The sequence below is a fragment of the Pseudorasbora parva genome, chromosome 16 (assembly GCF_024679245.1).
Source record: "Pseudorasbora parva isolate DD20220531a chromosome 16, ASM2467924v1, whole genome shotgun sequence".
Lineage (NCBI taxonomy): Eukaryota > Metazoa > Chordata > Actinopteri > Cypriniformes > Gobionidae > Pseudorasbora > Pseudorasbora parva.
This window is the reverse complement of record NC_090187.1, coordinates 31,905,744-32,049,922: the sequence shown is the minus strand read 5'-3', so window position 1 is coordinate 32,049,922 and position 144,179 is coordinate 31,905,744. Positions and strand designations below refer to the sequence as shown.

The following is a 144,179-nucleotide window of genomic DNA, read 5'->3' as shown; positions in this document are numbered from 1 at the left end:
ATAGCTGTGGAAAAATGAAGAGAAGTGACCTCATACTCTATGTCTGTGGATTTAAGTGCTTTTCCTCTTCATATAACTTCATATAACTTCATATAACAGATGCAGCTCTTTTCTTGGCTCTCATTTTTATAACCACCGCAATACCAACCAAAAAAACTAGTGCCAATAGGCCTCCAAGCCCTGCACACACATATGTTGTCAGGCTAGTCTCAGGTTCCGGTTCAGGCTCAGGCTGAGCTCTACTGGTTGATATTAGATTGGTGACTTGCCTAAAGAGACATATTTCCATGTAATCTTCATCCACCCATGAATGGAGTTCAACCTGATCCTCTTCATTACCATCATCATAAGTGGAGTTAGTATCCTCATCATCAAAGCCCTCTTCATAATTTTGCAGCACCATGCACCAGTATGTCCCATTGTCCTCTTTTTTTGGATCAGTAACGTTGAGAGAGGAATATGTACGTGAGAATTTTAACCGACCCTGTAGATCATTGGTTAAAGAAGGATCCCCCGAGTCCATTATTAAGATGTCCTGCTCCCCAGTGTTTCGATACCACAGAACGCTAAGGGACTTAACTTTAACGCTAAATTCTGGTAAAGACATGAAATCACATTGGAGGACCACCTGCTTATCTCCTGCAGAAAATGAAATATCGGTTGGCTCAAGCAAAGGGCACACATTCACAACATACTCTTCGACGAGGAAGGTAGAGAAACATGTATAGCTCCCAACATGTTCTAAAGTGAGAGAGTGAATGACTAGGGGATAGTCCTCTGAATTCATGCTTGTCAACAAGGAAATCTGTTTTTCGGTTTTGAGATGTAACGGTGCAGATGAGTTAACTTGTCCAAAGGGTGTATTCCAGTGCCTCTGTCTGAGGTGGCTTACGGAACAAGGAAGGACTACATTCTCCCCTACAGAACGATAAACATTCTTGATTTCAGGTTCCTCTGGTAGTCCTATGGTCTGGAAACTCCTGCATTGTCCTCCCTCCATGACCAGGCAGACAAAGTGAGGTCGGTCTTGAATAAACTCATCTGAAACATGTAAAGATGAGCCTTTGTCATGCACCTGGATAAGGCTTTTAAACTTGGCTTGTAATGGCTCCAAAGAAATCTGAGTATCCATGAACAAAGATATGTTGTCTTTGTCTTTACTTTGTCTGTACCATTTTACTGTAATGTTTTTTCTGGAACCTATATTACATACCAGATCTGCACCTGTTCCAGGTGTCAGTGAAATTTGTTGTGGGCTGATTTCCTCGTTACACACGTGCAGAGAGTGTTTAAGATAATTTTTCGTAGTGTTACCACTCCTGCACTCACTGATGTAGGTTCCAGAGTCAGAGAACTGAAGATTTGTCATCTTTAAAATAAACAGCTCATCATTGGAGATGTGAATCCGACCCTTAAAGGCATCAGGTGGTGGAATTGAGGGACTCGAGGATGAACCCAGTAGCTCCCTTTTTTCAGCAGTCAGTCTGTACACGGCAATGTCATCACCAAAGCAAAAACCCATCTCCAGTTCCTTACCAAGCGCTTCGAAAATGGGCTCTGGGTCTTCTTCGGCGAGAGCACTCACCAGCAGCAGAGCGAGAAGTGTCACAATGTTCCTTGTTTGGATCATCCTGTTCTACTGTGTCCATCCGTGAGACTGCTTTCTGCCTGTTGCCTTCAACATACTCAGAAATTTGAGTAACCTGTTTCTGAAGTTTGGCCTTAAGATCCACCCACATGTTAAGGATGTTGTCCTTTTTAGGTGGAGTTTTTTTTCCCCTTTCGTTTGTCAGGTGCAGTTTTTCTTGCTTTCTTCATCCTCCCTTATTACCCAGAGCACATGCTTATCATTTTTCTTTCCTTTTAATCTTGTGTGCTGTTGCTGAAAGTTTTATCTCAGGAATCAAGACATTTTGAAGTATTGCATAAACAAAATAGTTTAATTTCTCTCTCTTTAGGTTTTATCTTGTATGTCTTTGAGTATCTCTTCCAAGAAACACCGTATACAAGTCATTCAGCCACATTGTTAATTAAGCATAACTAAACAAATGCTCTGTGTAAAACAAAAAAGCAATTTAGTCAGTAATTCGGAACTGGGATATGGAACTTTTTTTTTTTCAGAGTTACTTAAAACAATGTTCTGCAAGAACCTGATTGTTTGCATAGCCTACACAAGGAAATACATTCATAAGAGTGTTTACTCTTGTACTACAACAACATACTGAAACATATAACACATATCTGACAGAGTGATTCAATAAATAATTAAAGTATACAAAAATCTCTAACCGATTAGTTTGTAATTAATCACTCTTCAAGTGATTGACTGACTTTAAAATCAAATGGACTTTTTTAATGTATTAATGCAGTATTTATCAATTTGCCTTCATAATCTTAATCAAAATAACTTTCCCTCCTTCTTACAGCAAAATATCTTCTCTTCTGTGTTTTCCAGTGGTAGGGCAGGACAACCTGTCACTCACATGAGATCACAGGAATAGCAAACAACAATAACCCAGCAATCCAGTCAATTCCTGATGGATAAAATCAAGTCAAGGTCCCAATTCAAAGGCTGCATCCTTCAAAAGACTCAGACTTCAAAGGCCACAAAGCTCGGACTGAGTCGATCTTGAATCTACCTTTGCTGTCAAAGATACTAGATAAGGCAGTGTCCTCACAACCAGGGGCGTTGCTAGTCATAAAGCTTTACCGGGGCACAGGGTCCTTATTATTATCTTTTTTTTAAAAGCAAGAAGTGTGCCACACAATGCACTATACACATTTTCTTTTGCTTAATCCAATATTCGTACACTGCAACAAGTACTGGGGGATGTAAACGTGTAGAGATATTAATAGGCCTATTTATAAAAAATATTGATCTAAGTATCTTCTACATACGTATTTCCCATAGCATTTAGTGAAACTGTGGGTGGACCTCTGTCCCTCTAGAGGGGTTCGGGGGCATGCCCCCCTGGAGGAAAATGTTGTGCATTTTAATGTTAAATTCATTCATTTGGTGCACTTTAAGAGTTCAAAATTCAGAGCTCAAACCCATATTCAGTGTGCAAATTGAGCAAAGAAAAAGTCTCGACTTTTTTGACTTGAACCTCAACTTTAAAGGCACTCTTACACTCCATAATAGTAATTAATAATAGTTATAAAAAAAATTATAACTATTTATAATTGAGTTATAATATAAGTTATAATATCAATCCTATGAGAGTAATAGCAATATATTGTAAAACGAATGCACGAGTGAGCTTTTATTTTGATGTAAACTGCAGTCGAGCATTTATTTTGGTCTCATTACAAATCCAGTAAAATGTGGCAATGGACAACTGTGCAGATATGAAATTGCATTTTTACAATTTCAAAAAACATCATTTAGTAAGTTTATAAATCCATTTACATTGTGTGGACACATACACACAATGGTGCGTTTAGGCGTATAGAGATTCACGCGGAATCACACGGCGTTTGACATAGCCTACACGCGGATAGCTCAAAATGCGCATAGAAAACACACCACTTGGCTTTAGAAAGTGGCGTGTATGTTTACATAAAGCAGTTGTTGACAGCTAGCAGTTTCTGCAAAAACGGTAACCCCCACCAGTACGATAATGCCCATTTGTGGCCGCAGTTGGATGATATTGGTTAACTGAGATGCAGAGCTGATCGCGCACTTCCCTTAGCACAGCACAAACAGACATTCTGTTTGACAAGGACACAAAACCTTATCGAGCTCTGATATCAATTTGTGGCAGTCAGGGTTGATATTGTGGCAGGCGCTACAGATAAATAAATGTATGGGAAACTCTGATACTTTACATTCTCAGCATGTTTTATGACATACCAGGCATACTACTGTATATGGAAGTAATACAACTGGGGAGAACTTTCTTGCAGATTTGCATTCTTCTACATTACACAATGATAATAATGACTAATTAAATATTTTTCAAGAATTTACAATTACAGCATATCGAGAAACCAGTCATTTTATGACAACAACTAAAATTAAGAGCATAAATATTCTAAGAGAAAACCACAATATTTACACATGATTTGAAAGTTTATTTTAATAAATATCAAAAATGTAAAAGGTGTGCATCATAGATGACACCTAGATGAACACTTTACATTTGGTTTTTAATAACTAACTAAGGCTAGTGTGTGCACTGCAGTGTAGCCTACATTGTAAAACAAAACGTAACACTATCGTCCAGTTTACTACAGGCTTTATTTGTAGATAGTTTATCGTCTCACCTCCCTCAAACTCATCGCTTCCCTGTCCCTGCTTCGTACAACAACAAATGTTCTGAGAGAATCTGAGATTCTTATTCTGAGAATAAGATTATTACTGGACTTCTGTGTAGACTACTGCCCACGTGCCCCAGTAAAAGGGATCTAGCAACGTCCCTGCTCACAACTATGTTCCTTTTTTTTTTCTTTTTTCTTTTTTTTTTTCTTAGAAATAAATGGTATCTGCAAGGATTTCCAGTAAGGATTTAAACTGTAGTATCATAGTACTGGGACTGCTCTCATTAGAGTTATACAAATTAATTGTTCTTATTATGGTATTATTGTGGTTGTATCTCTCTATTAGTGTTACTGGATCTTAGTTCTGCATTTGATACTATCACAACATAGCAATCTTTTGAATAGACTCGAACAATATGAACCGTAAGCTAGGACCATTGCTTTTCACCCTGCACATGCTAACCTTGGGAGATATGGAAGCATGGCATTAGCTTTCACTGTTACGCTGGTGATACTCAGCTCTATATTTCTTTGTGCTGTGACAAAACTTACCAATTCACAAAATTAATGGAATGTATAGCTGATAAAAAATTTGGAAGACTAGTAATTTCATACTACTTAATTCTGAAAAAAACAAACAAAAAAAAATATTTATAATTATTGGACAAACATCTGCATGTAATAACCTAGAATACTGTCTAACACTTGATGGCTGTTCTGTCAGGTCTTTGTTTTCTACCTGGGTGTGCTCTTTGATACAAATCTTTCTTCTGAAAGCCACATTCCTAGCATCAGTAAAACCGCATTCTCCCATCTTAAAAATATATCTAAATTATGACATGGGGAGAGCAGGGCACGACGCTTTTTGACTGTCTCAGTTTCCGTAAAACCACTTCAGAGTATTTATTTCCCGCCACATTAATTGCACATGTCTAGCAAAATTATGTGGTTTTGTTTTATTAATACAGTGTATACTTTTTTTTTGATTTACCCCGAAAGAATGGAAGTGAAATGTGACAACCCATAGGTGGGGTAAGTTGTAGCATGTAAGGGGCAGAATGTAACATGACCAAATGACAGTTTAAAATGTTACCTGATATAATCAAAACAAATCCCAGACAAACAAAAATATTTTATACAATAAAATACAATTATTAACTTTTTTAAATAAAATAATGGAATTTTGTTTATTTTTGAGTTTGACAACAAACATTGCTAAATACAGCTATACAGCATAGTTAAAACATGATAATGACTCATTTCTGAACATTGACTCTCAGTCATTTTTCACCCTTTTCTCTTGGTTTCTCAAAAGAATTCATATGGAATATAATAGCAACTGGGATTTAAACCGCGGCTTGCATCTTCTGCTGTTTAGTTCAGTATTAAAGAACTATCTCAACTGTAAATAACAGATACAAAATTTAAATTATCTCAGATTTGTCTTATTTTAAATAAACACAAAAAACTGAGATTTAAGTAAGGAATTTACTTCTGCTATGGTTAAATAAATGTTTAGTGATATCTTCAACAGATTTGTACAATTTTGCCACAATTTTTTAATTAAATAATATTGATATGGCAACTAGTAAATATAGGTTCTGTCATCCTGCATGTGTGGAAAGTTTTAAGCATGTTACAACTAACCTTGCATTAGGTTGTGCGGAACAGCTTTTACGACCTTGAGGATAGATTAATGTAATTCTCTACTGGGTGGTTGCCCGGTATGCTTAATAAACAAACTCCAGCTAGTCCAATACACAGCAGCTAGAGTTCTTACTAGAACCAGGAAGTATGACCATATTAGACAAGTTCTGTCAACACTGCATTGGCTCCCTATCAAACATCAGAAACATTTTAAAATCTCGCTACTTATAAAGCATTAAATGGTTTAGCTTAATGGTTAGGCTGTATCCAGAGCAGATGAAAGACCTGTTCCTGACACGACCACAACACAGCTCTGAAGTGTCAGCAGACCGTGTCAACTAGACTATCACCTGCAAAGGTCTCAATGACACGAGAAAAGGTTTTTTTTTCGTAAACGTTTTTGATGGCATAAATGACTAAAAACACTGTATACACTAAAATATATTGTTTGTGTCCCCATTTGCTCAAATAGCAAAATAAAAACTCCACAATAGTGATTTCACAACTTTCAAAAAGAGGGAAAAAATTGAGAGATTGATATAAGTGAAAAAAGAGAAATATTTAAATTTTTACAATCACTCCTATAGACGCTGCATTAGAAACACCCTCACAACAGTGGTACATTTTTTTTTTTTTTTTTGTAATTGGATGCATATAAATGTAGCCTAGAAATCTAGATGCACCCTAGCAGCATCAAATCTAATCTGCCGCGAGTGTCGTCTGGCAACTCTCAATACACTTCTGAGCTGTAAAAGCCAAACTCTGCTCAGGCCAATCACATCATGTATAGAGTCGGTGGGCGGGGCTTAACATAATGACGACAGAGTTGCGCATGCGTGCTTCTAGTAAACACAGAAGCTGATAATGAACAGCGGTCTTTCGAATCAGCTTTGACCGCGACTCTGGAAGACTTGGAGTTAAGCTTTTCTCTGAGAAAAGAACAAAGAACGGCACTGAAGTCATTCTTAAAAAGGGAAGTTGTGTTCGGAGTTTTGCCGACCGGATACAGCGAAAGTTTAATCTTCACAGTTTTACTAGCTTCAACTAGCTCCGCTTCACCTTCGTTGCTCTGGTTGGTTGTAGCGCTATCCTATGGCGTGCAGAGGGAGTTTGAAAGACAACCGTTTATCCCGCCCCTCAGATTGAGCTGTCAATGGTGAGTTTCCAGACCAAATATCTTGATGTGGGTCTGGCTTGTCAGGCTAATAAACACTTGCAGGATTTACGATATTGATGAACGTTAAAACGCGTCTTCACGGTCTGTAAAGGGGTCACAGTCTTTATATACGCAGGCTGTCTACTTGTGTTTAAAAGTGTAATTCTGCAATTTCTCTCAAATAATCCCGTCGTCACTGGGGCCCAATAAATTCTGGGGTAGACAAGGCTTCAAAGGACCTGTTGTATCATTTTTTACACAGGGAACAAAATGATGCCTTTGGAGGCAGCATTCAAATTCACCCTTCAAAGGACGCAGCCTCTGAATTGGGATGTGTGTATGCCCCCAAAATTATGTTTATTATTTTAATTTTTATACTTTATTATGAAAACATGAGAAAGAAATAGTCATAGTCTTCAAAAAATGCCTTGTACAGGTACCTAATAGTCTGTGGGGACCATATGAATGCAAAGCTCTTTGTAAGTCGCCAGATTGTAGAGACTTCAAGGGTGGGCTGAGTGAACAGTTTGAGTAGGCAGGCATGATCCAGCATTGTGATTAAGCTCCAACTGTGACTCACTCTCCACTGCCTTTCAAACAAATTGCTTTCTGTACTGATTCTGTTCTAACTCACTGAAGTCTCTTATGCCATTTTAAGCAACATTTCAGTTTGAACACAGTCCAGAAATGTTGCTGTTAAAAATATCAGATTTCGGGTAGGCCTATATCTTTAATCTTGAAATAAAAGCATTCATAAATGTGCATATTATATTAGCGCCAGTTTGGACTATTTTGTTGTCAATTCATAGTTTTTTCTGCTGTGCTCGTATTATAAAAATCTATAAATTATAAGGGTTCACATTTTTTCTCCCGCACTGAGGGTGGCGCTGTTGTGCTCAGACCGCATGTCCATCACATCAAGAACTAGAGGTGCTCGTCTGAAGATGTGACCGGCTGCTTTTTCACTGCAGAGGTAACGTTAATGATCAGTTTATTCTACTGTATGAGCACGTTTCATATGAAATATTATTGCCGACTAATACATGCAAGCCACTATGGACCGTGGAGTTGGTTTGTTTCTTCTCGCTGTCACGACCTCTGTTTTGTAACAGAACACAACCGGATACTGTTCATGTTCTATATTGAGATGGACTTGTTTGTTTGTGTTTAATGAGTGTCATAATAATCACATACTTAAATTATTTTAATCACGCAATAATTATTACTGATCCTTGTTTTTATTACGATTTTCATACCGTTCCTATAGTTATTATCTCCCTCTACATGTAGTTATATTGTGTTTATTTTATTAATGTTTATAGGCTAAGTCACTTATCCTCACCAATTTATTTGATAAAAAACCGTATATAAACAGTAATACATTGAAATATTATACAATTTAAGGTAACACTTTATTTTACAGTGCCATTGTTACTTTAGTAACTATTAACTATAAATTATGCATAATTAATAATTATAATTTGTTACATTAATATAGCGCTTTTCTAGGCACTAAAAGCGCTTTTACATAGAAGGGGGAATCTCCTCCACCAGGGATTACATGGAACTAAACCAAATCCCAATCCTTACCCTATAGTATGTTACTTAATATTACTCAGTACTTAAATGTGTAATTACAGTGTAACAAAGACACCTTAAATAAAGTGTAAAGGGTTTAAAAATAACTTTAACAATTTAAAATATTTAACTTTATGTGAGGGCAAAAGTGTATTTTTAGCATCATTACTCACACGATCCTTACGAAATCATTCTAATATGCTGATTTTGATTCTCAATCAAAATGTTGTTGTTGTTATTATTAATAATAATATTGTTATTATTTTATAATAATAATAATTTTGCTGCTTCATATTTTGGTTGAAACCTTGGTGGGAATAAGAGACTTCTTTCAAAAACATCTTAATTAAAAGAAAGAACTTAATTTTTCCAAACTTTTGATAGAGTGACATTTAACATATACAAATACTCAACAAATATTTTTCATGTTGGACATTTCAAGTAGTATATTATTCTAATTTTAGAATGCATTTCACAAAAACAAAACAAAAAATGAGTAAAAGGTGAGTCATTGATATTATCTGCTGTTTCCCTAAAAGCCAATGACATCAACATTTTTAAATATAAAATTTAATTTTATATTTAATATAAAAGTTTATTTTGTCAAGTTTCTTTTCAAACTAGAAGTACACCAGCACAAACTGCATAAACCCTGACCCCACAAAAGTTTAAAGGCCTGAAAGAAACATGCCCAACCAGAATTTGAGGGTTAGTTGTAGTCTTATCTCAAATGTCATTCAAAGACTATTGGGATCATGTCATGGTATCTAGTGTTTTTCTTTCAATCTCAAGAAAAATGTATTGATCCCATGATAAAGGGACTGTCTAACTTTTTTCTGTTTGCATACCTGACAGTGGTTGTTGTGTAACCTTCCAGTTTTCTCCAAAGCTAATATCTACATAAGTAAATTATCTCACAGTGTATCTCAGAGGTGTTGTTATAAAAACCCTTGGCACTTTTGTGATAGTCATTTTGTGGGTATTGGCAGATTCTCATAGGATATAGGTGCATAGGATATCAGCTTTGCATGAGTAAATAGGAATGAGGAAATGTTTTATTAAAATAGTTTGAGATGTTCTGAAATGTTTTTTTGTTTTTTTTCTGAAATTGTTTCAGGCACGACACTTGCATGCAATGCACACAATTACCCAACGGCCCCACCCACAGACCTGTAGATTGTGCAAACATGTTGCGATTAGTCACGACATCCCTGTGTCTGTATTGTCAGCGGGCTCAAGTAACACCTTTGCTCCTCACAAGGCCCAACTCCTCGGTTGTTCACAAAGAGAACCTGGTTGCCATAGATGCCTTGTACGACTTGTCCGTAGACATCAGTAAAGTCCGGAAGCTGAAGGGTTGGGTGTTGCGGCAGAGCCCTGCATATGTGAGCGAGACTGCCGGCCTACTGAGGGACATGGGGGCTAGTGGGCCTGTCATTGCCCGTGTTTTGGAGCTCCACCCTGAGGCCATCCTCTGCAAACCTGAGCACATGGAGGCGCAGAAAAAGCTGTGGATGTCTGTGTGCGCCAGCCATAAAGATCTGGTAGGAATCATTGAAAAATTCCCTGCCTCGTTTTTCACCTCATCCTCTGATCACGACAACCAAAAGGCCAACATTGTGTATTTCCAAACACTGCATCTTAACAAACGCATCATTAGCAAGCTCATGGCCAGCGCTCCTCAGAGCTTCAGCCGACCCGTGAAGCAAAACGAGGAGATGATCCGGACCTTGCAGAAGACCTATTTGGACTTGGGTGGGAGGGAGGACAATATGAAGATCTGGTTGCAGAAGCTGCTTACTCAGAATCCCTACGTGCTTCTGAAGCCCCCCGAGGTTCTGCGCGATAACTTGACGTTCCTGCGTGACAGGGGCTTCACCAGCAATGAGCTCTTGCGGCTGCTTTCCAAACTGAGGGGGTTCGTTACTGAACTGAACCCTGAAAGCATGAGACTCACCCTCAGCTACTCCCAGGAAACCCTGGAATGCACAGAAGAGGCATTTAGGGAGGTTGTACTTCAGTGTCCAGCCTTGTTATACTATCCTGTGCCTATATTAGCTGATCGCTTCAAAGGCCTCCTGACTGCTGGAGTAAGTATGGAGCAGATCAGGGAGACTCCCACAGTGTTAGAACTGACAACGCAGATAGTTCAATATCGCATTCAGAAACTGAACTCTTTTGGTTATGATGTACGTACTGGCAGCCTGGAAGCCCTCAACGGCACCAAAAAGGACTTCGAGATGAGCAACGGGAAGCTGCGTCTTAGGCGAGAGAGGCCACTTTTTAATCCAGTAGCTCCAATTCGAACGGAAGATTAAATATGGAAGCCGTTTCCACCACAGAATAAACTAAATTTAATTGTAATTGAGACTTTTTGTCTCGACTGACTGAATTTCACTCAATTCCAAGTTGCAATTCAGACCTTTTTATTCTTTTTTTTAACTTCGGTTCAAGTTTTAAAATACAATCCTGACTCGAGTTTATATATAAAAAAATTCATGGTAATATCCCTCAATTTTGACTTTTTGCTTGGAACTCAGATAAATATAGACAGTTATGATGATTCAGTCTTTTCCAATTTATGAATTTTTAAACACACAATTTTGACTTTTTCTTGCAATTCTGGGTTTTCTTATATATACAGGTCCTTCTCAAATAATTAGCATATTGTGATAAAGTTCATTATTTTCCATAATGTAATGATAAAAATTAAACTTTCATATATTTTAGATTCATTGCACACCAACTGAAATATTTCAGGTCTTTTATTGTTTTAATACTGATGATTTTGGCATACAGCTCATGAAAACCCAAAATTCCTATCTCAAAAAATTAGCATATCATGAAAAGGTTCTCTAAACAAGCTATTAACCTTATCATCTGAATCAACTAATTAACTCTAAACACCTGCAAAAGATTCCTGAGGCTTTTAAAAACTCCCAGCCTGGTTCATTACTCAAAACCGCAATCATGGGTAAGACTGCCGTCCTGACTGCTGTCCAGAAGGCCATCATTGACACCCTCAAGCGAGAGGGTAAGACACAGAAAGAAATTTCTGCACGAATAGGCTGTTCCCAGAGTGCTGTATCAAGGCACCTCAGGGGGAAGTCTGTGGGAAGGAAAAAGTGTGGCAAAAAACGCTGCACAACGAGAAGAGGTGACCGGACCCTGAGGAAGATTGTGGAGGAGGACCGATTCCAGACCTTGGGGGACCTGCGGAAGCAGTGGACTGAGTCTGGAGTAGAAACATCCAGAGCCACCGTGCACAGGCGTGTGCAGGAAATGGGCTACAGGTGCCGCATTCCCTAGGTCAAGCCACTTTTGAACCAGAAACAGCGGCAGAAACGCCTGACCTGGGCTATAGAGGAGCAGCACTGGACTGTTGCTCAAATTTAGCATGTCATTCGGAAATCAAGGTGCCAGAGTCTGGAGAAAGACTGGGGAGAAGGAAATGCCAAAATGCCTGAAGTCCAGTGTCAAGTACCCACAGTCAGTGATGGTCTGGGGTGCCATGTCAGCTGCTGGTGTTGGTCCACTGTGTTTTATCAAGTGCAGGGTCAATGCAGCTAGCTATCAGGAGATTTTGGAGCACTTCATGCTTCCATCTGCTGAAAAGCTTTATGGAGATGAAGATTTAGTTTTTCAGCACGACCTGGCACCTGCTCAGTGCCAAAACCACTGGTAAATGTTTACTGACCATGGTATTACTGTGCTCAATTGGCCTGCCAACTCTCGTGACCTGAACCCCATAGAGAATCTGTGGGATATTGTGAAGAGAAAGTTGAGAGACGCAAGACCCAACACTCTGGATGAGCTTAAGGGCGCTATCGAAGCATCCTGGGCCTCCATAACACCTCAGCAGTGCCACGGGCTGATTGCCTCCATGCCACGCCGCATTGAAGCAGTCATTTCTGCAAAAGGATTCCCGACCAAGTATTGAGTGCATAACTGAACATAATTATTTGAAGGTTGAATTTTTTTGTATTAAAAACACTTTTATTTTATTGGTCGGATGAAATATGCAATTTTTTTGAGAATTATGTTTTTTTTTTTTGTATGCCAAAATCATCAGTATTAAAACAATAAAAGACCTGAAATATTTCAGTTGGTGTGCAATGAATCTAAAATATATGAAAGTTTAATTTTTATCATTACATTATGGAAAATAATGAACTTTATCACAATATGCAATTTTTTTTAGAAGGACCTGAATATATATATATATATATATATATATATATATATATATATATATATATATATATATATATATATATATATATATATATATATATATATATATACACATTTCCAAGTTTATAGAGAAAAAAGCCTGAACTGAAGATATACCAAGTTTCAATTACCTTTTTAAGTTTTTATTTTGTGGCAGAAACAGGCTTCCATTATTAAGATTGTAAGTGCTAAGCAGAATATTAGCGGTTTTCTGTTATTTTCCTCATGAATACGTTTATTTATTTAGATCATTTGTTCGCTGAAAAGGATAAATGAAGGTTCTGTTTATGTTGTGAAAGGTAATTCTTACTAAATAAATGTCAACCCACATTGTGCCCAAAGAAAATGTAATTTCTCAATTTTTTTGTCATTATTGTCATATACAGACGTCCATGTTGTGCCAAGTAATTTATGTAGCTTTTAAAAATTCCTCATCAGAGTCTCTAATAATGAACAATATAAAATACCTCTTGGGTGTATGCATTATGCAGATAAATATTCAGATCAATGAATGTTTGCCCATATGCTGCTGAATCTCATTTGCAAGCATTTCCCAATATGTTGGCCTCTAGGCAGAATTTTGAGATAATTTTGTGCTTTTTAATGATTAGACTAAAGACTTTACTGGTATCTATAATAAAGTTGCATTACACATTGCCTTGTGGCATCTGCTGTTTACGCGGTGGACTTCATGATTTCTTTAATGGTAAGCTATTAAATGTCTCACAAGCTTTTCATAGCCTCTGTGAAATCAAAATAAAGATGTTTTTGAACTTGATTAGCGCTGATGATTAATTTATGCATGACATTTTTGGGCAAAATTCATTAATATTTATTGCTGTTCTGATTTTTCCACATCTCCAGATTTTCTGCTTCTCTCTTTTGTTCTCCATTCTTTGTCCACTCCTAGTGTACGCCACCGACCGGATGGCTGCTTTATCCTGCAAATGACACTTTGAGTTATACCCGAACACATAGGAGGTTAATAAGCGAGGGTATAAATAGCTCTTTTTCATTTGAAATGTGACAGTGGGTATTATTAGCAAATGTTACACATTGATTTTATGGGGCATAACTCAGGGAAATTATGAAAATAGATGACACATGCAATTAAAGTCTATAATTTCCTGCCCTGGACTTTGCATGCTGGAATATTAAGGTGGTAAATATTCCATGCTGAGGTCAGGCTAAAGCGCGCCGCTGTCCTCTGAGCAATCTGACCTAATCAGAGTGGTGTTCAGAAAAATGTGTTTTATGTGATCATGAGATCGTTTTTATAGATGTCAATGAGAACATTGTGGATTTAAAAACTCAAATGAATTCAGTACAATTTATTTTATGTTCATCCTAAATTGGTATGACATTGTAGCCATTTTGGACATTATTCGAGCTCTGTTCACCCTATATTTAGGGTGAGACAATTTTTACTCAATATGAAGTGTCAATTTAAGCTTAATATAAAAAATTATGTATAGTGGAGTCTAAAAATGATTACATTTACCTATACACAGATGTGTATACACTCTATAGCAGTGGTTCTCAAACCTGTCCTGGGGACCCCTCACTACTGCACATTTTGCATGTCTCCCTCATCAGACACACCCAATTCAAATCTTAAGAGTCTCTACTAATGAGCTGATGATTTGAATCAGGTGTGTTTAATGAGGGAGACATGCAAAATGTGTACTGGTTGGGGGTCCCCAGGACAGGTTTGAGAACCACTGCTCTATAGTATACAGTGTATACTCACCTAAAGGGTTATTAGGAACACCTGTTCAATTTCTCATTAACGCAATTATCTAATCAACCAATCACATGGCAGTTGCTTCAATGCATTTAGGGGTGTGGTCCTGGTCAAGACAATCTCCTGAACTCCAAACTGAATGTCAGAATGGGAAAGAAAGGTTATTTAAGCAATTTTGAGCGTGGCATGGTTGATGGTGCCAGATGGGCCGGTCTGAGTATTTCACAATCTGCTCAGTTACTGGGATTTTCACACACAACCATTTCTAGGGTTTACAAAGAATGGTGTGAAAAGGGAAAAAAACATCCAGTATGCGGCAGTCCTGTGGGCGAAAATGCCTTGTTGATGCTAGAGGTCAGAGGAGAATGGGCCGACTGATTTAAGTTGATAGAAGAGCAACTTTTTACTGAAAAAAACACTTGTTACAACCAAGGTATGCAGCAAAGCATTTGTGAAGCCACAACACATCCTTGAGGCGGATGGGCTATAACAACAGAAGTCCCCACCGGGTACCACTCATCTCCACTACAAATAGGACAAAAGAGGCTACAATTTGCACGAGCTCACCAAAATTGGACAGTAATACCATCTGAACAGTTTCTTGTTGAGACTGTTCAGATGGTAGAGTCAGAATTTAACGTAAACAGAATGAGAACAATGATCCATCATGCCTTGTTACCACTATGCAGGCTGCTGGTGGTGGTGTAATGGTGTGGGGGATGTTTTCTTGGCACATTTTAGGCCCCCTAGTGCCAACTGGGCATTGTTTAAATGCCACGGCCTACCTGAGCATTGTTTCTGACCATGTCCATCCCTTTATGACCACCATGTACCCATCTTCTGATGGCTACTTCCAGCAGGATAATGCACCATGTCACTAAGCTCAAATTATTTAATTTGGTTTCTTGAACATGACAATGAGTTCACTATACTAAAATGGCCCCACAGTCACCAGATCTCAACCCAATAGAGCATCTTTGGGATGTGGTGGAACGGGAGATTCGTGCCCTGGATGTGCATCCCACAAATTTCCATCAACTGCAAGATGCTATCCTATCAATATGGGCCAACATTTCTAAAGAATACTTTCAGCACCTTGTTGAATCAATGCCACATAGAATTAAGGCAGTTCTGAAGGTGAAAGGGGGTCAAACACAGTATTAGTATGGTGTTCCTAATAATCCTTTAGGTGAGTGTATGTTTTAATAAAATGGGTACTGACAACTTTTCTTCCTAGATATTGTCATTTAGTGTTTATTTGCAGGAAAAAAAAGCCATGTATATACTTTGAATAATGCAGAGAAAACAGGTTTATATTCATTGTAAACAAAATTATACTCATTTTTTAACTTAGGAAGATTTCAATTTCAATATTTGGTGGAATATCCCTGATTTTCAGTCTTCAATGAATCTCGGCTTGCTTCCTATCAGTCAGTCACATTGCTATTGGGGGACTTTATGCCACTCCCAATGCAACAATTCAAGCAGCTTTGCTTTGCTTGATGGCTTGTGAACATTCCAGAGGTTTTTCATTGGGGTTCACAATTACAATGTTGCCCTACTTGAAGGATCCTAACCACAAACCACCCCCCGCCAACCGCCCCCCGCCCCCATGCCCGGTAGGACAATGCTCCATGCCACACTGCCATGCCAATAAAGGTGTGGATGAAGGATGTCATGGCTATCCCAATCTCCAGACCTAAACCCCACTGAAAAAACTTTTTTTTTCCTAGCTGCTGACTCCATCTAGTGGGGAAAGTTATTCGCTGTCCATGTACACTGAACATTAAGCATTTATCCAAATATTTAAAAATAACATCCCATTTGGGGTCATTAAGTTGTTGCACACTTAACATTTTAATTTGGATTAGAAATGAACTTTAATATAGCACAAAATAAAAAACTAGTGTAAAGAATATCACAAACATAAGAACTTATATACACACACAAAACTGCCTACAACGCACACACACAAAAGAATACTACTGCAGTAAGGCACTGAGTTCACACAGCAGATGTTATGTATAATCAAACCATATATGACTCCTACTGTGTCCCATCCTTTGATTCACTTGTGTCACCATGGTGACAGTGAGATGAGTAACAGTGGATCTGGTGAGTGGTCATAAACAGTTGCATGTGTGATCAAGAGGGAAGTGCTGCTCATGACAGGCAGCATTGTCTGAGTCCATCTGCTGTTTCAGATCATGTGTGGTGTGACTTATGTAATTGAGCAACAACAACAAAAAAAGATTAATATTAGGAAAACATTACTGTTTATGTGAATAAATAGTTGCTTTGAAATGGTTATGACTCGGATGGTGATGTACCACCATAAAGAGCCTTTATGATACACCTGATATTAAAGTGTTATTTCACCCAAAAATTGTGTCAGTAATTACTCACCCTCATGTCATTCATCTTCGGAAGACAAGTTAAAGGGATAGTTCACCCAAAAATGAAAATTAGCCCATTATTTACTCACCCATAAGACATCCTAGGTTTATATGACATTCTTCTTTCAGACGAATAAAAGTTAAGTTATATTTAAAAAGTACTGGGTAATCCAAGTATTATAATGGCAGGGATTGCTGCTCTGATTTTGAAGTCCATAAATGCATCTGTCCGTCAAATAACGTGCTCGTGGTGTGGAAGTTAATTGATGTGTTTGTGTAAAAAAATCAATATTTAAAACTTTATAAAGTAAGGTTTCGGCCGATCGCCTTCCGTATTCAGTTTATGGAAAAAGTGTTGAAAGTGCCTCTGCAGTTCAAAGGCTTATGTGACCTTCGGTCTGACGTCGCACATGCATCTTTAACTTCAAGAAGGCAATTTTAAAACTTTTTCACGGAAGGCGATCGGCCAGAACTTTAATTCAAAAAGTTTAAGGATATTTTTCTTACATAAAAGCAACGATTTGTTTCAGAAGGTCTTTATTAACCCCATGAGCCGTGTGGAATGCGTTATTTGATGACAGATGCATTTTTATGGACTTAAAAAACCATGGGCGTCGGAAGTAAATAAAAAGTGGGTGGGTCAGTAGCAGCTGGTGCAAAATATTATAGACCCTTTTACTGTTTGTATACAATGATGACGTAGCAACGTATGCGCGCGCATTTTGGCAACAAACTGTGGCGAAAATCAGCAGCATGTCAAGCTACGTGAGCGGATTAAGCAACACAAACCGAGAAAGTTATTTTAAAAAGTTGACTTTATCAAATGGTATTCGGCTACCAGATCCGTGTACTATACTGGAGTGGATAGAAGACGTTAGCAGGTATACAGTGGTCGGATATATACGTATTTAGTTGAGAAACCGAGCGTGTACACCCGAGACAAGCATATAAATCACTGGATGCTTATGAATGCGTTGTCTGTGGGCATGTACAGAATGTCCAATACAATTTTCTACATTTATTCTTATTCTTCACACCGACATACATTTATCCTTTTCCTTACATTTTATGTTTTTATTGATTTGTGTCGACACACTTCTGTTTAAAGTTTAATTTTGTAATGCTATAGTACTTTAATAGCAACTATGTTGCTTGCATACATTTCTCAGATGGTTATTTTGCAATTAAACTTAATAAAATCATTACAAATGAAATTGATAAGTACTGTGATTATTGATATGATAATCTGGGGGTGGGGGTACAATACACACCAGCGGCCGCCAATTTAGGGAGGTTTATTATAAATATTTAAGTTTCAAGTGCAGTAAATGTTTTACAAATGATTTTTTTTTTATGCGAGCATTTTTATGTCCTCGTTCCAATCAATGCATTTAATCGCCTGCAGCCACAGGTACCGCTGGTTCTTCTGAAGCGGCCGTAACCCTGTCAGAATCCTATAAAACTTAAGCCCATCGGTGGAATAGCAATTAGTGCAACCAAAAACGCAACAGCCAGACATTTTTATGCTGGGAAACCGTTTTGATAAACTTTCGGAGTTGCTCACACGTTAGAAACCACTAGGGAACAACAACACTTCCGTTGCCAAAATGCGCGCGCAACTCTTTGATCACGTGGGCTGTAAAAGGGTCTATAGGTGGGGCAATTGTTTTGCGGGGGGTCGGGGGGTTCTCCCCCTGAAAAAAAATTAATTTGTAGATGTGATTTCCTGCATTATGGTGCGTTTGAGGCCATATCCCTTGCCTATACCAAAAAAGACCTCAAACCAGTCAATACCAGTCTAATAAAAAGACTATATTAATTTAACTGCCATAGAAATCAACAGTTTCACAGATAATGATAATGAACAAGTTGCATGTTTTTTATGCTCTGTGTCCAGATAAAAAAGTGCCGTTTACTAAATGATTGATTGGGCCAGACAAAATTACAGAAATCAGTGAGTTATTTACCACGTCTAGGGGTAAGACCATAGACTGTAAAAAAATAGACGCATTGCCTCAAGTTTTGACGCAAATCGATCTGAGGTTTGAATCTGCCTTTTGCCACACTCGCTACTCCCTTTCCCCATCACATATCAGATCGGTATTTATTTTCAATAAAAAAGAGAAAATATTAGAAAAGGGGAAATAAAGCGTTTAACATGTTTTTAATAATACGTTTCTTAATAAGTTTCTCGGTTAAGGGGTAGCCAAGGTAAACAGACATGTGCTGAATTAGAGACGATAAAAGTGAGTGGGTCCAATATCATTGGTCTTAAAAAGTGCGTGGGTCTTGTCCCACCCACACACAATGGTTCCGACGCCCATGTAAAAAAGAGCAACAGTCCCTGCCATTATAACGCTTAGATTAGCCAGGAATTATAGAAATATAGCCAGGAATTAGTCTGAAAGAAGGATGTCATATACAACAAATCATGGGCTAATTTTTATTTTTGGGTGAACTAATCCGAGATCTTTCTGATGTTATTGATGTTAACACTTTCAAGACATCCTTAAAATCAGAGGCAGAGAGTAGGCCTACTCAAGTATTTTTACTTTCCAAGTAATTTTGTTTTTCAAGTATATGTCCTTTATCAGTGTTCTTCTTTGGAAAACTTTTACTTCACAACATTCCACATGTTGTGCTGCATTTGGGGGGTAAAATGTGTGTTATTTTGGCAAGGTTGCCTGCTAAAATTCGCATTCCTGGGTCTACATATCACATAATGGAGGTCGCTTCAACTCACGAACATGGAAAACAACCTGCGGGAAAACTGCAGACTTGGCAACACAGTGCAGTTGAGTTCTGTGGACATTTGACAACTAATGTTATGCGTCGCTCCGTTGCTCTGATTGGTTGTAGGTCTATCCAGTTGATGTCTTTCCTGGTTGGGTTGAAACACGCCCCATATTTACAGCCCAATGGAGCCATATCAGACTCATATTGTGACTAGAATTAAGTATGACGATGTCAGGCTAAACTTTTTGTGCTTAAAACAAAACAGAAAAGACTGTTCAACAATTTCTATTCTGTGTCAGTCTCCTACTTAGAACCCAGACTGTTCTACACTTTTGCACTGTTTACTATGTGAACAGAGACTGGCAAGGATTAGAAGAAATTGTTGAATAAATCATTATTTGTGTTTTTTTTGCACACAAAAAGCATTCTCGTTGCTTGATAGCATTGGTTGAACCACTGGAGTCACACTATTTTAACTATGTCTTTACTACCTTTCCGGGCCTTCAAAGTAGAAATAATGTTGCAGTCTATGGAGGGGTCAGTCAGAGAGCTCTCGGATTTCATCAGAAATATCTTAATTTGTGTTCTGAAGATGATTGAAGGTCTTACAGGTTTTGAACGACATGAGGGTGAGTCATTAATGACAGAATTTTCATTTTTCTGTAAACAAACCCTTTAAGACGCATTTTGGTTGATCGGATCAGAAGTGGACGATGCTTAATACAGGTGTAAACGGGATCTAAAACATTTTGAGCTTGTCTACTTTCGACCATTTCTAAACGTAGTCAAAAACGCATTGTGGTCAAATGTGTTTAAATAGCCACAAAAGACTCTAATGCAGCATTCACGTGCTATCGTAAATTTGATAATTCCCACTTCTGAAGCTCATCTCATTCAAATGTTGAAATGTGAGGGCGTTCATGTGCAATTTTTACCTAAGAAACTCGTATTTACGATAATTCTGATAGTGTGTGAAGGCAGCATTGCCTAACGTTTAAACATCGGAAACGCACTAGCCAGACTGGATTTAAACTTTGTTGGCAGGAAAGCCAAGTTTGGTTTAAAGACGAAAAACGTACTAAGCCCAATGTTCTCTCGTCATTCCTGATTTCCAACATATACTCACAATGTTCACTGTGGTCTTGTGGCTTTCAGAGTAGAAACGAAAGCTGCTGCTCTCTGTATGTTTCCCGACATCTCCGGGGCATGTTCATATTGTGCTAGCTTATTGTGTCCATTAGATGGAAAGATAAAAAAAAGCCTATACATTTCCCCACCCGTAGACCCTCCCCTTGAAGAAATCAGGACAGAAGGGGTTGAAAATGGACAAAAGAGACTAATTAAAACACCAGCGGCCATTTATCTCCCTCATCTACTTGTGATACGATCGATCGAAATGCATCTTAATACCAGGTGTAAACAGGGCCGAAGTGTTCTGTGCAACAGAGTGGTGCAGGGTTGGCGTCAAAACCCAGAAGTCTAACAAGAAATCCTTCAAGATATTCCTATGGGGTTTTCAGTTTATGAGTAAAATAAAACCAATGATAAACATAACTTGACGATACGTTGACTTTTCTTCTGCAACGTACACTGTACAAACTCACACCCTCCTTATTAAAAACTTACATTTTCAAAATGGAACATAACTGAACATTCAAAATTAGCGGTTTCGCTATGAGAGTGTCATTTATGTTGTGGAAAAAAACATAAAAGTATTGTCCAGTTATGTTTACCATAGGGGTTTATTTTAAACATAAATGAAACACCCCATTATAAAACTTTATATTAGTTTTTCGGATTTTAACGTAATTTCTGCACTACTCCATATTGTTAAGATTCTATAAATCTGACATAACTGTAAAATACTGTTTCATAAATGTAAACATATAGCACCAACAAACAAACCCAGCATCATGCTTGACAGTCTTGACTCCAGTCCTCACGGCTTCGGTCTTAAGCTTCTTTCTTGAAGACTTGAAATTGAAATTTAATACCATTTTCTTCATAAATTTCATCTGGGACTCCGGGAAAGCTTATATAAAGAAAATATACAAAGACAAATCAGGGTTATTATAGTTAACTAAAACTAAAACTGACACGAAAAGCACAAATAAATATATATCTCAACTCAAATACCAAAAACGTATTGTAGTATCTCAGTTACAATGGAAAAATGAGGTAAGTATCATCTTTGAAGCACAAATGATAAATCAGAGGATAATCCTACCCTTTTTGTTTTCTGAAAATGTTGCGGTCAAACTTTGGGAAAAACACATCGCAGTCAAAGTCTCCCATGATGTTGGTGAGATAGATGAGATCACACCATGGATGCTCAAGACCTTTCTAAATAGCACAGTTAAAATATTAACTACTGTATTATTTTAAAATTTACGAATGTAAACATTGCATAAAACAAGCTTCTCACCTTATACACTTCTGGGCCCCCTAATACCCAGATGGTCTCCACAATGTGACATAAAGGAGGCTCAGAAACCAGGCGAATTACTGACTCAAAATCCTTACACAGATAGTGGGCACGTGGAGGCTCTGCACTGAAGTGATGCGAAATAAACAAACTTGACGTACAGTAAATAAATACAGAAATCCTATTATACAGTAGTTTGGCCAAGTAGTTTGAAAAAACTCAGCAAGGTTGCATTTAATTTATCAAAAATACAGCAAAAACAGTAATATTATTAAACGTGTTATATTTGTTAGAAATATTTTTACATTCATTTTTTTATTTTTTTATTTCTTTAATTATTTAAAAATGTAATGAATTCCTTTGGAACCCCAGAATTTTCAGCATCATTAGTCTTTATATGTCACATGATCCTTCAGAAATCATTCTAATATGCTGATTTGCTGCTCAAGAAACATTTATTGTCAATGTACAAAAGTTCCCTTTCAGTCGGTCACGTTCGACGTACGTCAGAACTGAACCGACGAATGGGATCTTACTTTAGAGACCAATCCTACTTCGAGCATCTAACAACGAGCCAATGAAATTTGGCATGCGATCACGCATTCCACGCTCCGCCCCGCAGCGCGGGTATAAATAGGAAGTGGAATGGTAGATCAGCGCTTTCTACTTCGGAGCCGAACAGTCTTCATTGCTGTTTCTACGAAGAGCTTTCTGACTACGAGTCTTGAATATCCTGTGAAAGAGTTTGCCAGTGCGGGTGATACGGCGCGTCAGCGAGAGACCGTCACTTCAGTGATAGAGTGTACAAAGAGCTTTGGTTCGCTGAGCGTTTCCTTACACACACACATTACAGTTGGTTCGCTGGGCGCTCACACATACATATCACTGAGAGCTCACGCAGGCTTGCACTATCGAACTGCGTGGAGCCGCGGTCATCTCCCTGAGTGCTTCAGCACTAAAAGAGCAAAACTTCCATTCACAAAAGAGCAACACGGTTTGACCCTGCGTCTTTTTCAAGATGTCATTCAAGCCGTGTGTTTCTGGGTGCGGTCGATTTCTGTCCCCGCTTGACGGACACGTTCGTTGTCTCTCGTGTCTGGGCGCACAGCACGCTGAGGCTGCGTTCGTGGATGAGACATGTTCCCATTGCGGGAATATGTCCATTGCAGTGTTGCGGTCCCGTCTCCAGTACCTCAGAAGAGGTGGAACACCATCGTCCATCCCCCGATCTAGTGGTCCTCCAGCTGCAAAGCAGAGGGCTACTACTTTGGCTGATGACCTTGGTGGGGACCTGAGGGTGTCGGTCAGGGTAAACCCGACGGGTCTCACGGCTCCTCGGGCCCCTCCCCCCTCCACTGTACCGGTGGAGCTTCCGGAAGGGCGCGCTGACCTCCCACGTGGAGCGCCAGTCGTCTCTTTTGGGGCTCCGGCGGAGGACCAGATGTCGGTTGCTGCATCGGGGGATGAGCTAATGGGTTCCGAGGATGAAGACTCGGCTGCGTTGCCCCCTTCGGGTGTGACAGCGTTGCCCGAGTCTGACCCGGAACTTACGGCTATGCTTGCCCGGGCCGCCGCAAGTGTCGGGCTTGAGTGGAACCCTCCACCACGTCCCGAACCTTCGCGGCTGGATGATTGGTTTCTCGGGACGGGTCGCGCTGGTTCTCAGCGTCCCGCCCCGGTGCCTTTCTTCCCGGAAGTGCATCAGGAGCTCACGAAGTCCTGGGTAGCGCCGTATAGCGTACGCCAGCGATCGACTGACTCCTCCATCCTCACCACTCTCGATGGTGGTGCAGCTAAGGGCTACGAGGGGATCCCTCCAGTCGAGCGGTCGGTTGCGATGCACCTGTGTCCTAAGACCGCTGCGGACTGGAGGCACGCCCCGCGTCTCCCCTCCCGGGCGTGTAAGTTCTCGTCCGGCTTGACGGGCAAGGCTTACACAGCCTGCGGAGAAGCTGCATCAGCTTTGCATGCCATGGCGCTCCTGCAGGTCCACCAGGCCAAAGCGCTCATGGAACTGCACGAGGGTGGTTCCGACCAGGCAGTTATGCAGGAACTGCGAGCCGCGACGGACCTCGCCCTCCGGGCGACGAAAGTCACGGCCCGCTCCCTGGGTCGGGCGATGTCCACCTTGGTGGTCCAGGAACGCCACCTGTGGCTGAACCTGACAGACATGCGGGACTCGGACAAGGTTCGGTTTCTAAACGCCCCTGTCTGTCAGGCCGGCCTCTTCGGCGACGCCATCGAGGACTTTGCCCAGCAGTTCTCGGTGGCCAAAAAGCAGACGGAGGCCATCAAAAACATCCTGCCCCGGCGGCCCGCTGCTGCCTCCACCCAGCCGCCCGGGGCAGCCCCCCAGTCTGCTCGTCGCCGAGGGCGTCCTCCAGCGTCCGCCTCCGCCCCTGCCAAGCCCAAGCAGCAGCCTCCACCCGCGAAGCAGGGCGCCGGACGCAAGGGGGCCGCCCAACCCGTCCAAGGGCCCGCCAAACCTGCCGGCAAGCGTAAGGGGAAGCGGCCCTGAGACGGGCAGCCCAGGGAGAAGAGGAGCTGCTCTGAGGGAGATGATGTCCGCATCCCTCCCACCCCCCCGGAGGAGGACCGGGGGGGCAACACTGGTCACAACATCTCTGCCGCTGGCTCTCCGGAGTCCAGCGGTACCCACATTTTCACCAAAAGAGCAATTTCCTCTCTCTCTGGGCCCCAAGAGGGTCAGGTTGGCAGTGTGCGACGCCCACGGGCCTTGTCACTCCTTTCCTACCCTCCCGTCGCCAGGGGGCAGCTGTGTGGGCCTCGAGGACGCCCCCGGGCCTTCTCACCCACACACTGCCTCTCTTGTGAGCACTCAGTCAACACTCCGGGCCGCCCACGGGCCTTCCGGGTCGGGGCTGAGTGCTTCACTTCCCTGCCTCCGGGCAGTGGACAGCAGAGTGGGCTCCGAGGACGCCCCCGGGCCTTCTCACCCACTCTCTGTCCAAACCAGGAGTGCTCAGGCAACACTACGGGCCGCCTCCGGGCCTCCCGAGTCGGGCCAGAGTACTCCGCTTCGCTGCCCCACCCCGGGCACGTCTGTGGTGCCGTTGGTCCCGCTTGTACGGTCTCTGGGGGCCTGGCTAGGTCTCCCCAGGCCGTCTCGCTGGCTCATCCGTACCATCAGACTCGGCTACGCGATTCAGTTCGCACGCCGGCCACCCAAGTACAAGGGCATCCTCTTCACCTCCGTGCGAAGCAGCGATGCTCAAGTCTTGCGGTCAGAGATCGAGGTCCTACTGGCGAAGGACGCGATCGAGCCGGTTCCTCCAGCCGATATGAAGACGGGGTTTTACAGCCCCTACTTCATTGTGCCCAAGAAAGGGGGTGGGTTACGGCCAATCCTGGACCTGCGAGTTCTGAATCGGGCCCTGCACAAGCTCCCGTTCAGGATGTTGACGCAGAAACGCATTTTCCAATGCATCCGTCCCCAGGATTGGTTTGCAGCGATCGACCTGAAGGACGCGTACTTCCATGTGTCTATTCTCCCTCGACACAGACCGTTCCTACGCTTTGCGTTCGAGGGGAAAGCATATCAGTACAAGGTCCTGCCCTTCGGGCTGTCCCTGTCGCCCCGCGTCTTTACGAAGGTCGCGGAGGCAGCCATTGTTCCACTCAGAGAACGCGGCGTTCGGATTCTCAACTACCTCGACGATTGGCTGATCCTAGCCCAGTCGAAGGACCAGTTGTGCGAACACAGGGACCTGGTGCTCAGTCACCTCAGCCAGTTGGGCCTTCGGGTCAACCGAGAGAAGAGCAAACTCTGTCCCACACAGAGGATCTCTTATCTCGGTATGGAGCTGGACTCGGTCAACCGGACGGCGCGCCTCACCGAGGAGCGAGTCCAGTCGGTGTTGAACTGCTTGAATATGTTCAAGAGCAGGACAGCGGTCCCACTGAAATTCTTTCAGAGGCTCCTGGGGCATATGGCATCTGCAGCCGCGGTCACGCCGCTCGGATTGCTTCATATGAGACCGCTTCAACGCTGGCTCAATGGCCGAGTCCCGAGGTGGGCGTGGCAGAGCGGTCAGTACCGGGTCCCAGTGACTCCTTACTGCCGCCAAACCTTCAGCCCGTGGTCCAGCACTTCGTTTCTCCGGGCCGGGGTGCCCCTAGAACAAGTGTCCAGGCATGCTGTGCTATTCACGGATGCCTCCACCACGGGCTGGGGGGCCACGTACAACGGGCATGCAGTTGCTGGTCTGTGGACGGGGCCGCAATTGCATTGGCATATCAATTGCCTCGAGTTACTGGCAGTACATCTGGCACTCCGCCGCCTCAAGGGGCCGCTGCGTGGCAAGCATGTACTGGTCCGTACGGACAGCACCACGGCCGTTGCGTACATCAACCGTCAGGGTGGTCTACGCTCCCGTCGTCTGCTCCAACTCGCCCGCCACCTCCTCCTGTGGAGTCAGAAGCAGCTGAGGTCGCTTCGGGCCATTCATGTCCCTGGTGTGCTGAACCAGACAGCCGACGAGCTCTCTCGTCAGCCGACACCTCCGGGAGAGTGGCGACTCCACCCCCAGGCGGTCCAGCTGATATGGGACCAGTTCGGAGCCGCACAGGTCGACCTGTTTGCCTCTCCGGACTCGACCCATTGCCAGTGGTACTATTCCCTGACCGGGGGTACCCTCGGCACAGATGCACTGGCGCACAGCTGGCCCCGGGACCTACGCAAGTATGCGTTTCCCCCAGTGAGCCTTCTTGCACAGACTCTGTGCAAGGTCAGGGAGGACGAGGAGCAGGTCTTGTTAGTTGCGCCGTATTGGCCCAACCGGACCTGGTTCCCAGAACTCACACTCCTCGCGACAGCCCCTCCTTGGCCGATTCCCCTGAGGAAGGACCTTCTTTCTCAGGGACGGGGCACGCTATGGCACCCGCGTCCAGACCTCTGGAATCTTCATGTCTGGTCCCTGGACGGGACGCGGAGGTTCTAGATGGACTACCACAAGCTGTCGTAGATACCATCGCTTCAGCTAGAGCCCCCTCTACGAGGCGCCTCTATGCTCTGAAGTGGAACCTGTTCGTTGAGTGGTGCGCTTCCCGCCGGGAAGACCCCCGAAGGTATTCGATCAGTGTCGTGCTTTCCTTCCTGCAAGATGGGTTGGAGAGAAGGCTGTCTCCCTCCACCCTCAAGGTATATGCTGCAGCAATAGCAGCGTACCATGATGTAGTAGAAGGTAAGTCCGTGGGGAAGCACGACCTAATCGTCAGGTTCCTCAGAGGTGCGAGGAGACTAAATCCTCCTCGTCCATCCTCGATACCCTCTTGGGACTTAGCTCTAGTGCTCCGAGCACTTCAGAGCCCTCCCTTCGAGCCTTTGGCGTCTTGTGAGCTGGAAATCTTGTCAATGAAGACAGTGCTCCTGACGGCATTGGCCTCGATCAAGACGGTAGGGGACCTGCATGCACTTTCGGTCAACGAATCGTGCCTAGAGTTCGGGCCAGGTAACTCTCACGTTGTCCTGAGACCCCGGCCCGGATATGTGCCCAAGGTTCCTACCACTCCCTTCCGGGATCAGGTGGTGAACCTGCAAGCGCTGCCTTCGGAGGAGGCAGACCCAGCCCTGGCTTTGCTGTGTCCGGTCCGCGCTCTTCGCGCTTACGTTGACCGGACCCAAAGCCTTCGGACCTCAGAGCAACTCTTCGTCTGTTACGGAGGCCAGCAGAAGGGAAAGGCTGTCTCCAAGCAGAGGTAGCCCACTGGATAGTGGATGCTATAGTCTTGGCCTACCAGTCCCAAGACGTGCCTTGCCCGTTCGGTGTAAGAGCTCACTCCACTCGGAGTGTTGCTTCTTCCTGGGCGCTGGCGCAAGGCGCCTCGCTGACAGACATATGTAGAGCTGCGGGCTGGGCGACACCTAACACGTTTGCTAGATTCTATAGCTTACGTGTAGAGCCGGTATCTTCCCGCATCCTCGCCCCCAGTGGCCAGGAGCGCTAAGTGCCCGTTCTAAGTGTCGGCTTGCGAAACGCCACTCCCGCCCTCTGGGCCGGATACGTGCGTCTATTGTCTCCAGTTGTGTTCCCCGGGAAACCGGCTAACCCTGTCGAGCTCCTCCGTCACCCCTCCGGTGTCAGACGTTGCGGACCGTCTGACGCCAGGCCTGCACCCGTATGCTTGTGAAACGTGGCTGTAGGCTGGGTTCCATATGTAGCGGTTCCCTCACGGCAACCCCATATGTGTATTCTTCCACGGTATCAGCTACCCTTCGGGCTAGCCCCGTGTCTTCCCTCGACAGAGCCCGCTCTGTCGTCTCTGGGCGTGTTCTTTCCCCCCCTTCAATCAGGCTGGAACCACCCCAGAGACTGCCATATGTTGCACTACCCTGCCAGGTTAGTCCTTATGTGTATTCTGCCACCTCTCCTTCCCTGAAGGACGTGGCCCCGCAGCGTACCCTCTCTCTCAAGTACGAGGTAGGCACGCTTTCCCAGCGTTATCCAATAGTCATTCTGAGTGGGTCTTGCAGAAACAGCAGTGACTGTACTCCCTGCTTGGAGCCCTGACTTCCGTACCTTACTAGACGGTGCAGTGCGCTCAAGCAGGACGCTGGAAGGGCCAGCATCCTGGCGTTTTCCATAGGGATCCCATTCGTCGGTTCAGTTCTGACGTACGTCGAACGTGACCGACTGAAAGGGAACGTCTCGGTTACGTATGTAACCCTCGTTCCCTGAAGGAGGGAACGGAGACGTACGTCCCGTCGCCAGATGCTGTGCTTCCGCTGGGAGTCCGGTCACCTTTCGGCTCCTCAGTAGGAAAAGCGCTGATCTACCATTCCACTTCCTATTTATACCCGCGCTGCGGGGCGGAGCGTGGAATGCGTGATCGCATGCCAAATTTCATTGGCTCGTTGTTAGATGCTCGAAGTAGGATTGGTCTCTAAAGTAAGATCCCATTCGTCGGTTCAGTTCTGACGTACGTCTCCGTTCCCTCCTTCAGGGAACGAGGGTTACATACGTAACCGAGACGTTATGTTCCTTTATATTTTTGTGGAGACTGTGATACATTTCAAGCCCCTTTGAATATTTTTTTTTTTTGATCGATTTACTGCATCCTTGCTGAATAAATCTATTGATTTATTATTTTTATTTTTAAAGTCTTACTGACCCCAACCATTTTAACAGAGGTATAGATGCAAACAATTGTTTATTAATGTATATGCTTACTTCAGCTTCTTGCTCAATACCAAATTGATGCAATTTGCCAAAGGGAAGATCATCTCAGGAGAGGAGAACCAGGAGACTCTGCCCCAGACAACCAGGTTCTTCTTCCCTGAGGTGCACCAGAACACAATTTTCATTACATTTTTTCTTCATACTATAAAAATTAAGATTGCTGCATCAATTTAGAATATAAAAAACATCAACATTAAATTAAACCTAAATTTAATGTGCCTTACCAGATGTTGACACCGCTGTAATTGTATCCAAAAAGAACTGAAATTCTTTTCTGTGAAGAACATGATCACATTGTGTGCCATTTAGTACATTAATACAACTTTGATAACTGCATAGTGTGCAAAATGCAATTTGAACAGCATGACAGATATCTTTGATGTGTTTATAGATTTCAAAGAAGAAGGGTGTGCCTAAATCAGTTGAACCAATCACTGACTCCCGCAAGCATATGATTCTATTTAATATGTATGGCTGAACAGGCTTATACCAACATAATATTCTATACCAGAAACATTCGCAATAGTCTATAACCTATAGTCTGCATGCTGTTATCTCTGGAATGGGCGGGCGTTGGGGACCCAAAGTTTCCACACCTCTTTAAAAACCTGCTGACAATGACATTCAGTTAGAGACAGTTCTAAAGTTCAATAGCATATTCCATCAATAGGATACCAGATAGGGCCTAAAATCAATTGTTGTATAGTCCAGAAGGTCAAGACCTCTCTGACGGACAGATTATGACATGATACAGAGAGGCTTTTTTTTAATGAGCTGCTTTCCATGCTAGGCTCATTTATGTTATAAAACATTTTATGTAGGCTATGCTAATATATTTCTTTTTTGTTACACAAACATAGGCTACATGAGATTGTGCCTTGCTAAAACAGTAGAAACAGCGATCGTACGTTGAATGTTTCCGAACAAATTCGTTATACGTCACGTCGTTCATGAATTAATCTGATTATTCATTCATATCTAACATAATTTACAAAACACAGCAGTTCCAACTCGATTAAAGTACTGATGATTTGGGTATCTCTTACGGAAGACTCCAGGGAAGCTCTCCGTTCTTTCCTATGCCCATGTCACTGCAGGCAGCCGCGATGAGCCGGATTGGTTTGCGCATCTCCTCCCCCTCGGTATTCATCATTTACTACTTTCACTAAGAGCAAGTTATCTGGTTTATGTTATAAAATAGGTGTTTGCATCCTTCTCGACCTCAGACCCAGTTAGATTATGGGGCTTTTAAATATCTGTTTGGTTCACCATGGCATGTGATCCAATGGGAGTGGCTGATTATAGGATAGCCGTATAATACGCTGTTCACAGGTTAAAGTTTCTTTTCATGCCACAGAGGGACAAAATAGGAACTTATATCAACGTCACCTTTATTTACAATACAAAGAGTCCTAAATTGTCTTATAGCATGTTTTAATGAGATCCAATGTAAATTGTGATTTGTAGCTTAACTATTTATCCTTTCATTAAACAAAAGTAAACTAGTAAACTATTTTGTGGTGGGACGTTAATTTTTTTGAGGTAATAGGCTATATATAATTCTGCAATAAATAAATAAATTGATCAAAAAGTGACAATAAAGACCTTTACATTGTCACAAAAATATTTCAAATAAATGCTGTTCTTTTGAACTTTTTTTTGTTCATCAAATAATCCCAAAAAATTATATAAATATTAAGCAGCATACTTGTTTTCAACAATGTTTATTAAGCACCACATCAGCATATTAGAGTAATTTCTGAAGGCTCATGTGACACTGAAGACTGGATTAATGATCCTAAAAAATTCAGGTTTACCATCACATGAATAAATTACATTAAACTAAAGATAAGTTATTATAATTTACAGTAATATTTTTTATATTTTCAATTATATTTTTTAAATCAAATATGCAGCCTGGGTGTGCGCTAGAAATTATTATTATAATTTTTTTTTTTAAACTTGCAGATCCCAAAGAGAATAGTTGTGTATAAAACATTAATTTAGGGAAAGCAAGGGCTGCATTCATAAATATTATCAATAATATTTTCCATGTGTCTTCATTGCATATGTATATTTTAAAATAGTTTAATAAGGCATAATCTGATCATATAAAATAGATTACATGTGGTCTGTCACAAGCTAACACTGATATTGAGAATGTTAAGAAAATTCACATTTTTCAATAATATTTTACACGTGAATACTGTTGAAAATGCTTCAAATGATCTAATAATGCCCAAACATTTTATAATAACTGCAACTTACTAACAGGTCTATAATATTTTAATGGCAATTTATAAAGACATTACAACAATAATAAAAAAATGTATTTTTCTCATATAAAAAAATATAACGGCAAGTTTGTATATAAGCAAGAAAAAAGTTATGTACAATGTTTTGCAGACTGAATTACTTACAGTTTACTTTTTTATACATAGTAGGCCTTGTTTACCTGTAATTGTCTCTGTAATAAATCCATTTGTGCTTAAGAGTCACAGGTCTCATTGATAGAGTTACTCCATTACAAAATGCAAAAAATACAGATTTTTGCTCTGAATATTAATGTGTCTATTTATAAATTAAAATTGAGCATTTAGATCAATCAAATACTTTCAATTGCCAAAAAGCAACTAGTTGAAACAATTAGGGCCCAGTACACTCCTGATCGTATACATTTCCAAATAAATCCCTCTTAATATTTTACAGAATTGTTTAAAACAGTTACTGCCAAAACAATCAGACAACGTCACACATGGACATCAAATCATATGCAAAATACACTTGGAAAGAGAAACTGATGTATAACAGTTGGATATGACAGCCCGCCACAGTACATTAACATACAGCTTCCAAAAAAGTTATGTCATGTCGATCAGCTTGCAGCTTAGTTTACAGCTTCCTGGGACACTGTGCTTGACCTCAAAGCTAACTCAAGCTCTACAACCAGAATGACACTATGCGAAAGCATAAAGGGCACAGCTAAGTATGGAGGAGTTGATAACGGGCATACGGAGATGCTGTCCTTCGTGGCTCAGGTCTCATCACTAGACTGAAGAGAGGAGTGTGTATCCCTGCTTCCGCAGTGGCTAGTTATTATCATGCCTCTGAATCTTCAATGCACGTTCTGATGCTTGTTCTTCACTATGTCGCTTCAAAGTAGTCATCCCACTTCCTGAACACAAAAGATAGCATCTTGAGGTTATATATTTTTTATGCCATTAGTGTTGGAGTGGCATGGAAAACACACAATTGCATTACAAGTTTAGGGTCAGTAAGATTTAAGACTCATAAGATATAATTTTTAGATAAAAACATTTTAAAAGATCTTACTGCCCTCAGTGAAAAACAGCAGTGAACAGCAGTGTAACTGTCCACAGATGAATAACACTAATTTCAAAACGTCTGTGCTTTCATCAACATACAATCCTTCACAAACAGGGCGAGTCTTTCTTTTCAATGGAAGATGTGTGTTAAAACAAGTCTGTCATTGAGAACAGCAAATAAGAGTATGGAGTCGTCCAATTAAAATTGTATGCCATGGTGAGACAAAACTGCATTGTGGTTTAAAACCGCTTGATATGAAAATCTGTTACAAGTCCTTTGATATTGCTTGGACAGAACTCACCTCTTTGTAACTGTTTGTGAACTTGTCCAACCAAACTGCCAACCGAGTAACCTGGTTCGGAAAGGAAGACATGCTATTCAAGCAGCCTAAGAACTGGTTCACACTTCACATGCAAGCAGCGTTGTGCAAAGTTACTTTAAAAAGTAATGCATTACAAAATTGCGTTACTCCCTTAAAAAGTAACTAATTACGTTACTTAGTCACTTTTTAAAGCTACACTGTGTAACTTTTTTAGTTTATTCTTAGCTAAAACACTTAGTAACACTTAGTTCTTTCAAAAATATATCTGCTCATTAATGTATATTTACTTCTTTCAAGTAATTAAGTATTCTTGTAAGTTTATAATATGCCATTGAAAATACATACGGGTGAGGGGTTTGAATGCCGGTCGCCATGTTGCCCCTCCATCTTGAAAATACATTAGCCAAAGAGGGACATTCAAGCTTTGCCTTTCGCGTTTTAACACTCGATGACACCGTGTCGAATGTGAAGAGGGGGATTGCCATCTTGGACTAAATCGGCCACCGTAGGAGTTAAAGGTCCCGTTCTTTCACGATTCCATCTTTCAAACTTTAGTTAGTGTGTAATGTTGCTGTTAGAGCATAAATAATACCTGTATAATTATAAAGCTCAAAGTTCAATGCCAAGCGAGATATTTTATTTAACTGAAGTTCCCTTTCAAAGCCTACAGCGAACGGCCGGTTTGAACTACAGCAGGAAGTGCAGGGATGTAATGACATCACTAGAACCGTTTGTTGACTAACCCTCCGCCCACAAGAACACGCAAAAAAGGGGGCGTGGTCTTGTTGCTCTCCCACATGGAGAAGAGCGCGCATTCAGCGCTTGCATCTCCCCTTCATGGTAAGAGGCGGGACCTTTCTGGGCAAAGTGCGCTAAGCTGCTGTCCAATCACAACACGGGAAGCGCTGGCCCAATCAGAACTCGTTATGTGTTTCTGAAATAGGGACTTCATAGAACAAGGAAATCATCAGGCCGTTTTTAGGACAGAGAAAACAGCGCTGTACAGATAAGTAAATTGTGTGAAAAATACTTTGTTTTTTTACACGCAAAACATGAACTCATGTTATATTGCACACTGTAAACATAATCAAAGCTTCGAAAACACCCGAAGAATGGGACCTTTAAAATGAAATCAGAATTGAGAGGAACATAAACTATTATTCACTGGATGGTCATGTACCTTTTCACCACTAAATGGGGGAAAATATCACACAGTGTAGCTTTAAGAAAAGTAATGTGTTATATTACGTTTGTGTTACTTTATTTATATTTATCACCTGCACTGGGCTTGTTTTTTTATATATAACAAAAAAGTTCTATTTTTGAGCAAATTTAAAGACCCTTTCACACCGAGAGTAGATAAGCCTCAGGAAACACTTACCCAATAAAAACAAAAGTATTTTTAGCATATGGTTTAACTGAATCATTAAAGATCAGCAGCAATAAATCGGCCAATAAAGTGAGATTGAATGCATAAAAATATTCAATTTATTTAACAATAGATTTTATTAATTTTGAGGAATACTGAATTGTTTTTTTTTTGTGTGCAAATGAGATTATTAAATGCATGCTCACATTTAGCCTAGATCTACAATAACCCTCATGTTTACACACGACTCCACACTTACGATTTATCTCAACATGGGGACAAGAGAGCTGTGAGTCAATAAATGGGGAAACAATGTAACTTGCGTTACTTATTTGAAAAAGTAACTCAGATATTTTGTTGTAAATTTGAAAAGTAATGCATTACTTTACTAGTTACTTGAAACAGTAATCTGATTACATAACTCAAGTACTTCTAATGAGTTACCTGCAACACTGCATGCAAGAACCATTTATTTCAAAATCCAAGCATCTGTCAATACACACCTGGCTGTGGCTGCACATGGTTGACAAGCTGATGATCACATGGCACTGTAAAAAGTTGGAACTCAGGTTGAGAACTTGCTGGTGATGGGTGCACTGGTAAATAAAGGGGTAAATATTTGAACAACACAAATGCGACTGAAATTATTCAAACTGCTAATGCGCATAATAAATAAAAGTACACAATATTTGAGCAGGGTTTCACAAAAAAAGGGGTTTGTGAACTTCTGAGATTCTTCGCACACAGTTTATTTACACATACATTTTTGTGGACAGAAGTGTACAGGACTTCAGCAGAATTCCGCCAAACTATTACAGCAAAATATAAGATATTAGTATTGTAACTTGTAGTGTAAATAAAATGATAATAATGATCATATGTTAATTTGTCTTCATAATATGAACAACAGTTATTATTTAATATTATTATTATTTAATATGATTGGGTTCCTAAAACACCATCATTACTAAAAAATCCATTTGACTTTATTTATAAAAAAAGGATTATTTACTTTATCTAGTTACTTGCAAGTCATGTGACCATGACCGACATCAAAGAACCATATAATGTGTACTTAATTAATTGGTTTAACGGATCACAAAACTCACGGTTTGGATCAGTAAGTTTGGTTTGAATAAGCACATTTTTGAGTTTCGGATCAGCAAGAAAAACAAATAATTTGGTCAATTACAAGCATAGATGAATCTAGTATAGTAACGTTGCAAATAAAGTAAGATATAACTATATTATAGTACTGCGGAGCCTGGTTCATACGGATCATAAATCATCAACTACGATCCATTTATGACCATAAACTCGATGTCCTTTTCTCCGTGGTGGTGTATAATTAAAGTAATTTAAAATATTGAAATATTAACTTTCAAGTACTTCAAGTAAATTGGGAACCTGAATTAAAGCAAAAGCTCCCAAAACACAAAAATAAAAAGTTCTAAAATGTTTTTTTTTCCCCACAACAATGCCATATAACCACCATTTAAAGGTCCCTTTCAGTGAAGTTATATAAAATAACAATTTTTTCTGTGAAGAACATTTTAATCTGAAGAACCCGTTTCCAATTCAAAAACAACCATTTGTGCTAGAGATGGAGTGATGTATCGGCATATCGTCTATATAATTAAAAAGCAATATAACTAACCGATGGTTAGTTCTGCATGAAGGCACTGAGCTGTATAATGTCTGTTGCATAATCCAAGATCATAATATAATATTCATGCTGCACTGCTCTCTGCGTTTTAGTGTTAATAAATCAAACGAAAAAAACACCTCTTGCGGTTTCATTTACCTCTCACACACATACACACACACACAACACACACACTTTTTCAGCCTCTGCCGCCTCAATATGAGAACATGAATGCATGAACCATGAATCTCCAGTCACTTCAGGAGCATTTAAAACCTACCTAAAAAGCACAGTTCATTTCATATGAATCGTTATTCTGTGGTATTTATGTTGGCCTACTGAATGTTAAATGGATCCAGTCTATGTTCATTTGAAATTATTTGATAATGCATCTAGCTAGTAGGCTATAAGTTAATGTTTTTTTATTACTTTGCTGATTTAAACCATGATCAAAACACTATCTATTTTAAATGCCAAAATTTCAAATAAGATGGCAAGTGAATTATATTGGTATTGGACAATTTTTTGTTAAAATGGGTATTGGCCCCAAAAATCCAATCAGTGCAGCCCTAATTTGTGCAATGGAAAAATTTCATGGATGTTAAAGGTTCTTCATGGAACCTTTATTTTAAAAGCAGCCATGAACAGAGATGAAGTATAAAAAAAATGAATGAGAAAGTGCTTGTTGTCATACCTGTTATGCGAGAGCTCTCCTGTGAGTTGTCTCCTGAGGAAGGACCTGCTCCATTACCATCTCCATTGTTGGCTGTGTTAGATGGAACTGTTGCAAGGAGCCCTACCAAGCATTATAAAAAGATTAAACATAATACAAATGGACTTTTATGTCATAATATTAACTATTATGTTTAATAGTTCAACTAGATTAAGATTTTTCTTACCGAGGCCCCGGTAGCAGGACAGCTGCTGGTAAATCTGCTTCATTCGCTCGATGTTTATCCTGCTGGCCTCAGCATGATTAACCATGGGTTTGGGGTAGTGCACTCCAATTATGCACTTAGCGATCTTTTGAACATTTTCTGGGGCATTCCAAGGGTCATAAATGAATTTGGCAGGAAAACCCCTCAATATGGGCAAATAACGCCTGTAATAGTAATAAAAAAAACTGCTTTCAGATTTCGAAAATATTTAACCAAACTGGTAAACTTACAGTTAACTTGATATCAGTAAAATGTAGGCAAAGGTTAAGAGTGGCACCTTATATAGTCTCCATTAGGGTCAGTACGTCGACCGAAGCTCACCGGACAGTAACAGTGAAAGAACTGCTGGAAGAATGAGCTGCATGAAAGCCACATCCAGCTTCCTGCATTGACGCTCCAGTCAGCATCCAACAACAACTCTTCAAAAACCTGTGAAAGCAACAGCAGATTCTCAAATAAAACATTTTTTTATACAATATTCCAGTTTTGCACATAAATTTGTAACTTTGGATGAAAATATAGCTACTCATGGCAGTACCTTCATTCCCTCTTCCCAGCTGATCCACAGGTCTCCACGTGTGAGGAAGCATGCAACAGCGTGCCTGGCCAGATGGTGGATCCAACCCTCCTGCCTCAACTGGGTCATTATGGCATCAATCCATGGAAAACCAGTCCGGCCCTCTGCCCACTTCGCCAAAGCTTCGGGATTCCTGTCCCACGGGATCTGCACGCAGATGGGATTGAACTCCATTTTATCGAAGTGTGGGTTGTTAGTGGCAGCCGTGTAGAAGAACTCACGCCAGAGCAGCTGACCATAAAGGGACAGTGGTGGGACGCTGTTCTTCTTGACCTGCGATCGAAAAGCCAGAAAAAAAAGGAAAAGAATAACTTGTCAGCCACTTATGATCTTACAATCAATTATGACAATAATGAACAGTGCCTCGTGTTGTACTCTTTACCTTTCTGTAGAGGTCTGTGAGTTTGAAATAGAAAAGTATGCAGGAGAGGCAGCCAAAACGGAGGTAAGGGCTCAGGCCTGTGGGGCTGGCCAGCAGGGAATTAGAATTCATTCTGGGACGCTCAAAATTAGCCACCCAAGCCTGCAAACAAAACACAGAGACAGAGAGAGAGAGAGATTAGGAAGTAGTCCATTCAAACACCCATACAAATATACCAGTCAAAAAAAGAAGAAGGAAATATTACCGTTTTTACGGTATAACAAAATAAGTCTCTAATACTCATCAAGCCTACATTTATTTGATCAAAAAAACAGATGAAAAAAAACCCCAGAAAAAACAAACAAACAAACAGTAATATTGTGAAATATTTCATTCTTAAATACATTTTTTTTAATTTAAAATATCATTTATTTCTGTGATGCAAAGATGAATTTTCAGCATCATTGCTCCAGGAGAGTTGAAAAATGAGCCTTTTTTCCCCCCAAAATGGAGTGTTCCTTTAAAAATCAGGCTTAATATTAGTCTATTTTGAGTCCTGATTAGGAGACAATAAGCATGTAAAGCTTTGTGCCATGCTGGGCATCTGTAGATGAGAGTCCAAAGCAAGGACTGCAGGGACAATATTTTCTTGTTTTAATTTTAGAATGACACGACATGTCTCAAAACATTTTAACATCACTTTGCTGTTTTGGTTTTCAATACAATAAAGTGTTTACATGTCTTATTGAAAGGATTAGACATAGACGTTTAAACCATGCAACTATTATTATAATAAATATGGTGTAATACAAAGCAAAAATGCATAATTGTAAGACAATGCAACAAAGTAGATGTTTACCTTCCTCTCCAGGTGTCTCTCTAATCGAGTCAGAGCTTCAGTCTCTCCACCAGGCCACACAGCTGATGACAGCCCCTCTGTTTCAAAACCTGAAGCCACATTTACGAATTTACAAATCACATCTTTAACAGACACATGCACATATATGCAAAGTGAAGGGACACAGGTGTCTCACCGAGCTCCTCCAGTGATGGTACGCCAAACTTGTCATCGTGGTCTTCGCTGATGGGTGTTGCGCATTTGCCCATGACTTCAGCCGTGATGGTCTCCGCTGGTATTTCCACAGGATCCATTCTGCTGATGAGGGTCTGAAATCGTTTGTAGGTGAGAGGAGACTGTCCTCCGTTTAACTCTATAATCCTAGAGAACACAAATCAGTGATTACGATATATAAACAATATTATCGGATTTTAGTGGTCAAGATATCAAAATACAAAGCCAATAAAAAGAACTTGCATGACTCTATACAGCAAAAGCTACAACGCTTTTGAACACACAGGTAACATTATATAAACTGATCATGCATAACATTGACCAAATATGGTGTTGGTCCCCCTTTTGCTGCCAAAACAGCCCTGACCCATCAAGGCATGGACTCTACTAAACCCCTGAAGGTGTGGTGTCGTATCTGGCACCAAGATGTTAGCATAAGATCCTTTAAGTCCTGTAAGCTGCAAGGTGGGGCCGCCATGGATCGGAACTTGTTTGTTCAGCACATCCTACAGATGCTCGATTGGATTGAGATCTAAGGGAATTGAGGCCAAGTCAACATCACAAACTCATTGTTGTGCTCCTCAAACATTCCTGAACCATTTTTTGCTTTGTGGCGGGGTGCATTATCCTGCTGAAAGTGCCACAGCCAGCAGGAAATACCTTTACCCTGAAAGGGTGAACATTGTCTGCAACAATGCTTAGGTAGGTGTTATGTGTCTAAGTAACATCCACATGTATGGCAGGACCCAGGGTTTCCCGAACATTCCCTAAAGCATCAAACTGCCTCCACCAGCTTGCTTTCTTCCCATAGTGCATCCTGGTGCCATGTGTTCCCCAGGTAAGCAACACACACATCCGGCCATCCATGTGATGTAAAAGAAAACATAATTCATCAGACCAGGCCACCATCTTCCATTGCTCTGTGGTCCAGTTCTGATGCTCCCATGCACACTGTTGGTGCTTTCGGTGGTGGACAGGGGTCAGCATTGGCACCCTGACCGGTCTGTGGCTATGCAGCCACATACACAACAAACTGCGATGCACTGTGCATTCTGACACTATACTATCAGAACCAGCATTAACTTCTTGAGCAATTTGAGTTACAGTAGCTCGCCTGTTTCATCAGACCACACAGGCCAGCCTACACTTCCCACGGGCATCAATGAGCCTTGGCCACCCATGACCCTGTCGCCGGTTCGTCACTGTTCATTTCTTGGACCACTGCAGACCGGAAACACCCCACAAGAGCTAGTTTTGGAGATATTCTGACCCAGTTGTCAAGCCATCAGAATTTGGCCCTTGTCAAACTCGCTCAAATCCTTACGCTTGCCCATTTATCCTGCTTCTAGCACATCAACTTATATATCCCACAAAATATATCCCATATATCCCATAAAATATATCCCACTCACCAATATGTGCCGTGATTGAGATAAGTGTTATTCACGTCACCTGTCAGTGGTCATAATGGTATGCCTGATCAGTGTATAATTAATATTAACATAAATACAAAGTTACATAAAAAATGTAGTGAACACTGCAATATAAAAGGCAATATAACAAACAAATGAAACTGAAAGATACAAATTAAAAGTGAAGTGTGTAATTTATTTACCACAATTTGTTCAGGCATCAAACCACATTATGTAAACAAATTCAGAAATTCAGAAGTAAAAAACAAACAAACAAAAAAACACACACAAAAAAGTTAGATGTAAAAATAGACTATTTAATATGATCAATATTATAAGAATTTCCTTAAAATAATTGTTTAAATTAGTCTTAATATTTTTGTATTAGACTATATTACAAAAAGTACAAAACTGAAAATATGAAGTTAATAAAATTACTCAAATTATATTATTAATAAGATTCTAATCATTTAAAAATATTACAAACCCTGTTATTACATTTTAATTTTATTTAGGTTTCATATTTATTTTCAATGTTGTACTTTTTGTAAAACATTTATACACCATAACACCAATATTTTTATTGTCGCTGGCTTAATGTATATTCAGACTGTGGTTTGCCTGTGTTCTGTATTTTTTATTGGAATATTTAGTATTTTAAGCATTTAACATTCAAAATAACAAATTAATATAACTCTGCATCTGTGTGATCTCTCAATATCTGTCTACATGACAGTCTCAATAAAGAGATGCATATCAGGCACGATGGGTAACAGCTTCCCCCAGGATTGCTGGCAGCTATGTGGGAGTCGTATGGACATATGGCAATTATTACAGATACACTCACTTGTCCAAATCATATAGTGTGTGGGAGATCCTGACGAAGACTTCCACCCCTGCCTCAGTGGCCAGCTTTTTAATGGCTGCATCACGATCCTTCCCGAAGGGCTCGGAGTCGTACTCATATGACAGCCGGGTGATTTTCCACTCCTAAGCAGAAAAAAAGAGAGGGGGGAAGCGAGTTAAATAAGTGTCACAGACAGTATAAACACACAGAGCACGGCATGTGCCGGGCTTAACAGAAAACGGTTGACTAGTCTCCATGCGGTCTGTTCATTGACCTTGAATAGTCTTGGAAAGACATCCGTGGGTTGTCCCCTGATGACAAAGAGGCGAGAGTTAAGTTTGCGAAGGCTGGCGTCCAAGTCCTCAAGACACTGCAGCAAAAACCTGTAACACAAAGATTAATTAATCAACATTTCATCTCAACAGTCAGTAATGAGCAAAAAGAAAAAAAAGAAAGCCATTTAGATAGACACAGTTATTCATTTTAATTTCTTGCAGCAACAGCAGAGGGATTTTTCTGACAGGCTTCTGACGAGAGTCCAGCAGAGGGCACTAACGAACTATCAGTATGAAAAGCACACACCATTCTGTATTTCACTGGCTGTTCAGAATGGAATACTTGTGTAATGCCTAATATTTCTTAAAACAGAAAGTGAAAAACACAGCAGAAATAAACCTGGAATTACCTCCTAGGGTGGGTTTTTTTTCTCTCGAAAATGTATCCATGGGTGCTACTAGATTCGGTTAAGAAAGCTTTATAAAAATAATTACATAACTAAAAATTACATTGCAGGAATCAAGGATTCCACTCTTTTTAAACAATGCATTTGCATGACTCTTCCAGTCGTTTGTCAATTACCGAATGAGAATTAAGAATAAACTGTTGGGGTTTTAGTTGTTTCAGCTCATTTTAAAGGGGCGGTGAAATGCTGTTTCATGCATATGGAGCTTTTACACTGTTAAAGACTTGGATTCCCATCCTAAACATAGACAAAGTTTCAAAAACTAATGTTGGACGTTTGATGGAGTATTTCTGTGTCAAAAATACTCCTTCAGGTTTCTCACAAGTTTCGGACAGTTTTTTTTCGAGTATAGGTCGGTTTGACGTTAATAGAGCGGAAGGTCCTTGTATGGGCCGTTCGGGCTCTTCTCCCGGTAGGGTGCGCGCAGTGTGACTAGAGCGAGAGAGGAAATGCACGCCCATAAACACTGCTCTCAAGCTGCAGATCCAGTCGTCCGTGAACATTTATGGCGCGCCACGCTCCCGCTCCACTTTATTCCTATGGTTGACGTTGAGCGACTTCAACGCTTCAGCACAGCATTCTGGGAAGGCAGCGCTGCATTTGAACCGATTTGAACGCAGAAATTACGAGAAGCTTCACAACATCGCTTCAGTCGCGTCGCAAAGTGGATCTCTACAGTCACTGCTGTCACAGGACTTCACCAAATCATACCAAAGAAGTGTGTTTTTGACGGAGTGGTCCCAGCGATAAAGGTTTCTTTCCTGCTTTGGAAGCAGGCGGTGAGTAAAACTGCTTCAAATGTCTATGCTGTTGGCTCGTCCCGTGAGTAAACATCAGTAAACGACACGATCGCGTGCTTCGTCTTTCAAATGCGCTAACGTTACACCATTGTTGTTCTATGTATAACGTTATTAGTCTGATGTGCAAAACCATATTGCTTGCTACTGCTAAGGTTTAGTGGCATACAATAGTCCATAAACCGAATCATGTCCTCATAAATTGCGAGTACACACACAAATGTTGACAGGCCACTAAATACAGTACATACAGCAGAGACGGACGTCCTGCTGTTGCTGTTTCTCCTGTTCAATTTATTTCAGCCTGATTCTGGATCACGTATTAGCTGAATCCGATCGATAGCATACATGAGTCGATAGCATACATGGGTTTCTCCACGCTTGAGGACGTCACCGCTTTGGGTGTGCTCGTCATTCTTTAGCTCCGCCCACACGATATGCCTCCAGGCGCTCGTTTTTTTCCGGAAAGACTCGGTACAGCCTATATTTCTTTTATAAATATAATAAAACTAAAGAGAGATTCTCTCATTCGGAGATATGAAGGATGCAATACTACTCTATAGGTACTCAAGATTGACATGAGATTGACTGAAACTGAGTGTTTCACCCCCCCTTTAACAGTCACCATTTTGTTGTATGACCCAGATAAAACCTCTTCCTCATACCTGGAATGCTGCACAAATTAATCAATCATGCAGTTAACACTAGAGTGGACACATTTTAAAATAGTATGCATTATTTTCTTTTTGGCTGCACTGAATACATAATATAATAATAAGAGTATAATCCTGTCTGAGCTAGAGTTGTGTGTTCAGCAGACTAGAGTTCCCTCTTGTGGGACTGTGTATTTGTAGCATCCAGTTGAGCCTGTCTGCAACCCTTCCTCGAGGCGTCTGATCCCCTACTTGTCCCAGCCTCCAGGTCAAGGCCATTTCAATTTATCTGCATATGCAAACACATTTTGGCTTGTGCTACAAAAGCCAGCATTAAAGAAAACAAGTAGTACGCACACAAGCAAATGTTTTGTTTTCCAGCACAAATTTTACAAAGTAGAAACTACTGTATAAAAGTCTGGGGTCAGTAAGATTTAAAAAAATTAAAAATCAGCAACAGCAAGGATGCATTCAATTGTAACACTAAAAATACTTTATGTTAGAAACTATTTCAATATATATATTTGAACTTTCAATTCATCAAAGGATCATGAAAAGAAAATGAATCACGGTTTCCACAAAATCTTGTTTTCAACAAAAAAATGTTAAAGCACCAAAGCAGCAAATTGATTTCTAAAGGATCATGTGACACTGAAGACTGAAGTAATGATTCTGAAAAATCAGCTTTGCATCACAGGAATAAATTACTTTATTAAAATACAAAAATCAAGTTATTTAATTTTTTTTAATTTCACAATATTACTGAATATTGAATCAAATGAATGCAGCATAAGTGGGGGGAAAAATCTTACCAACCATAAATGTTTGATTGGTACCATATAATTCTGTAGAATTAAATAAAATAATTCAAATTTATATACAGTCTTTTCCCTGAAGTGCATTTTGAATATGTTAAAAATAGGGATGTCAACGATTAATCGATGATCGATTAATTGTCGATAAGACATTTGATCGATAAGACTTCTCGATCATCGATTAAGCAGGGTCATGCACGTGCGTACGGCTCAACCGCGAAACGGGAGGGGAAATGAAGCGAGCGTGCTCCAGTTCTATTTGGGACCATTTTACAGCTGGAGTCACACCTTCATCATGACTGCAAGCTTGCATGTGCATTCGCAGCCTTTTGTTTTGTGCAAATGTAATATTGTGTTTATATTGTGCAGGCCTATCTATAGCTGATTTATCTCATAAAGATGCATTTGGTTAATAATTTACGTTAGAGGCAAGCGGTAGTTAAAGCCTGGTGGTGATCAGCTCCAGCTCCAACAGCAATGCACAGCTAATAATGACTATGATTGGGACTGTCATATTACACAACATCAATGAGAACACTATTGTAATAAAACATTGTGATTGTTAAGTATTTGGGTTTATTTGCCGTGTGTTTCATTGCGTTGATCCAGGAATATCAGCAACTCAATTAAAGTTCACTTGTGCATTCGCATCATTTTGTGCAGGTATAATTTGTAATATTTTGTTAACTTTATATAAATCTGATTAATCTCATATAGGAAGCTTTTTGTTGAGTTAAATAATGCGCTAGCAAAGAGCTTCAGTGTACCAGTGTTGATTCAGCGCATCCGCTTCAGCTTGCGCAGTTCAAAGAGCAACGCACGACTAATAATAACTATGATTGGGACTGTCACATTACATAACATTAATGAAAATAATATTTTAATAAATTTTTGTGAATTAATTGGGTTTAGGTGATGTTTCAGCACGTTGTTCTTGGAAGTGCGTCCAAACATTCTGAATAACAGATCTGAGGCGGCGTGTTCGTATTACAGGTTATATTTGGTTATTAAATAAGTAATTTAATTAAATTATAAATTTCATTGACTAATTTTACAATCCCATAGCCCTTTGTTTAGATAAAAAAATCCTTCTCATTCATTTGGTGAAGAACATGGCGTTTTGAGCAGCATTGCACATCCTGTCGTGCTGTCGGCTATATGCCACTGCTGTAGATGCATATTTCAGTATTACGGTTAACGATTAATCGATTGTTAATTTAAACGACGATCGATCATGGGAATTTGAGAAAATTGATATCCCTAGTTAAAAATGATCAATACTACACATTTATAAGTATACAACTCACTATATTTAAATCCATTCTAAAAAAAAATTGACAGTTTAATTACTCCTTCATAGTTTCAGGTTCAATATTTACATATTTAAAATGAAATGATCCTTCTGCATCAATCCTCACTTCAGGTGCAGGTTCTGAGCTGGCTTTGCATTGTAATGATGGCACAATACAAATGAGTGTGACTGACAACCTACACACGGGACCAGACTTTGCATGGGTTATATAGAATTTTGATTATAGTTTAGCAACCATACAGAGGAGTGGTGACATACCAAAGGAGAGATGTAATGTGAAGGACAAGTAGGTCAGTGCTGAAAGGGGTATGAGGTAATAGATTCAAAAGACACACTAACCTACTTCCGCATGTCCTGCAAGTTATATCATAACTCTGCTATGAGGGTGACCACTAGATACATCCAACCAGCAGTAACAAAAGGCCAATGGCAGTTTCATACTGCAATAGTCTGAATTTACTCTATTAATCCTGTAAAACAATCCCAAAACTTACCTAAACTTGATTTAATGTTTAATGTGATTAAATGCTTACTGAAACTCTGCTAGATCCTGACTAATCCTTTTCTATTAAACATGTGAAAAGAAGGTAATTTCACCGTTCAGATGCAGACCTGTACTTAATTCAGGTCTTAAAATCATCTCATCTGGAGACTTTTTTCCACATTTAAAAATCCTGCAAATATCACCATCACTAATATTTTAACTTAACATTAAATCTACACTATGTAACTTTTCCATCCGCTAGAGGGCACCTATTCAAAACAAAGAAGGAGTTTGATGACGGCAAGTATGAGCGCAGAATCGTGGGACGTGGTCTTGTGGCCATTTCCGCTTTTCCGGTCATGAGTATGAGGTAACGCAGCTCTGTTTATCATATTAGATACATTTAAGTGTGTTTAAAATTATGTCGTGACCTTACTCTGTGTGATCGCTCAGCAGCTGCTGTGACACTTGTTGCACGCTTCAAAGAATAAAGCATTCGTGCCAAATAAAACCGAGGGTAACACAGATATGGCACAATTGACAGGCGACTCCCTCAGACATCCCGGTTCCTTGGATAAAATATCAATTTTCTAACAATTTACAAATATTTGGAAACATTTGGGATATTGTAAGAACTCGAACAAAATATATAATGCTGTCCTGGTTGTTTTGGATATTTTACTGTAAAAATCCTACATAGTACACCTTTAACTAGTATCTAGATTTTGTAAATAATAGGGGTGTAATTATACACTCATGTTGATACATTTCACGATACTAAACTCACGATACAATATTATTGTAATACTCCAAGACATATGGTAAAAGGTCAACAAACCCTTGATTAAAATGCTAAATTTGGTATTACACTGAGATTGGAAATGAATAAGCCCGTATTTGGTGCTGGTAACCCAATGCACACGATAGAGGTGTCACCAGAATAAAAATATTTATGATTCTGAAGATAATTTAAATATGCTTGCACTCTGTCACTGACTAGACGTATTTAAAATAATGTGTGACACTTTTTACCATTAACAGACATCTGGCATTATCAGGATTATTCTTGAAACAATAGCAAAACAATTATTGATGAATAGAATGTCTTGATTATTAAGAATAGGTACTTTTTTGTACCCAGTTTTGTCAAGAGGATAGTGAATAACAAAACTTTTGCTCAAAAACATATACTGTATGTAACATTATCAGTGTTGTTATTATGTTGTTCTCTTCAACTCCCAAAATAAGACTATGTATGCAAGACATTTAACATTGCAGTCAAATTATTATTTAAAAAGGACTTGTCTAACAGAGTGGAACACCAATGTTAACAGGTTCTAACAGTGGATGAGCTGTTAGACATTGGCCTGCATTGTTTGCCATCAGTAATGAATGGAACTCCACCTAAATAATTTTTTTCAGTTTATAGACCTTAACAGGGTGGACTCTAACAGGGAACTGGAAAATTTAGGTACGTTAGCCATAGCTCTTTAATTGATCAACATTTAGCTAGCTAACCTTATAGCAGATAAACATAACTTTTTTAACTATGTCAGATATGTTTTTATGGACAACAAACATTCACCATAACAGCCTAACAAGGGTTAACTTTAAAAGTGTGACGAACAGAATAACATTTCAAAAATTAAAAAAAGAAGAAGTTAGGAGTGAGAGTTTGTACTTCATTTTGTACAGTTAAAAATTCAGCGGGAAAAATAAATGATGTAATTTCCTGAAAATGGTCTCAGTGGTCTTTTTTGGAAGTTAAGAGGGTACACTTAAAGGGTGCAAGATGACATCAGGAAAAAAGTAAATGAAGAAAATTGTTTTAATAATAATAATAATAATAAAATAAAAATCAAACAACAACAAAAAACTATAGTTTCGAGTGAGTTATATGTATTAGAGGCAGATTAGCATACTGGGTAGTCTATAACATAATGAAAAAATATTTTGAGGCTATATCATTTCATGGTTTATAGTTCTTGTGGAAGTTGATTACTTCACTGAGAAGGATGTGATAGGCCTACAATGTAATGCATATGTAAAATACAAAATAGTATTTGTAATGTCTATTATATCTCTAAGTGATAAAGAAGACCTAAACATATTTTATATAATTTAAACAATATCTTATAAATGTGACATTTTATAGAAAATATAAGTAAGTAAATCAGACAAAAGTCACTGAATAACAGGAAAGACTCGGTTACTAAGGAAAGTAAAATAATAGTTATTATTGGATTACTTACTAGTTATAACACACTAAACATAATACATAGACTTTGGCTTATCATACGTGCTGATGATGTCTGATCCCCTCTGTCCTCTGTCTGATCCAAAGGAAACTCACCTCCATCTGCTGATTCCCACGTTGGACGATCCTGCAAACCAGGGATCCAGTATGTAAACGCATCTCAGAGTATCAGCTCCTATTATAGAGTCCCGCAGTGATGGGTTATCATGGAGCCTTAAGCCCTTTCTAAACCAGTGAATCGTATTGACCACCATTGCTCCAAATGTACTGTAGTCCCTTGTGAGATCACGAATGCTCCAGCAACTCCCAAACTTCTCAATTCAGGCCAAAAGGTAGATCCAGTGAGGTTTTCTTCAGCCTTGCTCAAGAAAAACTTTTCCCATGTTGAAGCTGGGATCTCTGTGTCCGTTGAATCACGCAGCGAAAATACATTTAACGTTACTTAGTTGCTTTAACGTTCCTTACACAACATGTGATTGACACGATACACGTGCATCAGCAAATTAAGAGTGTGTTCAGAATATACGCCTTGACAAAACACACAACACTACTGTAAAGTTGACGGATTAATATGAAAACAAAAACACGCAAAGGAAAACCTAAACAAAGAAAGCACGCGAGCGAACGTCAACACGGGCACGCGAAGCCCGAAAAAAACAAACGTTCAGCTTATTCCTAAAACATTAAATGCATGCGTTTTTAGATTGTATCCATACATAAGCGTACGTTCTCCGTCCATATGACGATAAAAGCGTCGACTAGACAGGAATATTTACACGATTGTTGTCCTTTAGTTCACCCCGTGAACCATCAACCATTAGTCGACTCCACCCATTCATTGACGCAAACTGCCCCCTACGCAGCTGATTGGTCAGATCCGCCCGCTCACGTAATAGACCATCACGTTTTCGCGGTGTGCTCAACCGCTCACGCAAACCCGCGCACTTTTCTTTCACGGTTTTGTAAAGTCATTGACATGTTCTGGATTAACTTTAACCACGATACACAACGACCACTTAAAATAATACTGCATTTAGATTTAAATACTCAGGAAAAGCTTGTTGTGCCCATGTTACTGCTCGATTCTGATTGGATAATGTGTGAGTACCCGGATAGGCACATGAACAGAGAGGCACAGGGGAACAGATGAGTTTTGTTATGAGAAATATTTCTGCACTAGTAGGACGTAGCTAATTCACTTCAGGTGTAGACCATATTATGGTAATAATTTCACTTCAACTTTAAAGTAAACTAGTAGCAATCTAATAAAATGTTATGTAATTGTTATATAAAGCAATTTTGAGGTGACCGGGGCTAGTCACTGGGGTTTTTATCAGGCTTTTAGCCAAAAGTCCAGTAAGACTTTTTGTTATCGCAGTTCATTTAGTTCGTTGCTTTCAAATACCTATAGCAAAACCCTAAAATTACAATATTTCCGTATTCTTGTTGCAGAGATGGGTAAACAAAAAGTAACAATAAAACTACACTGGCGTACATTAAAGCAATAGGCTAGTAACGACAGGACTGTTCTCAGGACTAGAGTGTCAGTCATAAATTCCTGATCAGAGTAAGTTATATGTTTTTAAAGTTTTTTAAAGCCAATATGAATCATTAATTTGCTTGTTTTGTATTTTGCGATTTTTACAATGGCAGGTTCCTTTGTCGACAATCCTGTAACTTTAGATTGGAGCATGTTGTCATTAAAAAGGTCTACATACAGTGTATCTATTATTTGTCATGCACATCCTGATAAAAGATATACTTAAACATGAGATTCAGGTTAAATGTTGCAATTAATAATCCACAATAAAAAAATCAGCTTCCAGCAGCTTCTGTGAACATAAAGCCCTGCACCTACTTTGATTTGATCGTCTCAAACATTTTGATATTAATGAGCGGTGATAGACCAGCTTAGATGAGAAGGCCGGTTAACTTGGCTTTGTGCAGTATATCCGTGCAGCACCAGAGTACAGTTAATACTAGGCAATTATTTCACATCCTTTATTATACACATCGGAAATAATACAGAGGTCTGGACCATCGTGAAAATGAGGATCCACTCAGTCAGTGACACACAACAACGTTGATGCCTGTACATTTCTTTCAGAAAACAACGTGTGACGCATGTTTTTCAGACGCAAATCTAATTTGGAGTAGCTTCTTATGAAATTGCCTGTGGTAGTGGAACAATTTGTAAAAATAGTTTCATTGTTTAAAAAGAAAAAAAATTCTTCAATAGAAAATTTTCTAGCGACTGATCGCATCTAAATTTTTTGAATTCACAGAAATTAAATTCGGCCCACTGAAAATTTAGATGTGATCAGTCACTTGAAAATGTTCAATTGAAGACCTGAGTTTTTTTTACAGTGTATATATTACATTATATATTATATTTCTACTATTCTAGTTTTAATGTATAACCAGGGGACCCCCCCAAGGTCATTTTTTAGGCCTTATGCTTAGGTCAGGGACCCCCCAGACCCCTTCAATTCGAGCTCTGGCTATTACTTTTCTTCACATCAGCGTAGTGCATTTGGTACAAATCTTGTATTTGGAGGCAATGAATGGCCTAGTTAAAAAGATCTGTATATTGATCAGGATGTGGAGAATAAAACATTGCAATTCAGAGTGGGAACTTCTACATTGATCCAAGACATAATTAGTTTATTGATTAGGTTTGCACTTGCCTTTAGATGCTGAGAACATTAACATACAATAAAGTAAATGAGGTAGTTTATCTTTTAAAGTTCAGGCCTTTCTGCTGATTTAAAATGATAGATGTTTTAGGTGTTAATCATTGAAATTAGTCTGGACAGACCTATATGTTAACCAGCTATTCATATATGTTATACTTATGAAATTATTGACAGATTTTAATTGAAAGAGTTTAATTGTAACACCACTTACCCATGTCTGAGCTCAGTTTGTTAAGTGAATAACGTGATGGTTGTTTAGGTTGATGTTTTGTTGAACACTAGATGGCAGTCTACGACAATATGCTAAATTCAAGTGCCTATATCCAGTGAAAGATCATTGAGCTGATGCTCGTTATGACATACAAATTAATTATCAGATTAAAATAGAATTGTAATTAAACTATGAGGTTCAGTGGGATTCATTAAGGAAAAATTGTTACTCTTGGCAAAAACTTCTTGAAAACCGGTATATCTAGTCTCCAAAGAGGTCAGTGTTGAGTAAAATATGGTCCCCTTCAAAGCAAGTGTATTTCAAGTCAAAAAGTGGAATGCATGCTTACTCATGATACAGTGACTGTTATCTGCTGTAATCTTAAGTCTTTAACATACGAGTCTTGATGTCCTTTTGAACTCTGTTATTGTTGTTTTTCTTGGTACCATATACTTACTGCATTCGTCTAAGCTACTTGGAAAATAAGTTTTATCTTTAGGTTTACACTGAAAAACATATGACCTTTACAGACTGTGGGAGTGAAGCTCACAAGAACCCTCCATTCAAGATGACTAATATATTATGCATACTCTTCATTATTAATGAACAGGAATCTCGTTACTCTGAGCCCCATCTGAGAGGGAGAATGGGGAAGAGGACAGGTGTTCATTTGATCCCTTGCTTTTTTTTCTTCAAACATGCTGCCCTGCTTGATCTACTGGATCAGAGCAGTTTCATGCATGCTGACTACTAGTTGTATAAAGTCTATTTGTTTTGGCCACTTAAGACCATTAGATCTAAAGCTCTGTCTTTACTCCAGAGACCAACTGCAGTTGATTTAGCTACTGATGGAATTCTCGGTACATGGAATGCTTTATCTTATCAGAGTAAAAATAGTATGTCTTCTCTGACTGATGTATCTATCTCCATCTGGCTATCTGTAGGTTTATGTCTACATAATCTGAAATGTTCTTTACATCATAACAAATTCTTCAGAAATGATGGTTAAAACTTTATGCAAGTGAGTGTAAAAAGGGCAGTTTCATTTTTATCCTGTCTGACATCTCTATCTATTTTTTAGAGGGGATCTCCAGATGACCAGAAGTGCATCACGCAGTACCAGGCACATTCAAAACCAACTGTATGCAGCCCTGGTCCCTTCAGCGTATTGGATGCAGTACAGTATGTGGCTCCTCCTCCAACTGACGCTTCGCAGCCTTCAAACACACTGGTGTGTGTGCCATAATAACACCACTGCTCCTTCAAAGTTGGGGGCGCATTTTCAACAGTGAACGCAACAATTTGGAAACTCGCCTGTGGCTTTCCAATAACATAGTGGACAGAATAAAGCCGTCAAGCAGTGGCGTTTGTTTGCAACGGAACGTTTTCCCTTGTTTCCAGCCTGGTGGACAATATGAAGTGCAGTTATGGCAAAAAGCGGTAAATCCGTAGTGAGGACCCTGGAGGATTTGACGCTGGATTCGGGTTACGGTGGAGCCGCGGACTCCTTCAGGTCATCCAGCTTGTCTCTGTGCTGCTCCGAGGCGCACATCTCCTATGCGCATGGAGGGCACTGCTGGCATCTGACCGACTCCATGCGCAGTCGACACAACAGCCTAGACACCGTCAACACCGTCCTGGCCGAAGACGGCGAGACCCTGGAGTGTTCCGGACACTGTGCGAAACTTCCCGAGCTTGAGGATGTGCCCTGGAGCCTCGGGGAGGTGGAGAACGCGCTCAACAAGGAGGAAGAGTTGAGGTTCGGGACCGTGTCCGCGGATCTACTGGCGCGTCTCTCCGCGCTCGTGAGCCGCGCGCTGGTGAGGATCGCCAGGGAAGCGCAGCGGCTGAGTTTGCGTTACGGCAAGTGCACCAAATACGAAGTCCAAAGTGCCATCAAGATGATACTATCGTGGACCATCTCGGTCAACTGCATCGCCGCGGCGCTCAGCGCGCTGTCCATGTACAACATGAGCACCGAGGATAAATTCAGCCGGGGGAAATCGGAGAGATGCGGCTTGGTCTTCTCCGTGGGGAAGTTCTTCAGGTGGATGGTGGACAGCAGGATCGCGGTGCGCGTCCACGAGCATGCGGCTATATACCTGACCGCCTGTATGGAAAGCCTCTTCCGAGAGGTCTTCACCCGGGTGTTGAATAGCTCGGTGGTGGAGAAGGATAACGGGATACCCAAATTTACACTGGAGTCCTTTGAGCAGGCTCTGAGCAATGATTCGGAGTTGTACGGCCTCCTTTTGCCCTATCAGCATCTGACATGTGGGAAAAATGCCAATGGTAAGTTGTACACTTCAAAAGCAGTTCATCAATCTCACAAAATCAATAGATGAATTGATTGTTTGCTTGTTTATTCTGGGAGAGGGTGAACACCTGTTTATGCTTTTATGCCTCACGTTGCTTTCAGAGTTTAATTATTGTAATGTGGTGCTGGAACTGATGGAAAAATCTTAACTGGCTATGATGTTTATACAGTCATTGACATTAACTTTTAGGCAGATTGCCCAGAGACTGACATCATCTGTGGATATTATTTCAGGGCCTCAATGACTGCTTTTACTTGCACAAGAATATTGCAATATTAATCAGAAATTGGTTTTAATGTACTGGTTATGTAAGCGTCATTAAATATATTAGCCTTATTACGCCAATATTCAGATTAAGATTATTGTGACAAGATAGTTGTGAAATGGCAAGCTATTGTCAAATTGGTTATTAGCTGCATTTACATGCACAACAAATAAATTAGGTCATTTTGTTTTATTTATTAAGGACATGAATGGGATTTAATGAGCTGACTGAGTTACTATTCAAAATGACAAAATGGAGCATAATAAATGGCAAGGTCATACTTAAATTTATTTTATGGATATTAGAATATGGCCCTTAATTGCAAAATAATGTGCATGTAAACACAGTAATTATGATTTTTGGCCCTCTGAGCTCAAAGATGTGAGATATAACTTAATTTATGCACTTTGATTTATGTGTTCTTGGACGTATTGTACATTAGACATAGTTTGGTTGTGTGTGCCTTGTGTATAATTTAATGATGTGTTAGGGAGCGGTTCATTTCTAATACCAAGCTCAGCTGCATTTTCCATGGGTAATCAGCTCACAGTACCATCTTGTTCTTCTCGTACAGTTATGGTACTTATGAATGTGCCATCCAGAATGTTTCCAGGCTTTAGTTTACATGCAGGAGAGCATAATCCAAGTGTCTGGCCCTGGAGCAAAAGGACTATTCAATGTATAACTTCCAATAATGCTTGGGCAATAATGTGGACTTGACAGTATTGCAGCACCAAAGAGAGTGATGATGTCATTGATTTAATACAGCTGCCTGGAAGAGAGGGGCTACTTTAGTCTATTGGTGTCCATGCACGCGCACACACACACACACACACACACACACACACACACACACACACACACACACACACACACACACACACACACACACACAAACACAAACACACACACACACACACACACACACACACACACACACACACACAAAACTATACACACCATATATCAAGTAAAGTCTTGATGAATGACGAAACGAAGGAGTCTCAGATTAGTAGTGTGTAATGGACAGACGTCATTTTCCCATTTCCGAGTGCTCTCACCTCTGTCGGAATGCCTCATTTTGCATAGATTAAGAGGTGAGCGTTTCGACAAACCAATTACGAGGAGATTACATCTCCTCTGTAGTAAGGTACATTTCTTCCTCAAGAGTGGTTTCAAGATAATAGCCCACCTTTTGTTCTTCTCTGGATAGCTGTTTTAATTGCACTAGAGTTTTTATTTTGAGAAACATAGAGCCTTCTTCCCCTGTAAATTCTGTTAGAGTTAGAATAGGCATACATTTTAGACATGCAATTGTTACACAACCTCTTAATTTTACTTGAATATGCATAACTGCATTATATGCGTTCCATAATGCAATCTGCAAGCTTCCTCCAGCCTGCCCTGCTGTGGTTTAGATGTGGAGGCAGTTGGATCAGTTGCAGAGGTGGCCTGCTTTGAGTTACCAGGTCTGTTGTGTTCCTGTGTGTGTTCTGTGCCAAGCACTGAGGGATATTCTAGTGTATATGTGTGTGTGTGTGTGTGTGTGTGTGTGTGTGTGTGTGTTAATGGAGGCAGTGTTAGGGAGTCCAAGCATGACACGGCTCTAGTTGTACCAGGCTGCCCCATACACAGCAGGTTCTTTACTGTCTGGAGCTTTGGGTGTCAGGGATTTCTGCGGTGGGTTTGCTGGAGGCATTTGAACAATTAATGGTAATGTTGGAGGATGAGGTAACAGTAGAGTCTTGGTTTCACAGATTATTATTTTTAATACTTTAAACCCATGTGTATTTTTATCAATAAGGAATCACTGAGAAATGTGAAAGCAGCACAATCGCAGTCAGAATTCTGGAGGATTGAAAAAGCTAACAAATGATTCTAATCTTATGGTGCTTTTACACCTGAGCGTTTGTTTCAGAACCTGGTGTGTTTTCTCCCTTGGTTTGGTTTAGACCTATGTGAACACGGCAATCACGCACGGATCCGCACCAAAACAGAGGATTGCAAACAAACTTTGGACGGTTCGCTTGAGGTGTGAAAGCAATCCAACCCAATGGACCAACGTAGTTGAAAACACATCACAGTTGAAAACCAAAAGTGCATTCATCTGTTGTGTAATTGCTTTTCTCTGTGTGAGAATGCTGTCCCGATGAACCCTTGATTCCTGCTCTAGCCTCATTATAACATAGTATTTGCGTGTCTTGACGCTGTTAACTCTAGACAGCGCTGGGATATCCAGAGAGAGTGTGTTTGAATTTGCTGCAGTATTACTACGAATGTAGTTTATAATTTAACAGCGGGAATGATGGCTACATTTGTATAGTGTTTGCGTGTCTCAACAGTTACAAATAAAGCCACAATAAGCTCATGGAGTGAACTTGTCAATCATCTTGATGAATAACGCAGAGGAAACTATAACTCTGACCAATGAGAGGACAGGTGTACTCCTATATAACTTGAATAAACACATTTTGGTAGGCTTTGAAATGTTACCTTGTGGAAGGGAACCGAACCAAGCAGAAAAAAAATTAAGATATTAAGTCCCCATTTCGAAACAAAACAAACAAGATTTATAGGTGTGAAAATGCCCTTAATTAATCAATTCAATTAGTCACACTCAAAATCCATTGATGTCTTGACTAATCTCTCTGACAAATTTGCACTTGGTCATCAGATTCTCTTCCCACAAACTTTGCTGTAAATGCAGATGATTAGCCTGACGTCGTCATACTCAGATTCTGTTCAGAATATGAGTCTGATACTGCTCCATTGGGCTGTGATTATGGGGTGTTTCAACCGAACCAGGGGGAAAAAAGCCTCTGCACTCAGTTGGATAGATATACAACCAATCACAGCAACAGAGTAAATGCTGCAACATACTCCGCAAGAACAGAGAAAAAAGTTCTCGCTCCCAGGGCTGCGAGAACAAAAGTGCGTCATTTACAATCTCATTTTGAGAGAAATAGTAAAGGTGAATGCATACGAACAAGTTTTCCGTTTAGGATTAAAACAAATTCAACTCAAACGCTCTTTGGTGATGTGGATGATTACGCTACTGTTATACACTACCAATTTGATTGGTCTGAACAGCTGTGGTTCGCGCATAGCTGCTCCACAACGGAGCAAGTCCAGAACGAACTTCCCGACCTCATATGTTGTGGGCGGGGCTAAGTTCGGCTGGCATCCAGGCTAATTGATAATAACATCACCATGAAATTTGTACCATTCTGTAGAGCAGCAATCCAACAGGAAAGACAATGCAAATAAAAAGCAAAGGTGACAACACAGAGACACCTCTTGGGGTGGGATACCTGCCTAACTTGAGTCTATAGGGAACAATTGACAAAAAGTCAACAACAAAAAGTCAAAGCAAGAGGAAGTTTAATGTGATCGACTCGGGCAAACCTATATTGCACAATGATGTATTTTAAAGAAGTCATAATAAGGTTGGGTGGTATGACCAATTACTCATCTCACCGAATGACAAATTTTATGTCGCAATATATATATGACACAACAGTATTTGTGTTGTAAATTGCAATACTATATGACACAACAGTATTTATGTCACCATACATACATATGACACATATATAACAAAATAGTTTCTATGGAAATTTAAGCCTCAGATGTTTTTTTTATTATATACTTGATTATTTTTTTGTTGCATAGATAATGGTCACTACATTAATATGATGTTTTTAGCAAATTATTACAATTTTAAATAGACAGACAAAAAATGACATAGTTTAATAATAACAATAATATAAATATAATAATAATACTAATAATAATATTTGTGTAATATTTTTAATGTTATTTTATAAACTCTACATTTTTATATATTATTTAATGTCATTATAGATAATGTCAATAAATTATAATCAAGTTTAAGACAAGTTGTTAATATTATAGTTATTATTATATGAAGACCATGGACAAATAATATAAAATTATTAATAATAAGAAGAAGAAGAAACTGACGCATTCACATGATTTAGTCCACTCTGACAATTTTTTTTTGACAAAGACATTAGAGAGTTAAAAGCACAGACGACGATCTTCTGTAGGCATGTGATGTAGTATGTATGAGAGCGAAGCCCAAATGTACAGATGGCTCTCAGCATGACCGATGTGGCAGGTCCTGAGAGAGAAACACTCCTCTATTCATCAAAATGTACTGAACTATAAAACATAATGAGCTGAGCATTACACACTGTGTTTCTCACTCGAGCACAAGTGTGTGCGGATTCACCCACACACATGCACGCACGCACACACACACATTCCAGCTCTTGTAAATAAACAGACACACATATGGATGCGTGGCAGGAGTGAAGGCACCCACATTCACACAAACACACATACACATGCTCATAGACAACATACTGGGTTAATGATGTGGCACTAATTTTTTATGTAGGTCTATTAATTTATTTCAATTAAATCTTTCATTATTTTTCAGATTTTTTATTTATTTCTGTTTTATAAAATAAAACTGAAGTTATATAGACCATGATTCGAATACTCATTTTTATGAAGGTGTTTTGATCAAGTTCTGAATTTTTTATGGGGCAGAAATGTCAAGGTCTTATAACCGTGAATGAGATCGTTAAAAATTAAATGTCTTGAGGGGGAAATATAGTATGGCTGGAAATATAGTATCTGGTTTTTAAATGATTTCTTAATAGGAATAAGAATTAGTGAAGTAATTTTACATAAACTGTCGTGGAGTAAATAGCATGCGGGATGCAGTTCAAGGTCAGTATGGCTCTAATAATAAATATGTATATAAAAAAATGTAATAACTTGTAATGTAATGGAGGTACATACCGCAAACATCTCTTCAGTATTTTGTCACAGACTAGAATGAAATTACAAGCAGTCCTCACAGCAAAGAGTCATGATAAGCAAAGGCGCCCGAGACCAGAGGAAAACCAGACCTTTATCAATGTAATGCCCAGACAGTTTACAGTTCAGCATTACAACATTCAAAGGGAAAAATACAGAGATGCATTTGTGGTGACTGCTATCAGCAAACTCTTAGCAGTAGACAGTAATGAAAAAGATCAGTTTCTGGCGCAAAGTAATGAACACATTCCCACAAACCCAAGGTCAGACAGAGGTCAAACAGCCTCCTTCAATAGCAATCGATAACCCTAAGGGTTTCAGCTTACTAGTTTGTCACTATGTTCAATAGTTTAAACAAGCTTCTAATGCTATATTCCACTTGGTATGATTCCTATCATGTATTAAAGGAATGTTCTGACTACCATTCAAGTGAAGTTCTATGTGTCATGCTGTCGGTTATCACAGGCAACTCATTGACCTGTCATTTGGTTGCAGAAAACAAGCAAAAACCTTGTTTGCTGTTGCCTTACAATAGTAGTCTATGAGGCATTCTGAATGGTTAAAATGGGGCATAACACACACAGTTTCTGCCAATCTCATGTTGATCAATCTCATGAGTCTTTATTTTTATTATATTTCTAAAGACAGATACTCTATACCGATTCTTTCCGAAAATATTCGAACTCGTGAAGGCGTGCAGTGGGCGGAGCTAAAGTATATTGAGAACACACACACTCCCTGAATAACATTTGATTCACTATACGTTTGTGTTGTTGACATTAAATGCACTTATGCGTGCTGATTGCTAAAAAAACAGGCATTTGATGCAGTTACACTCACCGCCTGCAGTTTCGACTCATGATCGGCAACAAACAAACACACTTGCAGAACTCTATTGCTGCTCCGGGAAAACAAACTGCATCCACTGTTTCCTTAATGCTGGGTTATTTAGGAAGCTGAACAAGGTTATCTTTCCCTCAACCAGAAACACACTTCTTTAGTGACATTGCTACGGTGGCCTAGTAGTGCAGCTGTACTAAATTAAAACACAACACAACAGAAACAAGCCACAACATAACGAAATTCGCACAACACAACAAAATAACCACAACAAAATGAAATCGCCACAACACAACGGAAATGCTCCCGACCACGAAGGGGCTCTCGGAGTACAATAAAGTTATTTTTCCTTGCCATTGATTTATAGATTGGCCAGTCTTACAAAGATATAAACACTACGATCAGTTTTAAGTGTAACCATTGTATATCAGCATGAAATATCAATTCAAAATCATCTACATACATTATAGCTGCATATTTATACTCGTGAACGCTTTTACTCGCTATCATGTCACTATAGAACAGTGGCAAGGAAAACTAACTTTACCACGCTCCGAAAGCCTCCTTGTGGTCAGGAGCATTTCGGTTGTGTTGTGGCGATTTTGTTGTGTTGTGGTTTAATTTAGTACGGCTGCACTACTGGGCCACCAAACATTGCTGATTTTGTGGTCTAAAAACAAAATGACAGCGCTGCAGACGTAGCCTGACGTGGTCATACTCAATTCTAGTCAGAATATGAGTCTGAAACTGCTCCATTGGGCTGTGATTATGGGGCGTGTTTCAACCGAACCAGGAAAGACCTCAATTGGACAGACCAACAACCAATCAGAGCAATGGAGAGACGCATTGTCAAATGTCAACAGAGTTCAACTGCACTGTGTTGCCAAGTTCGCGTTTTATTTTTTTGCTGGTTGTTTTATTTTTTTAAATTTTAGCAGACAAGTTTGCCAAACTAACACACATTTTACCCCCCAATTGCCATTTTTTCCCCGGAGAACCCCCCGAGAAGCTATTGTTTAGGGCTAGTGTTTGACGGGTTTTGTTGTAAAAACTTGGCAACCCTGTCTGCACGCACACTGGAATAAACGATCTTTGCCGGTGTTGTAAAATATTAAATTATTTAATGATACACAGAGTACTTACCCAACATGATCATCATTTCTGAGAGAAATTGTGAAGGTGAAGGCATATACAAACAAGCTCTCCATTCAGGATTCGAACAAATATAATCCAAGCGCCTTTGATGAAGTGGATGATTACGTTACAGTTTATCAACTGTTCGTCATCGTCTGAAGCTCGCCCTGATGATTTCATTGGTCCGAACAGTTTCTGTTCGGAGATAATTACTCCTCTATGGAGCGAGGCCAGACCGAACTGCCCGACCTAAACATTTTGTGGGCGGGGCTAAGTTCGGCAGGCATCCAGGCTACTGCAGACGGCTTCTGTAACCTGAATGAAGCTTGTTGTTAAGGTCTTGCTCTATTTCTAGTTGATGTGCGCACACGCTCTTCCGGAAGAAGTGCCCATTCAGACAGGTTTTATTTTGGCAGAACTGTACCTATTCATACATGTTTGCTGCTGTTCTTAGAAGATGCCATTGCTGCTCACATCCTGTAGAGATCTCTTCTGTGTTAGTGAATAGATTGGTGATCCTGTAAAAGAAAAAGACATAAAGAATGAAAGAGACGGAGAGAACAAGAAAGCCACAAACAGTGAATGTAGTGGTGCTCAGCCAGCACACAAAAGGCTGGTGTAATTCAGAGCTTTTTTGAGTGGAAGGATTCGTTTCTTTTCATGTCAGACTATACCATGGTGTGCGTTTTGTCTGTGTGCATGTCTGTATGGTCATGAAAGATTTGTGTGTGGGAAACCACCACATGTGCAAGATTGCATTTATAAATGAGCACACCGAATCAAAACAACAGAAACCATAGTTCATATTAAGGTGTACAGAGTTCTTTCACTTTGGACTTGGAAAAGCAAAAGTCTGTCATCCTGTATGACCGATTGCTACAGCTTCATCCTGTGTAGTTGGCATATGGTTTATATTATTTCAAGGTATGTGTGTGTGTATGTATTTTTTCTGCTTTCATGACATTTTTATTACAAACACATGCTCCTTCCAGAATAAGACATTTCATGTAAAAAAGGGGGCCACTGCTTACATGATAAGGAGTATATGTATCACCATGGCTCACTTTCTGGAGAGGATGGACACATGCGTTCAGTTAACGGTGAAAATTGCCACAAGTTATACAGCAGAAAATTACATTTAGAAAGAGCATCCTTTTTTCCCCCAATGACATAAACAAGAGAAATCCGTGTGCAATCACTGAAGTTGGTCTGTTGTATTTGATTCTGTTTTCCATTAACGTGGCTGCTTATTACTGTACTGCTTTGCTGCTTACTCAGATGCCATGAGACATAGGTTGAGAGATATTTACGAAATTTAGCAAAGCTTTAAAGGTTTTTTAAAAGCTGAAAGCATTCTGACCAATTTTGGAATCGTGAAACGCGGGCCTCGTAACAGAAGGGGCCTCTGCTTGGGCTCAAAAAAAGAGGTTGGTAATAATAAAGTTTAAATATTATATAAAAACTCCTAAAATTGAAGATAAGGGGGCATATTTACTAAACAGGGCAAATTATGGCATGCGTGTGATGATGATGCAGTAGTTGCACTGTATTTACAACGTACGTAGGAGACTTGCAGAGGCTAGAATGAAATTGTTAAATAAAGTCTATTATTTTAATTATTTTATAATTAATTATTTAATTATTTTTATTATCATTACGTCATTATATGTGTTTGTTTTTGCACACAAAAAGTATTCTTGTCACTTCATAACATTAAGGTTGAACCACTGAATGCCTTCATATGTCTTCTGAAGATGAACGAAGGTCCTACGGGTTTGGAACGACATGAGAGTGAGTAATTAATGACAGAATTAACATTTTTGGATGAACTAACATTTTAAGCATTTTAATACCACACGAGCAAGAGTGATGTTTTCCCAAATATCAGCACGTTTGAAAATGTGATATTGATTTTATACTACAGCTCAATAAAAATAAGTGAATATTGTGTGACTTACATTTTAGACTCAGAATATTGTTTGATTTTGCCATCGAAAACAAATCCACAGTAGCTCCACGTCTCAAATCAACACAGTGATCTTTTATATAAATCATCTAATGAATGATGCAACTACATCCCTTATAAAGGTTGCGTTTAACTCTACTTTTAGATGGTTTAGAAGTACTGTGCAAAAGTCTTAAACCAGTACAGACTGCACGATTTTAGCAATCATATTAGATGATTATAAATCAAACTGCGACATGGATCTATTTAACTCGGGTACAACATGCATGTAGACTATGATGATCTATTGACCTATTGACTCGTAGGCTATGATGCAAGTTTCTTTAGAAGAATAAAACATCACCAGCATGTGCTAGTGGTACATAAAATCACCATAATGAATCACAGTTTTTATATGTGCTGAAAGAGGAAGGAAAAAGAGCTTTAAGTTTTAGCACCATGTTGCGTTTATTTCATGTCACATTTTTATTGGCTGGTCAGTAGACTTAGGTCGTATAGCAACAAACACACTTTGCGATGATCATGCTGAATTCATGACACTGGCAGGCTGTCTTTGGTTTGCAAGACTGTGACAACGGCCATCTTTGAACGTCTCTCACTGTACGACATACTGTATGACCATATGACCACCAATGAGCCACGATCACAGAAATCGCCCATGATTGATTTACGGTGACAATCTTGACTGGGACAGACGGAAATCGTACAAAAGCTGTTATAAACAGAAAGGGTGATCACACCAAATGTTGATTTGATTAAGGCAATATCATTTAATTGATAAATACAATTTATTTATGACATTATTTTTAAAGGCATCCTCAATTTAAATGCCTAAAACCTTTCACAGTACTGTAGCTTTGTAGGTAGTTGTCTTTGAGACGTTGCCGCAGTTCTTTTTGATTGTGTGAATTTGTGCATATTGGTCGTTCTGTTTTTGCACTTTGTGTTTATTCATTTGTGTGTGTGAATCTTAGCCATGGGGAACGTTTTTGTAACTGAGTCATTAGAATATTTTATGCCCCAGTCGTGGAATCCTGGCTGGCCCCGGTGGTGAGTGTGATTAAGATGATGGATGACAGAGGGTGTGATTTATGCAAACAAAGAATTCAGTTATGACTAAAATACTGTGGCACAGTGTTTGAGATTTCAAACCACATCGTCATATTTTGAGGTGTTAGACATGACTGATAGGAAGAACTTTTTGTGACCTTTCCAAAATGACATCCAGTAGAGCTGATCAATCTGGTCATATGAAAATCAATCTCTGTATTACCGTCTAAAGGTTTAAAGTCAAGAAGACCTTTTTTTGTAGAAATGAATATGTTTATTTACAAAGGACACATTCAATTTATCAAAACTGACCGTTAAGGCATTTGTAGTGCCACAAAAGATTTCTATTTAAAACATACGCTGTTCTTTTGAAATTTCTATTTATCAAAGAATCCTAAAACAAAAATGTACTAAAAAGTTTCCACACAACCGTTTTTAAACATTGAACATACTAATAAATGTTTCTTGATCACCGAATCTGCATATTAGAATGATCTTGCTTGAATATTCAAAATATTGGCCAGCACTTGTTAGAATGGTATATTGTTGAATTGCTGTATCACTGCTTAACTGTCATGACCCATCCTGTCATCTCTCTGTGGTGACTCATTAGTCTGCTGTCTTTCTGTTTCCTCAAAAGTTCCCCCTTTTAGGATTTTCCTCTCGTGGTTCTCTTTCAGGAAGTCTTTAAGGAAGTCCCTATTAGTTGTTCTAAACATTTTCAGAGAAGTTTGCGTAATTTTACTGGTTTCAGGTGACTTTTCTTTGATGTAATTAGGGGAAGTGGTCCACCAGCAGATGGCTCTAAATCATGTTGTGACCATTAATCACATGCACATGGGCATCATGCCTGAACGCTAATGATGATAACCAGTTGTTTGAAAGTATGACTGATGGTTTTCATTTCTTCATTTATGTATTACTTGATATATAGGCTCCGCATTAGGTGCCTTGCTCTCTGAATTTAGTTTACAATGCTGCCTTTGAGGAAGTACCTAATAAGAGCGCACACAAAATAAAATAACTACACGCCCAGGCATGTTAACAAATGCAGCATACGTAGCGCATTTACTAATGTGCTACATCAGAGATGCTCATAATCGTAAATTCTGACCTGCAAGCTGTGTGGGCCACAGAATCACAATGAATTACTGTTTACACATACACTTAGGTGTTTCATGGCCAAATGAAGTGCTATGGATCATGTTTACTGGGCTAACTCACTGCACATCTGAGATTAGCCCTTATCTCCACATCATAATATTGCCCTGATGTGGTTATAGATGCAGTTTTTCAGAAAGATATCATCTCATTGAGTCTCAAGTTACTCACTCTATCCTCGCCATCTAAAGCTATAAAGCTATAAATAGGTTTCTACTCCATATCCAGGAAAAAAACCTACCCTGCCATTTTCTATTTGTCTTCAGAAAGTATGCTCCCCGATTGTGTCTTGTGCATTTCCCTTAGGAAGTGGGTTGTAAGCGCTTGCCTCACATAAGAAAGAAGTAATCTTCCCGTGTGTGTGCCTGACCAACCAAAAGCCTTGTGGTGCACGGTCAGAGTTCCTAGCGTAAAAACGTTTCCATCCAATTTAGTCCATTCACTCTCATAGCAGAGGCCGAAAGTAGGGCAGCCAATGGCTAAACGCTGAGCTGCCTGGGTAAACCTTTATGTGAATGGAACGATAGAGTTGAAGCTGGCAGTCGTTTCGACCTGGAAAGCATAATGACGTAGTCTAATCAAACAGGCTCACTGAAAATCCACTCACTGTAGCTTCGCTTGCACCAGACCGCATTCTTTAATAGGGCTGTCAAAAGGAGAGTGACCATCTGGAAAACAAAGTATTGGATGGAGTATGTCATAAAATGTTGAACTTTTCCTCTCTACATTGCTTCAGGAGCGCACTACCAAGCTTTGCTTGACTTTAAAGGAGTAATATGATGAAGAAATTCTCCATCATCTGAAATAAAATGATTTAATGTACTATGAAAACACTGCAGCTTTCAAAATTTAAAACTTTGTTTCAGCTCGGATTGTGATTTTGAACTGTCAAACTGTTATTCAGACTTGGCGAACTTACTGTTATTGAAGGATGGAGCTGTTAGAGCTGTTATATTGGAGCTGACAGCAAAATTCTGTTACTGATTTTTTTAATGTTAAAAAGGGAGTTCACATTAAAGTCTTAAAGGCACAGCAGCATGAAAATGAAATAAAAATGACAATTCTGTTGTCTTTTATTTCATAAATTTGTGAGGTTATGAGAAAAGATTAGGATTATTTATCAAAATGTATTATTTTGTGTTCCACTGTAGAAATACAGTTTGAAACAACAGTATGACTATTTAAAGGGGTCATGACATGCATTTTTTAAGTTGTAATATGTTCCTTGAGGTTCACTTATAATACTAGATTAAAACATTTGTTGAGACAAACTTTAAGTTGTCTTGGCAGAGAGCCGATCAGAAAGTTTAAAAAATTTGAAATAGTTTGATAAGTTTAAAGTTTAAACAATTATTTTAACCTTTATTCTGATCCTCTGTCTGAAATGATCAGTTTTTAAGGGGCGGCCCCTTTAAGCCTTGTCTGTAAACGGACAATTTTATGATAACATCATTGTTACAGGAGGTCTTACGGATGAGGAACGACATTAGTGACATCAATTTCATTTTTGGGTGAACTAACCCTTTAATCTATTTTAGTCACTGAATTGGTAAGGAAACAGCGTGTTGTTGCTCAGAGACGCGATTATAGTGCTGTGACTTTGTTTTAAATGTTATACTCGTTGGCGAAATAGAGTAAAAATGGGCAATATGGTTTCTAAAATGTAAGTCACTTAATATTAAATTCTTGTTTAGTAAACTTGTATAAAATCTGTATAACATTTGTTATCATGCTGATATCTGGATTCTTACTGTAATATTTATTAAAAATAGTAAATTTAAATTATATAGACTCACATGCAGTGAAAACGTGCACCCACACTAGTCAATTTGTATGCACATTGCGCACGCACACTCTCTGGGTGTGTGTGAGGGATATACTCGATAATGTCAGATCGCACATCGTTAAAACAACAATTACGATATTATCGCACACCCCTACTGTTGTATGTCATACTGTTGTTTATTGTGTCATTTTCTTCTTCATGTGAGAATGACATCGATCTCTACACCACGGCTATCGTAAGGGTGGTGTTGGCAGTGGAAACGCGAGCCTGATCAGGGTTTAGCGTCCCTAATCATACTGAACTGTACTGTACTGAACCATACCGTTCATTGGAAACAAGCCTGCTTTGTTTATAATGAAGATGATGTTTTAAGGTGCACTGTATACATTTTAGCAGCATCTAGGGGTGAGGTTGTGAATTGCAACCGATCACCCCTCCCTTTTTAAGCACATAGAGAAGCTATTGTGGACAACACAGGACAAAGATGTCGTCGTCTGAGACAGCAGAGAGTAGCCAGTGCTTTGTAGGGCAGTTTTCTGTTTAGTGCTAATGTAGAAACATGGGGGCGCAAAATGGCGACTTGACTGTAAGGGGACCCACGGTGTATGTAATAAATCACTGAAAGCATAGTTATGTATATTATATTGCATTTCTGTCAATAGAACCTCATAAATATTACACACTGCACCTTTAATCTATGAAAATTTCAAGATCTTTTAGTGGTACAAATGACAATTGACCCAAATGTTAAGAATCAAGTCAAATTTGATTTCTCATGTCATGACCCCTTTCAAGTTTTGCTTGAACTTTTTTGCCCTTCTTTAATTCCACAGGTCAAATAGGGTGGACAATGGTCAGAAAAGCTTAAAAGCTTATTTTTTAACATTTAAAAAAATTATAAGGAAATTAAAGAGCAGTTCTGGTTAATTGTAGCATATTATCAGTGACTCATATACAGTACACTATCCTCCCACTCGTACAGGCATTCATATGAGGTGACAAACGTGCTGATTTCTGTTTTCTTATTTCTCAAGGGACATTAGCCTTCGTTCAAGCCTTCGCACAATCCATGACAAAAGAAAATTCCATGGTTGCACAAGATCTGTCTTTTTTTTGGCATTGTTTTAAACCACACTTGCTAAGAAAATAGGACATCAGGTGATTGATTGTGCACTGATTCACTAATTTCAAAATATCTCCGAATGAAACTGAAAGAAAGGTCATTTTAAAGGAAGATTAGACTCATTTAGAAACCCCTTTGTGTTTATTTCAAATTTCCTATATTCTATGCCATTTAAAGGAAATTTCTTTAAAAGAAGAAGTAGGAGTTTATTTTGAAGAATAGGAACAGTGAGGTTTAGTATCAAGGTCTTATATCTTCTACATTCTGTAGCTATAGTGAAATGGTTGTCTTTGTTGTTTCTGTCAGCAATAATATGTTTCAAGGGATCGTGACAGAACTGGTTTATATTTAACAAATATTGTTTTTCAGATATGCGGCAAGAAATATTTAAGTTGTCCAAGCCTGAGGTGATCTAAGGATGCATCACTGTCATTTCAAATCGCTAGCTAAATCAAATTAATTCTAATGAGAATTAATCCATAGTCCGATGATTAAAAGTTCCACGAATTTACAGCATAATTAGCCTCTTCATCCAAAACACAAACAAGTGTTATTGTCTGTATTAATATCAGATCAGTTTCGAATGTGAATCTAACCACAGCATTTGATGGATAACAGGTTATGCAGCAATATAATGTGCAAAGAATACGTAAGAAAACAATACATATACTGCAAGTGTTCATAAGAATGTGGTCAGTACATTTTTTACTTTTACATTCTTACAAAATATTTCCATTTGAAATAAATGCTGTTCTTTAAAAGAAGGTGTATCACGGTTTCTGCAAAAATGTGAATCAGCACAATTTTTTTTAATATATAAATGATAATGATAATTTTTTTTATTGTGCACCAAATCAGCATTAGAATAATTTACGAAGGACCACGTGACACAGAAAACTAAAATAATAATATTTTTGATCAAATAAATGCAGCCTTACATTCTTAAACATTCAGTTTCAGTCCATCTCATGTCAATCTTGAGTACCTATAGCGTAGTATTGCATCCTTAATATATCTGAAAAATGTCTTTAGTTTTATCATATTTATAAAAGAAAGATGCGTTAAACCTTTCAGAATAAAACCGAGCGGATGGAGGCTTATCATATGGGCGGAGCTAAAGAATCACGAGTGTGCGCAGCTATTCCGTTGAGAGCGCCCAGTAAAGCTGTGACATCCTTAAATGTGAAAAAACAAACTCCATCCACTGCCCCATTAACGCTGGGTTCTTTGGGAAGCTGCACAGGGTTGTCTTGCCATGAAAAAATTAACTTCTTTGGTGACATTGTAGATTTGGTCCTGCGACACGTGCATTTGCTCTAGTTGCTCTGGTTGCATGCGTCCCCTTCCCGGAGAAGAGCTCGTACGGCCCGTACAAGGACATTCTGCTTTTGTTGACTTCAAGTGGACTCATACTCGGAAAAAAAACGTTCCAAAACTTGCACTGGAAGGAGTATTTTTGGCACATAAATACTCCATCAAATGTCCAGCTTATTTTTGAAACCTTGTCCATCCAAGTCTTTAAATCCTTAAATCCAAGTCTTTAACAGTGTAAAAAGCACAAATCCGTCGCCTTTAAACATCTAATCAATCTGTACGGTACTACATATCAAAGTTATATAAGATTATACGCTGCATTTCACACTGCTACACCATCACAAAATTAATTCGTCAAAAATTGCTAGAGTTTAAAAAGAGGTCAGTTTTTGGTGATTTGACAGTTGTTTTTTGGGATCCTTGTCAGAGTTCTTCTCTCGCTTGCCTCTCTGGAGACTTTTGACTCTTTAGAGTACGTCGATAGATGTTTACACAGAAAATAGCTCAACACGCTAAAGGGCCCGCATGTCAAAAGAAATCAGTGAACAATAAAGCGGTGTCCCTGCCAATCCCTCTGGCTTTTGTTCAGAACTCATGCAACCAGCCCATCTGTCCTGAGATGCTCCCTCTGAAACGCTCCTGCCTGGCTCCTTTTTATATTAATCTTCCTGCCAAGCACAGCAATTCCCTATGGTAGAGTTGCACTGTAGATTGGAAAAATGTGTTGTGTGTATGCTAATGATGAACCACGCAAAAGGCCTTTGTGATACTTCATATCTATCTCCGAAGTAGGATGCTTTTAAGGCAGGTGCCTACATATTACAGGCTATTTACTTCTGAACCTCATGACAGGTGCTTTATTTTGTATAGAGCGCATGTGAAGGGCATTCTGTGATCGTAGTTTCGGAAAAAAAAATGCTACACTCATTGACTGAACTGTCTCCAACTGAGGTTCTTGTGCAAGACGCAGCAGTGCCTGTCAGCTATAATTCTTGAATTGATATTGTTGTTTAACATCGGTTTCTTATACGCTGCCTTTGACATGGTGGCCTATCGCCTTAGGATGCATTACGCAGAAGAAAAGAACAAGCTTGTTTGAATTACGTTCTGCATGAAGGGTTATGCCACTGCAGCTCTTCCATGTCTGATGGACGTGTTCTGGCAGCAGCATGTGATAAAATACAGAATTTTCAGAAAGAATAATACAGATTTATATTGGTTTAAGAAAAACAAAAAATAGATGAACACCGACAATTTATTTCTCTTTTTCATTTCCTCATTTCCTGTACTCAACCTCCAACTTTCACAGAATTGTGACACTATGTTAACACTCCACGTGCCTACATATGGCTTAAAGGGGTAGGTTCACCACGAAATGAAAATCATCCCATAATTTATTCACCCTCAAGCCATTGTAGGTGTATACGACTTATATATGTATCACATATGTATATGACTATGAGCAAAAAAGTTTAGACAGGTTACAGTTGGTTCAAAACGCAAGACTTCTGACAGGCACCTGAAAATATGAGCACATCGACGCTATACTAAGATAATTACATTGGTTGTCAGTCTGCTATCAGATTAATTTAAACATTTTATTATTGGTTTTAAAAGCTTTACATGATACTGCTCCAACATAGCCGATCTGATACAGGCAAAGAAACCAAAGAGATTGTTACGCTATGATTCATTAAATCTCTTAGTGGTCCCACGGACATACTGGAAAATGAGGGGAGACCGATCTTTTGCAGCGTTGGTCCTAGACTGTGGAATGGGTTACCTCATTATATCTGAAAGTGCTCCAGTCTTAGAGAGTTTAAACGACAATTTAAATATTTTTTACAAGTTTTAAAACATTTTTTTTTGATTTGCCGTTCGATCTTACCTGAGTGTGTGCTAGCGGTGTTTATATGCTTAATTTTATGGTTTTTTTATGGTAGTGTAATGAAATTGATTTTAAATGTGATTTTATAATTATGTTGTCTTGGGTACTTGGGTGAGCACTGTGGTCAACTTGTATAAGTATGTGCTTTATAAATAAATTGAACATTGAACATGAATTTCTTTTTTTCAGCCAAACACAATCAGAGTTATATTTAAAATATCCACAGCATTTCCAAGCTTTATAATGGGAGTGAATAATACCTGTGATTTTGAAGCCCAAAAAAGTGCTATTTAAACCACAAATGCTCATCTTGTAATAGTTCTGTGATGCACGTCCACGACTTCTCGCATTACGTAATCACGTTGGAAAGGTCTCACATGACATAGGCGGAAGGGTGAAAACTCCATCTCATTTTCTCTTCCAACTTCAAAATCCTTATTTTACCTTTTTTTTTTTTTTGCAAAGGGCGCTTGATTTGTAAACACTGGGTCAGTATACTTCTGCATACGTCACAAATGACCTTTCCAATGTGACAATGTAGTGCGTTAAATTGATGATCGGAATCACAGATGAAGTGCAATTTTTTTTGTTTTTAGAAAATGATTATTTCGCTAGATAAGACACTTAACACTGATTTATACTTCTGTGTCGGACCTGCGTCTACGCATGGATTTACCTTTACTTCTGCTACCTTTTCCACGTTGACGTGCAGTTACACATGCAGAGGAAGCATGTTTACTCCTGAGTGAGGGGTTCTGGCAGACCAATCACAGCGCTTGCGGTCTGCATTGAAATGATGCGTTGTTAAATTTTTGGAGAGGTGCACGTCAGGGTATGTCGTAGGCTTCACGTGCAACACAGAGCATAAAGCGTACACTCAACACAGAAGTTTAAATTAGGCCTCGGCTGGGATCGTGTCGAGCCCTTTGACGCTACAATTGCATTTTGCTATTTGGTCCCCATTGAAAACCATGATATGGAGAAAAACCCTGGAATATTTTCCTCAAAAACCTTAATTTCTTTTCAACTGAAGAAAGAAAAACATGAACCTCTTGGATGACATGGGGTAAGAATTCTGGGGTGAACTAATCCTTTAACCCCCTGGAGCAGTGTGGATTACTTTTATGATGGATGGATGTGCTTTTTTGGGCATCAAAATCTCAGGTATACTATTCACTCCCCTTATAAAGCTTGGAAGAGCCAGGGTATTTTTTTTATGTGTTTGGCTGGAAGAAGAAAGTCATACACACCTAGGATGGCTTGAGGGTGAGTAAATTATTGGATATTTTTTGGGTGAACAAGCTTATATAGTTGCACTTTTTCTGAACCCCAGTTTTGGTCAGATGGCTTTCCGATGTAGTGACTGATTTGTAGCCAGGGTCATTATTTCCTGACCTGGGTTAACATCTGCCATGATCACTGTTTGTTTGACCACATAACGCTGGCTCTAAAAATAAACCAGCAGCAGGCAGTTTCTTCCCTGCTGCTCTGTTCAGAGTGTATGTGTGATTTAATACATGGTGTGTGAAGTTTCGCTGTGCTGTTATCAGGTGTGGCATAAATAACTGGACTGATAATTAAATATAATATTTAATACAAAAAGTGAAAGTTAGTGTGTGAGTAACTTTTGTCTTTTGGCCAGAGGGTATGGAATGAGTCAGAGAGGCTTATTTCCATTATTTGATAAGGGACAATGACGGCATGCTTGATTGGTTTGTTCACTTCATTGCTTTGTCATTTAAGTCTAATGTTAGTCATTCAGTGCCAGTGGGAGAGTGTCAGAAACATTTAAACTCCATTTCAGTAGCATGAAGAGTTATTAAGATTATCCTCTTTTTGTTGTAATTGCATCATTTACAGTTGAATGAAACAAGATGATTTATTTGTCATCAGATATACAACCAACAAATAGTTCAGTTTAAACTGGTAAAAGATTAAAGCCATTGGGTTTGGTTAAAGGATATACATATATGATTAATATACTACAAATTCAGCTAAGCTTTTACTGTGGCTTTGAAGCTTTTTTGCCTCTGAAGACACTAGTTAACCCCTCCTATAGGAACAGAAACACAGCATGGAACATTTCATGCCTGTGGCCACAGCCCACAACATGACTGGAAACCATTGAAAGAATCTCTTGCTAACACCCAGCAAACTGACATCATCCCTTAAATATCCAGAGTAAACAAAGTTTCCTGTACTCCATCATGGAAGAACTCCATGTGCTTAGAGTATGTCCTGCAAATACTGTAGAATTTACAGCCTCATTATGTGTCATCGACGATTCATAAGTGGATGGATACAACGCCCACTATTGTGCAGTTGTAAATGTTCATTAGTTCTCGTCTTTGTGGTTTCTAAGGCCCTATGATAGTTATGTCAGGAAGTGCTGCATTCACATCATTTCAGAATAACCATAATTACAACATGACAACTTCTTCTCTGAGCTGAAATGCTCATTTCTATGGCAACGTTTATAACATGGGTGTGGCTTAATCACTCCAGTAATTGTGTTAGCTTGCAAAATGTTTAAGAACAAATAAAAGAAACATACACCAAGTAGCACTGGATATAGGCTTTGTGTAGAGGTTGTTAACTGTCAAATATTTTATTTTTACATTTCAGAAAAAAAACGTATTACTTAATTGAATAAATATAAGCTACAAACTAGTTGTCATTCTTTGTATTTGTATTTATTAATGGGGTTAAGTTTATAAGCTTTTCTGCCAGTAGGTGGCGGCAAATGAATGTCTTGATCATAGACTGTGGTGTCTGTGACTTCACCTGAAGGTTCCGGAAGAGCATTTTTGAAGTGCAAAAGTGGACAAAGCTGGCCGTCGCCATCTTTGCACTGTGCATCAAAAAAAAAGTGGGGCTAAAATCGTGTGTACTCAGCATAATAACAAGTGTTTGAACTGTTTGATTCGTTGAATTGTTCACTCCACCAATTTGTTCAAAACACTGATTCATTAAATGTGTTGTGTGGAGATGCGCAAAGGCTGCTACTTGGTTTGGATCTGTTTTCGCTTGCAAAAACAAAGTAACTGCCAGTATTGTATCTCCAACTGTAAGCTACTCATTATAAGCTTCTTGTGTTATGTTAAAGCAATGTTGTGTAAAGAAATGTTTTTTCCTACATATCCTTCAGCTGTCGTGTCCGCAAGAGGTCACAGTGTGATATTGCTGATATTTGCTCTTTTAATTTGTTGGTTTATGTACACTTGAGTAGGTTTTAGTGCTGTCAATTTAAAAGTGTCATGAACTGGCTTTTTAATTTTTTTATACTGTTGTCTGAGGTCAACTTATGATGTTCGTGTGGTTTTTACATTCAAAAACATGATAACTAATAAGTAATAGGCTATTTTCTACACTGGTTTTGAGGCTCTCTCCAAAACGCTGGCCTCTGATGGGCGTGCAGCACTGGAGACTTGGAAGTAAACGCCCATGGTTAGGATTGGATAAGATTTGCATATTTAATGAGCTTCAGCTCCCCTGTCAGTTCAGTGACATGAGGGAGAGGAGAGAATGAGGGAGAAGCGGCAACCAGAATGATTATCTTGATCACAGGGCTCGTAAATGTCCTTATCAAACAAACACAATGTTTTATTTCTCATCGACCCCGCGATTGATTGGACTATTATTTTTATATTAGACATAGCCCGCAAGATCGGACGATATAAGCGCGAACCGCGCACACACATACACATTCGGCGCACGCCGCCCTTCAGATGTCATCTCGAGAGAGCCTGAGAGAAAATAGCAGAACAAGAACGGAATACTAAGAGATTAATTGGCCTGCCGGGCTTTGCGAGCCCTGACAAGTGTCTGAGTCCAGCATACTAAAGGTATGCTCTGTTAGACACGTACACATAAGCAAAACAATCTATAACAATACTATTACATATAAAAACACATTTTACTCACATGTGTTGCACCATTCCTCTAAATCCTCTAGATCCAAATCCAGCATCGACCGGAGATTTGTTTACAAACGATCCCGCAGTGAACTGAAGTGAATATGTCTTCCCCATGTGAGCTGGAACTTCATTAAAAATAAAGTTCAACCACTCATTCCTAATATTAGGATCCGAAGGAAGCTTATGCAACGACTGTGTTCTTCCACAACCAGGAATAGCGCAATATCTTAATCTTCCTCTGCATATTTATTGTTGTTGACCAGCTGCTAGCACGAGCCGATCAGCTCCATGAGTCGGTGGGCAGGGCTACTGGATTAGACGCGCTGTAGAGGCGGTGTTTCACCGCGCACTGACGTCAGTATGAAGCACAGGACCATTTCCTGGGCCTGGTGTCTATAAAAGCTTTTCTTTGACTAACAATGAAGTTTTCAGCTCTGAAACTTAGAGGATATATTCTTATATTACCTTGACCTTTTATATAGCAAAAGCTCAAGGAAAAGTTGATTCCTCAATTCATCACCCCTTTAAAACTTTATTTATGACAAATCTGATAGTGTAACCACAGGATAAGCCCAGGTTGTGGGGATCTGGACAGTTCCATGGCTCAATGTATGATATGTCTACCAAAGCGATACATAACATTATTTTAGGGAACACAAATTCAGAAAGGTCAATGTAAGAGGTCCAGTACATTATCACTGATTTTGCTGATAAAACCCATGTTTTTTAATTAGGTCTGCTGAGACATAAAAATGACTATGAAAACATTAAAGAAACATTGAGGCTAAGTTTTGCCCTGATAAGATCAGTAGGATGGAGGCAGTCCACACAATGAAGCTTGCTGACATTGGGTTTCTCTGTTACTGAACAAACTTCATCCTGAGTGTTTGATTTGATCTCTAGAGACTGAATTTATTCCTGCTCTCATAGATATGCCCGTGCTAGGCTGCTTTCCCACAGTTGTCAGTGCCATATGGAAATTATTTCACCAATCCACCTGGCAACTCATGTGGCCAAAAGTGATAAGAATGTTCCCTATAATCTAACTGGACGTTTGAGCCTTTATGTAACTGACAGGGGTTCACTTTTCAACTCAGCACACAGTCAGCTGTCGGTGCATTATGCAGAGGACATGTATTCAGTGCCCATGGTCCTATATATGATATTCTGGAGCATCATCGATAAAAGCAGCTTAGGTCAGATCTGTTAGTAAGTGAGTGTACAAGTAAGTAACTAAGTAAGTGCACAAGCATGTCATCAACAGTCAAAGCTGTAGCTGTGGCTGCCATGTTTGTGGCTTACTCACACACGTTGGTCTATGTGGTTTACAGGGACTCTCCATAGGCGCAATGGTTTTTATACCGTACAAACTGTATTTTCTATCCCCCTTCACTGCCACTACCTCTAAACCTACCAATCACAGAAAACATTCTGCATTTTTACTTTATAAAAAAACCATAATTTAGTGTGTTTTTAAAGCTATTTGAAATATGAGGACATTTGAAATGTCCTCATAAACCACATGTAGTTGTAATACCCATGTAGTTATACAAATTTGTGTCCTCATAAACCACATAAACAGGCTCACACACACACACACACACACACACACACACACACACACACACACACACACACACACACACACACACACACACAAAATTACATTGTCACCATTTACTCACCCTCATGTCATTCCAAACCTGACTTTATATCTGTTTTTTGTTTTTGTTGTTTTTTTGAAGAACATCCTGCCCACTCTTGTCAATATAATGAAAGTAAATGTGGAACAAAATGCTCTAAAATGACAAAAAAGCACCATTAAAGTGTCATGAGACATGCACTATGTATTTTGCCTTCTGGAGCCATATGACAGAGTTCATGAGAGAAGTAGCAATGTACCATCTGTGACGAATCATTCTTTTGAGTCATCTTTTAAACGAGTCATTGTTTCATTTTACAAAAAGGTCAGTCATAAACTGGACTGATTGTGATTGCTGACTCAGGGATCTGGAAGTATTGATTGACAGTAAGTTATTAATAAATAATATATATTTTAGAATTTTTTATGTTTTTCTCACCTAAAAGGTTAGCTTACCTCCTAGGTGTATATAACTTTCTGATAGTTTGTAAAGTTAAAATTATGTTTATTTTTCTTACGAAAATGCATCTTTTCACTTTAGGAGGAAATTATTAACCTCCTTGAGCTGTATGGATTACTTTTATGATGGATGGATGATTTTTTTGGGGTACCATTCACTTCCATTATAAAGCTTGAGAGCCATGATATTTTTTTTATATAAGTCTGATTGGGTTTGGCTGAAAGAAGAATGTCATATACACCTAGGATGGCTTGAGGGTAAGTAAATTATGGGGTCATTTTCATTTTTAGACAAACTAAGCCTTTAAAGGGATACTTCACAGCTTTTTCATATTAAACTGTTATTCCCTTAAAGCAGCACTTGGCTACTTTTGGTACTCATGGGTTTTATTTTTTTCAAACGCCAAATAATCGCGATGCTCACGTTTACAAGCCAGCGTCATTATAGTAGTCTATTGGTTACCGTTTTACAGAATCTATATGATAATTCAGTTCAATGTTTGAGTGGTAGGTAATCACAGTAACAAGCATGACAGCCTCGGTCGGGCACGCCTCCTTCAGCTCACGCCGACGAGCAAACGCTGGTCCAATGTTGATCCTCGTCCTGCCTTTAATCCCATCATTTTTTCGTTTCCTCTTATTGCTTTCCTCCAACAAAACCTTTTCTTTCTTATTTGTCTCTGCTGCTTCGGACATGACTATATTATCCAACGAACAAAGTTGGGCTCGCACGTCCGAATTTAAGGAAGTGTGGGTGTTGGTGGAAGTGACGTATATGCCGTAAAGCAGTCGAATTTTGTAGTTCTTTTTTTTTCTCGGGTTACTACCCGAAACCCGAAGTTTAAAAGTACGATTAAAAACGATACAGACCCCATCAGGCTATGGCAGACGTGTCATTCAACCTATTGTAAGTCGATTTATCATCACAAGAGGTTGAAAGGTAAACTAGTGCTGCTTTAACTAAGGCCCCGTCTACACGGAGACGCGTTTAGCTGTATACGTATACATTTTGTACCGTATCAGCGTTTCGTCCACACGGATCCGGCGTTTTAGTAGCATGAATCCGATATTTTTCGAAACCAGGTCCCAAAGTGGGTAAATCTGAATACGATCATCTTCCGTTTTCGTGTGTACAGCGAATCCGTATATATTCTGGGGCCTAAAACTGAAAAAATTCTCCCTCAAATCTCCCCCTCCCGCTCTCATTTCTGTCAATAGGGGGGAGGGGGGAGATGTGAGGGAGGATTTTTCAGCCGTGACTTTTTACTGCGCCGAGTCGAAGTACTCTCACAAGTGCTATTCCGCCATACATTATAGTTCTCCTTTTTAATCTGCTTAGAAAAGCGCCACATTTTATTTTATGTCATTAAACTTAATCGTTCAACTATTTGTGTAACTGTATTTAAATAGGGAAAACGTGGAGGTGTTTGGCCACGTCTAACTTGATCTCTGTTTGGTACCATAAGTGTACAGGTTATTCCACCTTTATGACATTTAACGATTCTTTGGAATGCTCCAGTCCTAATTTTGTATTTATTTATTTGTTCACAAATAAAAAAAAGTGTGACATTATTTAGAATATATCATTTTGTGTTCAACATAAAGAAAGTAATTTGGGTCTGAAATGACAAGATGAGTAAATGATAACAGGAATTATTATTATTTTTGGCTTAGCAATTTGTGCAGTAGATGACATCAAGACAAATTTCAAACATATGAAAAGGGTTTCAAATATGGGAAATCAAATAATTACATCTCTGTGTATTTTACTTTTTCCTTTATAAATGAATGTGAAGTATTTTAATACTAAAGAAGATCAAATTAATCAACATAGCAAAGTGCGTTTTGTGAAGGTCATGGAGGTTTTTGTGTTTTGTGGTTTGGAAAACTGCTGATGAACTCAGCTCTCTAGCTGACAAAGGACTGATTGTATTTCATATGCTCCAGCAACAATCTCATGCTTTTTCAATGCAGGCAAATCTTATGCTTTCTGTGCAGGCATGTTTTTTAAAATCTATTTCGTGCCTATATTTTATATATATTAAGGGTAGCCATTGCATACTTTTCCCAGGGATCATGCGGTCAAAGTTATCATCCATCATGACTGAGGTATGCCTAGTGATGTAGTGGTGACTGTAGAGGTGGTCATATTCTGAATTTGTCAAGAACCACCTGCACTATTCGGTTAATAAAATGTCATAGAAATTAAGGTCTGCTTAAGTATATTGATTTTTTTCCCCCACAGCTGGTAGATAATGTAACTCCACATTATCTGTCAGATAAAGTATTTTTCTCTATAACAGAATTTATTAATGCAAACATGTTTGAAGTGTAAAGGGGAAAACTGAAGGTTATGGGTGTGTTGTCCTCAGCCAATTAAATGCTAACCCAGAATAACAAATGTTTAATTTCGGTATTTAAAGCCTTTTTATACAATATGTGACATTTAAGATATTAAACAATAATTGTTATATTTACGTAGTATTGCTCATCACTGTAATGATATGATCAATATGTTTTGACAACATATGTTTTTAACTTAATTTAACTCACCAAAATAAGCTGAGCAATTTCAATTTTTTAATTTAAGTTATACAAGATTCAACTCAAAATCATAAGTCACTTTAATAAATTGTAGTATAGTAAGTTGAAATGACTGCACTTTTGAAGTTGGTTTAACTTAAAAATTTAAGGCATCAACTGATCTTAAGTTTTTAAATTGAAATAGGTTGACATTTTTTAAAATGGGATAGATATCTTGTGAGGCCAATATAATTATTATAAACAATATAATGTTATATAATTATTATAAAAGGAGGTAATATTTACATACATCACTCAGTAGTTAAAGTAATTCGTTTTTTTCCCTTCTAAATCTTTTCTTGTTATTTGCAAATGAATCTCCAGTGAGGAGAAAATGACTGAGTGTATAGGAAACACAAGTTGCTTTTCTAAATTATATGCCAGGTGTTGTCATTTAAGTCTTTAACAAGCAGACAATTTCCCACAGATTTTGACAGTGTTGCCCTTGCAGATGTAGTCATTTGCACTATATTGCAAGTTGTTTTGGTACGAAAGTGTGCTAGAACATAAATGTGTGTGTCTCTAAGTGTTTGAAGGTACGTTATTTCTAGCACTTTCACTGCAAGTGATTCATTTTTCCCTGGCAGAGGAGTGGTTTGTTGTTTCTTTCATCACATTGTGTAAAATCATTTTTCATTAGCATGTACTTCTGGAGGATGAACAGGGCAGATTGACTGTATAATAGTTGTTTGTCATAGTTTCCTCTCATTTTGGTTCATTTGCTCTTTATTACACCCTCCAAGCGAGCGACAAAACCAAAACAGACCTGTTATAATCAATGGAGCTGTCCATGTTCCAAGCATGCAACATTGATTATGACAGTCTCAATGTAGACAGCGTGTTAGCCTGGTGATGAACTGTAGGCCTCTCAACAGAAGCTTCACTGCAAGTTCTCACATTTCCTGTTGAAAACCATTCAATAAAGTTTAAAAACTAAATTAAAAGCAGCAGTGCAGAGAGCCACAATTTAGCCCAAGGCTGATGTTTTGTGATATGGGGATAAATAATGCTAATACCATTATACAATCACTCTCGTGCGACATTGCCAAGTAGTTTACTTTGTTTCAGCCAACATTGTACGTAGATTGAATTAAGGCCAGAGATGGAAGCTGAGAACATATACTTGTCCCACAAACACTGCATTCTGTAAAAAGTAGTGGCTTTTTTCGTTCTGCTATAGATTTGAATCTGTTTAGTTACCTTTGGCCGTCTCTCAACTGCAAATTCAGGAAGTCTGCAATTCTATCAGGTTCACTCAGTCACTGAGACCCAAGAGACGGACGGTCAGTTCAAATCTACTCAGGTCTGTTATGCGGAACAGTATTGAGTACGGATGTCACGTCTCGCTCCAAGTCAAAACGCTATCATATTTAACTATACACTGTAAAAACATGTTGTTGGTTTAACTTAAAAAAGTAAGTAACCTGGTTGCCTTAACATTTTGAGTTTATTGAAATAAAAAATTTGAGTTGATACAATGAAGTAAATTTGTTTAATAAATAGAAACTAAAAATATTATTGTATCTGAACCACATAAAAAATGTGATAAATCATGAAAATAGCACAATTTAGCTGCGTCATCGCAAATAAAACACACACAATTACCCAATATGCTTACTAAAATCTTTTAATATTTAAATAAAGGTTGTCGGTTCTCAAAAATGTTTATTGTATTAACTCAAATTTTTAATTTCAATGAACTCAAAATTTTAAGGCAACCAGGTAACTTAATTTTTTTTAAAAAATTTACAGTGTAGACGTTTCTCTTTTGGAAACATTTTGGTGTGTTTTGAGTTTATTAAGTTTAATAATACTATTCTAAACTTAGTTTGCTCTTGGCATTTATACGACTAGTTCACCCAAAAACTTTCTTTGTTCTGTGGAACACAATAGAAGATATATTTTGAAAAAAGAAAAAGTCTCAGTGTTTTTGTCTAAGGATCAAATGTTTTTTGGACACCATTGACTTACATGGGTCACACCTATACAGTACAAAGTACCCAAACCATGTGAACTGCGTGCCCAGTACTGACAAATCTAAAATAAATGCAAAGAAAGTTTTTTTTATAATATGAACTCTCATTATAATCAGGGAAGCTGTCTACTCTCTGTGCAGTGAGTCTCTTAATGACATGGTGTTTATACTTTGTTGGTTATAACAAAAGGATTCGTCAGGTGCAGAACTCGTGCTAAACAAAATCTCCTGTTTTTTTTTTTTTGTGGTGTTGTGCAAATTATGACTAACTTAGGCCATGTTCACACTAATACGTTTTCATTTTGGCCTTCCGTCCACACTGAGACAGCGTTTATAGTCAATAAAAACGTATCGTTTTGAAAACGCTCTCCAGAGCGGATCAATTTGAAAACGCCGTCTTCGCGTAGTAATGTGGACTGTGAAAACGGAGGCTTTTTAATATGATGACGCATTTTTAGCCATGTGATGCAGTCATATGACCAATTCAGCCAAGATGGGGAACGACATTGTACAGCAGTTGTTTTGTATGCTTTCTGTTTTGATAGCCTTGTTAAATATTAATGTCAGTTTGTACATGCTGTTAAAAAACTCAGTGCCTTTTCTCGACATTGTCGCAAAATGAGTATATAAATGAGTAGCGGAAATGACACAAGTCGAAGCGTCTTGGATTTGCTCATGCGCAGTACGGGGATGTAAGCGTTTTCAGACGTTTCAGTGTAGATGAACACTTTTTGGAAAACGATCGAAAATGATAGTTTTACGCGGAGCGTTTTTAGACGAAAACTCCGTTTTTAAATTTATCCGGATTAGTGTAGACGTAGCCTTAAACACATATGGTTGGTCATTGCGTTCACATACTCAGCAGATATGTTTGTGATTGCCTACAAAGCTGAACGATGCAAAAACACGTTTCAAATAGAAACCTTTGACAATTATGGGAGCATTTTAAAGCAGCTGGCTATCATCAGGTACTGCAGAACGACAGCACCGTTGCATCATATGATCAAATAAATCTTTGACGGGACAAATTTAATTTGGAGGCTGCTTGATGTATTTTCAGTGCAGGAAAAACCCTTACCCTTTTTTTTCTTTCAAAAAAGCAACTAGCAACAAAACTTGCGACTTTTTGGACTCCTGGTTCAGTCACTATATCATACTCTCTCCATTGTCTGACAGAAAATATTTTAATTTGAACAGCTTTACTGGACATGCGGTTATATATTGTATTAAATTACAGACTGTGAGCACAGATTAGGAAAGAAATAAATGTAAAGTGCCGACATATCTTTTTGATTAGGCTTTAGCTAATTTCCATAGAAAATATGTGGCAACACTGCTTCCTTTGTGTTCTACAGAATACATTTGGGTGAACTGTCCCTTTAAATAACCAAGAAAAGTTAACAAACCATATGAACATTTGGTCAAATTAATGTTGCATGTTAACCAAGCCTGCTAAGCATCTAAACGCCTCATTTCTGTTCATTCAAGTTCCACGTTTACAGTGAACTATAAAAGGTGTGTTTTAGTAATTAAGATTAGGTAAATGGGTCTAGTCTTTGTTCTGTGACGGTGAACCTTTCCAGTTCTCCACACCTCTGGAAAATCAGCAAAGCTTTCCAAATTCAAGCACAGTTGGTCTTTTCACCTCCAAAAAGTATATTATTCTTCAGGCATTTTCTACCAATCTCGTACCTTGTAATTATAGAATGAACTTTTCCTAGTCTTATTATTCACTGAGCTTTCATTGCTCATAATTGCAGCAATCACATTTTATAAAAAAGAGTGTGGTTTGGACCATTCTCTTTAAGCTTAATAGTGTATGTTGTTTGGGTGGGAGTTCGGGGGAACGATGTACAATACAATAAAAAGGATGGAGGGGATGAAGTGAATATTTTCCTGTTTCTTGTGGGTATTGCTTGTCAGCGAAGCAGAAGCCGTCATTTTGTAACACATGCTGTCACTTGCGCATGCTAATCTGCAAAGCTGTTGCTCGTGGGTGTAAACAATGCCAAAACGGCGTGGCACCCACATAAAGTAATGACAGGGCAATATTTCACGCGAAAGGTACAAACTGACTCCAGATGACGTGTATTTCTGTGAAGTTTCAGTTGATGACTATTCAACAAGTCTTAATGTTCACTTCCAGTATTTTGAAGAAATGGCCACTTAGTCATATTTGTGTGGTTTTTATGTTTGTTTGTTTTTTAAGTTGTTCTTCGGAAACGTCTTTCAGGTAGCGTTCTGTACTACACTTTTTCTGTGCTACAATTTTTAAACATCTTTCTTGTAAACATGTTTATGACAGCAATTTTATGATGCGTTTATGATGGCAACTCTGTTACACAATTGAATTTATCCTACACTTTAGTGTTGAATGATGTCATCACCACCGCAGAGTTTCAGTAAGTGGATTTTGAAGCTGTTCTGTGAAGCTGCACTGATACCAAAAGTGTCACCCAACAGCAAAATTGCATTGGAAATGTAGGGAATAACCTGGAAATGATGTAATACTTCTGCAGTGCTGGTTAATGTCTACAGACAGTGAGGATTAGAGCTGGAGTCCAGGGGTCAGGAAATATAAAAAAGAACTAAAATCTCATTGATTTTAAATAAGTTTTGTTACTTGGCATGTAATCTGTTACATGATGTAATTGGTCTAGCCTTTAGAAGAATTCAACATTGGGCCTCGGGATTGGAAGATCACCACTCAGATAAGTAACAGTCAAGGTCAATGCTTCCAAGAAGTTCACTAAAAGAACATTTTAGTCACAGGAAGTGCTTACTATATCTGGTGACATCATCTATAAAATAGGGAGTTTAGAAGGGTGTAGTCTATTCTCCCCCTTGCACTTGCAACATACACACATACACACACACACACACACACACACACACACACACACACACACACACACACACACACACACGTCTGGTTCACTATCTTTGTGGGGACTCTCCATAGACGTAATGGTTTTTATACCGTACAAACCGTATTTTCTATCCCCTTTACACTGCCCCTGCCCCTAAACCTACCCATCACAGGAAACATTCTGCATTTTTACTTTCTTAAAAAAACTCATCCTGTATGATATATAAGCATTTTGAAAAGTGGTCCCCACAATGTAATATAAACAAGGGCACACACACACAAGGGGTATCGAAAGTGTAACTATGTAATGTCCTATTAGAAATCTATCTAAAAACCGAAAGACTGATTTTTTTAAATTTAATTCACAATCACACTAAATTAAGTTCTAGCATTAAAATAAAAATAATAATAATAATATTTTGTTTAATTTATGTTTATTTAACATACTTTTTAATAATTTATCCTGAGTCATTCTTATGTTATATATTATTTAAATTTGTACAAAATTGACTTTGAAATCACCTTCAAAAGTAAAAGACATGACTCATATATTGGCACAATCCAGCTTTGCATTTAAAGATAGCAGTCTGTTAATATGAAACCTTTTCCCCACAAATCTAACATTATTTTGATCCACCCAAGATTGGACTCAAATTTCAAATCAACTCCTGGAGACTGGTCTGATTTTCTTAGGGGGTTTCCACCCTCTTTTCAAACAACATTAGCTGTGACCTCTTTGGCAGTCAATTCAGCATTATGTAATGGATGTGAATATGCCTTTTGAAACACTTTTAGCTTGGCTTTAATGTATTTGGCTATCACAAATAACATAAACAGTGCGAAAGCCACAGTCGGTCATCAGCGGTCTAAAAGCATGCCTAAAAACACTTTTTAGCTTGAAACATTGACCTTCAGTTATGCATTACGAAAAAAGGACCATCAGGGAACGACGTTGAACTTGAATCTGCAGTTAAGAGGCTCTGTTTCCAATAATATTTTTCATCAATGTGTTGCATAAACCTCTCCAAGTTTTGGCTCTCAGCTTGTGGAGTTTGTTCAAAGGGGAGAAAAAAGGCAAGCTGAACATTTGGAAATCAAGTTAACGCTTCACCTACTCCGGGTTTCTGGTTTGGAGCTGATTTCTGCTAGACTGCGAGCTGGAACCAAGCTCACAGCAATGAGTCAGGATGACGCTATAGTGGAGGTCCGTTTCCAGCACGCCTCACGGCCGAGATCATGTCCAACAGAATAATACTTGCACTTTTGTCCCATAAACACAGGCTCTGTTGTCTTAATGGATACTATTACCTTCAAGCCCTCTTGCTTGCCGTAGAAGGGAGCAGCAGCTGTTGTTTTGCATCCTCAGCTAATGTCGTATAGTTTGTTTACAAAGGTTAGAAAGTGTGGCGTCTCTGAACACACCAGAGCTGATTCACACCATCATTCAAATTCATTAAACAAGCATATTTTGCCAGCTGAGCCCCAAATGCGTCCTGCCACACATTAGGAGTTCATGAGAATTGAAGCAAAAGATAGTAAAAAAAAGAAAAGAAATTCTTGACTAAATTCTAAGTCTAAATACTAAATTCTTAGTCAATTCTTGACTAAATTGACTAAATCCTCTCTAAATTTACCTTGTATAAAAGTTTTTTTGCAATGTGTGAATGAGGTGCTATGCTGGCTTGTTGTAGACTTTTGGGAAAATGTTTCCTTTTTTCCCCCCATCACATTGCTATGCAATTGTACGTGTATTAATACAGTATGCATGTCTACGTGACAAGTAGGTAAGATGCATTTGTGAGTGACCACATGCTGAAAAATTAGATGGAAGTTCATAGATTTACATGCTGATTTTGCAAGTTTTAATTAGAAATTTTGACTTTGAAAGTAAAGTAATGTTTAACTTCAAAATAAGTCATGGCACTATAAAATGAACTGGTCTAATTATTTTGCTGTGAAAAGCTCCTAAGCTTATTTCTCCAGTGTGTATGGTAGGTTTTATTGGTGCATAATCCCAGAAGTCCTGTGTTCAGGAACTGTTCAAGTTATTGAGTAGCTGAATAAAGAGGTCAACGCCCGGGCCCTTGTGGAATCTGTTCAGCAGATTTGAGCAGTTTTCCAAAGAACTGGTATTGTACTTTATTTGTATTATGAGAGTCATATTTATAAGAAATAAAGTCGCAATCGCTGTACCTTTTTGTACTCTCTGGTAAGAATGGGCTTTCATTAATAAATGTGTAGTACTCTGATCACACCTTACACCATATTTTAAATCCATTCTGCAGAATTCCACATGTCTTTTCTCCAAAGTCAGCATAGAAAATATGCAACCAATAATTTGTTAGTAATCAGATTGATGGCTGATTCGGACTTAATGTATACGTCTCGATCATTCCATTTTTTTTGATTGAACTGGAAAGTGTGGTGTAGACCCGAAATAATCTGAAAGAAATTAAGCTTCTAAACAATTCAGTCAATGCAGTGCCATGATATACCTGCACACTGTAAAAATTGGCAGGAATTTACAGGACTAAAGAGTATTATTTTACAATAAATTACTGTAGTCAGAAATTTACTGTGTGAGCAATGCAGGCTGGGTAATTTTCTTACAAACTATTGTGAATCAAAAGCAGAATGATGCTGAAATCACAGTAACTTACTGCTCTTGTTTTACTTTGTTTTCACATTATAATGTTGTCTTTAACCATGCCTCTATATTACATTTAATTCTTTACCTCGGTAGTTGTTTTGAAGTCACCATAATGGTGAATAGTGTTCTATTTTGCTCGGGATTTTGGACCCGAAATATACCTGAAACATATTGATATTCAAATTTCTGATCTAGCCAAGTAAGAAATGTGACAAATAATGAAATTGTTAAAGTAATAAAATGCTAGAATATGAAATTTAGTCCATCTATTCTTATATGTAGGAATATGAAGATTTTGTTTTTAGTATTATTTAAGCATGACGATACCAATACCAATAACTTATTTCAAAATTGCTTGTAGATGGATCTTTCCTAAATGATGAAGCAACTGCTGAGATTAATCTCTGATGCTCAAAAATAATAAAAAACATGAACGTGCATATGTTATTTGCACCTTATGTCTCACAAACCAGGAGACTGAATATATTTACACAATATTTGCAAAAAAAAAGCTCTTCTTACATATGTCACAATTTCTTTTTTGAAAGATCATTATGGCAAAAACGGCATAGCTCATGGTAGCTCTGATGACATTATAACGGTTCAAGTACGTGAATAGCTGTTGGCTCTCTGCCTTTATCGTCATAATAAACCCGTCTCCAGCGTGATGACTCTGATCTTTCGAATATTCATATTCAATAATTGTTTTCTCGACATGTCATCCTAAATAAACCCGTCTCTGGCGCGATGACTCCGATCATTCGAATATTCTTATTCAATAATTGTTTACTCGGCACGTCATCCTAAATAAACCAGTCTTTTGTATGATACCTCGAACTTTCGAATATTCCAATCTAATATGATTTCTGACCTGTAAGTTTGTCAGAATAATGATCATACATTGTTTGTTGATAGGCCAGAGAACACCTGGCACCCCGACTGAGCCTGGTTTCTCCCAAAGTTTATTGTTTTCTATCATGCACTGATGAAGGTTCCTCTCCACTGTTGCCTTTGGCTTGGCTTGCTCAGTTGGGGACACAATTTTTTTTTACGTTTTTAAGTAAATACCCTGTATCCAAATAAAATGAATTACTAATTTAACTACATCAACTATATCACTGATCTGCCTACATTGTCGGTATATGATGAACTGAAATGAGCTGATAACATCACCATTGTCTTCAGAGCAACTGTACAGCTGAATTAAATGCGCTATTTAAATAAAGTTGACTTGAATTTATAAAGCGGTACCGAATACCAATTCCATTAATTTGTTCTTCTTCAGGCCGACCTCAGGCTGTCACTGTCTGAACAAGCCCGACATAAAGAAGTTCATCCCATAGAAAAGCACCTCTTCTACTTTTTCAAAGTTTAAAGGCATATGACTCTCTCGTTTTTGTCTTTTGAAGGAATTGATCTGTTTTGATTGCAATTTTGCAAAATTTTGCAAAAAAAATGGACTGATGAATGACTGGACAATGCATGGATGCTGTTCTTCATAGTATTAAATGGCATAGAGTTGGGAAAACTTTCTTAAAATTTGTAGGAAACTATTAACAGTTGTATTTAATTATACTCTATACTCTAGTCTTTTACTGGAACTCATTAAAGGTGTGGACTTGCAAATGCCAATTTCAAGAAGTATATAAAATGTCAATTTTAACTATTGGATTCTTGGTTATTCTTCTGTGCTGTTTCAAAAGTCCCTCATTAGGTCTCAATCAAATCAATCTCTGACGTCATGTGTGGCCCACTTTAAAGAGCCAGTAACCCACAGAGTGCCTCTCAACAAAGTCAAAATGATGAATCCTGCAGATCCCGTCAAACAATTACTGTGTGATTTGGAGCCCATTGTATGCAAATTATCATTCGGCACCGGGAAGAATGCAAAGCATAATGAGCTCAGACTCAAAATAAAATAAAGTTTTCACATATACCTCGGAGGAAACGCTCACTGGAATCCCCTCCGAACTATTTTTTCAACAGTGTACCCCTCTGTATGAATGCCCCAGAGATTAGTCTTTAAGGGGGTTGGCTGATAACACGCTGTCCCAGATTGCTGATGAGAGAACGCGTGTTTTTGATTGTTAGTGACAGGAAGGCTTACTTCAGCATGGGAGAGCGGGGGGGTAACACTCATGCTGTTTTGGTGATGTAATCGGGGTCACTGCAGGAGGTAGCACTTTCCATTACCAGTTGTTTTGAGTTTTCCAGAGAGAAGTACCACAGGGTATCTGGGCTAGCTATGACACAGACATTTAGTTCAGTATCACTTTGGCGTACACACAGCAGGCGTACACAGTATGGTCATTACCCAACATCCATTCGCAGGGCATGTTTCCACATGTAAACACAGCCGTGTTTGTAGTACCTTTCATCTCTTCTGATAACAGTTATTATCAGCTTTCACTGAGATTAATATCATTTCTGCCTGTTGTGAGTCATATTATTTTGAGGTTTTCATTTACAGATCTGCCGTACACTCCTGTTAGTTGGACTTTGTTTTGCCAATAACAATACTTTTTTTTTGTTATTTTATCAATAACAGATGCTTCCAATGATAATTACTGAATGTCCAATAGGGCATTTATTAATTGGGCAACTCAATGATTTACAAGAATTCAGCACAATTTAGATTTTAATGAAACATTGATTCTAAAAATGCTACAGTGAACAAAGTTAATAGAAAGATTGTTACACAAAGAAGGAAAATAAAAGAAAAATACTGGAACCAAATGACAGTCAGTTGAATATAGAGCAAAACATATGGCTTGACCAGTCTGATTCCCAAAGAATGACTCTTATGAGCCAGTTATTTTTTTGGAATCCCAAACGAATTACTTTTAGGAATCGAAATCAAAACCATTGAGCGTGACCAAGTCAGTTCAACAGATTCTCAAACTAATGATTCTTGAATGAATATAGTGAACCGGTTCTTTCTACTGAATCAAATACATTTAATCTAGGTTTAAGAGACACATTTTTGTTTTTGTTTACTATTGCTATTTAAAGGGATAGTTCACCCCAAATTTTTGTCATAATTTATTTGCTCTCCCTCAAAACTGTATGAGTTTCTTTGTTCTGCTGAACACCATCCATCCATCCATCCCTCCTCTTCGGCTTATCCGGGGCCGGGTCGCGGGGAGCAACAGTCTAAGCAGAGACGCCCAGACTTCCCTCTCCTTAGGCACTTCCTCCAGCTCTTCCGGGGGAACACAGAGGCTTTCCCAGGCCAGCCGGGAGACATGATCCCTCCAGTGTCCTAGGTCTTCCCCGGGGTCTCCTCCCGGTGGGACATGCCCGGAACACCTCCCTGGGAAGGCGTCCAGGAGCTATCTGAAATAGATGCCCGAGCCACCTCAGCTGGCTCCTCTCGACTCTGAGCTCCTCCAGAGTGTCTGAGCTTCTCACCCTATCTCTAAGGGAGCATCCAGCCACCCTGCGGAAAAAGCTTATTTCGGCCGCCTGTATCCGGGATCTCATCCTTTCTGACATGACCCACAGCTTATGACCATAGGTGAGTGTAGGAACGTAGATCAACCGGTAAGTCGAGAGCGTGGACTTACAGCTCAGCTACTTCTTCACCACGACAGACCGGTACATCGGCTGCATGACTGCAGAAGCTGTCCTGTTCCATCTTTGCCTTATTCATGAACAAGACCCCAAAATACTTGAACTCGTCCACCAACCTGAAGCGGCAAGCCACCCTTTTCTGACTGAGATAGCGGGCAAGGAGCCTGAGCTTGTGGGGGAGGTTGAAAGATACCAACTAGAGATAGTCAGGCTCACCTCCACGCACAGCTTGGGCTCTGGAACCGCACTTCTGCTGAAGACAAGAGAAGATTTTTGTTTTAGCAATATTCTTTCAAATATCTTCTTTTTTGTTCAAGAATAGAAAGAAACTCATACAGGTTTGGAGCATCTTGAGGGTAAGTGATGACAAATTGTTTAATTTGGGTGAACTATCCCTTTAATATATATTTAAGACCATTAATTTGCCTTTATGGCATGTGTAAAAAGGCCATCATTAAATAGTTTATGTAAGCACACCTTTTGTTTTAAATTGGCCTAATTGATTTATTTCAGTCCTTTGGCAGTGAAATTGGTTAGACCTGTCTGAACTGGTTATTATTTTTCCATTTTATGAATTCTGAATTCTGTCTGGCTCATAAATTATACACTTCACCTTTAAAAATCAAATCAATAAAGACTGGGGGGGGGGGGGGGGGGGTTAAAAGCTTTTGTTTATGTGACCTCCAATTTAAGAGCCATCATTTATCAATGAGAAGTCAACAAACAATCTGTTCATCCATCATTATTGTTAATAGGCCTTTTATGGCAAATAGTGTGTATGTCCATTTTTTCAGTTTACGTCTCCTGTTTTATTGGCCTTGTGTTTGCTTGTGCTTATTACATTACAAGTCCCTTCAGGGAGATCATTAAATGTGTTAAATAATAATACCTATATTTTTGTACACATTACTGTTCTAAAGTTTGGGGTCAGTACGATTTTTGAAAGAAGTCTTTTGTGTTCACCAAGGCTCCATTTATTTGATCAAAGATACAGTAAAAACAATACTATTGTGAAATATTTTAAAATGCAATGTATTCCTGTGATGGCAAAGCTGAATTTTCAGCTGCCATTACTCAGTTTTCAGTGTCACATGGGCCTTTAGAAAATAATAATATGCTGATTTGCTGCTCAAGAAACATTTCTTTTTATTATCAAAGTTAAAAAGAGTTCTGGCAGGACCATTATAGCCAAAGATGATTGATTGACTATTAGCATATAGTTTGGATTGCCGGTATGGTTTTGTTCTGGGCAAGAACTTCCTGCGCATCCATGCAGCCTATAGTATGGATAAGAGCAGGGAGAGCAGCAATAACCCCCCTTAGGTTAAACAGAACCAACATAATGTATTGCAGATATCATTAATGTTGGTATTAAATGTACAAAATAATTCAGGAATTTAGTCTGATTCAAGGGGATTTAGAATACCAAATCCTGACTGACAAGAGGAGGAGCTGGGGGTGATGGAGGGTAAATGAGCTCTGGAGAAACACGACAGCTGCTGATAGTACTGAGGAGCTTATATATATATAATGTTTACACCTAATTCTGACTCTACCATCTGAATGTCTCAACAGAAATCGAGACTCACCAGACCAGGCAACGTTTTTCCAGTCTTCAACTGTCCAAATTTGGTGAGCTCATGCAAATTGTAGCCTCTTTTTCCTATTTGTAGTGGAGCTGAGTGGTACCCGGTAGGGTCTTCTGCTGTTGTAGCCCATCCGCCTCAAGGTTGTGCGTGTTGTGGCTTCACAAATGCTTTGCTGCATACCTCGGTTGTAATGAGTGGTTATTTCAGCCAAAAGTTGCTCTTCTATCAGCTTGAATCAGTCGGCCCATTCTCCTCTGACCTCTAGCATCAACAAGCCATTTTTGCCCACAGGACTGTCGCATACTGCATGTTTTTCCCTTTTCACACCATTCTTTGTAAACCCTTGAAATGGTTGTGCTCGAAAATCCCAGTAACTGAGCAAATTGTGAAATACTCAGACTAACCCGTCTGGCACCAACAACCATGCCACACTTAAAATTGCTTAAATCACCTTTCTTTCCCATTCTGACATTCAGTTTGGAGTTCAGGAGATTGTCTTGACCAGGACCACACCCCTAAATGCATTGAAGCTAATTACCTAATAACCCTTTAAGTTAATGTACATCACACACATGAAGAAATTAAAACTTTTATTCAGCAAGAATGCATTAAATCGATCAAAGGTGACTTTTATAATAGATTTATATTGATTTAAGCAATTTTGAGAGTGGCATGATTGTTGGTACCAGACGGGTCAGTCTGAGTATTTATATCTGCTCAGTTACTGGGATTTTCACGCACAACCATTTCTAGGGTTTACAAAGAATGGTGTGAAAAGAGAAAAACATCCAGTATGGGCAGTCCTGTGGGTAAAAATGCCTTGTTGATGCTAGAGGTCAGAGGAGAATGGGCCGACTGATTCAAGCTTATAGAAGAGCAACTTTGACTGAAATAACCACTCGTTACAACCAAGGTATGCAGCAAAGCATTTGTGAAGCCACAACACGCACAACCTTGAGGCGGATGGGCTACAACAGCAGAAGACCTACAATTCAAGAAAACAAGAAAAAGAGGCTACAATTTGCACAAGCTCACCAAAATTGGACAGTTGAAAACTGGAAAAATGTTGTCTGGTCTGATGAGTCTCGATTTCTGTTGAGACTGTTCAGATGGTAGAGTCAGAATTTGGCGTAAACAGAATTAGAACATGGATTCATCATGCCTTGTTACCACTGTGCAGGCTGGTGGTGGTGGTGTAATGGTGTGGGGGATGTTTTCTTGGCACACTTTAGGCCCCTTAGTGCCAATTGGGCATCGTTTAAATGCCACAGACTACCTAAGCATTGTTTCTGACCATGGCCATCCCTTTATGAACACCATGTACCCATCATCTGATGGCTACTTCCAGCAGGATAATGCACCATGTCACAAAGCTTGAATCATTTGAATCAATGAGTTCACTGTACTAAAATGGCCCAACAGTCACCAGATCTCAACCCAATAGAGCATCTTTGTGATGTAGTGGAACGGGAGCTTCGTGCCCTGGATGTGCATCCCACAAATCTCCATCAACTGCAAGATGCTATCCTATCAATATGGGCCAACATGGACCCACTTTATATTAGGTGGCCTTAACTACTATGTACTAACATTTTAATTAATCATTTGATAAAATGCCCTTATTGTGTACATACATGTTTTTACATTGTACTTACATTAAAAAAATTAGCTGCATGTAATTACATCTGTAATTAATTTCTGTTGTTACATTTATATAATTACACTGTTGACCCTTCCCTTACACCTAACCCTACCCTTAAACTTACCCACACCACCACAACTGTCCCTAACCATACCCGTATCCCACCTCAATATCAGCAAAGGTGTTTTGCAATACAATATGTACACAGTAAGTACATTGCACTTATTGTTTGATGCAAGTACATAGTAGTTAAGGCCACCTAATATAAGTGGGACCGCCAACATTCCTAAAGAATGCTTTCAGCACCTTGTTGAATCAATGCCATGTAGAATTAAGGCAGTTCTGAAGGCGAAAGGGGTCAAACACAGTATTAGTATAGTGTTCCTAATAATCCTTTAGGTGAGTGTATGTGTGCACAGTTTCTAGTGGGAGTGTTTGAGGGGTTTGTGCTGACCGTTTCTCTGACAGTCATGTGTGTCTTAAATTCAAACAGACACATGCCGTCAGCGACAAATCCACGGACCGATCCAACTTTCTGATCACCGAACAACTCGGAGCAAATCCCTGGGGATGATTCCAAAAACCATTAAAGCTCTGCGGTCAGCCAGCACTGGAGACATACTGCGCAGTCACACGACGCATGTAGACACTGCCGATTCTCTCTCCTCAAACTCCTCCCTTCGTTCCCCAGAAATGCAGCATTCCTGGTTCTTATTGCCATACATATGGACTCCATCTGCATGGGGCTGCCAGAAATCAGCATGTGTGATTTAACCCATAATAAAACTCTTTCAAACTTTTGTTTTGATTGTCCACTACATGGTTAAACAGATTTTGGATGTGTTCATGCAGGGCGTAGGATATAACGCCATTGCACAAGTCTCTAGTGTGTCACTGAAATACCATCTTGCACAAGAAATATTGGATATTATTTTACTTATGTGTGGGTTTAACCTAGCGTAGGGTTAGTAAAGGAGTTGACCAAGCACATAGTTGCGTGAGTGTAATAGGTGTTGTGGGTGTATAGTTTACATGGTGTGGCTTGAATCACTTTCTAGCTTTTTGCGTGCTGGCATTGCCGTGTGAGTTGTTTTTCCACATTTGTGCTTGGAAAGAGACAGAAAATGTGTGTGTGTTTTAATCTGCATTCTCAGGCTAAGAGAACAGGCTGGGCTTCACAGGCCTTTAAAATAGATTTAAATACAGACTCTGAGCTCCAATGAGGTCAGTGGCGTATCCACACTCGGCACGCGTGCATGGGAAAGCTGGGAAAACTCCGGTATGTCCCAACGGTTCCTCCCCATTGACTGCCCAAGCATACAGCTCTTCTAATGTCCCCCTGTTAGCCTGTCAAAGTGCTTTTGGTCGACTGGTCCACTGTGAAGCATGCGATAAGTACTGTAGTACAATTCTGGCACCCTAGAGGCGAAATGAAAATAATTTTTTAAAGCCTCTCTCTTATCTGAGCCTTCCTGCGGATAATGTGTTTTACAAACCAAAGCCTCTGTTTTGGCCTAAAAAGGTGTGTTGTATATTGTTTGCTAATGTGAATTCATTAGGTTTTGACATTGTTGCAGGGCTCTGAAGCCTGTACACCCACAATCCTCAGCTGGCTTAAACCTGGCGAACGCCTTCATTAGATGTTCCCTCAATCCCTCATATTCATTGACTTGCATTGAAATCTGCTAGGTTTGCTTTAATAAAAGTTTGAGTTTTTTAATGTAGATTCTACTGATGTTTTGATAAGTTCAGCAGTTGTTTAGTGAAAACCCATGGCAATTTGAGGCCAACCAAAAAGCTGTATTAAAGACAAACTACATTACAATCTTATCTTATTATCCTATCTTATACATTACAGACTTATCACTCACACTCACTTTATTGGTTATTAGCCTATTATGTTTACAGAATGTTATATTTTTGTCATCAGTTCTTCTAACCCTAATTGATTGTGTGTATAGCTTTTCATTGCTTAAACAACCATATAGGAAGACACATTATGGCCATATTCCGGGATGACAATGTCAAGATTTATCAGGCTCAACTTGTGAAAGAGTGATTGTGAGGGAGAATGAATAATCATTTTCAAACATGAATTGGCAACTCTTAAATTCATTGAAAGTCTTTGGGATATGCTGGAGTAGGCTTTACGGAGTGCTTGCCTTGACTTGAGAATTTCGATAAGCCGTTCTGAAGCGTAAAGTAGAGACAAGCTGGCCGTTGCCATCTTAGCAGTGTGTCACCGTACGTCTCGCCCGGATAACAGAAAATGGGCAAATACGCAATGACTATAGACGGCGGATAAATGGCTATCCACCTGCCACTCACAGTAACCACGCCTTTAATTATGCAGAACTTTAAGGCTTTATTTAATGTAAACTAATGAGTTATAAAAATAAATTCACCCCCTCACAGTTGTCATGAAGGGCAAAATTAGCCGTATAGACCAAAACCACTATTTGTACCAGGCTGTAAACATGTTTTTTCTGCTGTAAAGTTGGGAATTTTAACATGGTGCTCAATGAGATTCTGCTTCCTTCTGGAGCCTGTGTGGCCAGTCGATGAATTGCAGTTAATTGCAGTTGAAATTATTTCCATATTGGCTTCAAGAGAGACTGCGGGAGGATATAACAGGCAGATACAAAAATAATGCACACATTCAAAGAATGCCAGATTGTCCTGATCAGGACCACACCCCTAAATGCATCGAAGCAACTGCCATGTGATTGGTTGATTAGATAATTAGATTAATGAGAAATTGAACAGGTGTGTATATGTGTATATGTATATGCCTGATGAAGGTCATGAGACCGAAACGTTGCTAATAAAAAGTTTTGATATATTTTATAAGTATCAATAGTGTGCGGTTGCCTGGTTCATTCCAGACTCTAGTGCATTTCATTTGTACAGAGAGTCTGGCCACTCTCCATTGACAAGCATTAACTTCCTTGAAGATGGGAACTTGTAGAAGAAATTCATTTTTATTAGGCCTTAGTAGGCCTCACTAGGCCTTAGCTGCAGTATAAGCTGGCCGCAGCTGGGCACCAAGAAACCATGGTCTGCCGCTTGTAAGAAACATCAAAGTGTGAGAAACAGGAGTTGTTACATTAGTTGCAAGGGAGAATGGGTGAGAAGCGCTGGGAAACTGTCATGTACTGGGAAGGCGGGGAAGGCCCACAGACAAATATGATACATTGTATTTATATAATTGTGGAAAAACCATGAGTTGACTGTAAAAAGAATGGTGCCCAATGGATGAGAAAGAGAAACTAGTGGCAGTCGGCCACCATTACAAAGAAGACTAGATAAGTTTATGAATAGAACAACTGTAGTAAAAGTGTAGGGAGTAAAGGCACCTGCAAGACTAGATAAGTTTATGAATAGAACAACTGTAGTAAAAGTGTAGAGAGTAAAGGCACCTGCCATGAACCCTTGAGCTAGAACTGTATAAAAGTGTGAGCTGAGGATGTGATGGTCAGATGAACAGCTGCATCTCACTTTGTTGTTATCCCGGCAATAAAGTTAATTCTTCTGAGACCTGGAACTTCGACTCTGATAGATTTTTTTTTAAAGAATTAGAGACAAGTTAGAACTTAGAATTTGCCACAACAAACTCTGTTGAAATTTAAAACTATTGGATCTGCCCAGAGCCACTCTGGATCTGCCATAATCAATCACTAACATTTGGTCGCCACGTATGTCATCTCAAACTAGTGCACGACATCAGTGGCATCGTTCTAACCCACTTCCTCTATACGCTGATTGAACCTCTATACATATATATAATATATATATATATATATATATATATATATATATATATATATATATATATATATATATATATATATATATATATATATATATGAAAATAAACAAAGGTCAAATGTCTTAAATTAATCTTGTGATGTCCAGCAGACAGTCAAAATGGAGAAAATGTATATTGTAAGAAACGCTGGAGGCTCTATTTTTCTCAGTCTCCCTATGTCATCATAAACTCAGCTCCTTGAGAATAGAGACTTTGTGGAACGGGTATCACTTTGGACACACTTTTAATGGTTTGCCAACCCACAGGCCTTTTGTATCGCGAGCTGGAGAGAGGGAGGTCTTAATCTGCAGTGGCATCACTGCAGATTCTGCACACTTGAGGAAGCTGAATAAGTAGCTTGAGGGAAAAACTTTTCACATCATGACCTGGCATCATGATCATTTATTTATTATTATGCAGCATTATGCAAATGCTTTTTCACACTGATCGCCATAACTCATTACAGCCATGAGTGAGGTGGAGGCGCTGTATGAATGATAGAATGGTTTCGGGTGTTTTCCCTGCACCCATATGCTTCAGCTGTTCCAGTAGATTTGTTCATTTTTTCCTCTTTATAAAATAAACATTTCACAATCTTTGATACTGACAGAATAATGATTTTCTTCTTTTCTATCAATTCCTTTTTAATAATTTAACTGAATGTAATTATTTTTGTTGCAATCACAGGCTGCCTGACCACTGAATAACCTGCAGAATATTTATAATAAAATATTAATATTATTATTCTAGGTTATTTTCAATTTTTTATTGAATATACTTACCCATTCATGGATCTACAAAGAGAAACCTCAGATATATAGACATGTAGTTACAATATCCTGTTTAGTTTCTTGTCAAATTATCATTTATTATTAGTTGTCATGGCTTCTGATTAGTCCTCACCTTTTCCCTATATGATTAACAATCTTCCTCTGTGTATTTACTCATTCATTGTCTTTCATTAACGTTTATGGTTTGTTGTGTTGTATTACTGTTTACTCAAAAAATGACTTGTTGAATTTACTTAAAAAGGCAGCGTCAAGTGGTTCCACGCAACTATATTAAGTAATTTTTTACAAATAACAATTTGGTTATATGAACAAAAGATATTCAAGTTAAGCTGACAAAATGTCTTTTTAAGTATATACAAACATTAGTCACTGTTACATAATATTTATATGTGCAGTTTACTTAATATGTTAAATTTATAAAAGTTCATTGTGTTGAACACATTTATTGATTTAATTTACCTTATTAAATTAAATATTTGCTCTACAAGTGTAAATGGAAAACTATCAAATAACAATCATATTTTTCAAAACAAAATGCAAAAATACCTCTTTGGACAAACTCAGTTCAATAAGACAGGAAATTAATCCAGTAAATATGTGTGTATGTGAGTGCCCACAGCCTAAACACAGGCACTCTTCTGCATAATGGTAACCACAAAAATACAGAAACTCAAATGTCCAGCATAACCAAACATAAAACATTAACATTAACTAACAACATCTTTGGCTTTACTGAAAAACACATAAAATAACACTTTAATCCCTAAATGTACTCTCCTAATGCAGTCCCTTGCAAAGCATGCTGGGAACTACAGATCCACTGCCCAGTTTGTTCGTTTTACTCAGCAATGTTAAGTTGACCAAACAAACACTTATTAAGTAAAGCTGTCAATACTCATTATTAGTAGAAACAACTCAGTAAATTTAAGTTCATGTAGTTAGATGAGTTTTTTAAGTAATGTGAACAAGGATGATTTGAGTGCAACTAACAACAGTGAAAGTAATTTTTTTTGGAGTGGTGTTGATTATATTCTTTATTCTGTGTTACGCATCACGTCTGTTGGATTTACAGCTCACCGTTACACATCTATAAACATTTGAACATTACAATATAGAATGTATGCATTTTATTGCATTAATAACAAAATATAAATACAGAGTTTAATACAATATTGTATAATACAATACAATACAAAATATGTTTAAAATTAGAATTACATTTACATTTATGCATTTAGCAGACGCTTTGATCCAAAGCGACTTACAACTCAGGAGAACAGCAAGCGATCCGTCAAGAAGAGGCAAAGAAACACAAAAAGTGCCCCAAATACCAAGATTTGTATACCTCTCAGAGTAGCAAAAAACAGAAAAGGGAAGAAGAAAGGAGAAATAGAGGAGAAAGAGGTTTTTTTTTTTTTAATGTAAGATTAAGTGCTCATGGAAGAGTTTTAGCCTGTCTTTTGAATGAAGCGAGTGATTCTGTCGTGCGTGTGCAAGGCGGAAGATCGTTCCACCAAAAACGAACATAACTAAGTGTCTTAAAGGGTTAGTTCACACATCATTTACTGATTAAGTGTCTGTATTTCTTTATTTCTTCTTTATTTCTTAAAGAAATTAATACTTTTATTCAGTGAGTATGCCTTAAGTTTATCTAAAGTGACAGTGAAGACATTTATGTTACAAAGGATTTTTATTTTAAATTAATTATTTTCTTTTGAACTTTTATTCATAAAATAATCCTGACTAAAATGTAACACGTTTTCCACAAAAACATTAAGCAGTATAACTGCTTTCGACATTGATAATAATCATAAATGTTTCTTGAGCAGCAAACCAGCAGATTAAAATGATTTCTAAAGGATTATGTGACATTGAAGACTGTAATGATGCTAAAAATTCAGCTTTGCCATCACAGGAGTAAACTACATTTTAAAATAAATAGAAAACATATATTATTTCACAATATAACTGTTTTAGTGTTCATTTAAATACATTATTGGTAAACATGAAAGGATTTTTTTCAAAAACATAAAAGAATCTTATTGACCTCAAACTTTAGAAGGTTTATTTTCTGATAACAAGCTTATTTTTGTGAAATATTTAGCTTGTGCTAATGATATATGCCCTCATATTTTGTTATCTAATATGTTGTTTACCTTCATAAATTATTAAAAATAACTTTTTGGGGGATAGGCCAACTGCAAAAACCTGCCATAAAATGTTTTAGCACCATTTCTTTTTGAAGCGTAAACACACGGAACTAAAGATGGCAAAACTTGGAAAAACCCAAGCTATTTAAAGTGAACATAGGTATTACAAAGAGAGGGTGAAATATGAGGACATTGGCCATGTCCCCACTTTTCAAACTGCTTATAAATCATACAGGATAAGTTTTTTTTAGAAAGTAATAATGCCGAATGTTTCCTGTGATGGGTAGGTTTAGGGGCAGGGGCAGTGTAAGGGGATAGAAAATACGGTTTGTGCAGTATAAAAACCATTACGCCTATGGAATGTCCCCAAACTGTGTGTGTGTGTGTGTGTGTGTGTGTGTGTGTGTGTGTGTGTGTGTGTGTGTGTGTGTGTCCACACGTCCACACTACGTCCACACTCTTCTCTGCGTGTGAAGTCTTTATAGCCTACTGTAATTTAAAAAGTTTACCCTGACCGATGTTTGAGGAAGTGGAGCTGAAAGGAAAGTGAGCGAGATGCCAGTCTTACCACCCGTTGCTTTAAGTGTTTCAGGCTGGCTGTGCATGAGCCTGGCACACTCATCTGTCACAGAGACCCGCTGAGAGTTTTAATAAGAGCTCTAAGCTCAAGAGATTGTAGGGAACAAAGGGGAATTTTGCTCCGATCTATGATCTTATACACCTGTCAGTCAATCTTCTTCATTGAGCTGTGACAAAGGAAATGGAGAGCAGGATCTTATTCTGGACATTTATAAACATCAGCAAGGCTGCAAACTGCTTTCTATTAACACATGAATACAATAGCAGCATACTAGGCCCAGGACAGTGAGGTGTGGTCTTGCATTGCTAAACACCTGTACTTCCTCCCATGCCGCAGGCAAGTAACCATCACTCCACCCCTGCCTTGTCTCCATGGCAACCTATTTCAAATTCTATCAGGATGCGCCTTATTTTTTTTTTTATTCCCCCTTGAAGCAAAACACACTTACTGTAAGATGGACTGCATGATCTATATCACAGTAATTACGAAAGGATGCATTTCAAAAAAAAATATTATAATAATAACATGCCTTAGAAGATGATGAGTCTGTCGAGCGATATATTTACATTATGATAAGCAACAAACAGTACGCTGCCATCACATCTCCCCGGGTGGAACCCATTAAGGATTTACATCATTCTCGCTCTCAGGCAGCCCCCTAAAATTATATTTTCCTCACAAGAGTAAATGAGACGGTTCAAACGAAAGCCCCTCTGTCAGTGGACAACGAAATAGAGTCATTTGTTTCCGCCACATCATAATTTAACACACTGTCGGCTCCAGGAGTGTTCGGCAACAATGGAAGTGATGAAAAAACAAGGATGAGAGCGAATCCAATTTCCGAGGATCCCAACCATCCTTTTAAAACAATAACCACTGTGATTCAGACACTAGCAGAGTCTCACCTCAGTGGTTCGGCTGTGAGCCGGGATGAAAAGCTTTGTTATGGTGCAGCAGTGCTGAACAAGTGAGCCCTCAATCTAATGCTGATTTCAGTCTGTGCAGAATCCTTACATTTGTCATCATTTAAACATTAGCGTTAAGTTATATGCATATCCGTGTGCCCAGAATAGAAGGTGGCAGTTCTTTACTGTAATTGCTGGTTGTCCAGAAAGGTGATACGCCTCCCTTTCTCCTTGTGAGCAGGCAAAACAAGCGGCCAGCCAAGTTTCTCACCTGTTACCGCCTAGGAGGGAGTCCTGTGAGACCTGTTGTAAATAGTTTGTCTGCTTATTATTAAATGGATAGTTCAGCCCTAAAATGAAAGTCTGTCATCAGAAGATATTTTGAAGAATGTTGGTAACCAGTTTTAGTTCCCATTCCCAAGTCAATGGAAACCGAAACTTACCAGCATTCTTTAAAGGCGGAAGGGGGATGAAATGTTGTTTCATGCATACTGAGCTTTTTACACTGTTAAAGACTTGGATTCCCATCCTACTTGTGATCCGATAGACCAAAACCCATCTTAATACCAGGTGTAAACAGGGCCAGAAAGTCATACAGGTTTGGAAAGACATTATGATGTTGGGTAAATTATGACCTTTTATTTTGGATGGACTATCCCTTTAAATGAAGATGAAGATCTCTCATCGTTTTGAATTTGTTTTATTTTCTTAATATATTGTATTTTCCAGGATGGGACAAAAGTTCACCAGCAACAATAAGACTATAAGGACTTTTGTCCTGTCCTGGAAAATACAATATATTAAGAAAATATATCAAATTTAAAACGATGAGAGATCTTCATCTTCATTCAAAGGGATAGTCCATCCAAAATAAAAGGTCATAATCTACATGGGTTCATTTCCTGGGTTTTTTTGTGTTTTTTTTTTATCTTTAATGCACTGCATTAAATAAATAAGCTACAGGAAGGATTTAACTTTGGTTTTCCTGACTGTACATGCGTTTTCTCTTTTTGTTTACATTTTTGTGCAGGAGTCCTCAGTTTGCCGGACAGTTTGAGCCTCCACAGGAACCAGCAGCGCTCAAATAAAGCTGGAGACGCCTACAGTCAGTCCGAGCAGCGTACTATTGAGCAGTCCCTGCTGGCCACACGCGTGGGGAGCATCGCTGAACTCAGTGAGTTACCAAAAATCTATTTTTCCTTGCTCAGAAAAGCAGAATTGAGCAGAAAATCGAGCTTGATTCACTAATAGTTTTGTTGGGTGATCAACAGCTCTGCTTAGTTTGCATGTACAGCACATGTTCACAGTACTCAGGAACCACTACATGGTGGTGCAGAGCGGTAAAGATATACATTTTGATGCAAATTCATTTCGTTTGAAGTAAGAAGTAGCCCCAGGTTGCAGTCATTTCACACCAGAGTGGTGTGTGTTTACTAGTAGGAATCCATCTTCTCAGGATTCAGGTCTTTCTTTCTCTCTTCAAACAGGCCTTTAGCTCTCAACATCCCATACGCACAATCCACTCTTATACAAGTGTCATACACTGTATTTGATTTTCCCATGAATTTAATGCTTTAAACATATCTGTGTTTCAAAAGGGTTATTGTTATTCAACAGAGCACTTAGTTAGACAGCATGCAATTTATCCTATATGAATGGTTTGCCAGTACAGTTTAACATCAAATAATTAGACAACGGCAACACTTTTGTGTGTGTGTGTGTGTGTGTGTGTGTGTGTGTGTGTGTGTGTGTGTGTGTGTGTGTGTGTGTGTGTGTGTGTGTGTGTGTGTGTGTGTGTGTGTGTGTGTGTGTGTGTGTGTGTGTGTGTGTGTGTGTGTGTGCAACTGTAAAAATGGTAATAGAAATTTTGATGGAATGTTTATCATTCAGGTGTAGCTTTCAGTTGTGCCCAAATTTCCATTGGTATTTTTCCCGGCATTTGTTTGCATATCGAAATGATTGGTCTTCATTCTTGCATATACTGAATTGATATGGCTCTCGTCTTCCATGCACGTTTAGCCAGTTATAGTTGCCTGTACACTGCACACTGACTAAAAACATGCTAAGTGTCATGCCAATGACAGAATTTCATTTTTACAACAGCCTTAAACCCATTCTTGCCTAAAAATGTAACACTTTTGCTGCCTTGCAAGCACTTGTATTCCCTTCAGGAATCTAATTAGATTTAAAGCTCCCTTACTTAGGAGATTGGCCATGTAATTCAATATATTTTACAGCAGAAAGCTTGTTCTATTCTGGAGAACATCGATTTTAAGTGCAATACTATATGTTCTGCAGTATAGAAATCTTTGTAGCCACAATGCCTGCCTTATATGAAATCGGCAATGATGATCAAATACAACACGGGTCTTCAATGTTTTTCAGGGCAAGGACACCCTTGGTGGGGGTCAATAGCAGTGTACAGTCAGTGAGACATTTAAGATTATTTACAAGTCATTACTTTTACAATTAATTTGAATGGAATTACAAAAACATATTTATATATTTTTTTTCTTCAGTAAAGTTGTTTATACACACTGCATGATGAGACATCGTGTCTTTGTTAATAAGAGGATTTGCGAGAGCGAGCAGAACTCAGCACTTGGAGCAAAAACTCTGCCATTCTGAGCGGTGACTGAATTCTAACTTAAACCCCTGTGATTGGCCATTGCGTTCAAGAGATCAACAAACATGTCTGTGATTGGCCACATTTCTCACCGCTGTAAAAAGACGCTGTAAATATTTCACATTCCCCAGAGTGCCAACTCAAAAACACAATGGATTGTTTGCCAAATCTGTTTCATCAATGATAATATATTATTAAAATATCAATGGTGGTCTCTCGTCTCATGGCACTTGTATTTAAATTGCTGATGTCTTTTGAAATATTTTTGATTTAAAAAAAAATATTAAATTTTTTAATTTGCCACTGGAACAACCACCGGTTGAAGACAATTGTAAAATACAACAAATGTGCATGGCCCTGTTTAATATCTGAAAAGTACAAAGAAAACATAGCAAGCCAGCAGAAGCAGATATGCACAAAATGCTGCTGTCTGTTCCTTCAAAAATGCATGTGCTCTTCAAAACTTAAATATCAAATCTCCATTAGTACTTTTTTATAGACACAGTATCCATGGAGATTTCCATAAAATGCTTAGTCTATTTCCAGCTCTTCTCTTCTGTCTCTCTTTCTCATGGTTGTCCCCAGTGACCCTGCAGGGGAAGTTGAGGGCAGTTTGAACCCTGGGTAGGGACAGCGCTCCGCCCCTGCTTTACACATCCAGTGCTCTGCCTCCAGCAAGGGCAGGAACAACAACTGTCACATAGAGAGTCTTTCTGCATTTGGAAAGTCACAACAGAGCACTCTTACTCAAAGGGCAGAGTTTATTTTAAGTGAAAGCTGAACTTGCAAAATGTAGATCTAATTATACAGTTTTTTCATAATGGCGTAAATTTGTTTTTTTGTGTTGCTGAATTTTTTATTTTTTTTTACAGGTTTTGCCTGTCTAGAAAGCTTTAAAATGTTTCATAAGATATATATTACGTAATATATATTTACAACTACCGTGCTTTTTCAATATGCACGACTAGCAGTAGGATCAGGGTTATTATGAAGTTCAAATCTGTAAGTTATTAAATCGGAATGGAAGGCATTCAGACCTCAGGAAATCGTTGTAATCTGAAGTGCGTATGACCTTTATAGGCTTGTCACGATCCTTTCACAGCTGTATATATCCAGAGGGATGTCTGAAATCCCATATTTCATACAGTAATTGTACTTTAATATAATTACATTACTCTTATAAATCCCATAATATCAGAGCATGGCAATAGATTAAATCTTCCTATTACAGTTCATAGCAGGTTTTTATGTGTCACTCATAAGCCAGGTAACCAGAAGTCATTTCTCCCTGCAGAGCACTAGAGGGTCAAAAGATCAATGCTTTTTTTTTTTTTTTGTCGTATTCGTCTCTTAAAATTCCATTGTGTCCTTGAGTTAGCGGATCCTTAATTATTGCCTCGCCGGATTTGCCTGGAAAAATAAATGTACTTACTGTTTAACAGTGCTTATTTTAATGCAGATTGAGTAGCTATAGCTTGCTGTATAGAAAAGATAAGTGATGGATATTTAAATTTAGTATTCTATTATTTAAAATAAACTCTCTCTAATGAGCAACGGACAAATAAACTCGAGAAGCTGAGCTCATTTGCACTTTATGGGCTTTTTTCCTTCATACTACATTTTGGTTACTTAATGGTTTGTTTGATCTAAATAAGACTAATTCTTTTTTTTCAGCATTTGAGTGTGCGAACAAGAACTTTACTTTGGGCTATGGGAGTTACTTAGCCGTTAACAGCTAATTGGGAAATGTACATTTCTGCATTAGTCTGCACCGATTCTAAAAACAGCCCTGAAGGAGAATCAACTCTTATGCAGAATAAATAGCTGTTTAAGTGTCTCACATTAGGCTCTGTCTGAATTAGACCTGCACCAGTCAGGAAGGTTTTCTTTTTTCTTAGGTTGGCCAGACACCAATCAAAGACTTTAAGGCTAAATTGCCATCAGTGAGTGTTTCCATGCCGCCTATAACATTTTCCCAAATTTTCCTAAAAGTCCCAGTTTCCTCCCATAGCACTGCTAATGCATCTATTCCCTCTTGCGCCATAAAACGCTCATTACATTTCATTGCTTCATTGCTCTGGAGCACCGCTGGTGCCCAATGACTGGTTCTTAATTGTTTATCTACACTTTTCTTACAGGATATACAGTAATTCTGCTAAGCAGCACGTTTTCTTTTGCAGGAACTGCTGTAACTGGAATATGTGTTTCTTTTGACATGTATGGAAAAGCCAACTGCATTGTATGGGTGTGATGAAACCCAGACTTTTTTAACCAAACAATAAAAGAAAAACTTTCACAAAAAAAGTGAAACTCATGAAAAGAGAAAATGTACAGTATCAACTTTAAATGTATGCAATATAACTGAGAGAAAGTAACACTACAATTCTAAAATATTATTAAAATTATGACATTTTATATGTACACACAAACATGCACAAATATGTCACAAAAAGTCCTATAGTCGTAAAATATTAAATGCTATTAATATTACAGAGTGTTTATACTATTATTAACAATTTGTAATATTTATTAATACTATTAATATTTATATTTTTAGGGTGATTTGTTGATTTGTTTAAAGAGTTTTACTTTTGTTACTTATACTATTTTAAACTATATACAGTGGGGCAAAAAAGGATTGGACCACAAGTGGGGCAAAAAAGGATCACATGATCCTGCAGCAATCACTCTTATATTATGATTTGCTGGTACAAAGTCATTTAAAGCCATTCCATAGCTGAATTTGATTTACCTCTCTCTTTTTTGCCCATACATGTGTTTGCATCCCTGGGGATTTTTGGTCTTGACCATAGTGGAGTTTGGAGTCTGACTGTTTGAGGTTGTGGACAGGTGTATTTTATACTGACAACAAGTTCAAACAGGTGCCATTAATACAGGTAAGGAGTGGAGGACAGAGGAGCCTCTTAAAGAAGAAGTTACAGGTCTGTGAGAGCTAGAAATTGTAGGTGGCCAAATACTTATTTTCCAACATAATTTGCAAATAAATTCTTTAAAAATCAAACAATGGGATTTTATTTGTTCCCTCATTCTGTCTCTTATAGTGAATGAAAATTACAGGCCTCTCTCATATTTTTAAGTGGGAGAACTTGCACAATTAGTGGCTGACTACTTTTTTGCCCCACTGCATATGTATTAGTTAATTGGAATCTTACAGTAATAAAAACTGTGCTTAATGGTGACAATGTAAAAATTATGTTATATTTGTTTTAAAATTGATATATTTGATTAAATTTTTATTAAATTTGTATATTTAATAGGTTTAATGATTGCTAAGGATAATTATGAATTAATCATTTAAAGATCCCGTTCTTTGCGATTCCATCTTTCAAACTTTAGTTGGTGTGTAATGTTGCTGTTAGAGCATAAATAATACCTGTAAAATTATAAAGCTCAAAGTTCAATGCCAAGCGAGATATTTTATTTAACAGAAGTTCCCTTTCAAAGCCTACAGCAAACGGCCGGTTTGAGCTACAGCAGGAAGTGCAGGGATGTAATGACGTCACTAGAACAGTTTGCTGACTAACCCTCCGCCCACAAGAACACGCAAAAAAGGGGGTGTGGTCTTGTTGCTCTCCCACGTGGAGAAGAGCGCGCATTCAGGGCTTGCATCCCCCCCGTTATGGTAAGAGGCGGGACCTTTCCGGGCAAAGTGGGCTAAGCTGCTGTCCAATCACAACACGGGAAGCACTGGCCCAATCAGAACTCGTTATGTGTTTCTGAAGGAGGGACTTCACAAGGAAATCATCAGGCCGTTTTTAGGACAGAGGAAACAGCGCTGTACAGATAAGTAAATTGTGTGAAAAATACTGTTTTTTTTTACACGCGAAACATGAACTCATGTTATATTGCACACTGTAAACATAATCAAAGCTTCGAAAACACACGAAGAACGGGACCTTTAAATGGTTTGATTTTAAAGAGGATTAATGGATGGATTGTATATTCCTTTCTCTTTATTTTGACATTTCCTTTTTTAAAGTTATAATCATGACGTGCAATTTTCCAGACATTTAAAACAAACAACTACAGTTAATCCAGCTATTCCCAGATCGATGGTTCAAAAAAGACCAAAAAATCTGTTCTCTCGCGTAAAGCCAAGCAGAGCACCTTTCTCCCTCATGGCCTTTTCTTGGTAATTTATGTCGTGGCTCAGGGAGGACAGCCAATCGATTCTGCTCAGTTTTCACAGTAAAACACCATTCTGCATCCTCCATTCCCAACGTCTCATTCTCAGTCTGGTGATGAAGGGCACCTTCTCTGCTGTTACGGATGAGAGTATCATATTTAACCCGAGACACTCAAGCAAACAGAAAATGTTCTGCTGTGTTGTTTTCTTACGTTGCCATGCTTACTCATACGAATAGCCTGCAGTACCTGTAGATGATTAGCCCTCTTGGTTAGCGAGGTTTATGGTCATGACTAATCGACAAAGACCTTTTGCCGTTGCTGTGTTTGTTTAGCTGGTTAATCTTGAGCATATCTCTCAGTCGGTTTCCTCTTCTGCCCCTCTGACTTGAGGAAATGTCACACGCTATCATGAATAAGAGATGAGTGTCGGTCACAGAAGTGCCCCAGGTGGCTTCCAGCCCCTTTCCTCCTCTCGAGAGCCTCCTGCCACCACCTCTGACTGCTAACGCTGTGTGTTTCAGAGCTGACAGGTGTATTCTTACGCTTCTTTGTTTTGTGTGTGTAGTTGCGGCTCCTGATAATGTATTCTGCATAATCCTGTAATTACTGTGCATAATTACAGTGCATATCTTTGCCCTCCATTGTCATATAGTCTACATAGCTTCCTCTCAAACTCATTGTTCCCTCTTTACATTGGCTTCATTCTTGCTTTATTGTGTCATTATTTACTCACGCTCATGTTGGTCCAAACCCATAAGAAGTCAACTTTTTTGTCTATATCATGAAAGTCATTGGGATCCAATGGACGCTGCTTACTTTCATTCAGAACAACAACAAAAAAATCAGAATACATTCTTTAATGTTTCACAGAACTGAAAGAAAGTAATACAGGTTTGGAGCAACATAAGGTTGATAGATTGATGACAGAATTTTGATTTTTAGGTGAGCTAGTCTATTAAATCTACTGCTTTGGCAAAGGAAATCAGAATTACAAAAGTAAAACAAGCCTTTTATTCTCTAAATGAATGCTTATCTCGCACGGGTGGCCTTGTTAATTCATTTGGAGTAGCAGAGATTGGAAATGTTCTTGAGAGAAAAAGTGCAAGTGCTGCAGTTATTTAGCAATGGATGAGGCTGTTTCTTAGTGCGCCTTTCAGAGTCTATTATAGACTGTACTGAAAACACTGCTGTTCAGTTGAACGCATTCAGAAGAATTAGGTCTTGTGGACTAAATTAGACTGTAGATGATCTGAAAGTTTCACATATGAAAGGAAATAGTCATTGGAGCGAGAGGGAGAGTGTTTAATGTTCTGTGTAATGAATGCCCCTCTCTGTGTGACCTTGTTTGAAAAGAGGTTTGTGACATTTCTCATCCATCAGTTAGTCTGCTCTTTACAAAAAAAATCTAATGCAAATGTGCACACAGTTGTACAATATATATATATATATATATATATATATATATATATATATATATATATATATATATATATATATATAGTCAAAAAAGCGTAAGAATACACCTGTCAGCGCTGAAACACACAGCGTAGCAGTCAGAGGTGGTGGCAGGAGGCTCTCGAGAGGAGGACAATAATCATTTGAATACCCTGCTATTTACACTGTCTACTGTGAGAGACATAATCTAAAAAAAAAATCAAGAAATCACAACGTATGATTGTTTTAACTATTTATTTGTATGATACAGCTGCAAATAAGTATTTGAACACCTGAGAAAATCAATGTTAAAGGGGGGGTGAAATGCTGTTTCATGCATACTGAGCTTTTTACACTGTTAAAGACTTGGATTCCCATCCTAAACATAGACAAAGTTTCAAAAACTAATGTTGGACGTTTGATGGAGTATTTCTGTGTCAAAAATACTCCTTCTGGTTTCTCACAAGTTTCGGAGAGTTTTTTCCGAGTACTGGTCCGCTTAACGTCGACAGAGCGGAATGTCCTTGTATGGGCCGTACGGGCTCTTCTCCCGGAAAGGTGTGCGCGCGCGTGACTAGATGTACGCCGCCCATAAACAATGCTCTCAGGGGCAGATCCACTAGTCCGTGCAACACTTCTGTCGTGCCGCGCTCCACTTTATTCCTATGGGTGACTTCAAGTGACTTCAACGCTTCAGCACAGCATTCCGGGAAGGCAGCGCTGCATTTGAACCGATTTGAACGCAGAAATGACGGGAAGCATCACAACATACACTTCGGTCGTGTCGCAAAAGTGTATCTCCACGGTCACTGCTGTCACAGGACTTCACGAACTCAACAATGTTACCAAAGAAGTGTGTTTTTGACAGAGCGGTCCCAACGATAAAGGTTCACGGTCCTGCTTTGGAAACAGGCGGTGAGTAAAACTGCTTCAAATGTCTATGTTGTTGGCTATCGTCGCGTAAGTAAACATCAGTAAACAAAACGATCGTGTATAACGTTAGTTAATTTATCAATGGAGCATGCGATCTATGGTGTGTGTTTAAATACATTTGTTTAGCTGACCACTATAGGTGTCAGTTTGTTTATTGTAAAACCACCCAAACATAAACCTAGCGTTCTCACAAAGCGTGCTTCGTCATTCAAATGTGCTAACGGACTCCATTGTTGTTCTATGTATAACGTTACACTAGTCTGACGTGCAAAACCGTTTTGCTTGCTACTGCTAAGGTTTAGTCGCATACAGTAGTCCATTAAACCGAATCATGTCCTCATAAACTGCGAGTAAACACACACAAATGTTGACAGGCCACTAAATACAGTACACAGAGACGGACGTCCTGCTGTTGCTGCTTCTCCTGTTCAATTTATTTCAGCCTCCGGATCTGATTCTGTAACATATTTATTAGTTGAATCTGATCGATAGTAGCCATGATTTATTTAGGGTAGCGTTTTCTTCTCCACGCTTCAGGACGTCACCGCTTTGTGTGCCTTTTGTTGTCTCTCTCATTACACTTTCAGTGTAATGTTTTGCTCAAAGTTATGATAGAGCTACCAGCTTAGTAGAGAACAAGTAACCAATAAGTAGACTAGCATACCTGTATATTTTGCTTTCTTTTTTATATTTCCTCTTTTTTCTTTTTACGATACTGAGCCCCTGATGGCTTTGACCTCTTCATGATGATGAAACTAAACACGGATGACGATGTTCCCTGCCGCCCTCTACATGATCTCATTACAGCAGCGCCACTATCACCACGGCGACTTCACTCCAATAATCGCAACTAATCATAATGCAATAGCAAAAGTACGAAATATTAATAATAAAATATATATGAAATAACTAAAAAATCTTGTTGGGGCGGGGGCTCACTGGCGCCCCCCAACTGTTGGCGTCCTAGGCGACCGCCTAGTTTGCCTATACCTAGAAGTATTTGAAATTAACATGATTTCTTAATGTCTAGTGACATACCAGGACCATTTTATGATTAATTGAAATACATTTCTTACATACAGTTCCTTTAACCTTAAAAAAGTTTAGTGCTTTGTTTTTCCGTTACATAGAAAAATCAAGCACCTAGCCACACAGTCTGCGTTTACAAACATTTCAATTTTTGTTGGGGGGGGGGGAATGGGATGTTCTATAAAAGTTTAGTGAATTCAAGCGTGGTACTGTGATAGGATGCCACCTTTGCACTAGGTCAGTTAATGAAATTTTATCTCTGCTATTCCACAGTCAACTGTAAGTGGTATTATTGGAAAGTGGAAGCGTTTAGGAGTAGCAGCAACTCAGCCACAATGTGGATAACCACATAAAGTCACAGAGTGGGGTCATCAAGTGCTGAGGCACATGGTGTGTAAAAGTCGCCAACGCTCTGCTGATTCCATAGCTGAAGTTTTCCAGACTTGCACTGGAATTAATATCAAAAAAAAAAAAAAACATGGCGAAACATTCATGAAATAGGTTTCCAGGGTTGAGCAGCTGCATGCAAGCCTCACATCACCGAGTTCAATAACAAACGTCGGATGGTGTAGGGTGAAGCCAAAGTCCCTTTAAGAAAAGTTATTTCTCTCGGCAGCCATCTTTGAAATGCCTCTTGGGCATGCAAGTGTAGCATCTATCTCTTTGAATGGGGAAACATCAAATCATCCAAAACAGTTAGCCACTCTTACGATTAACTTTCATATTTGAAATCAGTCAACATCTGTCTCATAAATTTTGTTTCTAAATGCTCGAATCATGACAAAAAAATATTTTTTTCAGCCTGGACCAAGCTAACGCGCAGAACACTGGCTGTTTCTATAGGAACTGGAACTTGTAATGGCAGCTGCAATGACACAAGACTTTACCAAATCGGCAATTGGCTCTTATTTAGAAGGTGGGACTTATTCCACCATATTGCGTGTTGCCTTTCTCCCATTCATAGTAATTCGAGTGCACCGTATTAAAGTCTTTGGTAAAGCACATGGCCACTGGACTCTGGAGCAGTGGAAACATTTTCTTTAGAGTGACAAGTCATGCTTCTCTGTTTGGCAGTCTGATGGGAGTGTCTGTTTTTGGCAGATGCCAGGAGAGCGTTACCTGCCTGACTGCATTGCGCCAACTATATATAGTTTGGTGGAGGAGGGATTATGGTATGGGGCTGTTTTTCAGGGGTGTCCAAAACCACACACACACACACACACACACACACATGTTGGTCTATGTGGTTTACATGGACTCTCCATAGGCGTAATGGTTTTTATACTGTACAAACCGTATTTTCTATTCCCTTACACTAACCCTGCCCCTAAACCTACCCATCACAGGAAACATTCTGCATTTTTACTTTCTCAAAAAAACATCATTTAGTATGTTTTTAAGGCCATTTGAATTATGGGGACATTTGATATGTCCTCATAAACCACATTTATAGTGTAATACCAGTGTAATACCCATGTAGTTATACAAATTTGTGTCCTCATAAACCACATAAACAGGCACACACACACACACACACACACACACACACACACACACACACACACACACACACACACACACACACACACACACACACATATACAATTGTTTATAAAATATAGTCATTATTAATATTAGAACGTTATATAGGGTCCTGACAGGTATCCTCTGGCAATATTACATAACTTGTTTGAGAAATATTTAGTTTGATGGACTGGCCAAGAATTTCATTACTGACAAACATGCTGCCGAGGACCCACAAACAGCTGACTAGCAGGCAATGATTGACAGAGTTGCTAATTTTTTATGCTATAACATTAATGCAACGACAGTACTGTCCTTCAACATTTACATCATTCCCCACAAACCAAAGGTCTCTTGTGCCCCCGACAGGTGATTTAGTGTCCAGAGCCATGCATCACCTCCAGCCTCTGAGCATAAAGAACCACAGCAACGGCACTCCGCTCCCTCAGAAGAGCAGCCTGATCCACTGGGAGCCCGAGGCTTTATATACGCTCTGCTACTTCATGCACTGCCCTCAGATGGAGTGGGAGAACCCCAACGTAGAGCCCTCCAAAGTCACCTTACAGACCGAGAGGTGAGGGGACTTCCATTCTTGTACCTACTGTAGGCGATGCAAAGTCTGGGTATTTTTGTTAGGGAGATTTCTGATTGATGCGGTCGCTCAAGGTACTTACCTTATGCCAAGCAGTCATTTATTCAACTTGACACTTAATATGATGAAATGCAGAGGAGGATAAATGTGAAATACAGTGCAACAGACTGCAAGGCAAAGGCAATGCAAAGAAACGATGCCATGTTATGAATAAATGCAGAGTAGATGAAATACTTCCTGCTGAAAAATGATAGCATCATTGTAAACAATATTAAATACGTGAATATTTATGGGTTATTTAATTTGCTATTTTTTTCTCAGGATACATTGTGTTGCTCAACTACTAATAAGATTTAGTTTAGAATGAAATTTTTTTCTTTTCTTCCAAGGTCATGAAAAGGACTTTTGCTAGCTGAGCTGACTGAATCAGTCGCTGTGAGATTAAATCTTGCTTTTGTCTCTCTGTGATTTAAGGTTTTGAAGACCACTGTTGTTATCATTAATTAAAGTGAACTATCAAGAAACAATTTTATTCATTGAAATAAAATAAAATATAAATATTAAGTGAAAAACTTAAACTGAACACAATTAGAAGTGTTGCCTTGGCAAGAAGTTGAAGTACTAACATTGCTAACTGAAATAATACGGGAAATGAAAGGGTTAGTTCCGACATGGACAGTAAAGTGTGCATACACTTGCATACGCTCTCTGACTAAATATATCATATCTTAAACTGTGTTCCGAAGATAAACAGAGGTCTTACGGGTGTGGAATGATATTAAGTCATTAATGACATCAATTTCATTTTTGGGTGATCTAACCCTTTAAAATAAATCAATTTTGAATTATATAAAAACAACAAAAAATACAAACAAAATTACTTAAATGAAACAAATTAAAATTAAAGCTGAAGAAGTAAAATAAAATCTAGTTCAAAATGCTAATCTATAAATAATACTAAAATAACATTAGGAAAGACAAATGTTTTGTATGTACATGCAGTAATCACATATTGTCTCCCCCTGCAGGCCGTTTCTAGTACTTCCTCCTCTGATGGAGTGGATCAGAGTGGCTTTGGCACACACAGAGCACCGCCGCAGCTTTTCAGTGGATAGCGATGATGTTCGGCAGGCGGCCAGACTCCTACTGCCCGGGGTGGATTGTGAACCCCGCCAGCTGAAGTAAGCGTGCTGCCATTAAATTAACATCCAGCTACCAGATATTGCTACCCATCATGAGTGAAATGGAAATGGCTCATAAACAGCCTGTACAGGGAAAACAAGCTTAGTCAACCTCACACAAGCCCTTCACTGCACCATAACTGCTGCTTTATTGCTATTAGGCCAAGTGTTGTAATGAAAGATTCACACACAGATGAATATTTAACTTGGAATTTGTAAATCAAGCTTTTTTTGCAGAGGGTTAAGACATCAGAAAGATGTTTTTGTGTGTGTGCCGCAGGACGGATGACTGTTTCTGCGTGTCACGCAAGCTGGACGCTGCCTCCACCGAGGCCAAGTTCCTGCAGGATCTTGGCTTCCGCATGCTCAACTGTGGCCGCACTGACCTTGTCAACCAGGCCATCAATTTACTTGGGCCCGGCGGAATCAACAGTATGAGTGAGCAGGTTAGAATGACAATCACGTTTTCAATTCAACACTAATGATTTTGACATAAACAACATAAATGTTCAGAAATGCAAATCCAATCAGCATTAATAATGTTTTTTTTTTTTTTTTTTTCAAAATATAATGATTCGTCCATGTGGAAACCCCTTCCTAAAATATACAGTGCCATTCAATATATTTTTTTTTAATGAATACTTTTATTCAGCAAGGAAGTGTTAAACTGAATTAATGGCTGCTAAAAATTCAGCTTCGCCATCATAGGATTAAAGTACAATTTTAAAAGATATTTAATAAAAAAACAGTTATTATAAATTGCAATAATATTTCACAATATTTACTGTACTTTTGATCAAATAAATGCAACCTTGTATAAACCAAATTATACTGCGTGAGATTTTTTTTTAAAGTGTGACAAGAAAATGCAATACATATTTCCTCAATTCAATTGTTGCCTTTTTTTATTATCGTTGTACTTAAGCTAATTGTTAAAATATTGTTGGCAAGATATTTTTTACTTTTATATCAACTTTTTAAGAAATAGATTACAAAACTATTTGCAGAATTGTTTTTTTTTTTTTTTTTTTTTTTTAACATTTCTGTCAGTTGAATAAAATAAATCACAATTCATCCAAATTAAATTAATCCAATTATCCAGCAGGAATTAAATAGTTAAATCAAATATGTTGAATGTGATTGCAAAACATATGTTTCATTAAAAGGATAATTCACTTTAAAATGAAAATTACCCCATGATTTACTCACCTTTAAGCCATCCTAGTTGTATATGACTTTCTTATATTAATAAATAGAAGTGAATGTGAGCCCAAAATTTGAAACCCAAAAAAGTGCATCCAACATGTTATATATGGATATTGTTCTTATGGAAACCCATCACTTTGCTTAAGAAGGCCTTTATTAACCCCTGGAGCCGTGTGGATATCTTTTATAATGGATGGAGGCACTTTTTGGGGGGGCTTTAAATTTTGGGCTCCCATTTACGGCCACTATAAACTTGGATTAGCCAGGACATTTTTTTTATATAACTCTGTTTGTATTCGTTATTCGTCTAAAAGAAGAAAGTCATATACACCTAGGATGGCTTGAGGGTGAGTAAATCATGGGCGATTCAAAATAACTCATTTTTGGATGAACTAACCCTTTAATATCCTAGATTTACATGCTGACTTTGACAGCCTGTGACCTCTGTGGTAAGTGATTGTGTGTTGTAATGATCTTGGCCTGGTCTTGTAACCTAAAGGTTGTAGGTTGAGACCCCTAAAGTGGTTCGTTCATGAGAAACTGTCCCAGTACAAATGCCGGGGCAACTCCAGGTGCTAAAATCTATGTCACTTTAAATGTATAAAAGCAACTAGATAAATGTAGATAAAAGTCGAAAGGCTGCAGCCAGGCTTTAAATGCTTGCACGCATTGCTTTATGAAAGCCCAAAAAGAAGAAAAAGATTTGCACTGCAGGTTTCTCTCAAGATTCACAGTATTTAATGGTTAACTATATTAATCAGAGCCAGCTTTTAGGAAACATACCAGTGCTCTTTCCATTACTGATTGCTTTGCTCCGTTTTCGACCTCAGGGAGTGGAAATGTTTGCCATTACATTTGTTTCTTTGCTAGTTCACTTGTTATCTGATTTTCCAACTCTTGATTTCAGTAACATTTAGGTTTTCCAGTAGAGTAGTTATCAGCACAAGAAGACTCTTTCAGTGCTGGAATTATGTCCATATAAAATAGAGCAATGCATTTAAATGAAATGCTGCAGTATATATGGTCAAGTTGTATGCCATTACTCCACAATAGGAGAAGATGTCTGGCATATGCTCATTGTCTTATGTGTGTTTTCTAGGGCATGACTTCTCTGATGTATGCATGTGTCCGCGGTGACGAAGCCATGGTTCAGATGCTGCTAGATGCAGGAGCTGACATCAACAGTGAGGTTTGTGACTATATCGCTGCTGTGTTCACACATTAAGCACACTCATCTTGCTCATCATGTAGTTTCATAGTATTTGTGTTTTCTGTGTTGTGGTACAACAGGAGAAAACTCAGACTGCTTTGCATGCCCATCAGGGATTTGTCTGGGTTGCTTTTTGTTGGAAGTCACTGTCACTAGGCGTTGTTCTGCCAACCTCGGCCGTAGAATGTAGTACAGACTTCTCACTTACACACGCACTCGGTATTTGTCACTATTTCCAGCAGCGTCTCAGAGATGTTTTCAACACAAGTCATAGTTTTTAGTCACCTGTAGCAGGGAAAGGATATTGTTTGCAGCTCTGTCATAAAAATGTGAAAAGTTTATTGACGTTTGGCAGGTATCAGGGGCTGTTTTCCCACTCACAACTCACACCTTTAGACAAATCTGACTTTTGACATGTTTGTACTGTCACAACGTATGTAAGCCGGAAAATAAGGTAACATATTGATGCTATGAAGTTAACCTTCAGTTTTTAAACTTAACATATCAAAATAAGTTGACATAATTTGAATCGAACGGATGAACGGATCTGTACAAAGGAGTCACATGATCATAAATCAGTGTCACAGTTTTGCGTAAAGCAAGGATAGGCACTTTTTCGAGAGGCTAGCAATAGCAAGCTAGCTTTAAAAGCATAGGATCTTAGGTATAGTCTCCAACGCCATGCCTATTTCAAAACTATATTTTGAATATAGCCTATTTTGCCTATTTTGAACCCACACAGCCAGAGCAGAGTCTGCAACGGTGTTAAATTACCTTATGTCTCAAAGCACATAACATTACATTGATAATGAACGTAAACAACCTGCAGAGCTCTGACTTGTATCGCCTGACTGCTGCAGATTTATTTCAGCATTAATTTAAACCGAATGCAATGATTGGACAAAATGTCTTTGGTCCTGAGATTTCCACAGAATATATATACAGTATGTAATTGTTTATATATTCAGGATGTCAAAAGAGATTTAATGGGGTCATCAGATGCCCATTTTCCACAAGTTGGTATGATTCTTTAGGGTCTTCATGTAAAGTCTGTAACATACTTTGGTTAAAATTCCTCAATGTTTGTGTGTAAAACAACACCCTTTTTACCTCCTTAAAAACAGCTCTGTTCACAGCGACCTGTTTTGGTACATATACTTTAAATAATAATTAAATTACCCCTCTCTTCCGTGGGGTGTGTAGACACAAGACACATGAAGTGCTGCCGTTTGCGAACCGTTGACCACATCGCTCCAGGGACACTATGGCAGAGGAACGCTCTAAAGACACAGAAATCTCAAGTCGCTACCATTAGGGCTCTATACACGCAAATATGCAAACAGAGTTTCTTACACAACGACGGTGTAACACTGTACCACTTAGCAAAAAGTAAATCAGCTGACGTGTAATCTATCGATCCACTGTAGTACACGGAAATTCGGCAAACCAAGAAAAAATTTGCGCACTCACTGCTGCAGCTAAACACACTAACATACAGGCCAATTCCAAGTGCCCAATAACATATGAATTTTGTTTAGTTTAAATTCTGTTTTTATGAATTATAAACAAGGTTTAAAATAGACATGACTGCATAACTCTGGTCACTGTGACAATGGCAGCTATAGGAGCCTTTTAAGGAACTTGCTTACAGGCACATTAAAGGCACATTATAGCCCCTTTCACACTGCGATTCCAGCAAATACACGGATAATGCGACCCGGCTTTTGTTCCGCTAGATTTGGTCCATTCACACTGCCAGCGAAATACCGTAATATGTGCGCTTTCACACACAACACGTAACGGTCCCGGATCGAGTTGACATGTGACATCCGGATGTGACGTATAATGGCGAGCGATCTCAGCTTCAGCGCGGATAGTAAGGAGCTCCGTGGTCTCGACTTGTGTCCAGTTTGCGCACGTTTCTGCTTGTTTAATTTTAGTTTCTTCTTTATTCCGGGAATATTGCGGGTCCGACGTGCAGTGTGAAAGGGGCTTATGTGAATTACAGTGAAAAGAACCGTGATACATATTAAATGATTCAAAATTAATATTTAACACTTTATTAACTATTCGTCCAGCGATACGTTGAAATTAGAGTACATTATCTGTGCAACAAGTGTCACAGCAGTCGCTAAACGAATGGACAGAGTAACGTCATAACATTTTAAACATTTTAAAGGGGGCCTTGCTCCCCCTTACCTCTGTAACTTGCTTCTCCCCTTCAACCCTACTCGCTCTCTACGATCTGCTGATTCCAACTTTCTCGTTGTCCCTCGGCATCGCCTTGCTTCAATGGGGGGCAGATCATTCAGTGTAATAGCACCCAAATTATGGAACTCTCTACCCCGACCACTCCGTTTTGTTGCCACTATCTCTGATTTCAAATCCATGCACAAAACACACCTCTTTTCTGAATGTTATAGGTCTTAAAGAAATTTTTTTTTTTTTATTTATTTTTTTCCCACTCCGATTTCTGTATTATTATACTTGCACTCTTAATTGCCTACTGTTGTTCTGTCTACTCTGTTTGTCATTTGGCTTTATTGTTGTTTGTTTATTGTAAAGTGTCCTTGAGCTCTGGAAAGGCGCTATATAAATAAAACTTATTATTATTATTATTATTATTAAACACAGTTAAATGTATCTAATATGATAAACGAAGCTGCATTACCTTATACTCAAAATTATTTTTTATCATTGTAGGGTGGTTGTGTCCATATAAAAGTTATATGAAATTGAATTTTGCATTCGATGACCTCTTTCAAATTGCAAATTTACCGGCATCTAGTGGTGAGGTTGCGAATTGCAACTGCCCACTTCTCACCTCTCCCCTCTCCCTTTAAAAGTACATAGAGAAGCTATGATAACTGACAAAGGACAAACATGTCGTCGTCTGAGACAGCAGAAAGTGACTAGTGCTCTGTAGAGAAGTTTGTTGGTTTAGGACTCCTGTAGAAACATGATGGCGCAAAATGGCGACTTCACTGTAAGGGGACCTGAGTATATAGATAGAAATGGCTCATTCTATAGCCATAAATACATAACGGTTCATTATAAGGTCTTATACACCACTGAAAACAAGTATATTACACTGCATTGTCAATAGATCCTCATAAATATTACACACTGCACCTTTAACCAAAGAGATTTCACATCTTGATTCAACTAAATGAGGATGTGAAAAGAGAGTCAACCTATAGATTCAAGATATAACTGTGTTTATGAGAAAGATTGCCTACCGTAGCTTTAATTGATTAATGATCTAAAATAGTGCAAAATCATAAATCCCCTTGTACTTTCCCTTGTTTTACATCTCCTTTTTTGTTTGTCTTTTTTTTTACTAAAGCAAACAGTATGGTTTATTTTGTGATTTAAATTAACACAATCCCAGATTTTCAAAGTGGTTTCAAACATTTGGACCCCACTATATAGACACTACCTTTCAAATGCTCACCAAGGCTGCATTTATTTGATTATAAATACAGTAAAAAACATAATATTGTAAAATAGTTTTAAGGCCTGTTCACACCGAGAATGATAATTATAACAATAACTATATTAGTGTCCACACCAATGCATGATAACATTCTGTTTACTATAAGCACACACAGCACAGTTGTCGTTCGTCAACTGAAAAGAAGAAAAAGAAGTTATGAAAGTAATTGCAATGATATCATTCCTCTGCATTGTTATAGTTATGGTGTGGACTCTGCTATCCTTTTAAATTTAGAACAATTTTCAAAAATATAACTTTATCATCATTGGTGAAAATGGGCCTTTAAAAATTTTAATATCTCTTTTCTTTTTTGAAAGTTTAATTTATTCCTGTGATAGCAAGGCTGAATTTTAAGCAGCCATTATTGATAATAATATTAATGTTGACATTAATATACTTCGTATTATCATTGTTTTCAGTGTCACATGATCCTTCAGAAATCATTCTAATATGTTGATTTGGTGCTTAAAACAGTTGCTGCTTAATGTTTTACCGTGATACTTTTTTCCAGGATTCATAGATGAATAGAAAGTTTAAAAAAACCATTAATTTGAAATAGAAATCTTTTGTAACATTATAAATGTGACGTCTTTACTATCACTTTTGATTATTATAATGCATCCATGCTGAATAAAAGCATTCATTTCTTATAAAAGACCCAAAACTTTTCATTTGAATGATGGTGTATATATGTGTGTACATATGCATATATATATATATATATATATATATATATATATAATATATATATATATATATATATATATATATAATATATATATATATATATATATATATATATATATATATATATATATATATATATATATATATATATATATATATATGTATATACAGTGCAGGAAGCTCCTATAAAGTGGCAAAAAGGCATCTATCTCCATATTTTCAGCTGAGCGCAGCATCTCTTTGCTTTTCCCAGGACCATTTTTTAAAGGTCTCCATCTCTCTCATTTGTGCCCTGCTCTGTCCCCTGTACCTCCCGTAGGTGCCAAACACAGTGCAAAAGTACCCCTCAGTCTTCCCAGAGACCCGGCAGGCCACGCCTCTCACCTTCGCCGTACTTCACCAGCACATTCCTGTGGTGCAGGTAGTGACCTCTCTCTCCCAGCCGACCTCTCGGCAGATTTTTGAGCCAAACAGCTGAGTCAGAATAAAATTCCTGTAGCGGGTGCATCAGTTTTCTCCTGAAAATCTTGTCTGCATGAATTGGAGTGCTTGGTGCTCTCACGTACAACCATTATGATTCATTATGTGTTTGCTTGTTTCACTGTCATCTCTTGGCTGAGCTAATGCCTATTATTATAGGGATGGTTCCCCCAAAAATGAAAATTAATTTATCAATTACTCACTCTTATGCTGTTCCAAACCAAGCGGCAACCTCCCCCCGTTTCTCTTGAAGCCAATACAGAAGTGACTTAAACTGCAATTCGTCAACTGGACGCTAGAGACAGGCTCCAGAAGGGAGCAGAATCTCATTGAGCCCTATGTTAAAATGCCCTTTACAGTAGAAAAAACATATTTACAGCCTGGAAGAAATTGTGTTTTTGGTCACAATTGTGGTTTTCCCGCCTCTTTGCCCATTTTCAGTTATCCGGGAGTGAATCGTGGTGACGTGCTGCCAAGATGGCAACATCCGAATTGTGGCTTCAAAAATGCTCTTTAGAAAGCTACGGGTGACGTCATGTACAATACGTCCATATTTTTTTACCATCTTTCATTCATCTTCATCTTCTAATTATATCTAATCATATTTAATCGATCTATTTACCTATAACACTGTTATGGAAGCTTGTTACCGCCACAGAATAACTCACAATTCTGACTTTATAACTCACAATTCTGACTTTATATCACACAATTCTGACTTTATAACTCACAATTCTGACTTTATATCACACAATTCTGACTTTATATCACACAATTCTGACTTTATAACTCACAATTCTGATTTTATATCACACAATTCTGACTTTATATCACACAATTCTGACTTTATATCACACAATTCTGACTTTATAACTCACAATTCTGACTTTATATCACACAATTCTGACTTTATAACTCACAATTCTGACTTTATATCACACAATTCTGACTTTATAACTCACAATTCTGACTTTATAACTCACAATTCTGAGTTTATATCACACAATTCTGACTTTATATCACACAATTCTGACTTTATAACTCACAATTCTGACTTTATATCACACAATTCTGACTTTATAACTCACAATTCTGACTTTATAACTCACAATTCTGACTTTATATCACACAATTCTGACTTTATAACTCACAATTCTGATTTTATATCACACAATTCTGAGTTTATATCACACAATTCTGACTTTATATCACACAATTCTGACTTTATAACTCACAATTCTGACTTTATATCACACAATTCTGACTTTATAACTCACAATTCTGACTTTATAACTCACAATTCTGACTTTATATCACACAATTCTGACTTTATATCACACAATTCTGACTTTATAACTCACAATTCTGAGTTTATATCACACAATTCTGACTTTATAACTCACAATTCTGACTTTATAACTCACAATTCTGACTTTATATCACACAATTCTGACTTTATAACTCACAATTCTGACTTTATATCACACAATTCTGAGTTTATATCACACAATTCTGACTTTATATCACACAATTCTGACTTTATAACTCACAATTCTGACTTTATATCACACAATTCTGACTTTATAACTCACAATTCTGACTTTATATCACACAATTCTGACTTTATAACTCACAATTCTGACTTTATAACTCACAATTCTGACTTTATATCACACAATTCTGACTTTATATCACACAATTCTGACTTTATAACTCACAATTCTGACTTTATATCACACAATTCTGACTTTATAACTCACAATTCTGACTTTATATCACACAATTCTGACTTTATATCACACAATTCTGACTTTATATCACACAATTCTGACTTTATAACTCACAATTCTGAGTTTATATCACACAATTCTGACTTTATAACTCACAATTCTGACTTTATAACTCACAATTCTGACTTTATAACTCACAATTCTGACTTTATATCACACAATTCTGACTTTATAACTCACAATTCTGACTTTATATCACACAATTCTGACTTTATAACTCACAATTCTGACTTTATAACTCACAATTCTGACTTTATATCACACAATTCTGACTTTATAACTCACAATTCTGACTTTATATCACACAATTCTGACTTTATAACTCACAATTCTGACTTTATAACTCACAATTCTGACTTTATAACTCACAATTCTGAGTTTATATCACACAATTCTGACTTTATAACTCACAATTCTGACTTTATAACTCACAATTCTGACTTTATATCACACAATTCTGACTTAACTCGCAATTAAGAGGGAAACTCACAATTATCTTTTAAAATGTTTTATTCTGTGGTGGCAACAAGCTTCCATACACTGACGATTCAAAACATTCATAAAGAGATCATAAAAGAAATCCATATAAATTTAACAATTTAAGTATTAAGTCTCCTGAAGAGACTTAATCGCTTTATATGATGAACAGATTTAATTTTGGTTTTTATACACATATAAACATTGATCTGCGAACATACACAGAGCACTCAGATATACTATCAAATATAAGGTATATAAGGATATGCTATCAAATATAAGTGTGAATAGACTTTCAAAAGAGGAACAGTCTTTCATTAAAAATATCTACATTTGTGTTCTAAAGATGAACGAATGGGTTTGGAACGACATGAGTAACATGACAGAATTTTCCTTTTGGGGGGAACTAACCCTTTAATCTTAGCAGCAAGTTTATACACTAGTTAAAACCTCTCTCCTTCCTTTTATCTCAGCTCTTGCTGGATGCTGGAGCCAATGTGGAAGGCTCTCTGCAGGACGGGATGGAGAACTACACTGAGACGCCTTTGCAGTTAGCTGCCGCTGCAGGTAAGAAAGCTCACACTGCAGACCGGACAACAGCGCCACTTCCTTCTCGAATTACTGAATTATAAAACAGCGGGGCCACAAGAGAAGACTCAGCAGTTTGTTTGCTGTAGGGAACTTTGAGCTGGTCAGTCTGCTTTTGGAGAGAGGAGCAGACCCCATGATTGGGACCATGTACCGCAACGGCATCTCGACTGCACCACATGGAGACATGAACTCCTACAGCCTGGCTGCTGCGCATGGACACAGGTAACACACACACACACACACACACACACTTGCATCAGTCAAATACACACTCGAACACAGTCTCGTAATTTATTAATAAAACCTGCAAAATCGTATCATCCTCATCCTCGTGCTGCAGGAACGTGTTCTGCAAGCTTCTGTCGCAGTCGGAGAAGGGGAAGGCGGATGTTCTGTCTCTACAGGAGATATTGGCTGAGGGATCAGAGATGGAAGAGAGGAATTCCCTCAAGATAGAAGCAACCCGCACAGGGAAGGCCAAACTCAAAGCTCTAAGAGAGGCGATGTATCACAGCTCTGAACATGGTTATGTCGATATCACATTGGACATCAGAAGTCTAGGTCAGTGCTCTTATATTATCTACAGTAAAAAAATAATGGAATTACAATGAATTTGCAGAAAGTAGTTAGAATTTACACAGTGCTAATTTTTACTGTATAGTACGTGTAGCTTAAAGGGGACCTATTATCCCCCTTTTTACAAGATGTAATAAGTCTCAGATGTCCCCAGAATGTGTCTTTTAAGTTTCAACTCAAAATACCCCACAGATGTGTTTTGCCATGTTGTAAATGCCCATTTTTGAGTGGAAGGAAAAATATGCATGTGTCTTTAAATGCAAATGAGCTGCTGCTCCTGACCCCGCTTTCGAGTAGACGACGGAGCCTTCACAAATCGTGCCTTATGCACAAACGGTTTTTAAAGTAGTCACACTCTTTTCACACTGCACGACTGGGGTAGCATTCAGTTGCCACTGTGCTCACACAGACAGATGGATCGACGACAGGATCGGCTCAACTGCAATGTGTTGCCAAGTCCGCATTTTTATCTGCGGGTTGTTTGCCATGTCCGTGGGTTGAAGTGACTATTATGTGATATATAGATGCATGAATGCAAATTTTAGCAGGCAACCCTGCCAAAATAACACACATTTTACCCCTCAAACGCCCTTTTTTCCTGGAGAAGCTAAAATTGTGCAATGTGAACTCGACATTTGATACTTTGGCAAAAAACGAAAACATCTATTTGGTTTTGATTATCATTTTTATCGCAGTCACGCTCTTGTGAAATTGCAGTTATTCATCGTCCTAATAGTTTATCATCTGCATGCGACAGTCTAAAATTCTGAGCGCACACATCCGAAGCACGTGCGCAGAAAGCTGGATGTCAGTAATGTGAGTAATAATGAGTATTAAACAAATTTCTTTCACGTCTTATTGCACTTAAACTGTCAAATACACACAAGGTTATGTAAAAAAACACAAAGTTCAAATAAATACAGTTGGTTATGTCTGTGAATGTAAACAACAACTTCGAAAAAAAACAAAAAACTAACTGAAAATAACTCACAGCTCTTGATTGAATAACTTTAGTAGCTTTAATAAGAATACATTCGTATTAAAGCTACAACAAAAAGTTTTTTGGCTTCACCACAAAAAATAAGTATTATTAGTATTTTAATAAATATAAAGTCAGATAAGCAGTCAGTAACAAAATAAGATTAACAAATAATATTTTTAAATTTTTCAAAAAAGAATTAGTAATAAGTATTTAAAAAAGAATTAGTATAAGTAATGTAATACTTTTTAAAGAGCGAGAGGGTGTAATTAGTAGTAATCTAATTACGCTATTAAATATGTAATTAATAGCTAGTAATTAATAACTTTTTTTAGAGAAACTTACCCAAACACTGTGCATAAATTATGTTATGAGATAATTGTTTTAAATATAGTAATAGTTTTATTGTAGAAATATTAATTGACTGAAAAAATGAAAAATAGGCCACTTTTTAAATATGATTCTAAAACAGCGGAACTCAAATAATTTCTGCTATCTCAGTTTAATATTCAGGGAGGGGGAGGAGTGTTTGGGAAACTCGTTTGGAAACAGTATTTCATTTGATGCCACTAGTGTGAATGTGTGTGTTTGCTGCTTCTAGAACTGCTCAGATGGCTGAGCTCACTGTTGTGACATCATAGTGGAGATTCCGTTCTGGCAGCATAAAACTGCAAATCTGACTCTAGTTTGCTGTTGGTGTTTTAGGAGTGAATAGATCAAAAGACTTTCGAGACTTTCTAAAGATATCTACAACAAATACTGAATTCACTTACAGCATTCAGCGTTCATAATGGAGCTGTTTTGCAGTGTATTTCAACAACAGTTTGAGCGTTTTGCTCACTTCTTGCTCAGAAGGGAGACACCTCAGAGAGCGAACGAGGAAAGAGAGGTGAAGATCAACAAGGAAGGAATTCTTAAAGATGAAGATGAAATAACACTCTGCCTTGAAAATATAAAGAGAGGACGTGTAAACAAGAAAAAAAGAGAGATGCACGGTCTGGAAAAGTTTATGGAGGGTGGAAGTGAGCTTAGAGAAGCTGGAGAAAAGAAAAGGAAGAAGAGAAAACGGAAGCAGCGAAAGGTCACAGAACCAGCGCCACTTCTTGTGGAGGTCAAACCTCTTCCTACTACCATCAGATCTTCCTATCTAAAGCCAATAGGGGGAGAACTTCCAATGCTTCCAAGTGTCTCCGGACACCTCGCCCTTCCAGCCGCTCACTTCAAACCCCTGCCGCCAGTGACTAAACCTGTGCATCCTCAGAATCCAGATCCAGCATCTGATGAACTGTTTTCCATCCGGCACTCTTCATCCCAAGTGCGTCATCCCAAACAACTTCCTCCGAGCCTCACTCCTGCAGCTGATGAAGTCGTTGTTCTGGGACGTCCTCCCAGCCGGAAGCCTCAGCCGTTCCCTTCTTCCCTGTTTGAGCCACCTCCAGAACTCATGCTGATTGACATAGAGGATGAGGAGAACGAGTATGTGGAGTATACAGGGAAGACCTTCCAGGCCAGTGACTTACTCAAATCTGAACGCCCCCAAACGCCGGAGGCTGAAATCAAAACGAGAAGGATGCTTGCTTGGTTGGAGGTGGATGAGGACAAGGACGAGGTGCAGGAGGAAGGATGGTCAATGGAAGTGGTCCGGGCATTTGAGGAAGAGGAATATGACCCCAGTGAAATGGGAGACTGCGAGGCCATAGAAGGCCCTTTGGATGATGACTCTGATATCTCAGAGTTTATGATGAAGCTCTTCTGTGAAGCCTCTCCTGGTGGTCCCAAGAAAGAGACCCAGAATAATGTGAATGCCCAGACAAAGAGCGAAAGAAAAGTGCTATTTTTTCTGTTCACCTGGGCAGAGAAGAAGGCCAAGAAAAAGAAAGAGAAGAAAATAATCAAGGAAAAGGAGCGAAGAGAAAAAGAGTTGCTGCTTGATCGGTACATGAACGATCCGAAACTGAAGCACTTGTGGATCAACAAGCACAACCGCAACTACAACTCCTAATGCAGTTCACCGTCCCCCTTCACCTGTGTAAATAAAAAAGTCTGCATACTAAAAATCGAACGCTTCATGACTCTTTCTGACTATTAAAACATAAAACATCTATATGAAGTGAATCAGTTTGAACTTTGAACTCATTTGAATAACTATTTATCTAGAGCAGCAGCAGACATTGAATCATTCAATTCAGTTCATAATAATAAAGTTCACAGATCAATATTTTCTTTGATGTGGATCCTTCAAATCCATCACCTCCATGCTCGTCTTTTAATGTTTCTTGTCTATTGTTGTTTTTAGCAACAATATTGTATGTGTAGCCTTATTATTACTTATAATTTATAATTCGAAGTCAAAGACTTCATGTGATCATATAAATTCATAAACCCGCTATAGTTTGATAGCAGTCGGGAGAGAGTGATCAAAACCTTTTGGTTATTTGGCCTGGATGATTGGAGCCAGGCCTGGTGCTATTGCTTTTCTAAACAATTGGACAATTTTGACATGGCATACAATAAAACAGGAAAAATTAGCATGGACCTGCATATAAAGAAGGACTCAAGTTATATCTGGAAACTAGAATATTTGGGTTCTTTTGCCTTGTGCTAGTAAGAAACAACTACAGACTTAAAACTTTTGTTATAATAGGGTACATTACTACAGAGCCCTGCACATGACATGCAAGAAAAAAAAATGTAAATTGTGCTTACGATTTAGCAAATCGAGGGAATGAATTAGTAAAACTCGCGCACTATTTATAAATCAAGGGAATGAAATAGTAAATTGTGATTTTACTGATTTAGCCTACTAGTTTTTTACTGCATGTCATGTGCGGGGCTCCGTACATTACATTGATCAAAAGGGATAATCGTAAAAAATGATTTATATTTCAAATAAACACTGTTCCTTCTTCATCAAAGAATCCCAAAAAAATGTATCATGGTTTCCAAAAAAATATTAAGCAGCACAACTGATTTTAACATTGATAATTATAAGATCTCCTTCATGAGCGCAGCATATTAGAATGATTTCTGAAGCATCATATGACACTGAAGGCCTTCACAGCAATACATAACATTGTCGTATATATTAAAATAGAAAATAGTTTTCTTAAATTGTAATAATATTTCACATTAACTGTATTTTTGTAGATGCAGCTATGATGAACACAAGAGCATAACATTCTTACTCGTTGAAAAGTAAAAAAGGTGATTGTCATGTATTTTGTGTGTATCAGGTGTGCCCTGGACGCTGCACACGTGGCTGGAGTCCCTGCGAACTTGTTTCCTGCAGCACCGGCGGCCGCTGATCCAGGGTCTGCTGAAAGAGTTCAGCTCTATTGAAGAGGAGGAGTACACAGAGGAACTCATAACACACGGCCTCCCACTCATGTTCCAGATCCTGCGCGCCAGCAAGGTGAACTAACACAGAGCAAAACTCCAGCAATTTCTACATTTGACCTCATATTTCTTCATCTTGCAACATGGTTGTTATAGTTTTAAAATGTTACTAGGTTTCATTTCAGTTTACAGTTTAAACCTAATGGTTCATAGTGTTTCATTAAAGAAAAACTATAATTATTTTTCAAAATGTAATTCTGTTTGAGCCGAATTATAACAACTAAACAAGATTTCTTCCAAGTTGCACAAACTGCAGTGCCAATATTTGATTAAGTTGCCACATACTTTGCTGCACGCCAATTTCTTATTGTGGTGTCACCAATTTTATATACCCCAACCTTAGTTTTCAAAAAGTTGACTGTTTATTAGACAGCTCATACAAGCCCTTGCTATATCATCAGGAATGAAAAATTAATTATTTGAGATAATACAGCATTATATAAAAATGTAAAAAAATATATTTCTTTAAGTTGTAGTTAATATTGCACTGAACATTTATAATTTTATTTTATTTTAATTAATTAAACTAGTCTTCTCTTCCAATTTTCATCTTCATAATTTTGTTCAGTGTTATGTTAACTAAAACTACTGAAAGAAATTCTATGAAATATAAATATTATATAACCGATATTTAAAAGTGTTTATTTTAATTTATTAAATGCAAATATTTGTTATAATTTATTTCATTTAATAAATACTTGTTTATATTTAAAGAGTAAATAAATATATATAAAAAACTAATCGAAATGATAAAATCACATAACAAACTTACTAAAACTTCAACTAAAATTAAAATTAAAAATTAAATACAATTGAAAATATTAATATTAGGGCTGGGCAATCGTTTGTGTTTACATAATATATGTGTGTGTACTGTGTATAATTATTATGTACGTATAAATTCACACTCTCATGTATATAGTTAAGAACTATTTGTGTTTTGAATATATATGTAATATATAATATTTGTGAATATATATATATATATATATATATATATATATATATATATATATTATTATTATTATTTCTTTTATATATGAATCTAACATATTTTTCTTAAATATATAAATGCATGTTTGTGTATTTATACACAGTACATAATAATTGTGATTATAACATGGAAAACACACATATATTATGTAAACACAACATCGGTGATTAATCAATTGCCCAGCACTAATTAATACATACTATAATAGTATTATTAATAAAGCCAAAATAACACTGATGTAGACAATAATACTTTATTTTGCAGACACTTTAATTTAAAGCAGGTTGCACTGCATTCTAGTTTCTAGCACACTTTTATCAATGTGAATTCCTTGGGAATCAAGCCTCTGATCTTGGTGTTGCTAGTAGCTTGCCTGAGATACAAGATTACTTCTCTCAGAATCTTTAGAGTCCAGAACCCTAGGGAACACATTGGTTCTTCAGAACAGGAAGTGAAGGCAGAGACTCACATAATTTGAATTGGGCATTCTGTTGACGTCCTCCCACAGTGTTATGTAATAGGGAGCTTTTCTTTGAAACCTAGGTTGCTAAAAAGAATCCTTTGACACTGACCAATACATCTTCTTCACGCATCCATATCTACTCCCTCTGCAGCATATCAGAGAGTACAGGAAGTAAAGATTAACTGGACTTCCTTCCATTGGGCAACAGTAGGTATATGTGTGAGTGTGTTTGTCAAAGTTGATCCATGGTGGAGTCAAGGAACCTTCCTCTGAACCCTGCAGGGATGACTGACAGTTTCCGCTCCCTGCTCAACCTTCACAAATAATGTGTCTGCTTGTTAGTACAAAGAGTGAGAGACCAAGAGAAAGAACGGCAGAGAGAGCGAGGAAATAGTGGTGCTGTGCTGACAGCAGGTGATTTGTAGAGACAGATGCAGACTGGGTGAGAGAAATGTCAGGTTGATGAGGAACCTCTAACAATCTTTCAGAGAAGCTGATCGTTCAAACTGCAGAGGGAGCGATCTGACAGGGATTTAAGCATCTTCCTGCTCTTAACGTACTTGTCTCACCTCTGAAGTAAAGTACAGATCCCAAAAAACACCACGCATCGAAGAATAGAAGCTGTGATTTTGCTATGGAAGCTCACACATACACAAAACCTCACACATGTGCATTGCTAACACCCTCAAGGCGAGTCAAAATGTGTTGTTTGTAATGGGATTTGATGAGAGGGGTCTTACCCATTACTCTTTCCCATGGTTTGCAGAATGAAGTGATTAGTCAGCAGCTGGCTGTTTTATTTACTCAGTGCTATGGGCCGTATCCGATCCCCAAACTCACCGAGATCAAGAGGAAACAGACGTCAAGACTAGGTATGTAGCACCAGATATCAGGTTGTGCCGTGCTCTCTGTAAAATACAATTAGTCATGACCAGAACAAATTAAACTTTTTGAATTAATCTGAGCACTCTCTTTCTTAATGAAATGTCAAGTGAAAATGTCATTTGTGGGTGGTTCTTCCATTAATATATATATATTTTTTTTTTAATGCAAGTTGAAGGGATTGTTCACACAAAAATTAGAATTTTGTCCTCGTTTACTCACCCTCATGTTGTTCCAAACCGGGTGACTATATTTCTTCGGTGGAACACAAAAGGAGAAATTCTGAAGGATGTACTATTTAAATTAAAAAAAAAAAAACGTTTATTATTTCCCATATTCATAATACTTTTCTGAGTTATATTAATAAATATCCTGACGCCTTCAAGCTTTACAATGACAGTGACGGGGTCCATGAGTCTGAAGCTCAAAAAAGTTCATCCATCTATAATAAATGTGCTCCACACGGCTCCAGGGGGTTAATAAAGGCCTTCTGAAGTGAATCGATGGGGTTTTCATAAGAAAAATATCCATATTTAAAATATCTAGCTTCTGGCAGACCGCCTTCAGTATTCAACTTACACAGAAAGTGTAACGCCTCTCGCAGTTCAAAACACGCACGCTACATTCTAGTGATACATCGCGCCAGTTATGTTTTTTCATTAGTTCAGTGTGGAAAGCAGTCTGGCGAAGCTAGATATTTCACTGATAATGTGTTACATATAGATATTTTTCTTTCAAATATGTATCGATTCACTTCAGAAGGCCTTTATTAACCCACTGGAGCCAATGGGCTTTTTTGAGCTTTAAACTTAATGGACCTCATCACTGCCATTATAAAGCTTGGAAGCGTCGGGATAATTGAATAATAGAATCCATTATATAATATAATCAGGATAATCCGTTAAAGGTGCACTATGTGGTATTTTTGCAGTAAAATATCCAAAAAACACTAGGCCAGTGTTATATATTTTGTTCAGTTGAGTTCTTACAATATCCCAAATGTTTCCAACTATTTGTAAATTGTGAGAAAAATGCTATTTTAACCAAGGAACCAGGACATCTGCTTACCCACGACTTCGTTTGGGTTTTATTCCGCAGAAACGCTTTTCTCTTATCAGTGTGCAACAAGAGTCACAGCAGCTGCCGAGCAAACGCACAGAGTAACGTCATTACATAATTTTAAACACACTTAAATGTATCTAATATGATAATTAGAGCTGCGTTACTTCATACTCATGACCAGAAAGCAGAAATGGCGCCAGCGACTGTGTCCCTTCATTATAAATGTCCGGCTGCTCGCGAGCCGCGTGTTGCGTAACAATCGCTCCAGCGGCCTTGCTCAGCTCCACAACACTCGGTCCTGCTCTACTTCATACTATAGTAACCTTAATAACCACATCCATGAACATGATTTCTGCCCAAGTCCTATCCCGGTCTTTTCCACCGGCTGTGAGGTGAAGACCACATGTCCCAAGATTCTGCGCTGAAACTTGGCGTCATCAAACTACGCCTTTGTTTGGAATAGGCGACCTCTAGCGGACAGAAAAATTACATAGTGCAGCTTTAATATAAATAAAACTGAAACAAAATATAAATATTAGATGTGTATAAAAATGTGTTGCCTTGGCAAGCTGATATAAAATGTTTTAGCTGAAGTATTACATTTATTAAAATTAAAACTTTAGAAAAGCTAATTAGAAATATTAAAAACACAACATAACTAAAAAAATAGCAAATGCACTGTCACATGCTTGACTGTTGTTTTGTCTTCCTGTTTACATGTCATATTTTCCTTTGTGCATTTTTTCCGCCACTCATCTGTTTCCATAGTAACCATCATCATTAGTTAATTCTGTGTCAGCTGTGTCTTGTCAATTACTTGTCAACAACTCGTTTGGATTCCCTATTTAAGTTCTACCATTTCTGTCACTCCTTGTCCGGTTTCACGTGTGGCTGTTCTGCTTGTATGCTCACCTGAGAAATCCGGCAAGATTAAACTCCTTTCGTTCTTTGAATCTGTCCTCCTTCGTCTTCCTACCAGCGTGAACCCTGACAAGCACAAGCTGCAATCAAAAAAGGGGTAGTCACATGATAGCTTAGTGTGACAAATGGAACAAAATGGAAGTTATTCAGTCAGTGAGATGAACCGGCTCTCAAACACGTTGAGATCACTTTTGTGAACCGGATCAAAAGAAACAATGAATTGACATAACAAAATGTACTATTACATACATTCCAAGGAGATCTAGAACAATTAATAGAGGGTTAAGAGTCTGTTTCTCACACAAAGCTGCCGCATGGCCTCAGCAGACTTGCATAGTGCACAGGTCAATTTGTCTTCTTTAGTGGTGATTATGCATCCTTGAAAGCTTCTTTGTAACTAGATGGAAAGAAATCGAGAAATTACACAGCAGAAAGAAAGTCATACCGGTTTGGAACATTGTGAGAACTGAGAAGTAAATGATGGCATCATTTTTGGATGTACTCTCTGAGCATTATTGACAGCAACTGTGGCCATGCTGGTGATTTCCGCAGATGACCGTTGAGACTAATAAAAATGCATTTGTGATATTTTTGTGTGTCAGATCCTCATTTCCTAAACAACAAGGAGATGTCAGATGTGACCTTCCTGGTGGAGGGAAAGCCTTTCTACGCTCACAAAGTTTTGCTCTTCACCGCCTCCAGCAGGTCAGTTGATGTACTGCATCCAACTAAAGGAAGCACTGTGTATAATTCCATGCAGCGACATTGCGCTCTATTGTTTCAATTACAACAACACCTTATTAATAATAACAAAGATATGAGGCACAAGAACAGCTTATTTTTCTTTAGTTACACTATATAGAGTATGTTTATCATTGTTTTAACTTCTACTCCTTATACCCAAGGTTTAAATCACTTCTAGCAAACAGACCAGCTGCTGAGAACACCTGTATCGAAATCAGCCATGTCAAATACAATGTATTTCAGGTACAGTCTGGCTCCTTCACTAACGCTCTGAAAAGATGCCTGCATGACTTATTTTTATAAAACTTGATTTGAGAGTGAAAGAAGAGCTCATCATTTTTATATTATTTTCTGATTGATGCATTCCCATATACTGATGTTTTCTCTTACAGCTGGTGATGCAGTATCTGTACTTTGGGGGAACGGATTCACTTCACATCAGAAACACTGAGGTTATGGATGTATGTACTAATAACTCAATTTCAGTCCTTATGTTAAACAATCTAGAATGGTTATATTTAAAGGGATAGTTCACCCCAAAATTAAAAAATGATGTCATCATTTATTCACCCTTAAGTTGTTCCTAACCTATGGCTGTGTGTCCACCAAAGCATTTTTAGTCGGCTGAAAACGCCTCGCTGTGGGCGCTTGTGAGCATTTTGGCAGGACAGCATTTTTTCAGTTGGATGTTATGATACGAAAAATCTCCGGATGTGTTACTAGTATCTGATTTCACAGATAGTTTGTTTCTGTATTGATTCTATATTAAAATGCAGATACAATGTAAAGTATTTGCTCTGGCTCTTGTTTTAAAGTATTTTGTTCTGTTATTTTGCTGCTTGTTTTCATCTGTGGACGTTGTACAAGCAGAATGTGGCGGTTGGTCGGTGTTGTGTTTGCCCCACCCCTCCTCCACTGTGATTGGACGGCTGGTGAAAGGTGACAGTGATGAGCGCTGCGTTTTACTCGAAGTTGAACATTCTTCAACGCTTGGCGACCAGTAAAAAATGCAGAACGCTCAGGGTTTGATCGTGAAATACTCGCTCAACGCCTCGTTACGCTCCAGGCGTTCTAAAAACGCGGCGATCCCATTGAAAACAATTGAATATGCCAGTCAGCTGCATGAAAAAAACGCTTTGGTGGACACACGGCCTATATGAGTTTTGTTGTTCTGTTGAACACAAAAAAATATTTTGAAGAATGTTGGTAACCAGGCAGTTGCTGGAAGCCATTGACTTTCATAGTATTTCCCCCCCCACTATGGAAGTCAATGGGGCCCATCAACTGTCTGGTTACCAACATTCTTCAAAATATCTTCTTTTGTGTTCAACAGAACAGCAAAACTCATAGAGGTTTAGAACAACTTGTAAGTAAGTGATGACAAAATGTATTTATTTTCAGTGAGCTATCCCTTTAAAGGAGTTTAACAGTGTATACTGTACACATTTTGATATTAAAATGTAATTTTATTCCTGTGATGGCAATGTAAAATTTCAGCAGCTATTACTGCAGTTACTCGAGATTCATTATCGATGCTGAAAACTTTGTGCTGTTTTATATATTTTAGTGGAAACCATTATTTTTGATTAAAGGGGTACTTCAGCGCTGGGAAGATGAATCTGTATTTAAACTGGGTCATCAATGTAGTAGAAATGTGAAATTATTTTTGAATTTGGTGCCTTCTAGACTGAGAAAAGACAGAAAATGTATTTTTGTCCCATTGGGGTGAAAGACTACAATTCCCAGAATGCTTCACTGCCCTGTGAGGCCATTCCCAACGCTACCAACTTGATTACAGTGACTGAGTTGGAGAAGACACTACAATTAAAAACTGAACGTGTCTGTTCAATATAATGAGTGAGTCAGCGCGCGAGTCTCACAGCACTGAGCACTAACTGCACGAGTGATGAGAGCTGAGGTAATCGCGACTACACTCGCGGCATACATTCACAACACGAGTTCAGTCTGGCGCGTTTCAGTTCATGCCTTTGCAAGCTTAACTTTCATAGAAATGAATTTGAGAAGTTAAAAGACTTACATTGCTCACCATAGCTCCGTTTAAATGATCCTGTAGCTGCAAGCTGAGCTCTCCCTGCAAGCTGAGTGTAATCTCCATCCCCCATGCGCAGATTCAAAACATGCGGAAATGGCTCCCTCTGCTGGCTGTAGTCTTTAGCCTTTGGGCAAACATTCCTCCTATGATGCAAAAATCATCAATTTGCATCATAGGAGGAATTTTTCCAGAAATAAAATGCATAAATCTCTTGTCTCAGGGAGATATGAGGGGGGAAAGCACAATCATTTGAATATACTCCAGGGTTTCTACTGATACAAAGCCATATGCTAATCGCTGAAGTAACCCTTTAATAAAAAATTATAATGAACCGTGTTTATTTGAATTAGAAATGTTTTGTAACATTATAAATGTCTTTACTCTCACATTTAATCAATTTAATGCATTCTTGGTGAACCCAAACTTTTTAATAGTAGTGTAAGTAAAATTAGCCTAATATTGAGGTTTACATTTTTATATTCTCAACTTCTCTCCTTCTCCTCTCTCTTCCAGCTCCTCTCTGCATCTAAGTTCTTCCAGCTGGAGGCATTACAGAGACACTGTGAGATCATCTGCGCCAAGAACATCAACACCGAAACTTGTGTGGAGATCTACAACCATGCTAAAGTAATGGCAGTCTATTTATGTTGTTCTCAGATGTAATTTATCATGTGGAATATTATGGAATATTATTCCAGTATGGAATATTCTTTACACTCTCAGTATTTTCTTTCCTCTGTTTCTCTCTTAGTTCCTGGATGCACCTGAGCTGTCGGCCTACATCGAGGGCTACTTTCTGAAGAACATGGCGGTTCTCATAGAGCTCGAGCCATTTAAACAGTTGCTCTATAACACTCCGGTGGAGAACTGCTGCCCCGACGTGTTACACGACCTGGAGAAGACGCTAGCCACGCGCATTCGCTCCATTCATCTGTCATCCTCGAAGGGATCCATCGTCTAAAACGTCCAGACCTCATCGAAGCATGCTGAGATCACAACACGTGCACTTCCTCCAGGACTCAGTGCGGTCTAAATGTGTTCATTCAGTGGCAGTAGCAATGCATTCGTAGTTCTCCATCTAAGACTGTGGTGATCTCTTCTCAGCAGACTTGATCTGTGTTTTAGGTTACAGCCATAAAGGAAACAATGCCATTTTAGACGTTGTCTCGAAATTTAATAACACCTGTTACAGATTATGATTTTGTCAGATGCAGTACCTCTACTAACCTTGGAATACTGAAGCAGAATGAAGAAATACAGCAGCAAATGTGATGATCCAAAAAAGTGGCATTGTTATGATAGCTACAGCAAGCGGGTTCCACTTTTTGGTACAAGATATCATGGCTAAGGGGTACAAAGAGTTAGTCCTCTGGAACAGAAAACAACTCAATCATTGTCAGCACTGATTATAGATGTTACTAAATATGCTTCCTAGATTTGTATTTTCGAGCATCGAAATGATGCCTCACAGTTGTACAGATATTGCTCTTATTATCACCATGTGTGTAAAATGCTGGCAGAGAACGTGGCTGCCAATGTAAATATCCGATCGAAATCTCTCACATGGAGTTGTTGATCTCCAGCTGTAAGTAGATGTATATAAAACGTCATCATCTAAAGACTTCCATCGAGAACTCACAATAATGTATAATAGAAGTGTTCTTGAAGTCGTGTTAACTGTTGTAAATGTAGATGAGCATGTAAGTATTTTCATGCTTGGGTTTTGTTGCTGTCGTCATGTCTTGCATTGACTTTACACTCTTGTGTGTGCGTGCGGGGGTCTGTTTTGTCTGGGAAAATGAATTATCAGCATGGAGTTGCAGAATTGTAGCTGTGAATCCCCCGACTGAAATGACTGATTCAGAATGTGCCTGCAAAACGTTCTGATGTGCTGTGTCTCTAATGACATTTGTGTAAAGCCACTCGGTGACTAAATCAGTGTTCTTTATAAAGATTACTACAAAATACTCAAGTTTCTTGTCATATTTTATAGTCAGGGAATTGTTTTTTAATAGGCTGGAAGTCCATAATTTTGCAGAAACCAGATTTTACTGTATACACTTTTCTTACTGTATTGGGTATAGACCCAAAACCAGAACTATCTATTGCACAAAATATTTAAAATAGAAATAACCATTTTGGTTTCTAAATGAATATTCTGTGCTCTCTGCAACAAAATAAAAGTCTCCTATAACACATACATTAAAATACGTAAAATGTAAAACCCCTATATATTTTATTTTTAATTAATATAAACATACGGTAATTTAATTTATTAAATTAATAAAGATTTAAAATATCAAAAGGATTACAAAATGTTCTCTTACATCTTTTGAAATTTAATAGACCTTTGTAGCTCCGCCCCGTTTCAGTGCTGCCCTCGTTGTGTTCTGTCTAGGGATGGGCGATACCACTTTTTTTTTCCGATACGATACTTTCAAGGCCAGTATCACCGATATCGATACTTCTAAACTGAACATTTGAATGATTACATTTATTAAATTATTACATTTATTTAGAGTAAAATGGGTAAAGATACCCAGTTAACATATTTGAAAGGTTTTTTAACATTCAATATGCCTTAATTGCAACTTATTAGATCATATTTTTGTTTACACATGGTTAAAATGTTTACTTGTAGTGGTAACCATGGAACTACGGTCACTAGTAAAGGTTCATTTTCATAAGGGACTGCCAGTGACAGACGTTCCATCCATAAAATGCATCCTTTTTATTCTGATAGTGTATGATTTATATTAACGTTACAGAATAGAACATGATCAATATCAATGTTTAACATTACATTTAAAGAGTGTAATTGCACTGAAGGCTACAATTTCTAATAGTTTATTTTGAATTAACCCAAACATATGTTCCCTGTATTCTGATGAGCATTGTTCTGGGCTGCGTTTCCAAAAGCATCAAGGGTTTATTTTTTATGACAGTTTTGGAAATGCAGCTCTGTTTTTAATACTAGTGTCATATTGAGTGAACGCTCTCTCTGTGATCGAATGGTTCTGTCTTGCAGCATTTGCGTGCGTTTCAGATCATGGTTCAGATCCAAGGGGGTAATCTAGCGCTCGGAAAGCGTTCCACCCCTAGGGGCTGCCATTGCTAACCAAGCCATCACCTGCTGTTAGCATCCCATTGACTCCCATTCATTTTTGAGTCACTTTGACAGTGAATAACTTTACATCTGAGACGTTTAAAGACTCCATTTGTCCATTGTTTATTTCTAAAGAAACATGACAATGTATAAAAGGCTCCGTTACCTTGTATCTTACACTATCGCCCCGTAGAAGCTGTTTTTGTAAAAATAGGCTAACGATTGCGTCATAACCAACGCGACTCTGTCGCACAGTTGAGAAATTACCGTATAGACCTGAGGAGACGCTCGCAGGCAATCTTTTACTGTCTATGAGACAGTCTGGGGGACGTGAAGACATAAAGTCTGATAAAGTCAAGCGGGAAGAATGGGGAGAAGCCCATAGTGAGCCAAAAGCAACGGGAGAAAATATTTAAACAACGTGATTCAGCTTTCACTTTCCACATCAACTAGAAGACCTACAGCTGTCCGACAGGAGGCTCACGTCACATCTATGTCGTCAGGCTCAGTCTGAGCCTGCGCAGTTCGCTCAGCCATCAGGAAGTGAGTGCCCCTAGGTTGACTTCATTATTTCGCCGTTGACGTCAATGTGGTCGCTCGGTCCATTTCTTTTACTGTCTATGTTCAGATCAAGCCTGCAGTCTCCCATTTACTGAAGCTTTCGCGCCTCGATCGCCCCCCGGTGACCGGTCCCAGTATAGCCGCCCCTCTGTGTTTTCTAATGGACGCGAGGCAAACTAAATAATAAAATTACACTTCAAAAATGTTTCCCCAAAGTTAGTTTATGTCACTGAAGGCAGTTATCATCACAATGATTTCATTTCAGGTGTTCGTTTTAAAAATAAGTTTACTTTGAGTTAGTTATTTGATGCTATAAAAACGGGGGGTGTGACGTCATGATTGACAGCTGAGACTGACGGCTTCTCTGAGTGAAGTTGTCACTGAGGCACTAACGGACTTTTTTCGAAATTTTTGGGAGCAGATTAGAGCTTTAGCTTTAATTTCTAAATTTCCATAACTGTTTATTTCACACCAACATTATTAATTGTTCTGCATCTGCGAGAGTGTGGGCGGGCTTTAGATATCGCGACTGTACTTCCTGCTCTACTTCCTGCGCTCTACTGCGCAACTCCGGTCCCGAAATCGCTACTGCTCAGACTCGGTCCCAAGATGTCCGCGCCGTGCAGGCCGCCTGAAAGCTTCAAATCTGCCAAGCGGAAACGGATGATGTTGAGTCGTCCATATTTTTTTACGGTCTATGGTTCAGATCGGTTCAGATGAGCAGCAAAACTACACAACTATTCAGTTACATAGGTTATTCGTATTGTATACATTAAATAATCTTTTTAAAGAAAGGAAAAAAAAAACACCTTCGATATTTTTATTTCCGTATCGATACTTTTTGAAGCTCACATCAGTAACTTATATCGATATATCGCTCCTCCTATCCCTAGTTCTGTCTTCCGGTTTGTATTTCCATGGCATGAAGGTTAGAGCTTACGGATTATGAATACAATCTTCCCGGCCGACTGACATTTGTTATGACATCCGCTTCGAACATTACAATGCTCATGATAACTTTCAGCTTTACTGTAAATAAATCAACTTCGCCAGCTCTTCGCCATTTGCATTCAAGTCCAACTGGGAATTTCGTATTTGCGAGGTGGGAAGTCGTGTTTACAACTGTAGGTGCGTTCAAGTTCGTGATTATTTCAAATTATCGTGAATACGAGTTTTCGAGGTAAAAATGGCACATGAACGCCCTCTGATGTCGTGTTTGCCACTGGGAAGTTCGGAAATAATTTTGATACCCAAGTTCCTGAGATGGGCGTGGCATAACCGTTAAAAATGGCAGATGGGGTACTGCTGTGGCAGGTGTTTTATTAAGTTTTTTTCCGCAACAATTTCATTGTCTTGTCGTTAAAGTAGTACATATTTACATAAATTAATAATAATTTGAAGCATATTGTGTATTTTTAACACATCGAAAATCGCATCTAGTTGATCATCATTCCAGAATAGTAGTGAGCAAGCTGACTATCTAGATAGTGTGGTAAAAGCTATACAATAGCTCATGTAGCCTATGGCTGAGAACTATTGCCATTTAAGTCTTTAAGGAGCCTTATCTTGTCTACATTATGCTTTTATTGTGAATGTGATTATAAACAATGTTTCATGTTGTGCTGCTAGGTTTGCCAGTGATTATATGATTTTCTGGGACCGGGAAATGACTGAAATGGTTATAGTGTTAAAATAACATTTTCCAAAGATGCACAAAAGTATGAACCTGGCGTCATCCATTCTTTCTGACAACAAAGCACCTGAACACAACAAGCTCGTAATCACGACTTCTGAAGTGGGAAGTAGGAAACTTCTGATAGTATGTGAAGCCAGCATTAATTACACAAAAATACAGCAAGGTTCTTAAACTCTACTTATTAAAAAATGAAGAACAAGGAAATGTGCATGCTTTATGTTTTTAATTAATGTTTGAAGACAATGTACACTTTATTTTTACATTATATTATATAGTATTATATTATATTGTTGTATTATTATACTATCATAGTTTGTGCAGGCAATAGCTTACATCTCTGTAAATAGAAAAGCTTGTAAATATCACTGCTAATGATTTTAGATACTGCCTTCACATAGTCGGAAATTTCTTACTTCACAAGTTCTGACGTCGTGATTACGAGCTTGAGGGCGTTCATGTCCAAGTTTTTTAACTAGGAAACTAGTATTTACGGTAATTCCGATAGCATGTGAAGGCAGCAAGCTCGTATTTACGAGTTGAATGCACATAAAGTAGTAAATTCGAGTTGGAAGTTCGGGATTTTCCGTTCTTTACTAGTTGGGGGGCGTGTCAGTGTAAATATAAACTCAAAAGCAGAAATTGCCACAATTTTTTTCGGAATTAGCAGTGACTTGTCAGGCTTTTTTATTTACAACAAAATGAGCTAATTCCCTTCACAAAATATAATAATATTGTATAACAATGTAATGATAAAGTTTATTCAGTGGCTTCATAAATTAGTACAAAAACCTTGCTGTATTTTTTGTGTGTAGGCCAGTTAATTAAGGGAAGGTCCGTCTGGCTTTTACGAAAGTTGAACACTGTCGTTGTAAAGACTACTTCCCAACTCATAAACATGGACTTCCCAGGAGGACTTGAACGCACCATAAATACCTTTTAAGTAATCTGGTATTCAGCCATGTTTCTCACTGGCATGCCCCCAATACCGAGCTTACTCGTATTTACGACATTGTGGTGGCATTCAAATAAATACGATCTTTACGACATGACTTGAACGTACCAGAGCTACTATGACAAAAACAGAAGTTCAAACACAAAGTTCTAAAGATGGCCTTGCGCTTGTTTTTCTGGCGCATAAAGTCTTTAAGATGACATTTTGTTATTACATTAAATTAATAAAGAAATGCCAACTTAATGTAATAAATAAAGATAAAAAAATGTCACAAAGATAAAGATTTTTCTCCTGTAGGCTACCTTTGAAATGAGATAAGACTGTTCATTTCACACATGACTATATGGCT

General features: G+C 38.5%; 5 protein-coding genes across 9 annotated transcripts in view; 2 read left to right on the top strand and 3 right to left on the bottom strand.

The window, feature by feature from the left end:
- The window catches only part of LOC137043445 (polymeric immunoglobulin receptor-like), a 3,433-nt gene extending 1,433 nt beyond the window's left edge, over positions 1–2,000 (bottom strand). Inside the window, exon 1 of the mRNA XM_067419718.1 lies at positions 340–2,000. Within this exon, the coding sequence (XP_067275819.1) occupies positions 340–1,630 (1,291 nt within the window). The 5' untranslated portion in view covers positions 1,631–2,000. The remainder of the gene's footprint in view (positions 1–339) is intronic.
- Positions 2,001–7,933: 5,933 nt separating this feature from the next.
- Positions 7,934–12,766, top strand: mterf2 (mitochondrial transcription termination factor 2). Its single transcript, XM_067420294.1, has 2 exons — positions 7,934–8,036; positions 9,759–12,766. Exon 2 carries the CDS (start codon positions 9,772–9,774, stop codon positions 10,957–10,959), a length of 1,188 nt encoding a protein of 395 aa, XP_067276395.1. The 5' UTR covers positions 7,934–8,036; positions 9,759–9,771; the 3' UTR covers positions 10,960–12,766.
- Positions 10,486–30,637, bottom strand: zgc:153031. 4 transcript variants are annotated; one of them, XM_067420296.1, is made up of 8 exons: positions 30,421–30,637; positions 29,913–29,982; positions 29,599–29,650; positions 29,366–29,471; positions 22,176–22,302; positions 21,978–22,093; positions 21,656–21,782; positions 10,486–10,620 (listed from the first exon to the last, which is right to left on the bottom strand). In XM_067420296.1, the coding sequence occupies exons 1-7, from the start codon at positions 30,525–30,527 to the stop codon at positions 21,704–21,706; spliced, it is 657 nt and encodes a 218-aa protein (XP_067276397.1). In that variant the 5' UTR covers positions 30,528–30,637; the 3' UTR covers positions 10,486–10,620; positions 21,656–21,703. The 4 variants fall into 4 exon arrangements, with proteins under 4 accessions (XP_067276397.1, XP_067276398.1, XP_067276396.1 ...); XM_067420297.1 differs by lacking the exon at positions 10,486–10,620 and adding an exon at positions 12,952–13,815; XM_067420295.1 differs by lacking the exon at positions 10,486–10,620 and having other exon boundaries at positions 15,681–21,782.
- A 1,005-nt stretch (positions 30,638–31,642) lies between these two features.
- cry1b (cryptochrome circadian regulator 1b) lies at positions 31,643–49,143 on the bottom strand. Of its 2 annotated transcripts, XM_067420293.1 has the most exons (14): positions 48,401–49,143; positions 41,519–41,627; positions 41,245–41,387; positions 38,948–39,132; positions 38,773–38,861; positions 37,935–38,075; positions 37,514–37,825; positions 37,253–37,404; positions 36,937–37,139; positions 36,732–36,833; positions 35,155–35,201; positions 34,896–34,988; positions 33,003–33,053; positions 31,643–32,549 (listed from the first exon to the last, which is right to left on the bottom strand). In XM_067420293.1, the coding sequence occupies exons 1-14, from the start codon at positions 48,556–48,558 to the stop codon at positions 32,538–32,540; spliced, it is 1,797 nt and encodes a 598-aa protein (XP_067276394.1). In that variant the 5' UTR covers positions 48,559–49,143; the 3' UTR covers positions 31,643–32,537. The 2 variants fall into 2 exon arrangements, with proteins under 2 accessions (XP_067276394.1, XP_067276392.1); XM_067420291.1 differs by lacking the exon at positions 35,155–35,201.
- Positions 49,144–50,775: 1,632 nt separating this feature from the next.
- btbd11b (BTB (POZ) domain containing 11b) lies at positions 50,776–139,482 on the top strand. The gene is made up of 17 exons (XM_067420290.1): positions 50,776–53,503; positions 103,071–103,214; positions 114,105–114,309; positions 115,356–115,508; positions 115,789–115,954; positions 117,814–117,903; positions 122,427–122,528; positions 125,328–125,421; positions 125,532–125,667; positions 125,786–126,006; positions 130,234–130,412; positions 132,620–132,725; positions 135,321–135,423; positions 135,624–135,705; positions 135,855–135,923; positions 138,029–138,142; positions 138,267–139,482. The coding sequence occupies exons 1-17, from the start codon at positions 52,639–52,641 to the stop codon at positions 138,474–138,476; spliced, it is 3,039 nt and encodes a 1,012-aa protein (XP_067276391.1). The 5' UTR covers positions 50,776–52,638; the 3' UTR covers positions 138,477–139,482.
- The last annotated feature ends 4,697 nt before the right edge of the window (positions 139,483–144,179 follow it).

Bases quoted from the DNA above. Each gene is read 5' to 3' on its own strand.
- mterf2 (XM_067420294.1), top strand. From the start codon at position 9,772: ATGCAATGCACACAATTACCCAACGGCCCCACCCACAGACCTGTAGAT.
- zgc:153031 (XM_067420296.1), bottom strand. From the start codon at position 30,527: ATGATGAATACCGAGGGGGAGGAGATGCGCAAACCAATCCGGCTCATC. The intron at 29,472-29,598 runs GTAAGGCACATT...GGTGCACCTCAG, and splicing joins TACAGCGGTGTCAACATCTG to GGAAGAAGAACCTGGTTGTC. The intron at 22,094-22,175 runs GTGAGAAGCTTG...TGTGCTATTTAG, and splicing joins GGGGCCCAGAAGTGTATAAG to AAAGGTCTTGAGCATCCATG.
- cry1b (XM_067420291.1), bottom strand. From the start codon at position 48,558: ATGGTGGTCAATACGATTCACTGGTTTAGAAAGGGCTTAAGGCTCCAT. The intron at 41,628-48,400 runs GTGAGTTTCCTT...TTTGTGTTACAG, and splicing joins GTGGGAATCAGCAGATGGAG to GTTTTTGCTGCAGTGTCTTG. The intron at 37,826-37,934 runs GTAAAGAGTACA...TTTCGATCGCAG, and splicing joins TCACAGACCTCTACAGAAAG to GTCAAGAAGAACAGCGTCCC.
- btbd11b (XM_067420290.1), top strand. From the start codon at position 52,639: ATGGCAAAAAGCGGTAAATCCGTAGTGAGGACCCTGGAGGATTTGACG. The intron at 114,310-115,355 runs GTGAGGGGACTT...CTCCCCCTGCAG, and splicing joins GTCACCTTACAGACCGAGAG to GCCGTTTCTAGTACTTCCTC. The intron at 135,924-138,028 runs GTATGTACTAAT...TCTCTCTTCCAG, and splicing joins GAAACACTGAGGTTATGGAT to CTCCTCTCTGCATCTAAGTT.